The following is a 104276-nucleotide window of genomic DNA, read 5'->3' as shown; positions in this document are numbered from 1 at the left end:
GAATGGGCCGTTGGCACAATTTGAGGAACCTGACAAATAAATCGGGTGTGACTCAGATGGGTAAGTCGACCGTGTCCTTGCAGCGCATCACACCCTGTGTAACATCACCGGCGTGGGTTTTGCGCTCCTTTCTCATAACTAGTATTTAATATCCGTGCTCAGTGCTTCCCTGGATGATGAAACTGCACCCAGAGATCCATCGCAGACAAAATCCCTGCCCCCAGAGCTGATGGGCGCCGACGAGCACGCAGGGGAGCACAGAGGGTGCAGGAGGGGCGCTGGGGGTGTTGGCGAGCCAGGGGCCTTATGTGTGAGTGCGCCGCAAAAAGCAAGGCAGCGACAGGCCGTCCTCGGGCAGGTGGGGCCGGAGCTGCCCTGGATTCACTGCAATGAAACTGAAAGCAGGGACTCAAACAGGTACTTGTCCACCTGTGTCCGCAGCGGCGGTGTCCACAATAGCCAAAGCACGGCAGCAACCCGGTGTCCGTCAATGGACGCGTGGATAAGCAGGAGGTGGCTCCGCAGCCAATGCAGTACTGGTCAGCCCCAGGATGGGCTCTGGGCACGTGCTACACCGTCCCGGTAAACCTAGAGAGCGTTAGGCAGGTGAAGAGCCAGACACAGAAGGACACGTATTGTCTGATCCCCCCTTACACGAGGTACGCAGAACTGTCACCTGCGGAGGGATGGAGAGAGGACTGGAGTTGGCCAGGGGCTGATGGGAGGGGGCACGGGCAGCGGGTCTTCGGGGGCACAGAGCTTCTGTTTGGGGGATGAACAGGGTGGTGGTGAGGGCGGAACAACAACATGAATTACTGGATCCACGGAAACGGTCACGACGGCGGAGCGGGAGGCCGGCCTGGGGCCCCACCGGGCCCGCGCTCCCCCTAGGGTGCTGGCTTCGGGTGAGAACGGTGCCAGTGGAGGACGGGGAGGGAAATTCAAGTTGACTCATCTGCAGGATGTGCAGATCCGGACAGGACCTCCAGACTTGGCAACCTCGAAGGAAATGGTTTTAAATTTTTTTTTTTTTTAGACTCTCGTGTGACCTAGACACTCAGCTGGGACTCTGTTTCCTTTTTCAAGGCTTTTCCAAACAGTTGTGTTTGCAGAGACCTTCATAAACACACGTCCAGGGGAAGGAACCAGAAGGAATGGGGCTTCTCGGGACCCGCCGTTCAATTCCCCGGGCTCGCGCCCCTGCTCAGGTGTTGGGCAGGAAGGCAGTCGTGAGGCCACCTGCGGGGCAGGAAGCGGTGGGGCGCTGAGGCTGCGCCCCGGCTCTGCCCTCCAGGAACTGAGGACCAGGACCATGGGATGTGGGTCAAGGTGCCTACTGGGCATCTGGGCCTCAGCATCCAGACTCCAGAGACACTGGGTGAAGGACGGTCAGGGGCCCTACCCGCGCGCTCTCTGGCTTCATGCCTCGATGCAGCCCTTCCAGCAAGACCGAGAAACAAACGCGTGGCTCCTTCACTTACGTGCTCAGTGGGCACCTGCGAGCCCTCCCACGTGGCCGGCAGCCCTAGATCCAGAGCAGTGAGGCCCAGCCTCCGGCCTCCAAATACCCCCTCTTGGGGTATTCGCAGGGCAGAGGATGCAGCTTACCTGACGGGGTCCTGACAGGGAGGGATGAGGACAGGGGTCCAGATGCAGCCCCTGACTGCTCTCTCCTCAAATATCAGCCTCGGCTCCTTGTCAAGGAGCCCACAGGGAGGCCGCCCCGCAGGGCCCGGGTGTGGGAGCCCCGCCGCTTCCAGCCCGAGCAACGAGGATGCTCAGAGCCACTCACCATTTTGCCTTATCTCAGTTTTTTGTTTTTTGTTTTCATTCGACTAAATTCTTAAAATGTAGACTTAATTTTTTTTTTTCCCCAACAGCTTTCGATTTACAGAAAAATGGGGAGTGCCGCACAGGGAGTTCCCATATTCGCGGCACCCAGTCCGCACTGTCCTCAACATCCGAGGTGGGTTTGGAACATGGGGTACAGTCCACAGGATGATGCCGAGTCCGGCCTTTGCCGGGATTTCCTTGATTTTCCCCGCCGTCCTTTGCCGGTCCTGAGACCCCAGCCAGGATACACGTCACGTTCGGTCTCCCCGTCTCCCGGGCGGGGACAGTGTCTCGTGGACTGGGTCTGGCTCCTTGCACCGGGGCCCGTCACAGCGCCCAGGGCAGCGCTCTGCCCCCCGGGGGCTCGGGGGTCGGCAGATGTCGAAACACCAGCAAATCATGGGAGGTCGTGAATCGATGCCATTGTCTCTCGGGGAGGTGGCGGGGGGGCGGGTGTGGGGGTGGATTTTGTTTTCCTTGTTACATTTCTGTGACGTTTAATCAGGCCTTTGTGCGTAGTCAGCGTGTATTTCTCTTCAGATTAGAGACAAATAAGATGCAGCCGTGGGGTGAGGCCTGCCGGGCTGCCCGCACCCTCCAGCTGCTGGAGGACGTGGGGCATCCCTCCCGGGCCCAGGAAGAGGCTGGTGCCCACCTACGACGACGAGATGGGCCAGAGCACGGGGGTACTGGCTCCTTCCTGTCCTCACCCACACAAGGAGTCGGGAAAGGCAAGGGCTTCAAAGCCTTTGGTGTAAATGCAATCCACCCCGGTTTCCTCCTCAAGCATTTCGGGGCCCCAGCCCCCGCCTCTGAAAAATAACTGATGTTGGATGAGCAACCCTGCAGAGAAGGGCAGGGTGGTGAGGCAATCAGGGAAGCAGGGGGGCGTAAATTGGCCAAGTCATCCTTGGGCTCAAGGAGCTGCTGGATGGAGCCTCTGCCCCGGGATGGAGGCCCGGGCCCTGGGGGTGCCCGGGGCTCCTGGGGCCCCGCTGCCGCCTCCCTGGGCTGGCCCCTGTGCTTGGGGTTTCAGGGCCACCCCACCCTGTCATTGCCGTCCCACGCCCCTCCCCACCCCATCCACTGGCTGGGAGGCAGAGGGCGCACAGGGCCCTCAGGGCGCGCAGGGCCCGGCTTCCTTGTAGGCTGGGGAGCCATCTGACCCACGAGTATTTTTTTTTTTAATTTATTTATGATAGGCACACAGTGAGAGAGAGAGAGGCAGAGACACAGGCAGAGGGAGAAGCAGGCTCCATGCACCGGGAGCCCGACGTGGGATTCGATCCCGAGTCTCCAGGATCGCGCCCTGGGCCAAAGGCAGGCGCTAAACCGCTGCGCCACCCAGGGATCCCCCACGAGTATTTTCAAGTATGACTGACATCACTTTCTGGAGCCCCAAGTCCTCTTTAGAGATCATGTCCTAACGAAGGAAGCTGGGGATGCGGTCAGGTGAACAAAGTCAAGGTCTCCAGGGCCTGAGCGCCCTCGGGAGCTGAAGGTGGCGGCCTGGGGGCTTCCTCTGAGTCACTTCCCTCCCTCCACCCCAGTCACTCCTGGCCCGTCTGGCTCCTGCCTTTAGATCACGCTGGTGGCCACCTGGCACGTCTTCTGGGAGCCACGGGACACGCCGGTCCTCCAGACACACACCAGCCCCACAGAACTGCAGGGGCTCTCACTGTGACATTTTGCCACCAGAGATTCTGCAGCCTGGAAGTGCCGAAATATTTCATAAAAACTCCCGAGTTCCAGGTTTATGTATTGTCTGTTGTGATTTTAACTGCGGATGTGCTTTTGAAAAAAAAAAGGCAAATATTTGAAACCCAAGAGATGGGGATTCTGAAACCAAAGGGAGAAAGGGAAAGGATGGGGAGGATGGAGGCTGTGAAATGCTCAGAATTCATCCAAAGTTGGGGGTTTATTCTCATCTAGAAAACTGCAGGGAAACGAGAAGAGATTTTTCCATGTGGGGCCTTGGTCATCTCCCGAGTGGAGGGAAGGGAGGTGACGGCAGCCCACCGGGCAGCATGAGCCAGGAAGGAGAAGCACATCCCGAAAGTACGTCTCCTCTGTTCTTGATCCAAAGAGATGACTCCTGAAAGATGGAATGTGTCTGGCAGGTTGTACCAGGAGGAGGGAGGGACAATCTATTGGAGATTTTGGCTCCCACTGATGAACCGGCGGTGGTACCACGGGAGTCAGGCAGTGGGGAGGAGCACCCAGGACTTCTGTAGTCACGGAGCCCACTTCCCTGACACGGGGCCTGGGGCCTGGGTGCCCCTCCCCTCTGCCTGACTCCAGTGGTACCTGCGGTGCCACACTTGTGGCTAAGCTGGTCCATGCTGGGGCCAGAGGGGGTGATGCCCAACATCCCCCAGGAACCTATCATTTTCTAGGCGCTGCCGGAGTCTTTGCACACTTTACCTCGTTAAATGCCTCTCACAGCCTTGTGGGGTAGAAATAATCACACCCATTTTACAGATGAAGAAATCCACGGAGTTCTAGCGACGTTTCCAAGTTTGCAGCTCTGGCCGGGGGAGGTGCGGTCGTGGCCCCTGAGTGCAGGTAGGAGGCCCGGTGGCAGGCAGGGTCCCTCTGGAGGAGGTTGTCATGGTTACCAGGAACTCCAGGAACTCTGTCCACTCACCAAGGGGCGACCAGTCAGGCCTTGTTGGAAGGAGAGCTGTCCCTGGCCTTGCCCCATGTCACCTCTGTCACCAGGCTCCGCCAGGAGCCCGGAGCGGCCAGAGGCACACAGGGGAACCCACCCAGCACCCTGCCCCTTTGGCTGCATCGACTCAGAACCAGGGGACACAGCCGGCCTCCCGGGACCTGCTGGGGCCGCAGGTGGCTAATCTGCAGGGAAGGGGTGAAGGGGACGACAGGCCTCCTGGACGAATAGCTAAGGTTTAGAAAGCAGTAGTAAGAGCCGAGGGAGAGCAGAGCCAGGAGGGAGGGACAGAACTGGGGGGAGGTTGAGGGCTCCCCAGGCCCAGGGCGAGCTGGCGCGTTCTCACCCCCAGCCCGAGTCTGTTCATGGACTTGCGTGCAGCACCGGCCTCCACTCTCCCTGAGGAAAGGACGCGCCGCGTTTTCTTCATGTGGGGCTGCACCTGACTACATGCGGGGAGTGACCCTGCTTGCCAGGCCAACCCGAGGGGCAAGAGTGACTTTCCAGCAGACATTTCTTGAACGATTCTTCAAAGATCCACCCTCCGTCGCCCCTGTGCAGAGAGGAGCAGCCCTCGAGGGCGCAGAGCGGCCCACAGGCCTGGAACAGCCTGCCGTCGACGTCAACAGGGCCCTGCCGACGGGGAGGAGGCGTCCCTCCCTCTCCCCCTGGGGACTCCCACTCTCCCCCTCCTCCCTGACTTCAGCCTCTGCTGTAAGAAGCCTCTGCTGGAAGGTGGTCAGGTGGCCGGGGCCCTCAGCCGGGTCTGGGCCCTTGCCCCTCCGTCCCCTGGGGCCACCTCCCACCCCCTGCAAGCCCTGGCCAGTTTGCCAGGTTCTGCCTCAAGGCGGGCCCTGCTGGGGACTCTGGATCCCCCCAGCCAGCGAGCACGAGGGAGGAGGCTAAGTGGCTATGCACGCTGACCTGCAAGCCTGGCAGTTCCAGAAGCACGCACTGGACTCCGGGCCGGCCAGGAGGCCTTCGGGCCTCGAACAGGGGGCGCTGTCCCAGGAGGGAAGAACCACCCAGTGGACTGGAGCGTGATCCTTCCAGTTGACTCAAACTCGGACCTCCTCACTCTCCCCACTGTTGCATTTTAAGAGCTGTGTTGTCTGCTGTCCCCCTTAATCTGCTCAGCCTCGTCTTCCCACCTGAAACTTCAGTAGTTTATTACCATCTGTTCCCAAACCTTCGCTGGTGCCCCCGAAATACCGTCCAGTGTCTGTGAAGCACTAGACTGAATCCAGCGGCTTCCCCACCTCCATCTGTCCACGGATCCATTGAATGAGGTTGGACCGTGCGCCGAATTCCACGCCTGGTGCATGGGGGGGGGGGGGCACGGGAAATGCCACCACACTGGCTAATTTCATGCGTCAACGTGACTGGGCCCCTGGATGCCCAGACATTTGGTCAAACATCATCCTGGGTGTGCCCGTGAGGGTGTCTCTGGATGAGATTAACATTTTAGTTGGTAGACTGAGTAAAGCAGATGGCCCTCCCTGATGTGGGTGGGCCTCATCCAAACAGCTGAAGACCTGAATAGAACAAAAAGGCAGAGCAAGAGGGAACTCGTCCAGCCCGACTGCACGGCTGGGAGCTGGGTCTTCTCTGGCCTTCAGATTTGGATGGAAAAACTGGCTCTTCTTGGGTCTCCAGCCTGCTGGCTTTCTGACTGGAGCCACAGCCTCTTCTGGTTTGCAGGCCTCTGGCCTTGGAGGGAAGCGCCCTGGCCCTCCGGGGGCTCCAGCTGGCGGACGGCAGGTCTTGGGACTTGTCAGCCTCCATCACCACGTTAGCCAGTTCCTCACGGTAAATCTCTGTACGCATCTATTCTCGCCTCCTGGCTCTGATCTCTGGAGAACCCTAATACATCATCGGCGTGGCCAGGGCCATCACTGGATCTCCACGCCATGCAGCCAACAACCACCCAGAGCCTACGGAGCATCAGGCACCATGAGTTCATTAATCCAAAATCATTTATTAAGCGCCTGTTGTGTGCCCAAGAGGACCGCGAAGACCATCCGTGCCGCGGTGGACGAGACGCAGACGTTACCAGTCGAGGTACTGGCTGGCCGTCAGCGCGACTCTCGGTCAGGAGCTAGACGGTGCTTTATTACAATAGAAACCAGCAAAATAAATTTACTTATTATTGTGAGATTTATGGCCACACCTTTTTTATGTGTTTTTCAAACAAACCCGTCGTCATGGTAACTCTCTTAAAACAAGATGCGACCTGGTTTAAAGAGCCTGAGAGCTAATTACAATAGTGCTTTGTATTTAGTTACGCCTTTCTTCTGAGGGGTTTAATGGACCTCACTCATTAAGCTTCACAAACATCCTCTGAAGTCTTTAGGGGACAGATACTATTAAACCCATTTTACAGACACAGACACCAAGGCACAGACGGGTTAAGTGACTTGGCCACTGACTGGCAGCTGAGCCACGAGCAAGTCTGGACCCGACCCAGGCCTCCTCTGGTTTCCTTCTGCTCAGACTCCATTCTGAGGTTCTCCATGGAAGGCTCAGTTTCCCACAGCGCGGTCTGCTGCCATCCGTGTGCAGAAGGGGCCTTGACGGGGAGGCGGAAGGGCTGAGGGAGGACAGGGAGCACGGGGGAGGGAGGCAGGGCCGCCGGAAGGAGGGTGCCCAGGGGGTGCTGCTCCAGTGGCAGAGCCAGGGACAGGCCTTGGTGGCCTGACGTTGGCCGGGCGGTGTGGACGCAGAGGTGCAGGCTGACGCCAAGCCGCTCTTGCCTCGGTCACCGGAGTCTGCCCCTCCATGTGGCCCCCCGGGGGCCTCTGCTGTGGCTCACCTGGCTGCCCAGGTGAGCAGCGGCTGCCATGCTCCAAACCTGCAGAATCAGAAACTGTTCTCCAGGATCTCTCCCTGCAATGTTCCTCCCCGAGGTGTCCTTCACGTCTGTTTCCCAATCTCACTTCTTCATGGGCCTGTCCTGACGTGGCCTTGTTAACACAGCAGCAGGCCCCCCGCCCGGCCCTCGTCGCCCTGCGCCTCACCTTCAGTATGCCCGGCAGGCACCGCCAGTCCCCCCGGCTGGCCCCGCGGGTTCCAGAACAGGGCCCTCTGCTTGGTCACCGGCACCGAGTAGTCAGTCAATACCCACATGAGCCTCGATTTGTGACCCAAGTTACAAGAGGAGGGGTGAGGACGAAGAACACGTATTTGGGTGGGTGGGGCACGGGGCCGAGAAGTCTGGCTTTGGCCAGTGGCCCACAGTTTGGTGGGTGGCTCAGGAACACCCAGAGAAGGTGATATTGAGGAGGGGGAATGAAAGATTCAAAGATTCAAAGAAGAAATCCTGGAGCATGTCAGCACCTGTGTGGGTGGTGAGGACGAGGCACCGGCAGCGACACCGAGGAGGCCTGACAGTGTCCACTGTGACAAAGGAGCCAAGCAGGATCAGGGAAGTCTGGTCTCTGATCTAGCAAAATTGGGAGACAAGCTTCTGGCCCAAGAGCTACGGTCCTGGGTCCTCGAGTGGAGGCCAGAAGGTGGCTCTAGCAGGAGGGAAGGACTGTGGGGTGATGGAGACAAGGCATGGGGCCTCGAGGAGGATAGAGGAGACACTCACTTGCTGTGCAGAACCAGCCGGGGCGGGAGGAAGGGAGAGGAGGGGTGGGTGGAGAGGAAGGTTTCAAGCCCCCCGTTTTGAACTCACAATTGGAGCAGCTGAACTGGGAAGGAGACCTCTCGTCTACGGGGTGTGTAAGCAGAAACTAACTCGACAGTGAGTGCACAGGGATATGGTAGTGGAATTCCACGCAGGCAGGTGCTGTGACTGAACGTGAAGCTTCCTTCAAATCTGGAGTCTGGGGCTCATGATTCTGTCCTGGTCTCAAAGAAATCCAAGGCTACTAGAAAAATACAGCCGGCCTCCCTCTCCTCCGAGAAGGCATCTGGCCCTCCAACTCTGAAGTTCCACTCCTGGCACCCACCACATCAGGGGTTCCCACTCCCCACCAGGAGAGCCGCACAGAGGCATAGTTTCCAGTCAATTTCTCCACCCAGTATGTGCTCATTCATGATGAAGGGGACATGTTTTGAGGAGACAGCACCCTAATTCCCAAAATAGTTCATTCAGATATAACTGTTAGGCCTCTGTATTGCACTAATTAATTTAGGAAAATTTACATAGGGATAGAAACTGATTTTCAAGAATAAAAATTACTAGGACTGGAATTTCCCGTGCATATTCAAGATGTGCAAGAATCCTAAGTCAAGTTATTATACATGCCTAAACAGAAGGAAATTCCAACTACAAGACAATTCTACATTTTCCCCAAGGAGGAGGAAAAAATAATTATGCCAACTTGGTTATATAAACTTTTTAGGGATACTGATAAAAAACAATCAAGTATCTACTTAAAGTATTCACACACACACACACACACACAGTTTGCTAATGCTTTATTCTTCCCTTTCAAGATATCCATAGAATTCAGTCATTCCAAGACCGAACACATTAATTTACTGTGGACTTTTCTTGGACTAAAATACATTACTTTTGATATTCTCAAATGCAAAAGAGAGAGAAGTTTCCTACTGAGTATGTGACATGGAAGCTGATCTCTGTTAAAAAGAGTTACATGGTTGGGTGAGCCCCACCATCTACATTCGCTCAAAATGAGAGCGTCAACTCCAGGATTTTGCTTCAGCCTCATGGCTACACAGGTGAAGTGAAGTTTGAAAATCATTTCAAAGCCAAAAGCAATCACGTAAAACCCCCAACTTCTTAATGCATTGAAAATTTACCTAAGAACTATAAACTCTTTCACATTATCTTATAAAACCACAAAAACTTTTCTTCTATAAAATCTGTTTTGCATTTATGGGGGCGCCTTGGTGGCTTGGTCGGGTGAGCCTCCAACTCTTGGTTCCGGCTCAGGTCATGATCTCAGGGTCCTGAGAAGAAGCCCTGCGGCTGGCTGTGAGCTCAGCGGGAGTCTGCTGGAGATTCTCCCCCCACCCCCATGCTCACATGTGGGGGCACACTCTCTCTCAAATAAACCTTTAAAAAAAAATCTGTTTTGCATTTAAATGATGCTGATGATAGAGCTTTGAAAACGAGTTACTCATCTTGTGCATTTAGTAGAAAAAAAAATTCTCATGGAAGATCCAGCTCACTCCACAATGTGTCACAATCACACATTGTAGCAACAAGCACAAACCTGGGAGACAAACCATACCCTGCTCTGCACCACGCTCCCGGAGTGCAAGAAAACCATCCACCTGTTAGGGTCAGTACTGATTTTCAGCTTGGAGCTGGATCCATCATTAGTGAGTTGTGAAGTCAATTCAATGGGTGTAAAACTTATTACATGGGTGGCGCGGGGTGGGGGTGGGGGGATGAAGAACTGCAATAGCATAGGATAGAGAAATCCCAGCGTGCTTTATCGACCGCGCTCTATAACACCTGACGTACGTGTGTTCTGAGTCACAATGTCAAATGTATTTCTTACTGTGGAACAAAGAGACATCTGAAAACCACTGAGGTGGTCACCATCTCTATGTACCACACCCTCCTTTGCTACTGTGTTCATTCTAAATTACATCAACAAATTCTCTCTAGGGTTGCCCGATCTAACAAAAATACAGGTCATCCATTAAATTTGAATTCTGAATAAATAACAAAGAATTTTTTAATGGAAGTATGGCCCATGCATCATGTGGTGCACACTCTGGTAAGTCACTTGTTTATCTGAAAAAAAAAAAAACTTTTTAAATATTTTATTTATTTATTCATGAGAAATACAGAGAGAGAGAGAGGCAGAGACATAGGCAGAGGGAGAAGCAGGCTCCATGCAGGGAGCCCGACGTGGGACTCGATCCCGGGACTCCAGGATCAGGCCCTGGGCTGAAGGCGGCGCTAAACCGCTAAGCCACCCGGGTTGCCCTATTTATCTGAAATTCAACTCTCACTAGGTGTCCTGTATTTATTTCACCTGGCCACCCTTCTTGACGCTCCTTCCACTAGGAAGATGGCATCTAATTCCTGTCTCACTAAGTGTGGGCTATATTCAGTGACTCCCTTCTAACTGATGGAAGAAAAGGTAAGTAAGTGATGATGCATGCCCTCTGATACCAGGTGATAAGAAGCACTGTGGCTTCCAACTTGGATGGAATTCTGGATACCTTTGGGGGAAGTTAGCTACTGTGTCATAACACCCCAGCAACCCATGGAGAGGCCCATGTAGCAACAAACGGAGACCTCCTGCCTGCAGCCATGCATCTGGGAAGGCGTCCTCTTGCCTGCAGCTGAGAGTCTGAGCGAGGAAGGGCGTCCTCTAGCCCAGGTCACAGCTGTGGATGGCGGTAGCCTTGGCTGTACCCTCAGGAGAGGTCCTGCATCTGAGCCACCCAGCTAGCCTGCTCCTGAATTCTGGACCCACTGAAACAGTTACATAACTCTGTTACTTCAAGCTGCTGTTTCCAGGCAATCTGTCACACAGCAATAGATAACCCCACACTTATGGTATCACTCCAGGAACTGTCCTCTCTCTCTGACATCAACACTCTTTCCTTTTTTCTGGATGATTTCCAGTAACATGCAGACATGCTGGGATTTCTCCTAAACAAAACCATCTCTTGATCTCACATGTCCTATTTTCTGTTCCCTTATATCCAAAAACTCCTACCAAGTGCTGTCTACCATCCCTCCTTCCAATTCCCTTTGCCTAGTCCTGTCCTCAGCTACTCCAGTGAGACCTTCCAGCCCTGAAACAGCTCTTGCCAACGGAGAATAGCCCCTCAGGATTAAATCCAAAGTTCCACCTAACTATTCACTTAATACAAATTTATTAGATAGCGACTAGGTGCCAGGCACGGTGGCACATGTTGTATGTACAGCAGTGAACAAAATGAAGCAGACCAAAAATAAAAAATATCCCTATTTTTACAGAGTTGCATTCTGGTATGAGATGGAGGGCAAACAATAAACAAAAAAAGCACTATGAGTATTTATGGATAAAATAATATGATATCTGGGATCAATATATTTCAAAGTAATGGGGCCAATGGATAGGAGTAACCACGAAACAAGAGAAGTTTTATTGTTACTTGCTGAAGCAGGTGATGGGTACATGGAAGCTCATTAAGCTGTTTTCTACTTTGGTGTACGTTTGAAATTTTCCATAATAAAGAGTCTTTTACAAGCACACTGTACTGGGTATCTGCTGCAGTAAAGGCATGGGTAGTGTGGGGGGCAGGGGCATGACTGTTTTACATAGGGTAGCTGTGCCCTGAAGTGTGACAGACATGCCAATGGCCCGCCGAGGAAGAGCACGCCAAGCAGAGGAAATGCATCTGCAAAGGCTCCAGCTAAAGAGAATGACTGGAATGTTCTAGAAGCCGCAAGGTCAGTGCAATGATGATGAGTGAGTGGAGGACACTGCAGAAGGGGTCAGGTCACCCTGTGCCTTGGAGGCTGGGAGGGCTTTGGCTTTTATGGAGAGACTAAGCCACTAGAGGGTTTCTAAGGAAGGGAGCTGATCTGAATTAGATTTTAAATAAGCTTCCTCTGGTCAGATGGGATCTCTCATTACTTCCTCACCCTACACTCGCTTTGCTGGGGTCAGCCCTATCAGCCAGTGATAACTCTATCCCTGCCTTTACTGAGGCCAAATGCCTCAAGGCCATGTCCAGCTCCTCTCCTTCATCCTCCACAGCCAGGCCAGCAGCAGATTCCTCACCCGAAGTGCCATGGTTCCCCTGCCCATGACCTGGTACAGGCTGCTCTGCTCATGGCTGCTGGAGAGTACTTGCTGTGGGTCTTCCATGAGATGAAAACCCATACATTTGTCTTAGGAACTTTTTAATAATTATAGTTGCAGGCATAACAACACACTCCATAAATGGTACTGCAACGAACGTCATTAAGAACAGCCCAACTATGTTACAAAATATTTGCTTCTTTTGACAAAATGGTGGATCCTACAGATAAAGCCAAAACTATATCCTAACTAGAACACTGAAATTCTCTCAAATTCCATATGCAAAAAAAGGGAACAAATAACTGAAATGACATTTAGATTGCTTTGCTACAAATGGGTGTTTCATACAATTACTATGTCCATTTAAAAAAATAAGTTGGGTTACAGGGTGCCTAGGTTGCTCAGTCAGTTAAGCGTCTGACTTGATTTTGGCTCAGATCATGATCTCAGGGTTCTGGGATCAAGCCCTGTCTTGGGCTCTGCACTCAGTAAGGAGTCTGCTCGAGTATTCTCTCCCCTTTCCCCCACCCCTCCTCCCACTCACACACGCTATCTCTCTAAAATAAATATTTTGTCAGAAGCGATCACTTTTCTCTCTGTAGCATTCCAGAGAGCATTCAGGTTGCATTCATAGGTTTCCAGAGGCTTTGAAAGTTATCTAGGTAAGTTTGGGGGACCAGATGATTCAAGGACCCCCTACTTTTCCACCATCTTGCCTCCCCAATAAGTTAATCTTTAAAAAAAGAAGAAAAAAGAAGTTGCTCTATACTTACTATAGATGTGACTCCTTAGAAAGTTCTTTCTGTGGATTTTTTGGCATAACCATCAATACAGAAAGAGTTAGCTTATGGATCAACCATGTAATAAAATACTCTGAGGTTTATACAAAAGAATGAAGTACATCTCTCTCTGTATGTCCATACTTGAGAAAATTAGTTATAAAAACCAAGATGAAGAACAGCATAAATAGTATGGTCCCACTGCATTACTGAAACAAATGGGTATATAGTTGTTTATAAAAACAGAAAAATATTTAAATAAATATAGCTTACACTATCAGGAGTTATGTCAGCGGGATTAGATGGGGGTAATTTATTACAATGGGTATAGGTGACTTTGATAAAATAATTCTTTTCTAGTAAGAGTTTTTAATTGAAGTATAACACGCATACAGAGAGGTATGGAAGCCGTGAGAGCAGCTTGCCATACAGGGTAAGGTGCAGAACCAACCAGAGCCCAGACGTCCTACTGTGCGCCCAGCTACTTTCCCTGCTCACCACCCTGACTGCTGTAAACAACCCTCTTTTATTTATTTATTAAACACTTGGACATTTTATTTTCATTTTAAAAAAGATTTTATTTATTTGAGAGAGAGAATAGAAAGGCAGAGAGAGAAGGAGAAGCACACTCCCCATTGAGTGGGGAGCCCAATGTGGGGCTTGATCCTGGGACCCCCAGGATCATGACCTGAGCTGAAGGCAGACGCTTGACCAACTGAGCCACCCAGGTGCCCCCACAATTTTCTTTTAAATAGTTGTTAAAAAATATATTTAGGCATCAGGCCAGGGATATTAGAGAATGAGGGAGATCTGGAGCACGACTGGGGGAGAAGCCATCATTCATTCAGCAGCCCCCAGGATGGTCCTGTTGTGAAAGCCAAGCCCCTACTCTTTAGGCTGGGCCTGGCCCATGACCGCCTGCGTGTACCTTCTGCGTGTACCATTACAAACAAAAACTACCGAATATGAAACCTGTGTTTTGGAGGAAGGTGAGGATTGTAGCACGTACTTAAAGAATCTCAACCCTGCAGGGATCGGGCTGCTACAAGGCACTGAGGAGGGAGCCTGGGTGCCTGGAGCAGATTATCTGCAACTCTGTAAAGTTTCCCTGACCATCCATCACAGATTCAGCTCAGATCCTCCACCTCCCTTTCAGGAATCCCCCAGAACAAAAGCTGGAGGGTACCACTGCCCTAGAAGAACCTCAGTATTAAGATATCTGTTAGGAAAAAAAAAAAAAAAAAAGATATCTGTTAGGTTCAGAGGGGTGTGTGCCGAGGTGAGGGAAGGGTGGCAGCTGAGAGACATGCTGTACCGAGTACTCGTGAGCCTCGTGCTGTGCTCAATGAGTACCCAACACAAGTACCTCATCTCATCCTCACGAAAATGAAGTACTGGGCTCACGTCAGAGGAGGAGCTGAGACTCAGGGAGGGTAAACAAACAGTCAAGGCTCTGAAGGGGTGGGCAGCAGGGCCGGGGCTGAACACTGGGCTGGGCTGGTTCCACTGCCCTTGGCCCAACGATGCTGACGCCCGTCTTCGAAACACCCTGGCTCACTGAGCACACGATCGCGCCCCACTAGCCCGCGGCACTGCGGCTGGGGGTTAATACCATGGCATACAGGCTCTCCACTCTGCAGTGAGGACCCCCCCAGGAGGAGGGAAAGGAAAAGAGAGGCAGGGAAGGTCGGGAGGAGGTGGGGCAGACCCTGGCCTCCGGCTACAGATCTGTAGTGCAACCACTTACCCCTGGGAAAAAACTGCAGCAGGCGGCGGCCCTCCGTGACTTCTGAAGTTCCCCTCTCTAGGAACCCATCAAGGTGGGAAACAAGGAAGAGGAAGAGCAGAGAAGCTGAGGCCCCTCCTTTGGGAAGAGGGAGCTCATCAAAGGAGTGTCCTCAAGGGGTAGGAAGCCGAAAGAGCAGAGCAGGTGGTACCAGGCATGGAAACAGGTTGGAAATAGGTGGCCCAGGTAACAACACTCCTTCCCGTGACGGTATCTGTCCACACACACACACACACACACACACACACACACACACGTCAAACACACACACCTTTTTTCTAGAAGCAGACTGCACTTCTTAGGCCTCAGAAGTGGACATATGTCTGTACAGAAGCAACAGAGATATGACGGGGACGGGACAGGAAAGACATAAGGAAAGAGAGGAGAGACCAAGGGCTAAGGAACAACGTTGCCATAGGACAAGAAGATGGGGAGACAGACCTGCCTAAGTCTGGGGCCCTGGACCCAGGTGTCCCTGAGGCCAGTTAGACATCCTGCAGCCTGGTTCTGCTAGCACATTCTGTCTTTGTGCTTATGCATTCTCAGTCAGATTCCATCATGTAAAGGCTAAAGAGCCCCTGTTCCAGTTGTACATAAAGAAAACACACATTAATACCTGAAAAACCAGAGAAACTAAATTCAGTTGTCAAATTAATTCAAAGAATGGATCTTTCTCAATGAAACTATTCAAATGAAAAGTATTTATTTTTATAAATGTTTTTCTCCAGCCAGTTTATCTCAAATTGCACTTAAGAAACAGAAAAAAAAAAAAAAAAATCTGTAATTAATCCTGTGTAAAGTTAAAAACCAGTAGCTTCCATTTCTGGTTTTAGGTTATTACCATTAAATTATATTCTCTTGGTATAAAAATATTTTTCAAAAAGTCCCAAACATGTCAACAAGCCACAAACCTACTACCCACGTGTAACTGTGAACACGGCCAACACCGACAGATGTTGAAACAGGAAAGAGGTTTCTGGGGGGTCAACAGTTAAGAAGCAGTAGATGCCACAAGGAAAAAAGTCCCCAGGACACAGTCAATCTTAACTTGCAGCTCAGGACAACCTGCCATTTCGTGGTACACGTTTCACAATATTGACAAACAACAATCTGTTCTACATGATTGAAACCAGAGGAAAGCAGACAGTGTTTATGGGGAACAACTTACGAGAAGTGCCCCGGGGGTGATGCGCTGCCCAGTGCAGGGAAGGGGGCAGCGTCCAAGCCCAACACAGAAGGCACCAGGACGAGCTGCCGAATGTTACCTCACACAGAGACCAAGAATTTATGTGAACTTTTAAAGTGTGTTCCTGTGTGTTTAATGTGCTCCAACAATGACCTCCCGAATTGCACGCAGGATTGTTTCCAGATTCAATGAAACGGCCGTCCGCGTCTGTGTCGGGACTTGAGGTGACCGGCTGAGCGACGGAGTGTTTTCCTTTCTTGTCGGTGCAGCTTCTCAGCCTCCTGCTGCTTCTTCTGCTGTTCGGACTAAAGGAGAAAATTACATGAGAGAGAAAGAGAAAGAAAACCCCAACGTCCCCTGTTGTAAGCATCAGAATCCCACGGCACAGCCCAGTTGCAGGGGCCACGCTGGCCGGCCCTGGACTCTGCCCACAATGCTGTCCTGTTCACAAGCCAGAGCCATTCATCTACTTATACTGCCCCAAAAGCAAGACAAATATTGAACACGTACTAAAGGTGTACTATAACCCACCACGATTAAGTATCATTCACCAGGACTGGTCCCAAAGAATTTTTGGCTGTTTCCAAAAAGTCCAACTCCCTTCAGAAGGCAGAGATCTGCTGCCATTAACCATTGACAAGGGCTCAGCAGACAAGTGGCCTCCAAGTCCCTGGCTGGAGTGAGCGCACAGGTTTACAGGCTGACGGCTCCAAGGGCATGTCGCCTGGGGTGACACCCGTGCTGGCAGAGTGGAGGGGCCCCCTCCCCCCCAATTAGGCCCGTGGCTGCCAGCAGCAGTTCTTGGAGAGAAGAGAGCCAATGCAGAACCCATGATGGAGGTCAGAGCCGTATGATTTTAAAATCACGTTTGATGGCTCTGAGGGTACCAACCCTTGAATGCAAAACTCAAAAAAATATCCTTAGCTGGTGGAATGGCACAAAAGGTAAACCAAGAGAGCACTGTTGGGGCATAAGTTTTAAAAGTTGAAAAGCAATGCCTTATAGACACCTATGAGGCTTGCTTCACACCAGTCTGCATTATTCTGTGTACCTAAAAATATTCCTTTGTTATTTTGCTCTTGAAGGAGAAGTCTGTATTTGCCGCCAGGGGGTATTACTCAATATTTTAAAATCAAAGAGTTGAGAAGTAAGGGAGTAGTGGGGAAGGAGAGCAATCTGTAAGACCCAGAACCAACGAGTCCCCTACTCCAGGAGCTCTGAAAATGAGAACAAATAAATCCTTAAGTTCTTTTTCTGATGACTATTACTCTTCAAAAGCCCCACTAAATCCTGCCCTGTACATCCCTCCCCAGCACAACCCCCCTTCCTCTGCTCGGCTCCACCTCTGCTCGCTCTGGGCCCCTTCAGCCCACTCCTCAGGCAACAGCCACAGTGAGTTTTTAGAAATATAAAGGGTCAGTCTTCTGCTAAGTAAAACTCTTCAACAGCTTTCCACGGTTCTACTGAGAATGAAGGATAAACACTGGCTGTGGCCCACTCACAAGGCCCTCCAGGACTGAGCTCCGCATAGTTTCTGCTCTATCTGATGCCGCTCTTTCCCTCTGATCTCGTTTTACACACATAGGCTCTTATTCAGATCCTCGAGTGTGCCTGGCTTCCTTCCTCCTCAAGCAAGAACTTTGCCTTGGTGGTACCCTGTGCCTGGCACCCTGCTTGACCCCTCAGAGATTCGCTCGACTTAAAGACGCAACCCACACATCACCTACCCTTCCCTAGCCCCTCTGTCTAGGCCAGGCCCCACCTGACACTCTCACGGCACCATGTCCCCTGCTGGAGCACCTGCCACCACTCCACTGACATAACTGGGTGTGTCCTCCTTTCAACAGACTGAGAATTGTGGCAGCAAGGACCCCATCGGTCTTGTTTTGTGTGTCCTCAGCACACACCACAGAACAGATATCTGACACGCACTTGTTAATGGACTACTCGACAAACCTGGAGGAACCCACATACCGGCACATCATACAATGGTAACAAGACCCTTGTAAGATCAACAAACACTGGTTACTCCATATTTTGTTTCTTCATGTTAAAAAGTATCCCCAGAAGCATTTCTTGTCCAAATGATCTCAGAACATGATATACCAAATAAAGATAAAACAGGGTGCGCAGGCGCTTCTAGGTTGGGCGCTCCTCTGCACCTTCGGCGTGGACATCAGTTCTAGGCATTTCCCCACCGGCCTGGTGCAGAGCAATCTCCCGGGAGCACTGCTCCCTCTCCAGCACCATGTTTCTGCAGAGCCCTCCATGCCAGGCCTTCCCCACAATGGCAGGAGCCTCCAGAGGAGCCTGTAAGCAGCAGTGACTGTCCCGCAGACAAAGCCCTACTCAGAAAGGAACACTCGCCCTCGCCGTCTCTCTCTGGAAAGCTGTGTTGGATGATGTCAGCACCACCTGCCCAATCCCGCAAGACCGGTGGGCCAGATGCTCATCTTCCAAGTTTCCTTTCCTTCTGCTTCTGAATCCTGCTGTGGCTGCTGGCTCACCATCACCAGCAGGCTGGCCCAGAGAAGTAAGACATGTGCTTGCAGACATGTGCAAGCCCCCATGCCTTATTAGCAGCAGCCTGGTCAACAGTCTGATGACAAACTGCAGTACAGGAAATCTGAAAACTGGACCTGGGACCTAATCCTAGTTTTGCCACTACACAACTGGAAATAATACTAAAGCACAAGCTTTCCCCTTATATTTTATTCACGTATTAGAAAGTATGTGTGAGGGGTGCCTGGCTGGTTCAGTCGGTGGGGCATGTGACCCTTGACCACGGTGTTTTGAGTTCAAGCCCCACATTGGGTACAGAGTTTACTTAAAAAAGGAAAGTATATATGAAAATTCTGGGGAAACTTGAGAGTTTACCTAAATATATCACACATCTAATATCAAAGAAGACTTACTACTACATAAATTCCTAATTATTCCTAGGTAAAAGTGAGATTTAGTAGTTAAAATTTTGTTACTCTAATGATACAAACAGGCAAAATCAAACATTAATTGATAAATTTCCCCAAATTGTTTCATAGCCTCTGCTTGACTCAACCCTTAGTACTTCTTTGGTTTTTAGCAAAAAATAATAATAATTTCAGAGGCATCTTATTTTCATTTACCACAAATTATATAAGCCCTAGATAGTCAGGACTTTCACTTTACAAGGCCGCACCTCAGGTGGCCCAATGACCCAGAAACCACACTGACTGCTAGCTTCACACCAACAGCGCCAACTCCTAATCACTAAGGTCCCGCCTCCCTCAGGACACCAGAAGCCAGCCTGGCTCTGCCTCGGGCTCAAGCTCTGCCCCTGCCTCGAGCTCAGGCTCTGACTCTGGCTCTGCCCCTGCCTTGGGCTCAGGCTCAGGCTCTGGCTCTGCCTCAGGCTCTGGCTCTGCCACGGCCGAGCTGTGTGCTCACTCCCAACCCAGGAAGAGCTCTGGCTGCAGAAAAAGTGTTAGAACAGGAACATGGCTTCCTCAATAGGGGAAAAGCTTGGGAAGGCTGTGCTGAAGTCAGACACACTACACGGCACTACTGGAAGCCTATTTTCCTTCCTTGAATTAACAAAATCACATTAAAAAACTTACCCTCTTTAAAGTGAATGTCAACTGTTTGCTGCCAACTGTGGTGTCTGATACGCTCAATGTGCCATTTTTTGCTTCAAGTTTCAAACGATCTTCAAGGGTTTTACTATAGGAGAATGAAGAGAATGACACATTAATTAGCATCATGTTTTGATTTAGCATTTGAAACAAGTTTTAATTAGAATGGATCACACGAAGGAAATCTGTTACACTTGTGGGAAAGACAGAACATGGCATTCACTGAACATAATCGAGGAAAGAATCAGGGGCAGACAGTCATTGCTCATGCTCAATAGATACAAGCAAAAAGAGCAGCTGCCAAAACACCCGCTAATTTAGCATTTTAAGTGGTGGTTCCAAATATATTTTCAATGGTTGCTACTTATCTTACTAAATCACATTTCTGAAGCCAACATGCAAGGAGCGATATTTCTGAAGCCTATAATTTACTGTAATGGTCAGTGGCACATACGCTTCTGAAGCATTTCATACTTAAACCACACACGAGGCAGGCGGTGGAGTGCTTCACGCTTTTGCACCTCAGGCATGTCTCCAAGGGAGCGAACACAGATCCTCTTCCAGGTGAAGCCATGGAGAAGTGCCATGCGAGTCCAGTGGATCCCTGAGCTACCCTCACCACCCACAGCATGAACAATTTGAAACATGAGTCCGTCTGCCTATAGACAGTGAGCAAAAGCACGGCGGGTAAATTCTATCCAGTTCGGTCTGCTCACTCACTGCTACTAGGCGCCTTTTCCTTCCAAATTTTTCCCTGAATTACTCTTTCCATATACTTTACCCCAACTGTTTCATTTCGTTCCTTGCTCATGTCTCCCAGACTTTTCTAGGGTCTCTCTGTATAATCTGTGTCCTGCAATCCTGTCCTTGGCACCATTACTGCCACCCAAACTCGGCTTTATAATCGAGACATTCACTCTGTGTCTCGTACATATAACACTTCGTGGTATGTTGCAATAATACTGTTTTACTATAAAATCGAAACAGTGGTCCCTTCTGTGAACTGAGTTTGGAGGGAAAAACTGGAATTAAGCTTCAAGACAAAGACTTGCAGTAAATTTTCACTTTGGCTCTAACGCTCAGAGATGCAGCCAAAGCAGCAACCCCCCCACCGGCACCCGTGATGAAAACAGGAGGAGAGGGTAGAGGAAGCAAGAGGGAAGGAATACGGTTCTCTTTTCTTTCCTGTTCCCTCTTCCAAAAAAGTCAACGTGCTTCCCTTTCCAGTCCTCCTTGTACCAACCTAAGTTGAATGTACCCCTTTTGAGTTAATAGTAAAAAACCGGACTGATTTTAAAAAGTAGCTGAATTGGGCGAAGGGTTTTCTTTTGCCTGAAATACGATCATCGTAACTAATTACTGAGCAGAACGCTGCTTCTAAATGGCCCGCAAGATAAAGTGATGCTCCTTTGAAATTCTGCAGGAAATGTTTGATGTTCGCACCATGAGAGATTTATCTCTGGTTTATGACTAGCAGTAACGTACTGAACATGCCTTCTTTATATAACTTGAGACGTGAAGTGGTTAGCATAAAAGTGGCACTCTTTTCTAAGCAATAATGTTATTAAGAAGCACTTTTAAAGTACTTTTCATCTTCAAAGTGCTTTACAGACGAACTAATTAATCCTTTCAACATCCCTGAGACACAAGTATTTATCCTTTATAGATGGCAAGAAGGGAGGTGAAGCGCTAAATGACTCGCCCCAGGCCATAGGAGGACTCAAGTCTAAAACCAGAATTCCGATTTAAGAATTTCTGGTTTCCAGGAGTGTGTCAGACCAAACCTGATTTATAAAGTTTTGTGTAGGAAATGTTCCACAAAGTCTTCCAAGTGACAAGCTTACACATGACAGACTGAAAGAAACAAAGATCTAGTTTAGGTTTTTTTTTTTTTTAAAACAAGAACTCAAAAATGAAGTGTAAAGGGACTCCGGTGTGGATGTGATTGTGTCAGCCTAAGCAAATTCCTCAGCCTGTTCGTGCCATTTCTGTTCTTTCCCTTCATGGCTGCTGCAGGGTGGCACACGGCAAACACTAATTTGGGAAGAAAGTCACTTTTCAAGTAAATTGTGGGCAATTACTATGCTTTTAAGAATGACCTTATTTCCTCCATGACAGGGTACATAAATTCTGGTTTTCTCTCAATGTACTTTCGATGTGTACTTGTAAAAACTTGTTCTGTCTGGACTACTTGGAAAGACAAGCTGAGTTTTAGAACGAGCCATGGCAAAAGATCAGACACAGGCACTGAGCGTGGAGATTTCTACATTAAAGCAAGTTCCACTTCCCGCCCTTTGAAAGTCAGTTTACGGTATGTGGCTGCTAACCAGCAGTTCTAAGCCAGCTACTTGAGAATGAATTCAGTCGGAGATGATTTAAGACGCAAATACCTGAAAACTGTCTACTGCAACAGAGGAACAAAATGCAGAAATCCCTAAATAAGGTGAAGAATTTTAGGGGAAAAAAAATGCCACTGTCACATGATGAATAGCCCCTCATCAATCTGTGGAGATGGGCAAGAAGACAGACGTGGGCTTCCAACCTTTGTCAACCTTCTAAAGGCTGAAAGGATGGAATGATTTAGCACAGGACAACGGACAGGGCTTTGGCGGGGAGAATAGGAATTCTCAGCTAGGCGACCTTTAAACGAGGGTGGGCAGCAAATACAAGGGGAAACATCAAATTAGATAGATACTTATTATATGCCTCAGGAAGTAATGCTCAACTTGAGTTTTTAAAAATCACTCTGTGTGGAGGCATGTGCGTTAGTACAGCATTCACAGGACTTAACTCAAAAGAAAGGACTCGCTCCTTCACAGTCTATACTCTGAAGGGGAATAAGCAGGCGGTAGAGAAACGGAATCTACAGATAAACGGAAAATGTTAAATACTCTGTTTAGAGCCAACTAACTTTGAAAAATATTTACAGATCACTGAAAACTCCATCTCCATGCTTTCTGTTTACATGAGTTCCTCAAAGCCAATCTCAGGTGATGTGAACTGAAGCAACCAGGATACCTGGATACCTCATCTAGCAGCTCTGTTCATATTTAAAGATTTGTAATATCCACTGTTGTTGCAAGTCAGAGCTCAAAGCCTTTCTCCAGGGCGATGCGGCCATATCTATCACAGACCCCTTTTGATCCAGCAAGTTCCATGCCTAGGGTAGTTCAGTCTATAGGAATCCCTGCACATGAGCACATATTTATTACTGTAGAAAGGGGTAAGAGGAAAACAAGAAACAATGTAAATATCTCAAATCAGAGAATGAAATGTATGTTATGGCCCATCCACCTTATGAGCCGTTTTATGCGTTACTGGGAGTTTTATGCGTTATTGAGAGGCCTACACGTACAGAAGGAAAAATGTTCCAACTCATTGCTACATAAAGAGAAGTTCATCAGTAATAGGATCAGTAAGGCCCCTTCACGTCTAGAACAGAGTAGCTAATCTGTACACGTGCCAACATGCGCCCACAGGAGTGACTGGATTCTAGAAAGGCACACACAGCAGAGACCTCAGGGAGGGAGTGAGGGGGTAAAAGGGAGACTTTCACCTTTTATTCCATATTCTTAAGTATTACAATAAAAATATGCTTATACATCACCTGAGTGCATATTAACTTGAGTAATAAGAGACTATTTCTATTTTTTTTCTAAGTGCAACTTTGGAATTAAACTGCTTTCAAGATTAAATTAAAAAATGCTTCTATTAAAATAAGACTGTGTTCCTTCAGCTCTCATCCACTGGCAGTGAGGAAAATTAGCTGAAGAGTAAAAACTGGCCATGGTTCATCCACAAGCAGATAAAACTGTGGGCGTGATAAGCGGCCTCCCATGAGCTACTAAAACCACCTGATGAAGAAGGCGAACTCCTCCAAGGTAGGAAATGTCTCTGAAATCTCTGCATTTCCAAGACAGGCCACAGGCTAGGTGCTTCCAAGAATGCCTTCCCACTGACGGGCCGCCTGGCAGGGAGAGGAGAGGAGGCACCCCCACTCTGAGGTGCAGGAAGCTGTGTTCTAGACCTCTCCTCCGGGCTCACCGGCACAACCCGGCCAGCACCTACATTAGGCCCTGTGGACCCGCCTGCCTCCACTCCCATAACTGGACAGGCCAATGTGCCTGGAATCCCGACAGGCCGGCAGCATGAACTTCCCTGCTTTCCACCCGCAAACGTAATTATTCCCACCCATCCTGACGGCCTCCCCTTGGTCTCTGAGGAGGTAACCCCTGTCCTTCTGAGGCTGTCTCCTTGGCCCGTGCCCTGGCCCATCCCCTCCTGACTGCTTACTGAACTCAGCTCTGCCAACTGACTTTGGTGTCTCAAGTCACTGTCTGCTGCCACGGGTAATCCTGCTCTGCCCACAAACACATTCTATCTCTAATAGCCGAAAAAACTTTCCCCATCAAGTTATTGGCTTTGACTCCTTCCTTTTTCTGCCAAACTTCTTGGAAGAATCATCTACATTAATTGCTCACAATATTTATTATCTCTATTCATTCATCAGTCCATGGCAATCCGACATTTGGGCTGGTGCCTGAGAAGCTGGTCCCAGCAAGACAATCTTCCTAATGGCTTTCCTCTGTTCAGGGAACTCCCAGCCCCACTGCACATTTGTGCCACACCCTCTGTGCCATTTTCTTCCTGCTTGGCTCCTTCCAGCTTACATCTCTGAAAACTCCTCAGTGATCTTTACTAGCTACCTTCCCCTTTGCTTGTCCAAGTTGGGATTGTTAGCATGTGGCTGTCAGTATTATCAGTGACAGCTCTAAAACTACCTGCAGTACTTTGTGTGCTGTTTATTTTCCTAAAGAGAGGCACGTGGTTTTTATCACAGACTCGAGAAAAAAATACCTGTTGCTCCCAAGGGGCTCCACTCTTCACCCTCAATGTATCCTACACACTGAGTCGATCTTCCTCACCCTGTGGTTTCAATCACACAGGGAAAGCTGCTTTCTCAGCGCTGTATCTCTAGTCCAGCCCCTGGGTCTCCGTTTCTCTACTGAACATCACCAAGAAGACACTTAATGTGCTGATAGCCAGCTTAGTACTTGTGGCCTTAAACCTGGTTTTCATTCTGTATTCTTGCTCTTGATGGCAACACTGCCAGACAGTTCAACATCATCCAACTACCTCTTTCACCTTCGCTATTACATTAGTAACTGAACAATGTTGTGATGTATGTCCATTTTCCTTTCCTATTCTTAGACAGTCTTGTGGATAATTTGGGCCTAGGATGGCCTGGTCGTCTCTATCCCACGGTGCAGGCTTTTATCACTTTTGACTGGGACTACTGAATAGTCTGTTAGCTGACCTTAGGAGCCCCTCCCTGTGCTTTCTCTCTAAAACTGAGATATTTCATTATGAGTTTCTGGGAAAGAGGGACTTTTTGTACCTACAAGTTTTTATTTTTATCTTCCACAACCAAGATGAACTGCTTTTATTCACAAATCATTTTATGATTTGGGGAAGGAGCTGGAAACAGATTTGCTCACGGGAACCTCAGTGTGACAACCTTCCCTGGCTTAGCAATGCTTGGGCCAGGGCCTGCCCACTGCTCTCTGGTTATTCTATGCCCTCCTACACCAAACCATGCTTCCCTCGGCTTTCACACAGTGCTCCTTTGTTCACATGTCACTCTGCCTGACATGCCATCTTCCCACCCTGCCTTGGGTGCTCATCTTTTGTCTTTTGTCTACAGCCAGTTTCAGTATGACCTCTTCTAAGGACTTCCTTAAATCTCTTCCTTTCTTATGCACTTTCTACATGGCCGTTTTTAGCTCCAGACTATTAGCTAGAATGTGAAGGCTACAGGCCTGTGGGCTGTGCCTTCTCTTTCCATCCCGTGGCTCTGGACAGCACTTTGTTCACACTAGGCAGACACTCAACCAATGTCTCACTGACGAATGGGTGGCTGGAGAGGCTGACAGGTGGGTGAATAAACTCACAAAGCACAATATACTATAAGGTCTATAAATATGTGTCGACAGACATACGTTTTTGTCTGAATTCATGTTAGCATGCCAAGCAAAGAAGAGGACTCACTCAAGTACTGAGTTAGGATTCATAATTCACTTTTCCCTTTACAGAAAAAGTCTTAAAGTTGGGCAAGTCCAAGTAAACATTTAAAATGTAATACACTCAGTTATGATGCTGTGTTTTATTGACTGCCTTGTGGTAACTCACAGAATGAGCAGAAGGTGTCACTTTGGTTCTCTGAAGGATAATGCTTCAATGCTTCATTAAATAATATAAAAATATTGCAAGTTCAGGATCTGCCAAAATAATCCAGTCAAGACTAGAACTCAATGAGCAGTTTGTGCCAAAACGCCAGCAAACTGCAGGCTGTTCATACTAAAGGGTTATTACTTCAAGAACCAGGACTCTTCTTTTAAGCTCATGAAGTATTATCACTTATATTGTTCCTTTCCTCAAAAAAAAAAAAAAAAAAAAGTTTAACTTAGTAAAAATGTTTAATTGTAGTGTATTAACATGGTTATTATTTATCCATTAAGTACTAAATTTCCATCCCTTTTGTTTCTCTTATTAACGTCCTACTAAAACCCACAGGCAGAACAAAAATGTCAGAAAGTTTAGTCATGCCTCCTCCTCCCAAATCACCATGTTACCATGCTTACACTAAAGACAACTGTTCCTAGGTTTTCCTGGCCAATGGGTTGGGAGTAAATGGGTTCTTTCTCATTTTTCTTTCAAGTTACCCTTGAAAGGGTAACTTCCTGAGTTGCCTGTCATGTAGCCAAGGCACTGAAGATTCACAGTTCCACAAAAATGTATCATGTGCCTACTTGGGTCTACCCAGTACTGATTCAGGAGCCAGTAGTCAAGTAAATAAAGCCAGACAAAACCAGCAGATCATCTAACAAAGAATCTCACTCCACAGAATCAGAATACTACAAACAACTAGTCTTCTCTCTGTTTCTGAGTAGGACTCCAAGTTAAATTTCCAAGACCAGCAGGAACATGAAAAGTGAGGCTTGCACACACTGCTGGTGGGAAAGTAAAACGGAGCAGCCTCTTTGAAAAAGTTTGGCAGCTTCTCAAAAGGTTAGGCATAATGCTACCATATGACCAGCCATTCCACTCCTAAGTACATAGCCAGGAGAAATGAAAACACGTCCATGTAAAATCTTATACACAAATGTTCGTAACAACATTATTCATAATAACCGAAATGTGGAGCAACCCAAATGTCCATCAACTGGTGAACAGATGAAGGGAACATGGTTTATCCACACACCAGAATACTATTTGGCAATAAAAACGAATGAAGTACTAACAGATGCTACAGCACGGACGAACATTGAAGGCATTACGCTAAGTAACAGAAGCCGGACAAATGCCACACGGTGTGTAGTTCCATTTATATGAAATGGAGGAACAGGCAAGCTCATAGAGATAGAAGATGATTTGTTGTTGTCTGGGGACAGGATGGGCTGGGGGCAGGTGGGAGCAAATGATAATGGGGCTTCCTTTGGAAGATGAAAATGTTTCAAAGTTAACTGTGGTAATAGTTGCACAACTCTGTTAATATACTAGAAACTTACACTTTAAGCAGGTGAACAGTACGTTATGTGAATTGTATCTCAAGGAAGTTGTTATTATTGAAAGAAAAGTAAGGCCGGTAAAGATACCAACCCAATTACTAGATTCTTCATTCACCAGCAGACCTTTGGTTCTTTAGAACCAGAATTTTGAGATCTCCTGGATTCTAAGTTGAAAGATTTACTTATTATTTGGTGTCTCAGATACTTGCTAGAAGCAGTGAGATCATGAGGACCAGTCATATTTCTTCCATTCCAGAGACAGTTTAGCCTGTCCATCAATGTCCTCTCCACCCTTTTCCCACTTCCTACATCTGAAAAACCAGATTTTCCAAATGGGAAGCAAAGAGCTGGAGAAGTACAGGTACAGAACTGGTACTGCCCCGGACCTCACACCTCATCCATCCCGCCCAGCTCCTCCACACACTCGCGCTCTTCTTTCGAGATTATCTACCATCTATCACTTTCTCATCTTGAACATTAACATTCAGCCCAGGAGCTCTCTGAACAGAGACTTACCTAACTTATGGCTTATACACAATCTGGAACTGAGGACCTAGCCTAGCCTGTTCCTTACTTAGACACCTACAATTGAAACTATCCAAATAATACTATTTTTTTTAAGTTGACTTTTTTATGGTGATAAAATATATTCACCTTGCTGTGCAACCATCACCATCCATTACAAGAACTTTTTCATCTTCCAAACTGAAACTCTGTGCCTAGTTATTTTTTTTTAATATTTTATTTATTTATTCATGAGAGACACACGCAGAGAGAGAGGCAGAGACACAGGCAGAGAGAGACGCAGGCTCCATGCAGGGAGCCTGATGTGGGACTCGATCCCAGGTCCCCAGGATCACACCCTGGGCTCAAGGCAGCGCTAAACCGCTGAGCCACCCGGGCTGCCCATGTACCTAGTTAAGTAGCATCTCCCCATTCCCTCTCCTCCAGCCTGGGTAACCCCCATTCCATTTTCTTTTTCTAGGTTTTTGACTATTCCAGAATACCACTCTTATCCCTCAGTGTTCTTGCAAAAGGCTTAACATTTCTGGCAAATTTTCCAAGTGATCTTTTCAGTCATCAGGTAAGCTGAGATACAGATAAACATAGTGGAAATTCTAATTACGAAAAATAACTTTTTGTTAAGAGACAGAGAATCTGTTGCTGTTCTCAGTTACCACTGTACCGAAAACCATCAATCATAGGGGCACAGAACAAAACAGGTATCTGTAGGTGAGGGAAACAGAGGGAAAGAAACAAGGACAACTCAAGATCATGACCTGTGCAGTGTCAAAGTGTTCTTACCTCTACCAGCCAACACTCACACCCTGGGCCTTCCCCTGTGTGAACTCCACCTCAGAAAGTTGTTAAAAGTCATCGTAAGGAAGGCCAGTATATTTCCCCTCAAACCTTGTGGTGCTTCCCTCATGTTAAGTCCAAAGACCAAGATGTCCTCCTCAGGGTCACACAGCCGCGAGGAAGAGCAAGGCCCCGGCAACCCGGGAGGCATCAGAGAGGGGGGTTACTCACTTCAGCAGCTTCTGCTTGGCGGCAGAATCTTTGAAGCTCCTGAATTCCTCACCGGCTTTGATCTCATAAAACTGGGGCTTGAGGACCGTCTGCTGGTCCTCCCTGAGCTGCTCCTGCCGCTTCATCTTTTCCTCCTGGTGGAGCAGTCTGCGCTGTTTCCTGACCTCTTCAACCCAGTCTTTCTCATCATCTGAACTCTCAGAACTTTCCGCATCACTTGGTTTTCCTTCCGGCTCTTCCTCCTCTTCCTGAAAATAAAAATAGTAAGCAGCAGCTCCTATCCCCTACCAAACACTGACTTGCTGTTCTCTTGGAAAGAGTCATTGTCCAGAGTACGTGACATCACACGCATCGGGGCAAAATGCTCTTAATTAGGTAAGATCTACTTCTGAGCTGAAGGTCAAATGAATTATATCTCCAGTGTCCCAAAGGTTTTTCTAGCTTACATAGAAAACTTTACATTAAGGAAACAACAGCAGATACAAAATGATAAGGAGTACATTACTTTCTCACGGAGTTCTTGTTGCTCTAAGAGTCTTAGTTTCTTCTTCCTTTTTTCACTTATTTTGGAGACAAGTGGATTCAAAAGCCTAAATTCTTCACTCTCTTCATCTACTTGGAAGTCAGGGTTCTCAAACATAACTTTAAATCGATCATCGGTGAGAATATTAGGAAGGCTCTATGACAAAAAGAATGCAGAATTTCAAGTCAGTATGAACAAAATCTGACCAGAAAGACGGCCTAAAAACATTTCAGTCAATTATAAATGAATAAGCTGCATAAGGCATAACATTAAATCATTAGGAAAATTCTTTAGTACTAGTTTCCAGAACTTTCTATCTGCCTTTGGGTTTTACCTCCTACTCACAGATTCTATTAATCTATTTCACAGACTACATGTATTACGTGGCCATTACACATAATGAGCTAAGAATGAACTTTTCTGGCTTAACTCTATGCTTAATATGTTGGAAAGAATTTTCTTCAATTAGCATTTCTCATGAAAAAATACTTTTCAAGGAAACATATAGTTTTGAAACACAGTTTTTTAAGCATAGCTACTATACTGAAATAAAATAAGTGAGTCTTCCAAGTTCATACTCCAAAACTGGGAAAGGAAATACATAGTAATAATAAGGCAAGCATTAACATGGTGAGGAGATGCTGGTGTATGCTTCCTGGCTCTCAGGGAGCTATTTGGAAACATAAGGGAAGCTTCCATCTCTTACACAATGGCCTCATCAATTTTTTCCTGTAGGCCATTTAACTGTTCATGAAGGATACAGTGTAAACCTTCTGACACAATAAAACTGCTATTGAGACCGATCTGAATAGGTCAGGGCTGACGCTAACTAAATTCCTTTTTGGTTGTACCATTTTGAATAGAAAGTTTTCTAGAATGTATTGTAAACTTAGCTGCTCACATAAACAGATGACAATCTTTTACATTCAGAGTTCTAATGTTTATCTACTACAGGCTTGGAAACCAGAAAAATCAAACTACTTCACAGGGTTTGTAAATTAAACAGCCTGAACACAGGCTGGAAAAGCTAACCTGTCTGTGGTTGTTTGTAAGCAGTGGAGTTCTGAGTGTGGTACTTGGAATAGATTTGATAAGGCATAAGACATTAAGGAACTTATGCTACTTATTATTCGCATGTCCCTAATGTCTGACAAACCCTTAACCTAAAATTCTAAGACATACTGAATATATATTTAAGATACACTGATCAAGCGTTCCCTGATTAAATATCATATCCAAGATAGATTTAGGTTCAAGGAAGACAGAAAGATAGGTAAGAATCCAGTTCCTGTTTCCAAGGTGCTAGCTCAGGATCTAATGAGAAGGACAACAATAAAAACACAAACAAAAGCCTAGAGGCTCCAAGGCACCGTATGAAGGAAGCATTGAGAGCTGAAAGTGCTCTAAGGGTAGAGGGAAAAAGTAACTCCAACAAGAGACATGTCAAAAGGGCTCACTGGGGGATGCAGTATCTGAGAGGACAGATGAAGGGGTTTAAACAGACACAGAGTTGAAGAGCATTTCCAGCCCACTATGGACTGGTGAAATCTGATGACACAAGGATAATGACAAAATCTGAAAAAAGCATTCTTTGATCAGGCCAGACTTGCCCCTAAGTTCTGCTGTGAACCTAAAACTACTCTAAAAAAATGAAGTTTTTTTTCAAAGATTTTTATTTATTCATGAGAGATACACAGAGAGAGAGGGAGAGACACAGGCAGAGGGAGAAGTAGGCTCCATTGCAGGGAGCCCTATGCAGGACTTGATTCCAGGACCCCAGGATCACGACCTGAGCTGAAGGCAGACGCTCAACTGCTGAGCCACTCAGGGATCCCCAAAATTAAGTCTTTAAGGAGAATGTCCTCTGGATTCTGAGGAACACTATTAACTGCCTGGGAACACCATGCTAGGTCTCAAGTGAGAGGAGGAGACTAAATTGTATTAATTCTTACTGTATTTATTAAATAATCACATTGAGTAATACAGAAACACGTTACAAAAGAATATGCTGCTAGTATTCTTACGTTTTTTCTGAATTTTAAACAAATAAATTATATTGCCATGGACAAGTATGTTTTGGAAGAACAACTATAAAATAATAACTCTTCTGACCTAGCTATAAAAATATTTCCCTTGGAGATTTCTCCTGGTCTAATTGTTTATTTTTACAACCAATTTAAAAAAAAGGAGTATGATAAGATGTAGTCAGTGATGTTCTACAGTAGTTTATATGTGTCTGGCTAGCTATCTACCCTAGAAATACACATGCACATGTTAAACACCTGCCAGGCAAATCTGAAAAACATCTCTCAAAGCATTGTTCCTATCACAGCTCTACTTCAAAGAAGTATTATCTATAGATTTGAGTAGGAAGCTTACCATGAATATTCTGTCCCAAGAGAGTAATATACGAGGAATGCTTAACATTTGAAACAAGTCAATTCCTTCAAGGCTACGATATCTATGAAATGAATGCTATGATGTCTTGGGTGCAGGCTTCTGGGTAAAGATGCTAGTCTGCACACAAGCATCTCCTTCTAACCTCTGCTAAAACCCCACTAAAGCAACAGAATATAGGCTTAAAGACACGAGCCTTAAGAAGAAGGAGGAAAAGACAGAAAAATAGGAGCGGTAAGATTCTGGAAAGAAGCAAGGCAGGCCTCAAACCACCCTGTCCCAGGAGAGGCTTCTTCCCTGGAGGGAGAGAGGTGCCTGCTGTGGCAGAAGCACCCTGAGGACAAGGGAAGCACGTGGCACAAAGGGGCTGCACACCACGGGCTGCGATGACATCCTGCCCCACACCCCACGCCCTCGTGACTAGCTTTCAGAATGTTGGGAGCCAGACCACTACCCTCCAAACAGGAGAATAGACCAGCCAAGAGAAAAACCAAAAAGACATTGCTTTTTGAAGCTTCCCCAAATAAACAGTTTGGCTGGGTCACATACAGTGACTGATGAGTCCTATCTCCCCACTTCAGAGTCTTCATTCAGCTTTTTTTTTAGGTCCTTCACTCTTAAATATAAACAAATGACCTAAGATCATAGCAGGAGCAAAGTACTTAAAATTTCTTTTCCCCAAGAAAATCCCCCAGCACTGAAGAGCCTAAGTTTCTGGACTGAAGGGGCCTACTCAGTGGCCAGCACTACATGCGGGGTTAATGGAAGGAGGACAACCCCTCGGCGTAGCATAACCACATATTATTACATTTATGTGTTTATTTTCCTCAGGAAATTACTTAGCATTTTCTCCTTCCAATATAATGTGTGGTTGTTGCTGAGAACCCGCACATGTGAAAATCTCTTCCCTATACCCTCACTGCCTGCCTGCTCGCCTGGGTTGAAAAGAATATGCCTTCAGGAAATAAAGGTCCTTTTAATTCTGTATCCAAGACGGGGAGGAGGTGGAGTGAATCCCCAGGATGTTGACCATGGACCAACACTCGGAGGTGACCAGTCCAGATGGAGCAGGGTCGACACATGTAGAAGAGACTCCATCAGGAAAAGAAAAGTTCATGTAACAACTGATATTCACATAAATATCTTGACATGAGATTTAGACAACCAGCAAAGGACTGAAGGCTAACTAGTGATCACTGTATATAAGACCAACAAAAGGCCAACCACTAAATCCATAGAAGACAGAGGCTAAAGGGACGGTAATCACAGATGGCCCCCTGACTCCATCTGGAACAGGAAGAGCACGTGCACAGACCCGATGAGGTAAGTGCTAGTGCTGACAGTCCCAAACTGCAACAGAACTTACCAGGAGGGAAGGTCATCAAAAGATGAAAGATGGTTGGCCTGACATTCATTCATTCATTCATTCATTCATTCATGAGAGATACACAGAGAGAGAGGCAGAGACACAGGCGGACAGAGAAGCAGGATCCCCGCAGGGAGCCCAATAGGGAATTGATCCCTGGACCCCAGGATCATACCCTGAGCCGGAGGCAGATACTCAACTGCTGAGCCACCCAGGCATCCCTGGCCTGACATTTAAAAGTCACAAAGGAGCACTGTGGGCAACTGTAATCTGCTTTACACCACAATAGTCTGCTAAAAGGGCAAAAGTGCTCATCTTAGGACAGGTGAAAATGGGGGAGAAGGGAGAGAGAGCCGACATTCCTAACAAAGCATGGAGAAATACTTAGTTTTTAAGACCATGTGGTTTAAAACTAATAAAAGCCAAAAACAATCTTTAGTTGGTACTAAAAAACATTAAAAAGAGTATTTGGAATGTTAAAGCTGATCTGATCCAACCCAGTGTCATTGCATGGCTCTATCTTCTCCCTAAAGAGATGAATTATTACTTTATTATTATTTTTTTAATTTTTATTTATTTATGATAGTCACACACAGAGAGAGAGAGAGGCAGAGACACAGGCAGAGGGAGAAGCAGGCTCCATGCACCGGGAGCCCGACGTGGGATTCGATCCCGGGTCTCCAGGATCGCGCCCTGGGCCAAAGGCAGGCACCAAACCGCTGCGCCACCCAGGGATCCCGAATTATTACTTTAATACTTCACGGATTCGATACTTCACGGTATCGAATCAACCTGCGGGCTAAGACACCTCTCCTGTGCACGGCCCAGGTGAGAGTACACTTGACCTAGAGACGTCGTGCAGGACCACACACAACTGAGCTGCTGCAGAACCCAAGAGAAGGACATTCAAACAAGACTCCAAGGCAACAGTGAAAAACTGGTAGAAAACGCCAACGGCCAGGAAATGACACTTATAAGAAAAATGGCTCAAATCCTTTCAAATCCAATGAATCACCAGGTGCCAAGCCTGTGTACATGGGGAGTTCAATACGGATTTGTTGAAAGAAATGAATGAATCAAGTCTTAATTAGAATTAATATCACCAAGTGTTTAAGTTTGGATAAGGTCCAGATAATGCTTCCTGACACTAGATAATGGGTCCCTTTGCACTGCGGGCCCAGCATCAATAAGGTCTGCAGTACACACCTTATTACACTCTAACGATGTTATCAGTGGCAGCAATATTCAGGAGCAGATATTGGTGTCTGCCTCCAAGAAATTCCAGTTGGGGCCAAAGCAGAACTAAAGCATACTGGCTTTCAAATCAGAAGTCATCAGAGCTATTACAAATCTTGAGAGTTTGAAGAATTGAGTGAATTGAGTTCAAAGGCAAAACTAACAAACTGCTGAGAGACGGAACAATTCTTTCAAGTATTCTTTGCATTATGAAGGGTTCTTCCCTTAACTTGCAAGTGGTCTTTAAGGTCTTCGTTTTTAATTAGATAACAACGTTAAACAAGTCATATAAACTTTGTCTAATAATAGCCTCAGATTTCTAGAAAACTATACACAAGTATTTCTAGAAAGAAAGTGAGCTCTGATGATAAGGTCCAGAGCTGGGTTGGCAAGCAACTGAAAAGCAAATCAGGGGCACATTTTACAAATAGCACTTTCTAGCAGAATTTTATAGGTGACATTGCTTTTACAAAGACAGCACATCCAGCTTCCAGCAGCCAGAGAGATAATGGTGTTTGATGAAGGAAGATAAGAATTTTGAAGGTTGTCCTTCCTTATGCTGCAAGAGAAGTAGTACACAGCCTGATGGAGGATTCTTTACAGGATGACTCTATCAATGTTTTGACAAAGACTTGTAAATGCACAATCACAATTTTTCCCACTAATTAAGATCACTTTGCAGGTTTTCAGTTCACATAGTCATTTTTACCAGCCTGCACCCTGTGCACCGTGAGAACCATTTGCGTTATAAACCTCTGACTGTCCCTCAACTGCAATGCAAGTCTTCAAAACAAAGGGGGTGGGAGGCAAGGACAGGATACTTTCCCCACATCTTCATGATCATCAGGGCCTTTTTAAAAAGCTCCTGAACTGAGTATACCACCCTTCACAAGTATTGAAATCACAATTGAAGTGTCTTACTCTCTGTAATATTAAGATACGTATCATTATAGATAAGGATTTGTCAGCATAAAACATAGATAGGAATGCATACGTGTGCATTCTATATCAGCCCCACGCTCTTCCTCCTGAAGCTTTAGGGCACGTAATCCAAAGATCACTCCCATTTAGCTTGTAAAATGACATTTTGAAGTTAAAAAGTTCATCCTTAGGCTGGGCTTACAAGAAAATCAAGATGAATACTCTGAGGAGAGAGTCAACACAGCAGGAAGCACTTGCACTTCAAGCACTTTAAGATCCACGCACACACTTAAACGCTCTGATGTGAATTAATTAGGAGGAGGCATAGACATAGCATGTGGATATAAATGTATATAATTAGTTTAAGTGATTATTTCAATGTTGGTATATTATTCACATAAGGAAAATGGAAGCACAAAAGTCATCTATGGATTTACATAAGGGAGGCTCTTAAAATCAGAGTTTAAATAATATATTAAAAAAAGTAACAGACCAGGATGGGAAGATGCAACCAGGATGAGAAGACAGAGGTTAAGCAGTGAGTGTGTACTCCACTTAGAAATCACAGCACTGCAAAAACATCCTCTTTCTGGTTCTATCTTTGCATGTTATAGAAGAAAACACTATGCTCCAGTAAAGCCCAGGGTCACCGAGGATGACCCAACTAGTGAGCAAGAAACGAGTGAGAAATAAGACTCATCAGCCGAAGTCTGCTGGCATTATAAGAGAGTGGAACAAAAATAAACACAGAAAGAACTGGCTTATCTCATGTTTATTTACCTGGTTAGAGATCAGCAAGAGAACACAGAAAGAAAAAACAAGCAAACAAAAACCTGAGAGCATAACACAGCTAGCCCAAAGTTCCAAGGTCAGGCCCTTTACTCAGAGTCGAAGTCCGCAGGCTCCTGGGAGCTTGGATCTTTAGAACTCATTCCAGCAAAGAGCCAAACTTGAGTGATCTGCCTACCTGCCAGCTGTTCTAAGCAGATGATGAGGAAGTCTTCATATATGTGGGAAAATTAGAAAAATCTCCCCACCTTGACCATATCAATGACATGAAACACTAACCCTTACTTATTTCATTCCATTTTCCCATTAGTAACTAAGGAACATAAACAGCAGTTACACATAAGTGTGCATACTCCTGATAATGCCAAGTCTAAATAAAAATTACTTCTCAAATTATAAACAGATCTAGTCAGAACAAAGAAAAACAATAAACAATTTAAATATTTAACAATAAAAGGATTAAATAAATTACACATCCTTAAGAGTATATATTATACGCAGCTCTCAAAACTACTTGTTATTTTATACAATCAGGATAAATATACAATATTATCTCAGTATTATAGCTTATAATTTTAAGAGCAATAAGACAGGAATGAAATTCACTAACATATTAGTGATGTCTTTTTCTGGGTAGAATTATGTAAGCGACACTCTTTATGTTCTTTTCTGTTTTCCAAACTTCCCCTATTGAGCATATACCATTCGACAAGCAGGGGGGGAAAAGCTACATCTCGGAAAATATTCCGAGAAGAAAGAAAAAAGATAATTATAAGTTACTAAGAAAATACAGAAACAACTTAGCAATATCTTCACTGCCTTATAAAATCTTACCTTAACTTTCTTTTTCCAGGTAGATTTTTGCTTCTCCTCCTCTTCCTCAATTAATTTAAGTGCCAGTTCTTTGTTAACTTTTGGCAGTTTCTAGCAGAAGAAAAAAAAGGTGTACTAAGTACCTAGATTTTAGCTTTAAAAGTTAATAGTTCTATAAGGAGTACAGTTTCACAAACAAGAGATTTCTTTCTTTCTCTTTCTTATTTATCTATTTTTAAAGTAGGTTCCACTCACAGCGTGGAGCCCAATGTGGGCCCAAACTCACGACCCCGAGATCAAGACTCATGCTAAGATCAAGAGTCAGATGCATAATTGACTGAGTCACCCAGGCACCCTCTGATTCTTACTTTTAAAATTTCACAATCCCCAGAGTAGGAAATAACGTGGACACATGCGATGTTATCAGGCGGGCACAAGGAGACACAAAGTTCAGCCAGGAATACCTGCCCTCACCTGGCCTCTCCCTGGTGCATGGAGAAACATGCACCTGCTTAGGGGGCAGTTTGGCTGGGGGCAGTGTCACAGGGGCCACGCCCCTCACTGGGCGCTGGAAGCCAGCAGGCCTGCTATGGCAGCCCCTGGCTGGAGCTTGGGGAACCCTTGAGATGTTACTAATAATGCCACGTGCACTCTGCTGCTCTTGAAATAGCACATTTCTAAGAGGAATTCTCAGTGGGAGTCTTGACGACTATCAGGATCAAGTTGTGAGTTCTTTTTTGTCCTTTTCCACCTTAGGGTTTCTGTTCACTGTAGAATACAACTCTGACAAGTAATGCAAAGAATGGGACACGAGTACCCCACAGCCCAGTATCCCCCTTGCCAACACACACACATTCAGCACTCCTAGAAAACAATCTACAAAGAGGGAAAAACAGTCACTAGTCTTTGGTACTGGGTGTTGCATATATATGTATATTTATGTGCACATGTATGTACTTATGTACATGTGTATTTATTTATTGCCAACATTTAGTTAGAAATGAGTGTGTCACCTCGTGGTGAATGTAACCAAGGAGGGCTCCCAGAAAGACCGGGATGCAGAGGGCATCTGGCTTCTCTGTCGGCCTGCTGTTGGGCTGGCACAAGTCAGCAGCTCTTCACTCTGGCAGCAAGCAGGTGGTTCCAGCAGCGTGGGGTTTCAGTGTGCCGTCTTCTGACACTCCCAGGAGCAGACTTGCTCTAACCCCAGGATGCCAGCACAGGCTGCAGCCTCCTCAGAGGCTGGGTCCCAGCAGTGGCCATAGCCCAGCTCCACCAGGGCTGCCTCCTCCCCACTGCCCAGCCCTGAGGCACTAGCTGCTTCCTACAGCCTCATCTCTTATAGCTGTCCTTATGTTTTTCGCCTTAGTTCTCTAACACTTGGCTAACAATTCCTTACATTAAATTCTCTTCTAGAACTAGGTGATCTGATTCCTATCTGGATCCTGAGATAGTCTAATGACCATGATCCAAGTCCAGATGGCCTCAGATACTGCCAAATGTCAGAAAGAAATGGGGATTATCGAAGCCTCAACACTCCAAACACTGAAAACCTGTCTGAAAATTCCATCACATTTTCTTAGAAGGGCTGATGTCAGTCCCTCTGGTATTATTTCCCAATATCGTTACCATAGAATCCATAATGTCCAAACTGTAAAGAGTATCTGCCCTCATGACCAATAAAATATACCAAACTATTAGGAAAAGATGTAAACTAAAAATGGGAAAACAAAGAAATAGATGGCTGGTTTCTCTGGAGTAACATACAAAATGAAAATGTAGTACTTTTCTGGTCAACTCTGTAGTGAGCACAACAGCTACCTTTAATTGGACTCTCTGTGCACGGGTTTCTTCTATTTTCTGGCGGATCTTATCTTTCCTGTATTCTTCATAAGCAAATGGATTTACCATCAATTTCACCTTTCAAAGAGGAAAAACAAGTTAAAAAATAAAGGCATATTTAATAGCATGTTTCATCTACACCATGACTATTCTGCTAAAGGACAGAAGTATCTTTCTTACAAATCATAAATATGTTCTACAAAATCCAAGTAAATAGAGAAGAAATGGCTCATTAATCACCTAAAGTAAGTGTAGTCTTCTACTTACCTTGTGATAGAGTCTTATGTCCATGAAAAATCCATGCATATATGCCCGGAGAAAAGGTGACCCGATGAGATGTGTGAGCCCTGGAGGAAGTTAATCAAAAGAGGAAATTAATCATAATCCTTATGAAATCTTGATTAAAATTGAACAGTTTTTCTTGCATTATACTAAGATTTCACTTCTGATTTGACTGTAAGATTTCACTTTGGAGTAAGACTCCAAGGACTGGAACCACTAATCTTCACAAACTATGGAGAAAAATTAATTCACCTTAAGCAGTCGGCCTGCTGTCGGGCTGGCAAAAGTCAGCAGCTCTTCACTCTGGCAGCAAGCAGGTGGTTTTTTTGTTTTTTTTTTAAGGAATGGGAATTCCTTTTTTTTTTTTTTTTTTAAGATTTTTATTTGTTTATTCATGAGAGACACACACAGAGAAAGAGAGAGGCAGAGACACAGGCAGAGGGAGAAGCAGGTTCCATGCAGGGAGCCTGATGTGGGACTCAACCCCAGGTCTCCAGGATCAGGCCCTGGGCTGAAGGCGGCGCTAAACCGCTGAGCCACCCAGGCTGCCCACCCTTGTTTATTTTAAAGGTCTTATTAAGCATAAAAATGATGAAAAAGTCTTAATGAACTATGAAAGACTGGCAAAGAAGATTTCTTTATACTATTGTTTCTCAGATTTTTAGATTCTGTGCACCAGTTTAATTTAAAAAATATTGGCATCAACAGTGATTTGCCAACTTTGTACCTCCAGGTAGTGGTGGCAGGGAGTCGGGGGCATAATCTCCCATAATTTCCAGACCAAAGTACGCTATCACTGTAAGGTAGGAAGGGCATGCTCTTTCCCATTATTATTCTTGTTTTATAGATGAGAAAACCGAGGCTTAAGGAGGTTAAGCAACTGACCAAGTCATTCGATGTTAAGCAGAGACATGGGACGCATACCAGTCTCCCTCTAATGCCCATAGTGCTAGCCACTGCATGCTCCATCCAGCATTCCAGCACAAGAAATACTCCACGAAACATGCTTTGGGAAACACTATACTTTGTAACTGCCTTCTTCACCCAAGACGAACATAGTAAGAGACTAAACAAGCGCCCCCAATGAACTAAACATAGTATTTTTTAAAACTCTGCAAGATAGCAGTGACTTTTCCCCTCCAATTTAAGAATGGTGAGTGTGACACAGCATAGTATAAAAGTCACACTCGAGATATTCAGGAAGGCAAGTCAGTAGGAAGATCCCACCTCACCGTATTTCAAATCAGCATTTTTAAAAGGCTGACTACATGTCTTTTCTCTTTAAACATTAAAATGTAAAGAGCTGTTTTGGCAGAACTGGTGGAAAATTAATTGTGCTATGAAACAGAATTGTGTCATAAATACACTGAGAGGCTCTTAAACTTTATTTTCTTTCAACACTGAACCGTTGCTGTACATCTATCTGTGCCGCAGACAACTAAGCTACGTCGACTCCTGGAGAAGGGGTCCTCGGACTTTGCCCACTGTCCAACATTTCCTGTGCTGCAGCCGTTCTCAAACAACAGAACTAGATCAGCAAAATCTCCTCTCCTTATCCATCTTCTCCCAGGTGCCGAAGTAGTACCCATCACCTGAGACACACGCTCTCTTCCGCCCGGTCAGCAAGGCTAGGTGAAGCACAGGCATTCTAGGTGTAAACCCCAACCCCTGTGTCCATGACGACTGAAGTCTTTGGTAAGTTAGTTTCACCTTTAGGGCCTCAGTTTCCTTATCTATAAAATGGCATCATAACCATATCCACTCCATGGAGTGGTGAGGTTTAAGAGTTGTATGTAAACATTCAGAATATTACGTGGCACATGATAAGCCCCACAAGTGTTAGCTATTGGTAAAAGGCATTGCTTGGTCTTTAAGGTTCTACATAACTGAGGATTCGATCAAGTTTCTAAGTTTTAGATGGGGTCTTCTATAAGCAAACGTAAAAGGGAGCCAAAAATCATTTATGTGTAGTTTCTGAGATATCTTCAAAACCTTATACTCAAATAGTACTTGAAAAAAGTCGCTGCTTGCAAAAAATCAGCGATTTTTTTCTATACATAGCTAATAGGCTAAAGAAAATTATTCCTCACTTAGGATACAAAAAAGCTTCAGTAGGTTGGATTTATCTGAACCTTTCTCTAAGCAGAGATTACAAACCTGGCAAAATAAATAGTATGTTTAATATCTCATCTGGCAGAAAGAGAAGATTTGGAAAATCAGAAAAATGTGACTCTAGCTAATGTTCAAAATTGACCCTCCCCCACAAAAAATTTAAAAAATTTTTATCATAATTTTTTTACCTAAATTTTCAAGGTCTTTCTTGGTGACAAATTTGTAATCATCGTAGACTGTGCTTTCCGGATTCTCTTCTAATTCTTCTGTCAAGTTGTCTAGGAAGGAACACCACCTGGGAGCAGGACCTAAAACCTACCAGTGTTGATCAACAAGTTAGATGTGTCATTCTCACCACCTCAACTAAGAGTTATTTTACCACCAGATTTTCTTACAATAACTTAAAAATCCTTGTTCCTATCAGAAGTATTGAAAAATAACTATAATATGCAATAACCAACAAGTGTATAATGGAAGAGAATAAAGTAGGAAAAATTTAGGCTTGTAAGTCTAGAATATCAGTCTAGAATACAAAGATATTAATGAATGCTCTTATATTAGCGCTACCAAAATACAAATAAATCATGTACTTAAAAATAACATCCACCATTTTATCTATCACTTCTTTCATTCAAAAGAGTACTAAAATCTACAAAAACATATTTGGCATAAAATATATATTTTTTAAGATTGCTGTTCATGACAAATGAAGTCTAAAATGAGAATTATCTTCTTTTGAGGGGTTTTCAACTAATTATTTGATAATTATATTTGTTTCTGTGTGGTCCACTTCATTTAATTCATTAAAAATTAAATTCTGTATATAGACTCCTTTAGACTTAACCTAAAATGGGTCACTCACCCATTGTTAGTCCCAACAATAGGCTGAGGAATAAAAGTTGAACAGAATTTATAGCTAAGAAAATATTAAGAGTTCAATTTATAATCCAACCACTTCCATAAAACTCAATAGCTGCTTTTTACTTTTTTGCTATTGATACAAATCTCTCCCAGCACAATGCCTCATCCACTGGGGTCAAAGCTTACCCCAAAGGAAGCAATGCTGCTCAGCGGGAAGGCCATGTTGCTGAAAGCCTCACTGAACTGGAGGTTTTCCGAAGGACCAACCCTGGGCTCTGACAAAATGGAACTTCCCATGACTACTTCCCTGTGTACTGTGATAGTAATCAATTAAACGGGAGGGAGGAAAACAAAAATCATAATGGAAAATATTAAATCTAGCTTAAATTTTTTAGAGAAGGGAAGGGGGAGGAGGAAGAGAATTATAACAAAGAAAAACAGTGCCTAATACCATCTCCAATCAAAAAACTATAAATGTTCGACATGGCCATACTAATGTAGTATTAATTATTGTGCCTGATTAAAAAGGATGATCCCCCAGACCCCAAAGGGTATGGCACTCTTGAACATGAAAAACAGTGCTTAATGAGCATAAAAGGAACCCTAACAAGAAGTTTCATACTAGCATGATTTATAGAATTTTTTAAAGTAAATGTTTTGATGTACTAAGTGGTTTGACTCTAACCATAAAAGACAAACCTTCAAGAAATGCAAGGCATTAAAGATTCAATGTAGAATATTTTTTAAAGAAATTGCTATGTTTTTAAGCAATTTTAGGACAGTGGCTGGATGTCACAAACACTAATAAGTCTACTACACAGAAAGCACTACACTAAACCAAAGTCACTGTCCATGATCTCTCTGAAGGAGTTTAAAATATAGCTGGAAGAGAATATTGAGTGGAGCACATGTGCACACCCAACGAATCATGTAAAGCAACAAACAGATGCCCTGAGTCTCTAGGGAAGACAGGTGAGAGCTGGAACAAATGACAGGAACATCGAAAAGCACGTCTGGAGGGTATCTGGGTTGGAGTGAACTCATGAGCAAGCAGGGAAAAATCACAGGGTCCCTTCTGAGAGTGACAGCTCGGGCAGTCACAGGGTATCTGCTTCTCATCCGTCACAGGGCAAACGCAAAGCTCTGCCATACACTGAAGTAGTGCTAAGACGGCAGCTTCCTCCTCTTTCAGACAGAAAGTAAGTACACTACGGTCACTTTTCTAGAATATAATATCCAAAATACTGTCCTCGTGGGAGGGCAGGAACTTCTGTTCTAAATGCTGAATCTCCAGTACCTAGAACACTGCCTGCCAAGTCGCATGTTTTCAATACTATTGCACAAATACCCTGATTGGTACATAATGTATGGATGCATTCGTGAATTCCACATAGCACAAAGTACTAAGACTTTAAAGGGTCCTACTTGGCAAAAGTATTTTTCTAGATTGTTTGATTTTCCTTATTCAGATAAAAACACTCAAGTATCTCACCATAAAACTACTGGATATAAAGAACATTTGGTGAAAGTCAGACCATTTTGCCTTGCAGGCGAGGGGGCAATGGTGACCAAAAGACCTCATAATAAGACAGTTTCACCTTTAAAAACCTTCCATCAGTGATAAGTCACTGGCTTCTAAGACAAGATTATATTGTGTTTACTGACTTTTCTTGGGGGTGAAGAGCAGGAGTATCAAAATATCAGGCCAGATCTGAACTGACTTTCACAAAAGTCCTTTTTTATAATGTTCCACAACACTCATCTTGATTAGTTAACTGGATTCTAGTGGTATTGTTTTAAACTGCCTCTCAGGGGACAGGTCTGGTTACGGTAAATAAACTCTGCAATCAAACTCATGGCCATTAAATTTTACAGGAGGAAATATTTCCATCAAAAACAAAATTAAATCTAGTGGGTTGATTTTATTAATCACATTTCCCTAGTTCCTCTTCAGGAAAAAAAAAAAAAAGAAACAACAGAACAACCATAACAAAGTTGAAATTACTGATTTAACTGGCATTAAACTGCAGGTTTTATCTACATTCCAGATTTCCCCAAAGGCCTAGCATTAGGTTGCAAAAGCAGTGGTCAGCTTAACCAATAAGGAGGGCACAGCCCCTCGCACAGCTCTCTGAGGTAACTATAATGACCACAATATTAATTAATGTATCAAAAGTCCTTGTTGTCCTCACTCATAAAATATGTTAAACCTTCAATTAATCCTAAAAATATGTTAATTTACTTCCTAAATTTCAGGCTTTACAACTTGAAGGAAACATCCTTTCTAACTACTGGTGTACTATTAACTAGTCTATCAAAAGCTTCTGGGTTTTCTGTATTGTCATCACATTGCTTATTCTGTATTTCAGCCACAACTGCTTATTGCTCCTTTATCTAAATTTTTATTTACCTTAAGGTTTTGTTTGTTTCAGAAAATTAGTGGAGACTGTTCTATCTTAAACTTCTATTATCTATTCATGAACTACTTTTAATTTATAAGAATTTCCTAAAGTCAGTCAGCACAGCAGTGAATTGGAAACGGATTCAACCAACTGCTAATGAAGGGATACTGTGGGCCTCTTGGCAACTTTAATGACCACCATACCAACCAATCTGGGTGAAAATACGTGGTCCTACCACATGGGAAAGAACCTTTATCAACATTCCCAGGAACGCCTCAACAACAATGCAGCCAAATATTTGCTTGCTCTAATCCATCTGAGCAGAACTGGTTTTAAAATACATGAAAAATACATAGTATGTGCCCGTGATCTTCTGCCTTTATGGTTATAAACTGCCTTTAAGGTGTTACTTATATAGGTTTAATTTTAAAACCCAAAGTTCTGGGACGCATGGGTGGCTGAGTGGTTGAGCGTCTGCCTTTGGCTCAGGTTGTGACCCCAGGGTCCTGGGATGGAGTCCTGCATCAGGCTCCCCGGAAGGAGCCTGCTTCTCCCTCTGCCTATGTCTCTGCCCCTCTCTCTGTGTGTCTCTCAAGAATAAAATGAGCCAAGTCTTTAAAAAAGCAAAAAAAAAATCCAAAGTTGTAAAAAATAAAACCCAAAGTTCTCATATATTCAGGTAGTGGACAGAAATGACAGAGTGGTGAGAAAAGAGGATGAATATTAAAATCCTTCTGGAGTCCACAGAAGAGGGTGGCCCTCCCACTACTCTACTCTTAAAACATCACTGTGCTGCAGCCTGAGCTGGGCTGGGGTAGAAATAAAGAATGAGGATTTACTAAAGGGATGGTTTTAACAAATCAAGGACAATCAAAATAACAACGAAGTATTATTCATATTATTAGAAACAAAGAACCAAACTACTATGTCAGTATAAATCTCATTTCCTCCATTTACTCATAATGCTACTGAACACAATCAAATAATCTCATTATCTTCCTATCAATGATAAGAAAATAACTGATAACATAGAACAGCAATTAAATTTTATATTATCTTTCTTGAGTTTTTATTTAAATTCCACTTAGTTGGGACCCCTGGGTGGCTCAGTGGTTGAGAGTCTGCCTTTGGCTCAGGGCATGATCCCAGTGTCCTGGGATCAAGTCCCACATTGGGCTTCCTGCATGGAGCCTGCTTCTCCCTCTGCTTATGTCCCTGCTTCTCTGTGTGTGTGTGTCTCTCATGAATACATAAATAAAATCTTAAATAAATAAATAAATTCCACTTAGTTAACATACAGTGTAATACCAATTTCAGGTGTACAATATAGTGATTTAACACTTCCATACATCATCTGGTGTTCATTACAAGCACTCTCCTTCATCCCCATCACCTATCTAGCCCACCCCACCTCAACTGTAACCATCAGTTTGTTCTCTGTAGTTAAGAGTTGGTTTCTTGGTTTGCCTCTTTCCCCGACTCCCATGTTTTGTGTCTTAAACTCCACATATGAGTGAAATCATATGGTCTTTTTCTGACTGACATTTTGTTTTGCATAATACACTCTAGCTCATTTACATCACTGCAAATGGCAAGATTTCATTCTTTTTGATAGCGGAGTAATAATAATGGCATATTATATATATAATTATATATATGCATATTATTTTATATATATATATATATACACACACACACACCCCATACCTTCTTTACCCATTCATCAGTCAACAGACACTTGGGCTCTTTCCATAATTGGCTATTATTGATAATGTTGCTATAAATATTGAGGTACACATGTCCCTTTCAAATCACTATTTTTGTATCCTTTGGGTAAATACCTAGAAGTGCAATTGCTGGATCCCAGGGTAGCTCTATTTTTAACATTCTGAGGACCCTCCATACTGTTCTCCACAGTGGCTGCATCCAGTTTGCATTCCCACCAACAGTGTAAGAGGACTGTCCTTTCTTCACATCCTTACCAACACCTGTTGTTTCCTGTGCTGTTAATTTTAGCCATTCTGACAGGTGTGAGGTACTAGCTCATTGTAGTTTTGATTTGTATTTCCCTACAATTATTATCTTGAATTTTTAATAACTTGAAAAAACTTAAGCAACTAAGAAAATTCTTTATTATTCCGTTTGGTAGAACTCTATCAACAGGGATGCCTGGATGGCTCAAGCGCCTGCCTTCCTCAGGGTGTGATCCTGGAGTCCCGGGGTAGAGTCCCGCATTGAGCTCCCTGCATGGAGCCTGCTTCTCCCTCTGGCTGTGGCTCTGCCTTTCTCTCTCTGTCTCTCTTGAATAAATAAATAAAATCTTTAAAAAAAAATTATCAACAGACAATAAATAACAACTAAAATGGGCAGGTTTTCCATCTCAATGAAGCAAGTCAAGCCAGGTTTTCCCACCAATGAATTATTTTAAAAACTTCAAGGCTTTTTCGATTTCAGAATTGCAGATCAGAGGCAGTTATACTGTAAACATCACTGACTACTATTACGATTATTAATTTTTCTCACTGCATAGCCTCTAGTAGCTGAATGGGATTTTGCCAAGTAAGACCAACTGTTCAATACATACACCCTGAGGCAAATTTCCTTTCGGACTTTTCCTCCATTATTGGTTGAGAGGCACCACGAGCCCAAGCATGTACTTTCAAATTCTGACAGCTGGGGCTTAATAATCACCGATCACAAGCCTGAAACCAGAGAGGCAGCTGGGTGAGCCGAGGGAGTGGCCACGCACTTAGGCGTGTAATTGCATCTGCAACACGATGAGCTGCCTAACTGCATACCCAAGTTCACATGCATTTGCGTGAGTAATTGTGAGTCATTTAAAGGTACTCTTAGCACTTTGTTCTCTCATTCCTAAATATCAGATTAAGCAAAAAGAGCAATTTAATTTCAACATTTTCAAAAGTATATTTCAAAAGGAGAGAAATTATCAGCCATGATTTCAATTTCAATTTGGTTTTTGAAGCTGTTTAGAAACTGAAATAAGAAGTCTAAGCGAAAAAAGTGCTCATGCTACTGTCTCACTATTAGCCAATCAAATCAGTGGTCAATGTATGCGAGGCTCTGTGCACAGATAAGCAGAAGATGGAATGCCTGTACTCAAGGGCTGGGGAAGACAGGACACCCCAAGCAAACATCCAAATACAAAATTAGAACTGATAATAACATCAGAGATTTCAGTTAATAACAGCACACTGACTATATGTTTTCATCTCTCCCTCCTAAACCTACTCAAAATTCAGTCCATCAATATAAAAAGGTATTAACTTTCAAGGACAAAAAGAACAAAAGAAGAAAATGCAGCAGTTGAGGAATTTAGCATGGTGAACCTAACAGAAAAAGAAGAGCAGATTCTTCCCTGGAGCCCTTGAGACCCAGGACTTCCAGGCTCCATTCATCTGGGGAACCAGGCCTGACGGAGGGGAGGGAGGTGATGGAGATGATGAACGCCTAAGTTCCCACCACCCAGGAGGAGACCAGAGGATAATTCTTCGGAGAAAGTGAACAGGACAGGAGAGAGGATGCCAGCACAAGAGATTTGCACTGTGGGGCTGAAATTAGCACAATGAATGCCAATCTGTGTGTCCAGCAGCAGGTACCGCACTGACCCCCCACCCCCGCCCCCGCCCCCACCCTCGGCTCCTTTTCTCATCTTCCAAAAGCTACAGATGTGTTGCTGTGTTTCCACTCTTGCTATCCTAACCCCCCTCCCCGTGTTCCCATAATGAACTGAGGGTTCTTCTCTGCAGGAAATGAAAGATCCCCCAAAGGGCAAATGCTGGTCTCTGGGAATCCCCCAACAGTCATGAGCTGAACAGTCAGCATGAAAACTACCATGGACTAGACCACCGTGTATAAAGAACTTTCACCTGGCACCTTAGTGCCTCATTCTTAAATAAGAATAGACTGCTAAAGATCACCATTCATTTACCCAACAAATAGTTCCTGTCAGACATAGATACAGCAGAGAATAAAACAAGAATCTCTGCCTTTAAAAGGCTTCCATTCCAGAAAGGAAAACAGTAAAGGAAAGACAGAATTTATAAAGTCTTACAACACAACAATAAAAATGTTAAGTACTCTAATTTAAAACTTGGCAAAGGATTTGAATAATTTCTCCAAAGATATAAAAACAGCCAACAAGCATATGAGAAGATATTCCACATCATCAGTCACCAGGAAATGCTAATCTAACCCAAAATAAGGTTAACACACCCCACTTACTTGAATGGCTATACTCAGGAAAATGGAAAGCAACAAAGAATGCTGAGAATCTGAAGAAACTGGAAACCTCATATATTGCTGGTGGGAATGTAAAATGGGGCAGCCACTGTGGGAAACAGTTTGGCACTTCTGCATACATTTAAGCATAGAGTTGTCATTTGATCCAGCAATTCTAATCCTAAGTATATGTGTATATATATATATATATATATATATATATATATATATATATATACCCAAGAGAACTGAAAACACATGTCCATACAAAATGCTTACTGCAGCAATATTCATTTTAAAAGTGAAAGCAACCCCAAAGTACATCAACTGATGAATCAATTAACAAGATGTGGTATAACCATACAAGGGAATGTCACTCAGCAACAGAAAGGAATGAAGTACTGATTCATAACACAACATGGATAAACCTTGAAAACTTTTAAGTGAAAGAAGCCAAACACAGAAGGTCACATATTAAACAACTCCATTTTTGTGAAATGTTCAGAATAGGCAAGCAAATTCAGAGAAACAGAAGTAGATTAGTGGCTGCCAAGGGATGAGGATGGGGGAAAGAGAGGTTGGGGAGTACTGGTATGGGGCTTCCTTTGGGTGTGATAAAACATAGTGATGCTTACTTACACAAAATTCTGAATATGCTAAAAACTACTGAATCGTGTACTCTAAAAGGGAGGGACAGAGGGAGAGAAAGAATCTCAAGTAGGCCCCACACCCAGGATGGAACCCAAAGTGCTCGATCTCACGATCCTGAGAGCATGAACTGAACCGAAACCAAGGGTCAGATGCTTAATCAGCTAAGCCAGCCAAGTACCCCCCAAACAACTCTTAATCCTATTTCTACAACAAGATTTGACTTCGTATGATTAATATTTGTAATGTCACGTGCTTACAGAATTTATTTTCATGTATTTTTACACTTCCCTTTCTTTGTTTTTTTTGGATTTGGGACAGAAAATGAGTTTCCAGGAAAGGGGGCCCAATAAGAGTTTGTCTGAGTACCATATCCTGGGAGCCAATGAGGCTATGCTACAGAAGGAGAGGCCAGAAAGATACATGGAATACTTGTTAGACTCCCTTGCCCTCCTTCCCCACCACACAGACAGAAAAAAAACCAGAGAGATGAGCAAAACTGAAGACAGGGACACACACTTCACCTCTTTTCACAAGGAGCTGGTATCGTGAAATTACCCTTTGGCGAACTTAGGCGAAAAGATCGTGCCAGCAGATAGAGACTCTCCTGTCTCCTGATCTTATCAAATGAAAAGATATACAAAAGCATTCCACTCCTCTTCTTTCCTAAAATTTTAACATTTATTTGAGGTGCTGGAATGTCAAGAAAGCTTCTGGGACACCAAAGCCATGATTTTTTGAAACCCAGACACATGTATCCCCTGGAGCTGTACTGACTTTGAGCTTAGTATCATTCAGAACATTTAAGCTTACTGAAAACCAAATATTTCTGCTAAATTTGAGAACAGAATTACATTCAAATGAACCGCCGCAATTTAAGAGAGCAAAAATTTTATTTGAACACGTGAAACTCCTTCATAAAGCAAATCTCTTCAATTTCTCACTTAAGCATTCAAAACTACATTACATTTAATCTGAGCAATTCTAATTTAGGGTAGAATGAATAGCTTTACATTTCTTTCTGCTTTTTCATGAAATGACAAACAATGCCCTAAATTCTCAAGAGAAAGGAAAGAATATCTTAATATGGTCCCTGACTTCTTCAAAGTCCACTGCTAGTTAAATAGGAACACCTGGGGTGCCTGGGTGACTCAGGCTGAGCATCTGCCTTCTACTCAGGTCATGATCCTGGGGTCCTGGGATCAAGCACTACAATGGGCTCTCTGCTCAGCAGGGAATCTGCTTCTCTCTCTCACTCTTGCTCTCTCTCAAATAAATAAAATCTTTAAAAATAAATAAATAGGAGAACCTGTTTCTTCTAGGGCCCCCCGCTGCTTCTGTCCTGGACAGCCTGGCCTTGCACCCATGTCACCACTTTATGTTTACTATCATGCTACACTTGAAATCCTCGGTCAGTTTTCTGGAGCTCACGTCCAGAGCGTGCAGCGACAATGAGTGCAAACAGTATCAATGTCCTGCACTTCCAGCCTCTTCCTCTCCCAATTTCCTAACCATGCTAAAAATGCTCAACCTTGATGGCTATGTCTGCACGCACATGCACACGCACATGCCCCATGGGTGCTGAAGGCATGAGGCCAATTTTATCATATGAGAATGTATTTATCTTTTGGATCACACACCTGGTAATGAGCACTCTCCCAGATCTTGTTTTGTCACTTGATTCCTGCCAAGGGTTACACAGATGGTTGTCGTGTGTTATCCTGGTTACCACATCAGTAGTTTCCTGGTTCCATCCCACTTCCTTGCAGGCAAAAGTATTTTTAATTTTTTAGCATATTCTTATTCTTTCCAATTCTTAATCTGAAGTCTACATAAAAACTAATAGTATATTAATATTTTAAAATAGCCATGGATGGAAACTTGGCAGAAACAAAGGAAGAGTAAATGTCTTAAAATTTTATGTGTACTTTTTCTCAAGGTTATACACCTCAATAGTGCTATTCCGCGAGGATCAAAAAATATTTTGCCACCATTCAGCAGTTACTGTTTATCTAGAGTGCCACACATGAAACTAGGAAATCCTGAAGACATTTTCAATTCAAGCAAAGTAAGATTTCTCATATACCCCTCAAAAAAGCCAACAGAGAGCATTATACTGGCAAAACAAAAGAGGAGAGTGAAAGAACCCAACATGGACTCATAATTGAATAAGTGACCAGCCATTAAGTATTTAAGTAACCTCCTACAACCCAGATAGAACGTCTATTTCCCACTGAGAAGATAAACAGGAGTCCCATACATACGACAATATTAAAGGTCCTATCAAGCCCTACGCTATGGTGAGGGAAGCAGTGTGTATACAGATTAATCTTTTTTTAGTGAGGCCAGGACAGATTCTAAAAACTTCATGTAAAATCTAACTACATGCAAAAAAGAAGAGAGCTTTATAAGAAAAACCATTTACATAATGAGATCTTTAAACTCAGAATGAAAGGAAAACTATGTAGTTAGGTAGGGGAGTAGCAGAGGTAAAATACCACCTGCTATCGCTGACCAAAACTTTTGCTTTGGGCTCCCCGGCAACCTAAGGCAAAAGGACTTGCACAGTAAGGTGAAAAGATATCATTTACTTGATAAAGGGAAGCATACTGATATGTCTGGAATTATCAACTCTCTATTGGAACTAAATTCAAGAAGTATATCAAAGATCTTTAAGAGACTCTGATTCTGAACAGAATTTCTTTAAAAGAGGTTCACAAAATAAACTTCACAAGATTGTTAAACATCAAATACCATTAAATTGTAATTTATGAAGGCTAAAGGAATGTGATCCAAGCAAATGGCGTGATGACCTAACTTGACTGTAAAACAGCTCAGAGCTACGCTGTCCTACATAGTAGCCATTAGCTACATGTGGCTATTTAAATTTAAATTAAAATGGAATAAAATGGGCACATGGATGGCTCAGTGGTTGAGCGTCTGCCTTTAGCTCAGGTCATGATCCCAGCTGCTTCTCCCTCTACCTATGTCTTTGCCTCTCTCTCTGTGTCTCTCATGAATAAATACAATCTTAAAAAAAAAATAAAATGGAATAAAATCTTAAATTCAGTTCCTTAAGCACACAAAGCACATTTCAAATGCTCAAAAGCCACACGTGCCTAGCGGTTACCATACTGGACTGAGCAAATCTAGAACATTTCCATCATTACAAAATGTCCTACTGAATAGTGCTGGTTTAGAGAACTGAAAGAAATGGGTGGTAAATATCCATGAATAGGAAAGTTGGTAAATAAATCACTGCAATTCTCTATAAATGATATACTAAGCAATGATCAAAAAGAACAGGTCACTTACGTGTTGATCAGAATGATATATTGTTAAAGGACCAAAAACCCTCTCACAATGATATGCATAATGAGATCCCAGTTTTGCAAAAAAACGTATGCTAATGTGTGTGTGTACTACTGTCTGGGAGGGGAAGAAGGCAGAGAATTGACTGGACTCTGCAAAGAATGTGCACCATCTTTGTTCTAAATGGTAGTTGGAGGGGTGGTTAGGAAGAACTCTTCCTTTCTAAGTATAGAGTTTTACACTGTTTGATTTGTTTTTTAATAAGGACATATTTTCTAAAGTAAAACAAACATCCTCCAAAAGACAAAGGGCACAGACACAGACACCAAGGGTTAACAAGCCCCCTATAACAAACTGAAACACCAACTGATTCAGATAATCTTTCTAAAGGATCAGAAGCCCAGCTTTTAATTTGGGACTGAGGTCCTTCGTCAATACTTGGACTGGTATTTGTGATATTGACTAAGATAAGATCTTTAGGAAAGATGATTTTTTTCCTCTAGAAAATTCAAGAACCTAACTTCCTTACCACCTTTGACCCCTTCCAAGGAGATGAACCAAAAAACTAAAAGATCAAAACTCCTTCCCAGGAAGCATTTTAACACAATATTACCTGAAGCTCCAGAGTTTTAATTCATACCCGGGAGATAGAACTTCAAGACAATTAGACATTTCTAAAACCGAAGTTAGCATTCACCCGACATTCCATAGCTCTTGTCTTTGTAATTGGTACCACTGTTCATTCGGTTCCCCGACCTTCCTTACTTAGCCTCCACTCCCAACAATCACTGAGCTCTAGGGATATACCTCTTTAATGTGTATCTGTCACCTCTTTCACCACCCACTGTCACTGTCTTAGATGGAGCCCTCATGACTTTTCCTAATTACAAACTGTCCTAGCCTGTTTCCAAAGCCACTCCCCTCCTTAAAAGCAAATAATCTGATACACAAATGACTGATCCCATTCCCTTGAATAAAACCCTTTAAAGGCATGCCACTCTACTTAAAATCAAAAGCAAAGACTTTAACATGATATAAAAGGTTTAGATTTAAGCCCCAATACCTCCCCAATTTTATTTATCTCTTACCCAGAAAACCTAGGCTCTTCTCAATTCACTGCATGTAGAAAGAGCTCCCTGATACCATCACCCTTCCCTTCTACCTTTTTACTGGCTAAATCCTACAAGTCCGTCAAAATTCAACTCCAATATTAGTACTCCCTCTGAGCCTCTCACTATGGAAAAGTGACTTCTCTATGTGCTCCTTTAAGATCTTGTATATAAATCCCTTAGCAACTGTATTGTCTGCTCTTTTACATAACAGGAAGCTCAGAAGCAGTAATGCCCAAGTCTGAAAATGTCTTCAATACCTCAGGCTTTAATGCAGGCACATGAAAAATGCCTACTGAATATTTGTTTAATAATAACCCAGTCCCCTCAAAATACTAAAACTAAAAACTAGCCAACACAGACACTGTAGTCAAGCCCATGGTGTTTTTTTCAGTGATCAATGTAAAAATAAGTGGTATTTGCAAATTGAAACAATGAAATACCACTATACACCTATTAGGATGCTAACACCCAAAAAGCTGATAATCAAATGCTGGTGAGGATGTGAGCAACAGGGATTCTCACCCACTGGTGGTGGGAACGTAAAACAGTACAACCACTCTGAGATAAAATTGTTTTCTTATAAAACTAATTACAGACTCTAATGGAGGATACAGCAATCAAGCTCCTTGTTCTTTACACAAAGGAGTCAAAAGCTTACATCTACACAAAAACATGCACCAGAATGTTAAGAACAGCTTTATGTATAAATGCCAAAACTTGAAGCAACAAGATGTCCTTCCAGAGATGAATGAATAAATGAATGTGGTACATTCATACAACGGAATAGTATTCAGCAACGAAAAGAAATGAGCAATCAAGCCACAAAAACACATGGAGGGATCATAAGGGCATATTACTAAGTGAAAGAAGCCAATCTGAAAAGGTCACATACTATATGACTTCAGCTTTATGACATTCTAGAAAAGACAAAACTAAGTGGACAGTAAAAAGACCAGAGGTTGCCAGGGGCTTGGAGGGAGGAGAAGGATAAACAGAGTACAAGAGCACTTTTGGGGCAGTGAATTATTCTGTATGAAACATAATGGTGGATACACGTCATTATACGTTTGTCAAAACCCACAGAATGTACACACCAAGAGTGAACGCTAAGGACTTCAGATAATAATGATGTGTCAGTGTAGACTTATCCACTGTAACAAATGTACCAGTCTGGTACAGGATGTTGACAACGGTGGAGAGCGCATTGTGTGTGAATGCATGTATGGAGTATGTGGGAACTCTCTGTACTTTCCACTCAATTTGTCTGGAAACTTAAAACTGCTCTAAAAAGTAAAGTCAGTCATAACTGAATCACACAACCACATGCAAATACACAAGAAACACAGACAGGTAGATCTAACCTTTCTCTCAATATGCCTCACTATCATTTATATATGATGTTTCTAATTGAGAATAATGTTCTGTTCTTCAAGCAGGTCAAATACACAACCTAATTAAAGATATGAGCCAATGTGAAAATGAAATATTCATTTCCATTTAACAATTTTTAACAACCACTTTCTGGAGCAATTTAAAGTGCTAGGAATATGAACCAATCCTTCCTCTGCTTCCCTCCATAAATGCAAATACTGAAGCTAAGAGATAAGTAGATGGAGCTCATTCTCTTTCTCTTTCATGCGTATTTGAAATTTTTCCATGATAAAAATTTCAACATGAAGTGTCAATACTATCTATTCCTTCACATCAGCATGTATTCTGTGAAAGCCACAACAAAAGTAAAATACACAGAAGCCCTGCCCTTGAGGAGCTGACACCTGAGACCACGACATTAGAAGATGGACAAACTTTCTTGGAATTGGAGAACAGAGTCAAAGTAAAGACTGTGTGAGTCCGAGAACCTTCTTATTGTTTTCTGTATATGTTAAGCCTTTTAAAAGAATGTAGCCCCAAATTCTTGCCTATTTGTACAACCTCCCTTCTATTTTTAAGGAGAAAACAGGCCAAAAAAACCAGAGTAGGTAACAGGCATATTAACCAAAGACTGCCCCATGATTTGAGTGGTCAGGCATTTTCAGAAGCTAAAACCAATCCCTAGTTGTGGCCACTCTGTTGTATCAACACCACCTACATGACCACAGCAACAGGAACTGGGAATACTCGATTTACTTCCAACTCTATCTTGTCAAGAAGTATGGTAAAGAGATCAAACTGATAAACACCAAGATGACTAACAGAGAGCTAGGAGACAAGTCTTCTGGTCAATATCTGATTCAAACTGAGTAACTAGCACCCAAATAGGAAGTTGTCATTTATTTTCAAGAAAATGGGCATGCCTGACACATAACCGTTTAAGCAAAATAAATACCATCTGACATATTAACATAATAAAGCATATGTCACATGTGTATCAAATATTTCCATATGAAAATGATGCATTTTACCTAGCCAGAACTCAAATTAACTTCTGAAAATGTGACAGGATGCTTGGGAAGTTACTTCCTGAGTATCGCACATCAATGTTTTCTATAGGTCTGCAATTCTGAAGACCTAATAAGCTGTCATCAGAAATGGCAATGGAAAGGATTTCCATTATTGGGAAAAATGTTTCACATGCTCTGCTGCTGCCTCTAAGTGTTTAGATTAAAATAGGAAGCCCACGTTTCCCCTTGGTCAAGATGCAAACAACTTATGTGTATTAGAACAGAACACTTTATGAGCCACCTGACTTTTGCCTTTACTTCCCATTTCATAGTGAGGAACACGTAACTGACACATTACAAACAGCATGCCATTTCGTGCATAAGATAAAATTCAATCACAAGTTCCCTGCGAGCTTGGGTTGGAAAGGAACCCCTGCAAAAGGCACCTGCTCTGTATCCTTCTCCTTTTGTTCATCAGGAAAGGGTAATGAAAACACACAGGCTTTGAGTCTAACTCTTCCACTAACTCATAAGTGCCTCCCATTTTTTTCTCCATAATCAGGTCTTTTACTTTTCGTAAGATATCATCCTTCTATATCAAGGTTTAGTTTTTTTCTCTTTGAAATGCTTTTCTTGGAGAACAAAATTAAGCATATGGCCCATTTGCATTATTATGGACCAAGACATCTGAAAAATATGCATCTTTGGTCTGAAAACTGAACTCAGTTTACAATGAACTGGTTTTTTTCCTCAAATTTATCTTTTTCTTCCTTGCAGCAGCTCTGGAAGTTCCATCCTTCCCCGCTCCGCCCCACATTCCACCAGCTTTTCCCGTATTCCTAGTCACAGACATTGTCCCCTACAGCCCAACACCCCACCATTTCCTCTGGCTCACGAAGGTACCTTTCTCCCATAATCTTACTCTTTCCCTACATCCTAAAAACATGCCTTCTCTAGCTGTGCATGACAAACAACTCCTGAACTCTCTTCCAAACTGGCTCTGACCCTCAGCCTGTAAAATATTTCTCAATGAACATTCCCACATTAAGAGCCCGCAGATGACCCCTTCACTGGTTCACCTTGTCCTCCACCTTCACACGTGGCATCACTGCCAACATTCTGCTTGACATTCACCCCTTTGACTTACAGCTGGAGAACTCTCAGATCTCTTTTTCACCAAGGCCGTGGCTAAACCCTCTTGCCCATTCTGAACTTGCTAACTGTATTTTTTAAATCTTATCCCTTCTCCTACTCCGTCCATAACATGTAATATTTCTAAAATTCAATTTCATTGGTTCGACCTCATGTAGAGATCAGGCTCTGATATCAAGCAGGTAAGACTAAATGGAGTAGAAACAAAATTAAATTTGACAATATCCCTTTGGGATATCCCTCAGTAAATGAAAAGCACATTTTCCTCAGTGTTGGGACAGGGCAGATACAATGGGTGACTTGCATCTAGTGGTTGGTTGTCATGCCAAAAGAAGAACCATCTCTTAAATGATCAGAATTGCACTCAGTGTGGCAACACTATGAGAGATACTAGCGGAAATATCTTCTGAAGGAAACAACTGGGGATCCCTGGGTGGCGCAGCGGTTTGGCGCCTGCCTCTGGCCCAGGGCATGATCCTGGAGACCCAGGATCGAATCCCACATTGGGCTCCCAGTGCATGGAGCCTGCTTCTCTCTCTGCCTGTGTCTCTGCCCCTCCCTCCCTCTCTCTCTCTCTCTCTATCATAAATAAATAAAAATTTAAAAAAAAAAAAATGAAGGAAACAACTGATCCAAGCAGCCTTTTTCTAATGGCATTCCTCATCTCTACCACATAAACAAAAAATAACTACTTTCTCTATTCTCCCAAGAATGACAGACATGTAACTAGCACCTCCCTCCATGCACCAGAGAGAAGGTAGCTAATCACATACAGTAGACCCTTTAGGAATTAGGACTGAATTCTCTTAGTTGAGAAAGGCTCTCTCTGCCACAGTTCGGTCCAAGACACATTCCCAGCATGTGGAATGGGCCACCACGTAACTGCCACCATGTGCTCTTATCACTGTAGCCCCCAGCACCTTGAAGGACTTCTGTTTATGTAAGCTAAGTGAATTTAATTATGGGATTGTGTTGTAAATCTAATCAATGGCCACTAAGATATTCCCAAATGCAAAGAAAATGTAACAAAATATTAATAAGAATGTCTCTTGACTACTGAGACTATGGTTGGTTTTGTTTCTTTTCTTTTTTAAAGATTTTATTTATTTATTTATTTATTTATTTATTTATTTATTTATTTATTTATGCATGAAGGACACAGAGAGAGGGAGAGGCAGAGACACAGGCAGAGGGAGAAGCAGGATTCCTGAGAAGAGCCTGATGTAAGACTTGATCCCAGGACCCCAGGCTCACAACCTGAGCCAAAGGCAGATAGATACTCAATCGCTGAGCTACCCAGAGGCCCAACCCCTGGGAGTTTCTTTTTTTCTGATAAGTGTTTTTAAAAATAGCTACATATTACTTTTCTACAAAAGATTTTATTTATTTGAGAGAGAGAGAGAGAGAGGAGAGAAAGCACTCAAGAAGAGGAAGAGGGACAAGCCAACTCCCTGCTGAGCATGAAGCCCAATGCAGGGCTCGATCCCACGACCCTGAGATCATGACCTGAGCCAAAACCAAGAGTCAGACACCCATTCGACTGAGTCGCCCAGGTGCCCAAATATATATTACTTTTATGTTACACACAAAACCCACTTTTAAACTAATCTCCAAGAGTCTATATAACACCAGGAAATATTAATTAACTGTGAAAAAGCAAGACATGAAATCACATAAACAATGTTTCAGATTAAAACAATGGAAAAAATACAGCAGAATGTTAGTATGTCTTTCGGCAGTGGAGGGTGCTCAAGTTTTCTCCTGCTTCTCTTTATTTGCCATTTTCTTTAAAAAGCATGCTTCGATGATATAATGGGGGGGAAAGTACTTCAGTTTTAAAAATCAGATTTCTTGGGTCACCTGGATGACTTAGTTGAGTGTCTGCCTTTGGCTCAGGTTGTGATCCCAGGGTCCTGGGATCATCAAGTCCCCCATTAGGCCCCCCGCAGGAGCCTGCTTCTCCCTCTGCCTGTGTCCCTATCTCTCTGTGTCTCTCATGAAGAAGTAAATAAAATCTTAAAAAAATAAATAAATCAGATTTCTTATTTTAGCAACCAGATTTCATCACTGCTTTCTGTTTCAATAATTAACAGCAAAACTAATGGCATTGGACTGCTCTTTCCCAACCTACATTCTATATAATCCATTGTCACAGGCTCAACAATACCAAGGTATATTTCTGAAATCATTTTCCTAGTTCATATTTACGAAGTTTTTATCACAAACTTTTCAATATGTCTCCATTTTGCTCAAAGTACATTCCTTCTAAGCCCTACATAAAGGCCCATGTCCACATAATGCCAAATACTCCCTATAACCGGGCACCAGGGATAGTAGCAAATAGTTTTGCTATTGTAAGAAAGTGTAACAGTCATAATCGGCAAAACCTCCATATATGTGCCTGGCACCAGATAAATGATTGAATAAATCCATCTGCTCCACGGAACCGCCTTAAGATATCACTCCTCTTCCATAGCTCAAGAAACGAAGAATCAGCCAGGGTAAATAACCCACTCAAGGCCTCAAAATTTGTAAGTGACAAAGCTGGTATTCAAACTCAGGTTAGACTAGTTAGAAAATTTCAGCCGTTTCCGCTCTGCAATACAGACTGAAGAAATGCCTTCTAGGGCCAGCTTTGCCCACCATCTTGTCATTTGACCTTGAACAAATAGTCTGACGCCTCAGCTATAAATTAAGGAGTCGGGCAAGATGACCTTAAGTTCCCTTCCTGCTCTACTATTCTGTGCTCCAAAAGCTTCCCCCATTTGTCTACAGCACACGGAAATTCCTTTAGTGAGGAAACAATTCAGCAACTACTTGTCCAGTTTATGTTCTGTCTTGTACATCCTTTGTATGATAGCAAATTCCCCAGTTTTCTTTGTGTCTGGCATTACCTCCCTAGAACCAAGAGAATATGTTGCCACTGGCATCATGAAACAGGAATTTCTAACAAAATTACTTCTTTCACTGTGTCTAATAGCTCTCTCCTTTGGTTTGTCACTTTCAGGACTGTACATGGACATACCAGTTGGCCAGAGAGATCTCATATCTGGGGAATCGTCAAATATCTGATTAGTGGACACCAAAGGGCTTTCAGTACTGACTTTGAATTGAAACAGATCAACTGGAACCATCATTGTTTAGATTCAAACTCACATCTTTAAAAAAAAAAAAAAAAAACCACATCTTAGACAAGAACATGCACAGTACTTCCAGCAACTCCTGCTTAAAAACACAGGACACACAGGGAGAAAAACAAAGGCATTACTTCCACTCTCTAAAACATATAGGTCTGCTTTACTCAGATGAAAAGCCAACTTTTACACAAATTTCAAAAAGGGTCCAACAAAAGCTAAATGCCTATATTCTCATATTTTCCTTTTGTATTCTTCTAGGAAAGGTTTTATCCTCTTAACAGTATCACTAGTAAATCTTCTGGACAAGGTATTACTTTTATAAATCTGTCAGCACTCCCAAATACGGAGATTGCATCACTCCAAGATGTTCTGATCTAGCTGATTAGAATGTACTGTCAGAGCAAAGGAACTGATCCTTATCCCACCGTATGAAAATTATACTCTGGCACTTAAGAGGCATGTTCTCCACTTTTGTGATTCAGGAGTAGTAGCAGAAAAAGGCCCATGCAAAATTCGAATTTGACATAATAGCTAAAAATTAACACTGCCAACCAGCCACTGTGGAAGCTGACAATCACAAAGATTCTCCAAATCACAGTCATCAGATTACTCTCACACATATTTATTGATTTTTCAATACACACTAACTGAATGCCTACAGTGTAACAGGCACTGCTTTAGGTGCTAGAAGTTTAACGGTAGAAAAGCCAAAATCCTGAATCCCTGTTTTATATTTTATTTTTATATTCTGTATATCATGATGAAGAAATATATAAACTTTTAAGTAGATAAATTAGCATAGGGAAAATACTGTGCTTTCATGGAAAACTATGCATAGTCTAGAGCAGGGGTCGGCAAATTTTTTCTTAAAGGGCCAGGTACATATTATAGGGTTTGTAAGCCATACGGTCTCTGTTACAAATACTCAACACTGCCAAGGACAATACAGACACGAATGGGTTTGCTGTGTTCCAATAAAACTATTTACAAAAACAAGTGCTGGTGTTTTAGTTTGCCAAACCCCTGATCTAGAGCACACCCTTTAAGATGATCGGATTCTGATTTCATGGAATTTATTTTACAACTCTAAATGTAGGGAACTGGTAGCAGTGCAAAATACTGTCTGTAGACACGCACATGAATTGTCTTGCACAAATAACCCTCCATACCTTTGAAAAAGCTGATTTATGTGTCCATTTATACACACCCAATTCAAAATAACTTTATTGCATGCAAATTTGTGCTTTTTTAGACTTCTCCTTTGATTTGATATATGTGCCTGGTTCCCTCAGTTAATAAACAGGCTAAATAAAAATTTCAACATGTTCAGGGTGCCTGGTTAGCTCAGTCAGTTGAGCATCCAACTCTTGATTTTCACTCAGGTCATGATCTCAGGGTCCTGAGATCAAACCCTGTGTCAAGCTCCATGCTGGACATGAAGCCTGCTTGAGATTCTCTCTCTCCCTCTCAGCTCCTCCCACCCCCAGTCACACTCTCAATCTCTTTAAAATAAATAATTTTAACACATTTATTTGATATCTATGTGGGAGTCATGATTTAACCTTTTTCTGCAATGATCTTTTACATTTTGGAGGTCTCACCTAGATGCACAAGCGACTCACCTGACAGAGCCAGGTAAACTCCGTTGCCTGAGACATTCATCTCACACAGGCTGTGTAGGCTCGAGTACAGCTTTCCCCTTGGCTCCCAGAGGTGAAGGAAGGTGGAGAGCAGAACTCTGCTGATTGTTCTTCTAATTTTTATTTTCCTCTCTACTAATTTCATGTGTTGATTTTGGTTCATTTAGGTTATTTCCCTTTGATGGCAGCAATGGCTGTGGATTTGGCTTAATACTCTATTTGGTCAACTCTATAAATGGATTAATGGGTTACAGAGATCTATTCTCCAATGTGGGAGAGAAAATGGAGACTCCAGATTTGGGATCTTTTTCTGCTTATAGGGCATTTTAAGTTAGAAAAGGAGTTGTACTAAGCAAAGTGATAAGCCTCTGAAAGGTTTTAAACAGCAGAGTGATATAATCCAATTTATATTTGTTTCATTTTTATTTTTATATTTTATATCGCTCGGGCTGTTATATGGAAAATAGACTGCAAGACAGCTAACAGAAAAAGAAGAAAGAGCAGCTAAGAGGCCAGTCTGGCAATCCAGATGAGGGGCAGGAGCCAAAGCACGGGAACATGGCAAGATCTGAACCAAACTGGAAACAGAGTCAATATGATTGTCTGACAGACGGAGAAGGAGGCACAAAGTGGAAAGGGGAGGGGAATAAGGGTGGCTCCTGTGCCCCGGGCCTAGGTAACTGCGTGCATGATGAGTCCTCTGCTGAAATGGGAACACCTGGCAGGTGTGGGGTAAGGGTAGAGAGCTGAGATAGAGAACTCCACTGTGGACCTATTCAATATAATGTGCCTATTCGATCTCCAAATGGAGAGCCCAAGATTAGTGGATACATAACTGTAGCTCAGAGAAGGAAAGACCAGAGATGGAAATTTGGGAGTTATCAGCACACATGTATTGTAGAAAGCCTAGGGACAGAAGAGCTCCTGAGGGGAAGAATAGAAAGAGAAGTGACAAGGACTAAACTGCTGGGTTCACGAAGGTCAAGGGGAGAGGGGTGAGGCCCAAGCCCTGAGCCACACACAGAAGAACTAACCAATGAAGACTGAGAAGAGCCAACTGTATGATAAGAGGAAGACCACAAGAATATGGTGTTCTAGATGTCAAGGCAGTGTTTCAAAGCGGTCTGATCGGCCATGTTATGTGCTATTTAGAGATAAATCTAAATGATCTGCATGTGAGATCCACATTAAGGAAGGAAGGGCACTTGATTGATTGTACCACTGACTCTCCAGGAAAAGCAACACTTTCTTCGTTGGCCAAAATTCTCTCTGCGGGTGTTTTGTTTCTAGCGATTATGGAACAAACCTGTCATTCACCATTTTGCCCAGAGGTATATGCTGCGATCATAAGACAGAAAGAAGACCAAGTTTTTACCCCTAAGCTTTATGATTAAAACAGGGAGGACAACATCTATATAGAAAGGAAACCTAAAATATCTCACAAAATGGAGAATGATAACAGGGCCTAATCCCCCTCCCCGCCCCCAGCATACTCCTCTGTCACTGCACCTGGTCCTTTTCCCCACAGCACTTAACTACACACTTATTTACCATCACCCTCCCCTAGATCATGAACTAACAGAGGCAGGGTAGGAAAATGGCTGCATTCACCAACACATTCCCAGGTCCAAGCACATGCTCAGTATATTCTTGCCAAATGAATTGAAGTACCAGTCGGTCTCCTCCAACTGCTTTTATAATACAGGAAAAGACAAAATGGCCAACGGGCAAAAGAGCAAAGGGGTCACCCCCCTAAGAATTTTAATTAGCACTTAGTTTTCAGATACTGTCAAGTCTAACATAAAATAATTTATTTACAATTTGCATGGGTGATAAAAAAAATATGTTGCCTTAAGAGGTGAAGGTATGGAGTAATTGTTAGAAAGTATTCTACAGCTATGCTCTTAAGTCTTCTGGAAAATTATGCCAAAGCCCCTCAGAGCAGTAATATTTGAAATGCTGGACTTAAAAATAGATGCCATATCTCAGAGTGGCTACATGGAGGTGAACAAATATCCAGAAATACCTCTGTACAAACATGACAGAGTGGCTGAGTTCAGAACTAGATGAACAAATTTAATCCGCCACATACAGAGCAAGAAAAATCACTTGTACTGAAATTTCTTTCTTTTGGTCATAAATTTCTCTTTGTCTGCCTATCAAGCAAAAAATACTGAGGAGAAAATTATGGTACCCATTTTTTATCCTTTGCTGGAGCAACAACCCAATGCGCCCAAATGCAAGCATCCATATAGAGACTACAAAGTTTTCACTCCACTTCTTAAAACTGACTTCCAAAGGCTACAACTCAGTAATTTCAAAAGCACGGACTCCCACCCCCCTCAACCAGAAAGTACTTACTGACAGTGTGTCTCCCTGAGAACCACAGCATGGACGTTTAACCCAAACCAGTGACTAAACCCCTACGAAGACAGGAGCACATGAACCCAGTGATGGTATCAGAAGCCCTTGGCTCTACCACAGACCTTTCCAGATTTGTGAGAACTCACTGAAGTGAAGAGACTTACACTCATTCTTTACTATGAGGCTTTTATTACATTGCACAACTAAAAAATGTTTGCATTTCCTTTGGCTTTACGTGCCTTTATGAGGGTGTGTGTGTGTGTGTTTTGTAATTAAATGAAGTATTCTTGAGCATGTATGCTTAATACCTAGTTACTTTTATTTGCAAAGACAAAGTTTTGTGGGTTTTATGCATTATGCTAGATGAGTTCCAGTGCTATTTCCCAACAGAAACAAAAGTGCTAGTGCAAGTTAAATATAATCCTTTTTTATTTGAATATTGTTTTTATTTGTAATATTTGAAACCCTGGATTTGTAATTTTGAAATCCTGCCCAATTCCAGATGCTTTGGATTCAAAAGTACTTTCCAAACTTAAAACATACTTTTAAATAGTGAATGTTAAAATAGTTAATGCTTGATTTTTTACAAATAATAAAAACACTTCAATAAAAACAATGTATTTATTCTTTTTCCTTAAAAAATTGTTTTAAAATAAAATGCTTAACTGCCAATATTGATTGTTGGTTTTGGTGATGTTGCATATAATCTTCATAGTGGCTTATATTTACACGTCTTATTATTTTTTTAATTTTTTGTGTTTTTTTAGAGGGAGTTAGTTTGGCTTTTTTTTGAGGGGGTTGGAGTGGGAGAGGGAAAGGTAGAGAGAGAATTTCAAGCAGGCTCCATCCCCAGTGCAGAGCCCAATGTAGGGCTCGGATCTCCTGACCTTAAGATCATGACCTGAACCAAAATCAAGAGTTAGACACTTAATTGATAGAGCCATTCAGGTGCCCCTACATGTTTTTAAAATATATCTTCAATTGCCTTTTATTCTTCTAAATTAAACAGCTTCCTAAACAAATAATGATGCTTTATCCTTTTACATTTTTCCTCAAGGTTACACATCCATACATATTATTAAGCATGCAAGCAATCAACTATCCAGTCATGAGGGGTTTTGGGAGCTCCTGACACACTGGGGCTTAGAACTTAGGGTCATCTCCAACAGAGACAGCATTAACCACCCTGGCTGGGTTTCAGGTTGGGTGCTACAGGACATTTGGACTCCCTCTAAAAACCACTCAGTTGCCAAAGGTTTAAGTATAAAGAACTACCCTAAGATTAAATTACATTGCAGAAGAAAACCAAACCTAAAAAACTATTCCTGACTTTCATCTCAGGAGCTGCAGTTGAGTTAGACCCTAGAATTTAAAATGCAAACAAACAAGCAAAATAACACCTCTTGGTCTCTGAGAGGAGGGGGGGAAAAGAGCATACCGAGAAAATAGAGAAAGGGCTTGAAAAAACCCACTTGGCCATAAAAGACTCATCAGTTATGGGGTTCTGTATGTGGCAAAGTGTGTACATCAGGAATTGCACTTAATCTATAAAGATTTCAAGTATTCAAGAAAAATGGTAAGAGATAGAGTTGCCAAATTTAAGCTAAAAGAACATTAAGCTGTCTTCCTTTTTAGTACAGGCCCAAAGTGGAGGATCGGGGCCTCATACCTGATTTATGTTCCAATACATCACAATGCAAATCTCCTAAATTTGGCATGAATCATATATTAAAAACATACTTCCCGGTTTTATAGGCCTCAAAGAAATCATTGTGTCAAATATCAGCTTGGTAAGTTTGATAAAATCTTTAGAAAAATGGCAGGCTTTCAGAGCCCTGGGCTCTCTCCTTGCTCTGAAGGACGCTTACAAAAGAAGAGGTTCCAAAGAAAGACAAGGGCACTCTAAAACATCATGCAGTGCAGGGTAAAAAGGCAGTCAGGAAGGAGCATTGAATACAAGTCCCAGCACAGTGCTTAGCTGGGAAAGAACGACATGCTCCCACTGTTACCACACGCAGTCACCTGGGAGCGGTCCCTGTGGGCTTTTTTGCACAGCCTGTGTTAATTCTAAGTCACAAAGCACAAACTAAAAAGGTCTAAGAAGACAAGCTACCATTTGTCAAGAAAGCAGTTACTCACCATCTGGCTGGCATTGACCCTTATCATTCATGCTCTTTAAAGTCCGTATTACTTGGAACAAAAAAATCCACCCCAACAAATAGACAGAAAGTGAGAACTAAGTCATGGGTCTCCTACAGTCCTAAGATTATATAAATGTCATGAGCCAGGCAATGAAAACTAATACAGATAGCAGGACGGGGAGGGAGAAGATGGGTGAAATAGGTGCAGAGGACCAAGAGTGCCCTGTGATGAGCACTGGCGAAGTACTTACAGAAGTGCTGGCCACTGTAAACCCGCAATTAATGTCACACTGTATGCTAACTACACTGGAATTATAATGAAAGCAAAAACAACAGAGACAACAAAAAATGTTTCAGGTGATTTTAATGCCTTGGAATTAATATTTCTGAAGTTAATCTGAAGAGCCCAGGATACAAACTTTTATATAAAATATAACTTCACACCAATGACATCATAACTGAAAAATACCACATCCCAAAAGAAATAGTGTTTTTAAGAGTATCAAGGGGTAATGGGTGGTTTTTATTTCCTCATACCTTGTACAACACTTGGAATAATTAGAAACGTGCATACATTGTCTAATCAAAAAAACTGTGTGCTTGTTCCTTTTAAAGATCATTTTATAAAATGCAGATGAGGATACCAATGGGAGATTGATTTTTACTAGCCCCCGCCCTCTTTTTCCTCTTCCACCCATTCCCCCTGAGCAGAAACAGAGCTGCTGTCTCTGCTCTCTCCCTCTCTCTTACTCCCGAAGTCCCATCAGTAGCCAAGTCTATCTTTCAATCCTATCCCCACTGCCGTCAGCAGAGCACAAACGGATGAGGTGGCTTTAGTGCACAAGCACTCAGGACAGCCCCTCCTGCCTCCCCACCAAGCGGCTCTGGGGCTCTGAGGCCTGTGGTTCTTTATCCACTTAGGGAGCCTCCTGATGCAGCCCTTCATGCCCCATCTTAGACCTCCACCCCCATCCACTGGTTGATTCTCCTAAGTTTGACCTAGAAAAGCACCACCCAGGACATTAACACCTTATGGGCAAGTGGTAAGACCAAAACATAATAAGCACTCTGCAGAGGAAAATGAAGAGACTTCTCTCAAGACGAGCAGTAATGTGTAGGAGGTAAGCTGATTTATTCTGTTTCTCTTGAAGACTGTCATACTGGACCGGGGCAAGGCATTTCTCATGATCTGTACAAGCCTTCATCATTAAACACCTCTGGGACATGCCATCTGGCAATGCAAGGATAACAAACCTCTGAGATTACTGCCTGCTGGTTCGATCTTGCTTCAAATTATTCCAGAACTCAAAAGGCTACAACCATTAAAAATGGAAGCCCAGCAGAGGTAGCACTGGTACCATCATCTCTCCTGTATGTGGCTTTGGTGTATTCATATTAGATCCTGTCTAAGCCATTCTCCTTGGAAAGCCAAAATAATCCTTCCCAAGTGCAAATCTGATTATATCACTCCCCTGCCTGAAGCCTATCCAGGCCTCCCTACCCACAAGCCACCCTGATTTATAAGACCTCCACCATCTGGCTCTTGACCCCCATCCTTCTCTCTCTGTGCCCCAGCCATGTTGGCTACTTTCTCCCTGACATCTGCACACTGCTCCCTCTACTTCTAAGATCTCCCTCCCACTCTGAACCCCACCCTCTCCATCTGATATATGTAACCATCCTCCAGTCTCTCCTTGGAAGTCCATCTCCATGGGCAGGTTTCTGAGTACCCTCTGCACCAGCCACCAGGTCCCAGCTCCACACTGGGTGGCGCATCTACTCTCCCAAGCGCTCCAGAGCACCCTCCTTACTCCCATGACAGCATTCTTCACACTGGACTCGAACTGCTCCTTTCTTCATTCCCTGTCAGCCAACTCTGTGAGGAAAGGGGCAATGCTCTATACACCATTACTCTTCTGGCATCTAGCATCCAGCCTGACACACCATTGATGCAATTAATAAATGTATTCACCAGGAGGAGGGGCAAGATGGCGGAAGAGTAGGGTCCCCAAATCACTGTCCCCACCAAATTACCTAGATAACCTTCAAATCATCTTGAAAATCTACGAATTCGGCCTGAGATTTAAAGAGAGAACAGCTGAAACGCTACAGTGAGAAGAGTTCGCGCTTCTATCAAGTACAACTTGTTTTTGGCCACTCTGCACTGAGCAAAATGACTAGAAGGAAAACCTCACCTCAAAAGAAAGAATCAGAAACAGTCCTCTCTCCCACAGAGTTACAAAATCTGGATTACAATTCAATGTCAGAAAGCCAATTCAGAAGCACTATTATACAGCTACTGGTGGCTCTAGAAAAAAGCATAAAGGACTCAAGAGACTTCATAACTGCAGAATTTAGATCCAATCAGGCAGAAATTAAAAATCAATTGAATGAGATGCAATCCAAACTAGAAGTCCTAACGACGAGGGTTAACGAGGTGGAAGAACGAGTGAGTGACATAGAAGACAAGTTGATGGCAAAGAGGGAAACTGAGGAAAAAAGAGACAGACAAGAGACCATGAAGACAGATTAAGGGAAATAAACGACAGCCTGAGGAAGAAAAACCTACGTTTAATTGGGGTCCCCGAGGGTGCTGAAAGGGACAGAGGGCCAGAATATGTATTTGAACAAATCCTAGCTGAAAACTTTCCTAATCTGGGAAGGGAAACAGGCATTCAGATCCAGGAAATAGAGAGATCTCCCCCTAAAATCAATAAAAACCGTTCAACACCTCGACATTTAATAGTGAAGCTTGCAAATTCCAAAGATAAGGAGAAGATCCTTAAAGCAGCAAGAGAAAAAAAGTCCCTGACTTTTATGGGGAGGAGTATTAGGGTAACAGCAGACCTCTCCACAGAGACCTGGCAGGCCAGAAAGGGCTGGCAGGATATATTCAGGATCCTAAATGAGAAGAACATGCAACCAAGAATACTTTATCCAGCAGGGCTCTCATTCAAAATGGAAGGAGAGATAAAGAGCTTCCAAGACAGGCAGGAACTGAAAGAATATGGGACCTCCAACCCAGCTCTGCAAGAAATTTTAAGGGGGAGTCTTAAAATTCCCCTTTAAGAAGAAGTTCAGTGGAACACTCCACAAAAACAAGGACTGAATAGATATCATGATGACGCTAAACTCGTATCTGTCAATAGTAACTCTGAACGTGAACGGGCTTAATGACCCCATCAAAAGGCGCAGGGTTTCAGACTGGATAAAAAAGCAGGACCCATCTATTTGCTGTCTACAAGAGACTCATTTTAGACAGAAGGACACCTACAACCTGAAAATAAAAGGTTGGAGAACCATTTACCATTCAAATGGTCCTCAAAAGAAAGCAGGGGTAGCCATCCTCATATCAGATAAATTAAAATTTACCCCGAAGACTATAGTGAGAGATGAAGAGGGACACTATATCAAACTCAAAGGATCTATCCAACAAGAGGACTTAACAATCCTCAATATATATGCCCCGAACGTGGGAGCTGCCAAATATTTAAACCAATTAATAACCAAACTGAAGAAATATTTAGAAAATAATACACTTATACTTGGTGACTTCAATCTAGCTCTTTCTACCCTCGACAGGTCTTCTAAGCAAAACATCTCCAAAGAAACGAGAGCTTTAAATGATACACTGGACCAGATGGATTTCACAGATATCTACAGAACTTTACATCCAAACTCAACTGAATACACATTCTTCTCAAGTGCACATGGAACTTTCTCCAGAATAGACCACATACTGGGTCACAAATCAGGTCTGAACCAATACCAAAAGATCGGGATAGTCCCCTGTATATTCTCAGACCATAATGCCTTGAAATTAGAACTAAACCACAACAAGAAGTTTGGAAGGACCTCAAACACGTGGAGGTTAAGGACCATCCTGCTAAAAGATGAAAGGATCAACCAGGAAATTAAGGAAGAATTAAAAAGATTCATGGAAACTAATTAGGGTGAAGATACAACCGTTCAAAATCTTAGGGATGCAGCAAAAGCAGTCCTGAGGGGGAAATACATCGCAATACAAGCATCCATTCAAAAACTGGAAAGAACTCAAATACAAAAGCTCACCTTACACATAAAGGAGCTAGAGAAAAAACAGCAAATGGACCCCACGCCCAGCAGAAGAAGAGAGTTAATTAAAATTCGAGCAGAACTCAATGAAATCGAGACCAAAAGAACTGTGGAACAGATCAACAGAACCAGGAGTTGGTTCTTTGAAAGAATTACTAAGATAGATAAACCATTAGCCAGCCTTATTAAAAAGAAGAGAGAGAAGACTCAAATTAATAAAATCATGAATGAGAAAGGAGAGATCACTACCAACACCAAGGAAATACAAACGATTTTAAAATCATATTATGAACAGCTCTACGCCAATAAATTAGGCAATCTAGAAGAAATGGATGCATTCCTGGAAAGCCACAAACTACCAAAACTGGAACAGGAAGAAATAGAAAACCTGAACAGGCCAATAACCAGGGAGGAAATTGAAGCAGTCATCAAAAACCTCCCAAGACACAAGAGTTCAGGGCCAGATGGCTTCCCAGGGGAATTCTATCAAACGTTTAAAGAAGAAACCATACCTATTCTACTAAAGCTGTTTGGAAATATAGAAAGAGATGGAGTACTTCCAAATTCGTTCTATGAGGCCAGCATCACCTTAATTCCGAAACCAGACAAAGACCCCACCAAAAAGGAGAATTACAGACCAATATCCCTGATGAACATGGATGCAAAAATTCTCAACAAGATACTAGCCAATAGGATCCAACAACACATTAAGAAAATTATTCACCATGACCAAGTAGGATTTATCCCCGGGACACAAGGCTGGTTCAACACTCGTAAAACAATCAATGTGATTCATCATATCAGCAAGAGAAAAACCAAGAACCATATGATCCTCTCATTAGATGCAGAGAAAGCATTTGACAAAATACAGCATCCATTCCTGATCAAAACCCTTCAGAGTGTTGGGATAGAGGGAACTTTCCTCGACATCTTAAAAGCCATCTACAAAAAGCCCACAGCAAATATCATTCTCAATGGGGAAGCACTGGGAGCCTTTCCCCTAAGATCAGGAACAAGACAGGGATGTCCACTCTCACCACTGCTATTCAACATAGTATTAGAAGTCCTCGCCTCAGTAATCAGACAACAAAAAGACATTAAAGGCATTCAAATTGGCAAAGAAGAAGTCAAACTCTCCCTCTTCGCCGATGACATGATACTCTACATAGAAAACCCAAAAGCCTCCACCCCAAGATTGCTAGAACTCATACAGCAATTTGGCAGTGTGGCAGGATACAAAACCAATGCCCAGAAGTCAGTGGCATTTCTATACACTAACAATGAGACTGAAGAAAGAGAAATTAAGGAGTCAATCCCATTTACAATTGCACCCAAAAGCATAAGATACCTAGGAATAAACCTAACCAAAGAGGTAAAGGATCTATACCCTAAAAACTATAGAACACTTCTGAAAGAAATTGAGGAAGACACAAAGAGATGGAAAATATTCCATGCTCATGGATTGGCAGAATTAATATTGTGAAAATGTCAATGTTACCCAGGGCAATTTACACGTTTAATGCAATCCCTATCAAAATACCATGGACTTTCTTCAGAGAGTTAGAACAAATTATTTTAAGATTTGTGTGGAATCAGAAAAGACCCCAAATAGCCAGGGGAATTTTAAAAAAGAAAACCATAGCTGGGGGTATAACAATGCCAGATTTCAGGTTGTACTACAAAGCTGTGGTCACCAAGACAGTGTGGTACTGGCACAAAAACAGACACATAGATCAATGGAACAGAATAGAGAACCCAGAAGTGGACCCTGAACTTTATGGTCAACTAATATTCGATAAAGGAGGAAAGACTATCCATTGGAAGAAAGACAGTCTCTTCAATAAATGGTGTTGGGAAAATTGGACATCGACATGCAGAAGAAGGAAACTAGACCGCTCTCTTTCACCATACACAAAGATAAACTCAAGGTGGATGAGAGATCTAAATGTGAGACAAGATTCCATCAAAATCCTAGAGGAGAATACAGGCAACACCCTTTTTGAACTTGGCCACAGTAACTTCTTGCAGGATACATCCACGAAGGCAAGAGAAATAAAGGCAAAAATGAACTATTGGGACTTCATCAAGATAAGAAGCTTTTGCACAGCAAAGGATACAGTCAACAAAACTAAAAGACAACCTACAGAATGGGAGAAGGTATTTGCAAATGACCTATCAGATAAAGGGCTAGTTTCCAAAATCTATAAAGAACTTATTAAACTCAACACCAAAGAAACAAACAATCCAATCATGAAATGGGCAAAAGACATGAAGAGAAATCTCACAGCGGAAGACATGGACATGGCCAACATGCACATGAGAAAATGCTCTGCATCACCTGCCATCAGGGAAATACAAATCAAAACCACAATGAGATACCACCTCACACCAGTGAGAATGGGGAAAATTAACAAGGCAGGAAGCAACAAATGTTGGAGAAGATGCGGAGAAAAGCGAACCCTCTTACACTGTTGGTGGGAATGTGAACTGGTGCAGCCACTCTGGAAAACTGTGTGGAGGTTCCTCAAAGAATTAAAAATAGACCTGCCCTACGACCCAGCAATTCCACTGTTGGGGATTTACCCCAAAGATTCAGATGCAATGAAATGCCAGGACACCTGCACCCCGATGTTTCTAGCAGCAATGTCCACAATAGCCACACTGTGGAAGGAGCCTCGGTGTCCACTGAAAGATGAATGGATAAAGAAGATGTGGTTTATGTATATAATGGAATATTACTCAACCGTTAGAAACGACAAATACCCACCATTTGCTTCAACGTGGATGGAACTGGAGGGTATTATGCTGAGTGAAGTAAGTCAATCGGAGAAGGACAAACAGTGTATGTTCTCATTCATTTGGGGAATAAAAATAATAGTGAAAGGGAATATAAAGGAAGGGAGAAGAAATGTGTGGGAAATATCAGGAAGGAAGACAGAACATAAAGACTCCTAACTCTGGGAAATGAACTAGGGGTGGTGGAAGGGGAGGAGGATGGGGGGTGGGGGTGAATGGGTGACGGGCACTGAGGGGGACACTTGACGGGATGAGCACTGGGTGTTATTCTGTATGTTGGTAAATTGAACACCAATAAAAATTATTTTAAAAAAAATGTATTCACCAAACAAACAAACATGAGGAAAGACGGAAAAATGGATAGGAATACAGAAGCAGTATTGGAGAGGCTGGGGAAAATGGAACAAATAACAACTTAGAAAAGCATCAAAGTTTGCTGCTTGAATGGCCTTCGTTCACTAGCAACTAAAAGAATTATCTCAAAGTACTTTTAACAACTTAGGAGTTTCCTGAAACCACAGAAAGTTGACACCAACCAGAATACTTCTTTTGGGAAATATACACACCATTAAGCTATTTTAAAAGGACAATTGTAAATATGAAGAACTTTCCCAACTGGAGGCTGACAGCAGTTACGGAGTTGACCTTCCTAAAGTCCTGCTCTGCAACACTCCTCACCCTCTTCTCCCCAAATCTCAGAAAAGGAGCTGGTTGCCAGCCATAAAGTAATCTAGTGCCAACACTGTACTACGTGGTTTTCTATTCAGGAGATCTTATTCCCCTATGTCTCTTTCTTATTGTAATCTAATGGTAAAGGTAGGGAAGCTTCTGTCACATGCAAGAGAATTTCTTAAAGAAGAATAAAAGGCCGAGACTGTGACTGCATGCCATCACTGACCAGATCCGTCTGACCGTTTCCTTAGGCAGAACTTATTTATAAGAGAAACAATGAAATGACTAAAGAGCACCAGGCTGTTGGTTTAGAATCAGACCTCCTGATCACTAACAGCTTAAAGCTTAAGATTCTGCAATACCTCGGAAACAAAAACCAAATGTCAATGTGAAAAACAAACACTAATTCCTAATCCCTATTTTAATGTGAGAGTAAGCAGTTTCCCATAAAAGAATAGTTAAGCATTATTTTACTGGCTCCAGGAAGCAAAGTGAAACTACAAATGAGTTCGCTATGTTTAATTTATGCAACCACATGCAGACCCAAACGCCTTCAATACAACCAGTTTAAAAATAAACTGTCTTTGCTTGTCCTACATTTACCGTAACTACTATTCAAATTACTTACTGGAATGTAATAGATGCCCATCTTGGGGGTTTCATTGGCAGTAAGAAGCATTCCTAAAAATAAACACAAAGAAAAAGGTAAACACACGGGTAAGAGAAAGGTGCCTTTTTCTATTTGTTTTACACTTTGAAATGCTCCAGGTGCTCAGAAGACACATGCCGCAAAAGAGCAGGGCCTGGAGGCCAGGCACCCCAGGAATCAGGTCACAGGCTTCAGTCTCTGATCCTCCTAGATGGGGAGCCTTCAGTATCATGAAGACCAGCTTCCCTACCTGCAAAATGCTCAAGCTGAACTAGCCAAGTAAGCAAGCAGTCTCTACCATTAGGTGCTCAGGTCTACATAAAGTTTGCCATTGTTCTTAAGGGGGAGAGAGTTTGATACTTTAGACGCGTAGATACATAAAATATACTTCTGGTGCACTAGTTAAAATAATAATGATGATGACAACAATGAAGAAGAAAGGCTTCTTTCTATTATCAGGAATCAAAGAACCAAGGCAAAGCATCTTCCCACAGAAGGTCACAGCAACATAGTTCCTCAGGTTTGCATTAAATTTCACACCTGAACTGAAAACAAAACCACTGACTTAAGGGGAACGCTCTGTGTGGCCATACCAGAATGGATCTAAAGAGCATCTAACAGCCCTTACTCTACCCTCATTCACTCCCAAGGGAATTTGATAAGACTCAACTAATAGATCCGCATTTTAAGAAAGCAGAACTGAAGTATGGGAAAAGTTCCCAGCATTTGATGAAAGCATCCCTCCAAGCCCCAGGAGCAGCAGCACCCAGTGACCCCATGATTCTGCAGCACAGTACCAGTGTGTCCATGTCCCGGTTTTGGTCTCTGCTCTCTGCCACATTTGCAACCTACTCCTCCCCACAAGCCTCCAAAGCAGTGCCAGTCCTCATAGCCCCTGTTCCAGAATGACAAAGAGCCTTCACAGATATTAACTTGGTGAACATGCAACAAGTCTCTGAAATAAGAAATAATAGCATCCATTTTTACAGATAGGGGGAAAAAAAAAAAGCTCAAAGGGACCAAGTGCCCTGCCACAAGCTAGAGAATTTTAGAGCCAAACCTTTCCCTATACCTTTTAGACACGATAAAAAGAAGTCGTTCTGAAGACTGAGGAGACAGATTACAACCAAAATGAAAGTTCTTGCGAAAGAGATTCCCTAAGCCTGGCTTCAATGGCTCGACTGTGAACACAGATCATTCAAAAACCACATTCCACAAGGAAACACAATCACACCTACCCAACAAACCAGTGAGAAGGCTCTAATCTAACTGCACAAAATAACTCAGACTAGAAAAAGCAGATTGTTTTCCACAATGGAATAGGATCTCACTTGGCCATATATGGACAATGATACAAGCTGACCTACTACCAAACTAAAGTGGGGAAGGTCAGGACTGAAACCAATTATGAATGAAAAAAACCAGGCAACCTGGCAAAGCCTAAGAACAAGAAGCCAAAAGAAGTACATAAAATCAGCAAAAGAAATTCAGTAGAAATTAAGATGATCACATTCAAGAGAGGAGAAGAGTGTAAGGCCCTGTGCCAGGAACTTGACTTCCAGATAACATGGCCTCAGAAAGTTAGATGGTTTGCTCAAGGACACCACACGGCTAGGAAGGAGAGAAGCGGATGTTCCATCGACTCCAAAGCCCGTGGAACAGGACTCTCAAACCACAACCACAGCTAAGATAAAATGAAAGACTTCTTGCGTGGTCAAATACTAAAAATTTCAGAAGTTCAAATATAAATGCCATACAGCAAAAGGAAAAAAAACTAATATGTCAACTGGAAAGCAAAAGACAACTATACATACAGTGTGAGGACAACAACTGAAAACCTATGAACACAAGATAAATACAAGAATTTCTTTCATGGAAACTGTAACAGTACTCGGGAGGAGAGGGTGGAATGATGAATGGTTTTTCCTCCCCCATGTCCTTTGTAGTGATGCTTATTAGTGTCAACAATGACAATATTAACTATAAAAGAGAGGGAGAAGCTCAGGAGCGCCTAAAGTCTAAGAGCCCGCCTTGGGGCGCCTGGGTGACTCAGTGGTTAAGCGTCTGCCTTCCTCTCAGGGTGTGATCCTGGGGTCCTGGGATCGGGTTCCACATCAGGTTCCCTGTAGGGAGCTTGCTTCTCCCTCTGCTTATGTCTCTGCCTCTTTCTCTCTCATGAATAAATAAAATCTTTTTTTTTTTTTTTAAGATTTTATTTATTTATTCATGAGAGACAGAGAGAGATGGGGGGGGGGGGGGCGGGGGCAGAAACACAGACAGGGAGAAGCAGGCTCCATGCACGGAACCTGACATGGGACTCGATCCTAGGTCTCCAGGATCAGACCCTGGGCCAAAGGTAGACTAAACCGCTGAGCCACGTGGGCTGCCCCAAATAAATAAAATCTTAAAAAAACAAAAAAAAACAAAACAAAAAAAAAACACCTCAAGTCTGGTATCTGCTATAGCATGTGCTATTCCGTGTGCTGTGCAGCTTCACGGTGCAGTCACAAAAACCTGGATGGAACGGCAGGGCCCTCCCAGGAAGCAAGCACATGTCAATTCTCACCTGCATGTGCTTCAGGGGCTCAAGGATTCACTGAAGCACAATGTTCAAAATCTGAAACCATGCTCTCTGCCAGTTCTACTTGGCCAGCTCCCAGGGCCAATCTGCAAAGTGGGCCCAGGCCCCGGGGGAAGTGGAGGAATGGAAGGGAAGAATCTAGAAACCGGTGGAGCCATGCCACATTGCCTTTTCCTTGTAATTCATTTTTATTACATTTTACGGAAGTAGCAGCCTGCCATGGATTGAAAATTTAAAAACAAAGGAAAAGCAAAATCTCAGTCCTTGAGACATGTTTGTGCTAGGCGGCCAGCAGCGGTCATTGCCATGAACAACACAGAGTATACAGTCTGAGTACAGAACTGTGCCAGAGAGGAGAGGCCAGGACCTCTTTCCATGTACTCAACTCCTGCCATGAGTGTGGGGTTTTCCCAAAGAGGGCACTGAGAGTATTTATAGGTGTCCTGAGCCACTCTTTTCGATGCTGGGAGAAGGCAAGGTTTCCTCCCATCTACCAGGGCAGGCAGTCTCCAGGAGCCTGGAAGGCAGCTGGGGAGACCCACACAGTGTTCTTTATAGGACTACTCAGCCTCAGCTCAAGCTTTCTGGGTGGAAAGCCCATTTTCTCTCTCCCAGTGACCTGAACCCAGCCATCCTGACTCCCAGCTGCTGCGGGGCTCAGCCACACGTGCTGCGCACCACCCCTTCCGGGCCAACCTACATGCAGCTGCCAGACACAGAGACGCTGGAGCCGGGCTGAATGAGCAACACGAGAAGGACCCAGAAAGGAGCCAGGAAGGCGGGAACATTTCTCAATATTCTGAGCCATCTCTGTATTAGAAAAACATGACAAAACAATAATTGTGATTCGGCTTTAATTACTTCAAAATGAGTAAGCAAGAAGATAAAGAAAGAAGAACGTTTTAGCTTTTCTAAAATATGATTAAGCTTGTTGATGATTAAGCACGAAACAGCAAGAGTGGTATTAAAGGGAAAGGAGCAGAGCGAGGGAAAGCAGCGAGACGCGTGAAATCAAGCCTGCTCACATCCAAACCCCAAGGCGGCAGCTGAGGTACTTGTCCTAATGTGCTTGCCGGCTCAGGAAATACATTACTTGGCTATTTTTTGGTGTTTGATTCACTTCTTATAAGATATCTGTCAGTCACCTTGTTCTTCTATCCAAAGCATTACTCTTAACATTTTTACCTCTCAGAAAAGTGTACTTTGCAATGAAGAGACCTGGTGGTCACCTTAACCTGGGGCCACACTGCCCCTCACTGGCCCTAGAGGGCTATGGGATGGGGTCTGACATGGAGAAACCACCATTTCTCTTGTCCAGAATACTTAACCTAAAGTCCACCACAGTTAGGCCGAACTTCTATTTGGGAAAAAATAATAAAGGCTGGAGGCACAAGGTAAACGACATTATGAAAACCAACCACACAGACCCAGGGTGAGGGGCATTCTCTGAGACTACTGACTGATCCTGGAAAAGTCAACATCATGGAGAAGGCAAAAACAAACAAACAAAAAAACAAAAAAACCCATGGGGGCTGTGTGTGTGTGTGGGGGGACACGCTATTATGGTTGAAAGAAACTAAACATGGCCACACATCGATGTAACACACAACTGACTACAGCCTGGTTCCAAACAATGGGCTACGAAAGGCATCTGGGGGACAATGGGGAATGTGAGAATGGACAGGATATAATGCTGGGGAACCAGAATTATCAGATGGGATCGGACTCCTAGAGGAACGTCCCTACTCCAACAAGATTAATGCTGCTCGCCCTTGCCCGACTTCAACACCTTGCATCTTGGCAGCATCCTACCCTGGGAAAGATCCCCGCGTCTGGCCAGTACCGTAAGACAGAAATATTATGCAAGCCACACATGTGATTTCATGTTTTCTGGTAGATACATTTAAACAAAAAATTTTTTTAAAACAGGGAAAATTATTTTAATATGTCCAAAATCTTTTCACATGAAAAATTAAAGAGAGCATGTGTGTGCGTGTGCATGCAAGCGGGGGGAGGGGCAGAGGGCAAGGGAGAGAGAGAATTCTCAGCAAGATCCACACCCAGCATCGAGCTGGATACAGGGCTCGATTTCATGACCCTGAGATCATGATGTGAGCCGAAATCAAGAGTCAGAGGCTTTACCAACTGAGTGCCCAGGCTCCTCTATTTCACATTATTTTTTATCTGTATAACGTCTTTGAAACCTGTTATTTTACACATAAAGCACACCTCTGTTCAATGAGTCGCCCTGCCAGTGTTCAAGGATCGTAAGTGGCCATGCAGCCTCCTGCTCCCAGCACCAGCGGCCCCCTTCAAACTCTCCCCTCAATCCAGCAAAACCTGCTCACCACCCTTGTTCCGACGTCACTTTCACCTGGTCTTACTCATCTTCCTGTCTAAGACCCCCTCTCAGACTGTCTACTCTCTCTAACTCGGACTCCACCATCCTCCACTACAGTTTATTCCTCAACCCATCAAAATCTGACTTCACCCCGACTTCTGCTATGAAATCATAAATATATAGTTGATTACAAAACTGCAGCTTCTCAGCTCTCCAGGGAGAGTAGCATGGAACTAGAAAGGGCAAGGGCTCCAGAATCAGGAAAGACTGGCTCTAGCTGAGGCCCTGCCACACACCAGCGGGGCGACCAATTCTGGCCCGATTACCCAACCATCCTCCCCTCCTAAGATGCAAAACAAACAGGAAAAAAGAAACAACTGTGTGCAACACTGACAACACAGGGTTCTGAACAGATGAATGATGCATGGGTATTGCCGAGCCTGGTAGCACAGGAGTGCTGAGAACTCGCTTTTCCTCCTACCTCAACTTTGACCATCCTCAGACCTGCCCAGCAGCGCTCACCCGATCGTCCATGCCTTACCCAATCGCCTACTTCAAATTCGGTCCCTTCTCTGGCCTCTGTCTGTTCCTGTGAAGTTTCTCAGCTGGGTCTTCCTTCTCCCCACACCCTCTCTAAATGGACTCAGGTCGTGACCTCTACACTTTCCTGCAGTGATCTCACATACTCTAACTTCTTCTGAAATCAACTCTACTTACATGTCTCCAAACTTCGTAACCACAGACCTGCTTCTCTCGAGACCACACTTTCTACCGGCCACTAGACCTGGCTCCCACCACAAGGCTATGGGTCCAGCCAGGGCCTCCTGAGTATTTGGCAAACACATTACAAATACATGCTTCTGGGCCCTCCTCGGGACACTCCCGTCAGTCCATCGGGGACTGGGCCCAGAGATGTGTAGTTTTTAAAAAGGCTCCCAATATGATACTGACAAGCAGCAGGTGTGAGACCCTCTGCCAGACACTGTCACTAACCTACCGCCTCTTGATATTTGAATGTTTAAAAAAGAAAACAATCTGTCTAAACTGGCTTGGTCTCTTGTGTTCTCCTTAGCTCAGAATATCCCCTCCTACTCTTTTTAGTTCCACACCAATCTATCCTTTACACGATGGACAGAACCATCTTCTGAAACCATGGTCTGAACAGGTCCTGACTACAGACTGAGCCCAAACCATTCAGCACATCACTCCTGGACCTCTGCCACCTTCATTCCTGGGAGAGCCACCAGGGCTCCCGCATAAAGGCTCCACCTCTTTCCCAACCAAGCCCCACGAATGATACCCTATAGTACCTGCTGTACCCTCTCCTTCTTGCCCTTCCTACACTGCTCCCTCACGTGGAACGCCCCATCTCCCCACCCCACCTACCAAATATATGCAAACCAACATCTCCTCTGCAATCTCCCCAGTTGCTATGGCTGAAACTCCTCACTCTAACATGCTATCAAAGTGCTGTTTGTACATCACAGAATTTTTCCTACTTTGCTTTGTATCCCACCATCAAAATGATCTGTGAACACCTGTCCTTAGAATACAACACTGCTTGAGAGTGGGGACTGTTCTTTACTTTTGTAACCCAAAATTCTTCAATGATTTGTCTCGAAGGTATCATAAGTCTTGAAATCCATGATGCGTGCTGAACATACAACACAGAAGACACCAAAACCCACAACTGCGGAAGCCCTGTGGATTATCAGGCAATCCCAGCCTTCTCCAAATCCCTGACCTCAATTTCCACACACCATTACTAATCACATAAAAGAGTGAAGGGCACACTAAAATAGCATCTCACCTGCCACCTGCCTATATATTGTTTATTTCTACTAATAGCTAGGCCAGCTAAGGACTGAGTCACCAAGTGCCATTTTCTGAATCATTCACACCACTTCCTGCTCTTGATTCTTCCAGTAAATATAATATCCAAGAATTGTCCTAACCAAGCCAAACCCTGTCTGAAGAAATGAAATCAATTTAAAACCCTATAACACACAGCCTAGATTTATCCCACTGAATGGCTACTGCATACCTGAGTTGGGGTAGAGGCAGACATCATTAATGTCATGTTCTGGCTCCAAGGAAGTAAATATTTTTCCCTAGAAGAATAAGCAAAAAGGAATTATTAAAACAGTTAAAGGAAGACAACTTTTAGCAATGTTGAGTAAAAAAAAATAAACCAGAGATCTAACCTAACCACAAACTACTATGTAAAGAAATAACATTACCTAGTTGAAAGTATAGAATTTAAGTCTCAAAAATAGTAGGGAATTCATTTTATCAACTTATGAAATGTGTTCACTTTAGATGAGAGATGGAGAAGTTGAGGCCTGGGGGGGAAGGTGATTTATCCAAGGAAATACAGTTTCACAGATAATGTCCATACACCAGCAGCAGTTACATAAAGTTTAAGCTATGGTTGTGCATCAACTTAGAGAGATACCTCTCATCTGGAAGACAGGCCTCAGTTAAGTTTGTACTCAGAGAAAGCAAAGAATGGGAGATGGTCAGCAGGGTCAGAGGAGGGCATATCTGCAACACCTGGATCACAAAGCTCTGAGGAGAATTGAGTAAGACATGGGCAGAAAATAACCTACAAAATGTGATCCTATAAACATGTAACGTGTTAGTTATGCAGGAAAGGCTAATAGACTTTTATATTCAATATGGGGGCAGGGGGAGAAAGGTGTTATATTTTAAAAAATTAAGAGAAGGACAGTAAAAGAAACAAGAGGCAAAAGATAAGAAGATGGGAAAGGGAAAAAGGTGATGAGAAAGGTAAATAAGGAAAACGAGTGAAGCAAAACCAAGCAATCTGGGTGTTGGTCAAGAGGGCGTATTTAGTCATAACAACACCAAAAGAAAATGCATTGCAGCAACCACAGTGGAATAATTTCAAGAACTGATGTTGAAAATGTCTGCTAGCTCTTGCATTTATTAATGTATCATCAGAGGCTCCCATGAGAAGGAGTGGGGGTTTAGTTATAGCATGGGGAAGATACCCACTGCACACGCAGTGAGAAGCTGCAGCCAAATTCTAATTCAAGACATGATGACAAAGGCCAATACTCTGGGAGTTAACCAAAAGAAAATTAAAAACAAAAGTTATGGTCCCGGGAGCCAGGGACCCTGGGACGTAGCTGAAGTACGATGGGACGGCAGCAGCACTTCTGTCCTGGACACGTGCAGCTCTGGCAACTACTGCTGAGGCTGATGGACTTTCCACCCCCTTCACCTCAAAAATGAATTAAAAAAAAAAAAAAAAAGAAGTAACACTTTTTACTAAAGACACTGAAGTTTGTAATTAATTAAATACAAAGAATTCTTTTTTTTTTTTTTAAAGATTTTATTTATTCATGAGAGACACACACACAGAGAGAGAGAGAGAGAGAGAGAGAGAGAGAGGCAGAGACACAGGCAGAGGGAGAAGCAGGCTCCATGCAGGGAGCCGGATGTCGGACTCAATTCCGGGACTCCAAGATAATGCCCTGGGCCAAAGGCAGGCGCTAAACCGCTGAGCCACCCAGGGATCCCCAAATACAAAGAACTCTTAAAAGCCATTGCTATATTGAGATGTCTGAGTGGCTTAGTCAGTTGAGCATCCAACTCTTGATTTTGCTTTAGGTCACGATCTCAGGGTCCTGGGATTGAGCCCTGTGTTGGCTCTGCACTCAGCGGGGAGCCTGCTTGAGCTTCTCTCTCCCTCTGCCCCTCACCCCACTTGTGCTCTTTCTCCCTCTAAACAAATAAAATCTTAAAAAAAAAATTTGCTATACTGAATTTTTTCCCATTTTATTAACAAACTGATCTTCCTCTACTCTCAAAAAAAATTTTTAAAGATTTTATTTATTTACTCATGAGAGACACAGAGAGGCGGAGACACAGGCAGAGGGAAAAGCAGGCTCCCCGCAGGGAGCCTGACATGGGACCTGATCCCCAGACCCTAGGATCAGGCCCTGAGGGGAAGGCAGACACCCAACCGCTGAGCCACCCAGGTGTCCCAACTCTCAAAATATTTAAAGTTTTAAAACAAAAAATGAAAAGCATAAGGCTGGTGAAAACCAGAAATATAGGCTTGTTACTTTTACATTTTAAATGACACTTGGAAGTGAGAAGAAAGAACATCAAATATTTTGTGTTTTTTTTTTTTTTAAAGAAGGAGAGAACACACAAGCAGGGAGAGGAAGAAGGAGAGAGACAATCTCAAGCAGACTCCCCACCAGTGGGCACTGCAGGGCTCAATCTTACAACTCTGAGATTGTGACTTGAGCCGAAATCAAGAGTCAGAGCTTAACCAACTGAGCCACTCAGGTGTCCCCACATCAAATATTCTTAATAATGTTTTTAAGAAAAACACTTTAAGAAATTATTGAAAAGGGGTCATTTCCAGAAGGCAATTATTTGAGATGGGTTTTAAAAGGTATGAAATTGAGATACATAATAACGTTGACATGGAAAGATAATTAGTAGCTCATAAAAACTTTCCCAAGCTGTGAAAGAGCCTCAGGATCTAGGAGGTTCTCATGGAGCGATGTTTTTAAAAAGGGATTTACTCTCTACCTAACTGAACATGCAGAAAGGCATGCCAGTTCTAGCAAACCAGGACAACTTCTCAGCAGTAAGAAAGCAGTCTTCACTACTTTATTTATGTATGAATATCTCTGCTCAAGTAACTGACTCCCAACTAAACTCTCAGATGGGCATTTAGCATCTCTGTCTCAAAAGCCCATATAACTCAAAAAGACAACAGAAAGAAAAGAAATATTAGGAAAATATCCTAATAAGTACATACTGAGTTCTTATTCCACATTTTGATGATGCGCGAGTCTGCAGACAAAATCAAATCTAATGAATCCTGGAAATGAACTGACTTAATGGGCAGCCCATACTGGTGATCCTTAACCAACAGTGGCTTATCCGATCGAAGGTCATATAATAAAACCTAAGAGAAAGAAAACAAATGATTTGTTTAAGCAAATTGTATCTTAAAAACAACTTTGAAAACTTAGAATAATGGCTGCCATTTGTTTTACTGCCTTTTTATGAGTATAATGAACACCTTACTCAGGGCACAATGATTCTAAAGTCTGACAACAAAAACATTCTAGAAAAATCTATTAAATCACCCTTAGAGTAACACAGTTTTATGAATTTCACCAGAGAATAATTTTTGGGCATACTAAGATTGAGAATGGGCTATACTAAGAAAGGAACAGAAAGAAAAATTTGTAAGAGTCTGTGTCATTTGTGAACTAAAACAAATATATATACCGAGGACCTACATGTACCACGCACTGTCAAAGTTGCTGACAGAAATAAGAAAAAAAGGCGTGCTGAACATAATCACAGCAGGTCTGAGAGGACAGTGGTGGCAAAGCTATGACTGTTGGGGGGGGGGGGGTGGCGGGGGCGAGGACCAGAGGGCTGCAGAAGCCAGACCTCAGCCCCTGGTGACAGATCTTCTGCAGACCATGACAACACAGGCAGTATCTCCACTGGAAGTAGGGTCTTGAATCTGTTTCAGAGGAGAGCAAACCTGCAAGTGTGTGGGCTCTGCCTTGAAGGAAAGAAGGGAAGAAAGAATAGGTCACAGTGGCTACTCAACCCATACTTGTCAGACGAGCACTGCGAACATACATTACTGCATGGCATGGGGTCAATGGTGCTCGGTGAAAAAAAGCTTCCTGGGATACATAAATTTTGGAAATACTTGTTAAGCACATTTCTTGTCTAGATGAATTTTCAGAGCTTCAATATGTACGCAAATGCACTGTGATCCTGCAAGAGTAGGAATCTGCTGAAATTCCAAGCTTTGCTGACCCACACACTGGAAAATATTGTTCTAAATCACATTTAAGAGAATGCCTGAGGCATAATAAATAGCTCCATTGTAGCTCCAGCTTAAGAACCTCTCAGATTGGGCAGCCCAGGTGGCTCAGCAGTTTAGCACCGCCTTCAGCCCAGAGCGTGATCCTGGAGTCCCAGGATCATATCCCACATCAGGCCCCCTGCGTGGAGCCTGCTTCTCCCTCTGCCTGTGTCTCTGCCTCTCTCTCTGTGTCTCTCATGAATAAATAAATAAAATCTTATAAAAAAAAAACCTCTCAGATCAACCATGAAGGCCACAATCAAAACTTCTCAAGGTGGGGATGCCTGGGTGGCTCAGCAGTTGAGCGTCTGCCTTTAGCTCAGGTCGTGATCCCAGGGTCCTGGGATTGAGTCTCGCATGGGACTCCCCACAGGGAGCCTGCTTCTCCCTCTGCCTGTGTCTCTGCCTCTCTCTGTGTGTCTCTCGTGAATAAATAAATAAAATCTTTAAAAAAAAAAAAAAAAGATTTTTTTCAAGGTGCTAAAAGAGTATAGCATTCCAGAGTACCCCCTCCACTCTGGTCAAAACAATAATGCTTCATTTTCTGTTGCCAAACAGAACAAATAAAGTGGATGTTTCCCACAATATATACATGCCTCTGAGATACTAACTTAAGTATGAAGTTTCCATCTTAAACATACTCACCTGCCCTGTAGATGTTCCAACTGCCATGGTCAAGGCACCATTAAATTTCAAAGCAGAGATTGTTGGTAAACTGTTTATTCTGAAAGGCAAAATATTTGTGTTCCATGTATTATGGCCAAACCTTTCAAGGAACAAATGCATTAATCTTTCATTCTAAAGGAGAAAATCCTATTTCTAGCGTAATATTTAAAAGGTACTTATAGGGACGCGTGGGTGGCTCAGCAGTTGAGCATCTGCCTTTGGCTCAGGGCATGATTCCAGACCTGGGGATCAAGTCCCACATCAGGCTCCCCACGAGGAACCCTCTGCCTATGTCTCTGCCTGTCTCACGAGTAAATAAAATCTTAAAAAAAAAAGATTCTACTCCTCTGCCTCTCCCCCCACACACATTCTCTCTCTCTCTCTCCCTCTCTGTAAAATAAACAAACAAATCTTTAAAATAAAAATAATAATAATAAAAGGTACTTATATCCAGACTTTCTTAATCAAAATAAAAAATAAGCTTTATATGTAAATGTAGTCTGCTTTTAAATATCTGTAGATTAGCTTCTTCCAAACTGTAAAAAATACTGTCAAAGTATCTACAAGCAAAAATAAAAATTTATAAAACTATAAAACCACCTGAAAAAGATGAGTATGACAGTATCTTCCCTTTGATTAAGCCAGGATAAGGTATTTACATAAACATCTCTTCTTTGGGGGCACCTAGGTGGTTCAGTCAGTTAAGCATCTACCTTTAGCTCAAGTCATGATGCCAGAGTCCTGGGACTGAGTACTGCGTTGGGCTCCCTGCTCAGCAGAGAGCCTGCTTCTCCCTCCCTCTCTGCCCCTCTATCCTTGCTCATGTTCTCTCTTAAATAAATATCTTTGAAAAATAATAAACAAGCAAACAAAATAACTGTCATCATAGCTAAAAACACTCAACTCACAAGAACAAAAGTGGTCATAGGAAGTGTTTGTAAATCAATATTTTATGTAAAGAAAAAAAACAATAAATACTCCCATATTTCTAAAGACCACAGTAAAGATTATCTTTTCACATCCCTTCCTTAAATTTTCTATAATGTTACTTCTATTACAGTCATAAAAATTACAGTAAAAATAAGTGTTAAGACACAATACATAGAACTCCTGCTGGCCTGTTTTCTCAGGCTTCTATGAAAATCATTTCTCTATTGGTTTCTTCTATTGACAAACATAGAGCTTTATAATAATTTGGTAATCTGTACATTAATGTTTTGAGATTGTGTATGTATATGGTATTTCACAATAGAAATGTCTAATTCTAAAAACGAATGTAGAATAAGTAAATTTTCCACTTTAAGATTGTCTACTATCTATACCCATACCATGATTAATGAAATTGTTCATTAGTATTACTTTAGTATTACTCATTAATAAGGAAAAAAATTCCCTACACTCCCTTTATTTTTTTTATTTAATTTACATTCAATTAGTTAACATACAATGTATTACCAGTTTCAGAGGTAGTCAGTGATTCATCAGTTGTATATAACACCCAGTGCTCATTACATTACATCATGTGCCCTCCGTAATGCCTGTCACCCAGTTACCCCACCCCCCACTACCTACACTCCCTTTAAATGTCATAATTAAAAGATGAAAAAAATTAAATCTTTGCTTACCATATAGGGAAAAATGTATACATTAGAAAAAGACGTCTTTCCAATTAAGCAATTTGTACCTTTTCTCTAAGTCAAGGATGCTTTAAGTAAGCAAATTTTTCAAAAGAAAGAACTACATAAATTCTTTTCTCCCCCAGAAAAATGCAAATCACACAAATATCAGAAATAATTTAGAGGGTTCACATTCCCTCTGCAGCCCACCCATCAAACACTCTACCTCCCACACAACACAACTATAGGTATATGTCTGGCCAACCGAAATGATGAGTAAAGTCACAATACTACAAATATCAAGATCCCAGAGAAAAGATGTTTCTGAAATGATTACAACAAATAATCCCAAATCGTGAATCTGACCAAGAAAGTGTAAGATTGCATATGTATTAATATGAGCACAGAAAAATGTCTGGAAACATATGTACCAAACAGTGCAACAGTAACCACTCTGGTGAGTGGAGGGAAGACAGAGGCCAATACATCTTACTAAAATTCAGGCAGGTAGAAGTTTTCATCCCCCAAGTGTGTGTTACTTTTCTGATTGTTTTAGAGTAGGAATTGGCAAACAAGAACAAGAAGATATCTGAAACACTTGCCTTCCTCTACCTTAGAATTCAAAGTACACCTTGTTGCTTATTAACTGCAGTGGTGAACACATGGTTCTATCACTAGATCTTACAGAATTGGAACTACACATTCCTGCAGTGTACCTGTTTAAATAAAATTCAACAGCAACTAACAAAAAAAGACATTCTATGTAGCACCTTAGAAAGGAATTCTGTCCGGCTTTCCCACTTATTGAACTTTTCCAGAAAAGGGTTTTTACATAAAACACTCACAAAACTACCACCTCAGATACCTTCAGCAATTAATTTTAATGCAATATTGATACCCGTGTTTAAATCATAAGCAGATGGGTACTTAAACCACGTTCATTTCCACTTACTCTGAATCTGCTGTGACACTACTTAATGCACAGTCTAACAGGCCCACTCTACCGCGAGTTCTTGGGTCCCAGCACTCTACTCGACCCTAAAAAAAAAAAAAAAAAGTGGTAATTTTACAAAATAGCTGCTGCCAGAAAATTCTTAGACAAATACTGAAAAAGGCTTTACTAACACTGATTATCTCATGGCGCTAAGAATTTAATTCTTTTCTTCCACCCTTTTTGGTACTGTCAAATATTTTACAATGAGCTGAATTTGTTTTTAAAAGGAAAAAAAAAAAATTGGTTAAGAAAATCCAAAATGCAATGTCTGATCCCTGACTGGACCTTGGTTTGGGTGGTAGAGTGGAGCAGGAGCTGTGAAATACATTGTGGTAGAACTGAAAATATTTAAATATTTACTGTATCAATGTTAAGTATTTAATACATAATTTTATTGTATCAATGCTAAATTTCTTAGGGATAACAGTAATATGATTTTATACAAGAAAGTCCTTCCTTTTAAGAAAAACATTCAGAAGTATTTAGGGCTAAAATGTCACAATGTCTGCAATTTGCTTTCAAATGGTGCAAAAAACATTTTATATATACACTCATATTTTTATGGAAAAGAAAGCAAATGTGCAAAATGTATGTAATGAGTGAACTGTGTTTTCAATTTCTCAGAAAGTGCAGTTTTCTTTTTTTTTTTTTGAAAGTGCAGTCTTCAACTTTTCAGAATTTTAAAAAAATACATAGCTAGGGAAAAATAAAGCAAAAAATGAAAAACACAATAACAAAAAAAGAACTGCAAGCAATAGAGCAAGAGAGTGACTGGCACAATCCATTTAAGAAGAACACTATGCTGAGGCGCCTGGGTGGCGCAGTTGTTAGCCTCTGGCTCAGGTCATGATCCCAGGGTCCTGGGATCGAGCCCCTTATCAGCTCCCTGCTGAGCAGGGAGTCTGCCCCCCCCCCTTTCTCTCTCTCTCCCCCTCTGTCCCTCCTCCCTGCTCATTCTCTCTTAAATAAATAAAATCTTTTAAAAAAAAAAGAATACTATGCAATCACTGAAAGAAAAATGCATAAAAATAATTTGAGTAGAGACCTAAATTTCATCCATCTGGGATTGGTTTAATCAACTATAGTACCTTTAAACAATGGAATCCTATCCATCAGTTTAAAAAATTTAATTTAGGGATGCCTGGATGGCTCAGTGGTTTAGCACCTGCCTTTGGCCCAGGACATGCTCCTGGAATCTCAGGATCAAGTCCCACATCGGGCTCCCTGCATGGAGCCTGTTTCTGTCTCTGCCTCTCTCTCTCTCTCTGTCTCTCTCATGAATAAATAAATAAAATCTTTAAAAAATAAAATAAAATTTAAAAATTTAGCATTATAAGTACAGATGTATAAAAATGTATATTATATACTATCATGTTTAAAAAAAAAGCAAGTCAAGAAATATAATTTTACTTTTGTAAAAAGCTTTAAAAAATATATGACTAACATACACATATTTGCATATACCTAGGAAAAAAACATTAAAGAATTAACTCCAGGCTGTAGGATTTGATGACTGGAAGGCACAAGAGAACACTTTTTCAATAATACATTTCTCACTTTTTTTTTTTAAACTATGAGTACCTATTTTAATTAAAAACTGCAAATCTGGGGATCCCTGGGTAGCTTAGCGGTTTAGCACCTTCCTTTGGGCCAGGGCGTGATCCTGGAGTCCTGGGATCGAGTTCCGTGTCAGGCTCCCGACATGGAGCCTGCTTCTCCCTCTGCCTCTGCCTCTGCCTCTGTCTCTGCCTCTCTCTCTCTCTCTATCATGAATAAATAAATAAAACCTTAAAAAAAAAAAAAAAAAAAAACAGAAAACTGCAAATCTAGGAATATTCTCGACAAGTACGAAGAACACAGACTCCGAAGTACTACAGTTTAAAAGGGAAGTGTTGTGTATTTACTGAATCCTACTCTCCAGGATGTACAGATCATGATCTTGTACGCCTTTATAGCTGACAATGTTTCCACACAGGGTGTTCGGAGTGGCTCTCACCAGCGCCTCTGTAAAGCTGGCAAGCAAGCTATCATTATCTCCATGTCACTGATGAGGAAACAGCCTCAGGGCAAGTAATTCAGTTGTAAAGCCAGGAAGTATCAGAGCTGGGACTGCATGACATATTGCCTCCTGCTAGGAACAGGACTGGCTGTCATGCTACCACTGCTCCCCTGAGGCTGGCAATGCTCATCTAGCGCCTGATGATCAATGTCAGAGATGATCCACGTCAAAGTGTGCCAGAGCAGACACACCAAGGGCCAATCTGCGGCAACACAAGGGCCCTGTCTGGGTGTGCAGCGTTACCAATGTCCCTGCAAAAAGTAAACCAGTAGCCTGCTGCTCCTTTAGCACTCTGCTTTTAGAACAAGCCACTCCATCTGCAAGTAAAACTCCACTCATTATCAAATGCAAAACAAGTTAAGAAAATAAATGTCATGTCTGCTTACCTCTATCGTTCCTGTGGCAAACAAGCCATGCACTGAGTTGATGTCACACACGTTATTCTCCCTGAAACAGTAAAGCAGGAAGGGAGAAAGTATTATTATATTTATTTTAGGTGGGAGAGATACTCCATGAACTTTCTAAATAGTCAACTCAATCCTGTGGAGAAAGAAGACAGGTAGGTTCTTCCTTATTCATCTGCGTACAAAAAAATCCCAAAAAGGAAAGAATTCCCCAGAATGACACTCAACCCTCAATCTGCCAGGGGATGAGACAATGAAGGGATTCCTTCTGAAATACTATCCTACCACCTTGACAATAAAGGTTCATTCTATTTTCTCAGTATACCTTCTCCCCACGGCAGAAAGAACACAGGCTATCACTAAGATAGTGAGTCCTGAGACCGGACTAGCTTGAGTTGGGTGTACTAATCCAAGCCTCATTTTCTTTCTTTCTTTATTTTTTTTTTTAACATTTTACCCATTTCTAAAGATTATTTATTTATTTATTTATGATAGACATAGAGAGGGAGAGAGAGAGGCAGAGACACAGGAGGAGGGAGAAGCAGGCTTCATGCCGGGAGCCTGACGTGGGACTCGATCCCAGGACTCCAGGATCGTGCCCTGGGCCAAAGGCAGGTGCCAAACCGCTGAGCCACCCAGGGATCCCTAAGCCTCATTTTCTGTAAAATGGATACTTCACTAAATGAAAAAATGATAAAATGTTCAGCATGGCATCCGAACTCACAAGATACTCAATAAATAATAGCTATTACCAACAGGAAAGTATCCAGCCATAAAGCATTTATTATTCAACAATGCATCATGAAGTTACTCTAGTTCTTTTTTTAAAGAAAATAAGAGCATTTCAAGCCATATGAAAAGAAATACTGAAGAGTTTATCTGGTCTTTATCACTACAGGTTCTTCCAACCTTTAAAAGACCCTTTCAAAGCAATAAGGAAAATCCAGGGACACCTGGGTGGCTCAGCAGTTAAGTGTCTGCCTTTGGCTCAGGGCATGATCCCCGGGATTCTGGGATCGAGTCCCATGTCAGGCTCCCTGCATGAAGCCTGCTTCTCCCTCTGCCTGTGTCTTCTGCCTCTAGGTCTCTCATGAATAAATAAATTAAAATATAAAAAAAAAAATAAGGAAAATCCAAAAAGTGCTTTATACACTTAGATGAAAAGTAACCTAGCTTCCAATCCTTACTAGCTGTGTGACTATGGACTCATGCTCTCTGTGCCTCAGCTGTCCTATCTTTAAAATGGAAATGATGATAGTAAAATTGTTCTAAGTTTAACATGAGCTAATGAGCTAATATGTATAAAATACTGAATATCTGGCACAGAGTAAGCGCTTTCACTGTTACCATTGTCATTATTACTCAGTATTATTATTATGATAAATTAATCCCTAAAGGATTTCTCTCTGAATAAAATAAAAATACAGACTATAATGTGAGGGGGGGGGGGGAGGAAAACTTGAAAAAAAACCTTAAATGTCTGCCAGCAAAAACATAAAAAATAAAATTTAAAAAGTCATATTGCAAATAATCCAAAATTTCTCCACAAGAGATACCACAGAACAAAATCATAAATGAAAAGTTAAAGAACACTCCAAAAAATAAACTGAACCTTGTAGAGTTATAAAATTTTCGAGTATATTAAAAAATTAAAATTTTAAAGAAATCACCAGGTCTTTCAGTGAATTTTATATTTAAGAAAAAACTCAATGATACTTTTTTAAATAACTAAGTTGCCCCACGCTCCTTTAAATGCAACATGCCATCTGATAACTTGAGCATCTGGCTCCATCTCCTGGCCAAGAGAAATACAGCAGTATTCTGACAACAGAACACTCACGCGGCATCGGTCTGTAGAGGATTCAAGTACCGTCCTTGTTCTAAGTTTAATCTATAAACTTCAGAGCTGCAAAGTAATGAATTGAATTAAGTTAGAAATCTGGTAAATTGCAATGAACTTCACTTCAAGTAAATATAAATTTTAGAAGTATGTACATATATCTTTTGCTTACAGGGCATTACTTCCCCATGTAAAACTTAAACCAAAATGTATTTTAAACCTAAAAAATAATCACCTTTTTTTGTGAGTTTGTTCATGTACAAAAGAAAATATTATGAATTTATCAGGTGGTAACTCTGGGAAACGAACAAGGGGTAGAGGAAAGGGAGGTGGGCAGGGGTTGGGGTGACTGGGTGATGGGCACTGAGGGGAGCACTTGGCAGAATGAGCACTGGGTGTTATGCTAAATGTTGGCAAATTGAACTCCAACAAAAAAAATCAAAGGGTTAAAAAAAGAAAAGAATTTATCAGGTGGAATGTTATTTACAAATAACACAGAGAATACAAGATCCAAAATGGATCCGTATGTATATAGCAGAAAAGACTTTAAGGAAATACAACTAAATACTTATAAGGATTTCCTCTAGAAGGCATGATGATGGGTGATTTTTTTAATACATTTTTATATTTTCCCAATTTCTAAAATGGATATGTATTATTTTTATCATTATATAGAAGGTAGCTTTTAAAAATGAGATTTTAAAACATTGCGCAATGGGACTAGGAAATCACCTTCACCACCAATATAACCCTATGAGGTGCCCACATGGCGCTAGGTTCAGAGCACCATGCTAATAAAAGCCAAGGATGTAATTCCCAAATGAGCAGTTACTCTGGAACTACATCCTTCAAGCAACTGAAAGGCAGGGATCATGTCTTATTCCTCTTTGAATTCCTCTTCTTGATTTCAACAACAGAAGCTGGGGGGTGGGGGGTGGGGTGGAGAAAACAAAGGATCCGACCCAATACCTTGCGCCAACAAAGTACAAGTCACAGGATGGATAGTGGTAGGAGAAATCTCTCCCGAACTTTGGTATTCTGGTTTTGTAGTAAAAACCTGATTGTGAATGAAATTCGATGTATCTATCATTATGTAAGAAAACAATCTGAAAATGAAACAAGAACATGAGTTTGCTGAGGTTTCTAGGTAAAGCATTTACTTCATCACCACTAGAACCGATGGAGCTAGATAACTCTGATCCCTCCCACCCTCCCTCTCTGTAACATGTACGTGTGCACACACAACTAGCTCTCTATCATGACTAAGAATCAAACCTCTCCCATGCTTTCTTTTTTTTTTTTTTTCTCCTATGCTTTCTTATTGCTTTCCTGAACCCAAGATAGTTTTTCTTGCCTCTGACAGAAACTTAAAACAAACGCCCTTCATTTACCTGGCTCCAGCACTTTACAACATGGAGCACTGCTCAGCAACCTCAAGTAATTCCCTATTTTACTTAACACATTTTAATAATCTCACAATTGCCACTCAGGGAATTATATGTTCCCAAAAACACAACTAATGACCACTATTAGGCAAAAGAATAGACTACATTCCACAGTTTCCAGAACTGAAGACAATACATAAAGCCAGGTCAGCTCAGAATATTCCATTTTCCTTCACAGTGATATCTGACATCACTAAAAATTTATTTTTATTTTTTAACGTACCTTAAATTGAATAAGGTACTCTGACAATTTTATAACTACTGAAAATGACATAAGTTGAAAGATGGACTAATGGCACCAAAAACAGACAAGAAAAAATAGATGAATTTAACTGTGTTTTGAACTGTTCCATGACCATCTGTTTGCAGAGTTAAAAAAATTAGACATACAATACTATTTTACTTCTCACATATGGAAGCAACTTGGTAAATAATACTAGTTTAAAGGAAATACTTAAAAATCACAAATCTACAATCTAGCATGGCCTAAAAAGAGATGGCTGCTACCAATTCTTGACGATGTAAAGTTCCATATGTTATATAGAAAACTTAATTAGACTGGCCAAAGGCCATCACTGTTGTCTTAAAAGATACTTTAGGTATCACACCTGTCATCAAACTAAAAATATATTAATAGAAATTATAGGTTTTATTTTACTACACAGCCATTCCTAACGTAACAATGGGAACATCATAGAAATATCTATCATGACCAGTACTGACCAGCACTATCAAGCATACCTTTGAGTAGTCATCAGACAAAGTTTCAAAGGTGACAACTGAAAAACAGGAAAGAGTAAGAAAAATTACAATTATCAATCCACTTTCATACAAATGCAAACTTGATGCAGATTCTAATTCAACACAAAAATTATATGCAAATACTGGGTTCTCCCCCTTTTTGTCCTTTCATAAAATAATAAATTTGCCATATTATATTGGCCCTAAAACAAGTGGAATATTAAAAGCTTTTTAATTTCTCAATACAGATAGATCAGATTTTCTGCAGAACTGAAGCGAATTAAACTCACAAAACATAATGACTTCTAGACTTTCCCAATTTTTCTGAGTTCAAAATACAAATAGACATTAAAGAACATTCAAAAATTCTTTAATTATTTACTTAAAAAAGAGAACAGCAGCTTTTTACCCTTTTGTTGTATATCTGCTAAACATAAATGAAGAGTGAAAACAGTTGCTATTAGCAGCATGCGGAAGTGTGTCTTGTTTTGAAAAAGGAAAGAGTAAAACCAGTTGGAGAAGACTTAGTCTATTAATTGCTTTTCTCTCAAATGCCTCAAAACCAGGCACCTGACAGAAATCCGTCCACTTTCCCTGCCCTTCTGGTACAGTCACCTTCCCTGCAGAGAGGGCGAAGCCTATGAGTGTGGTGGGCCACCCGTGACTATATTGCATTGGATGGTGAATGGGGAGATTTATAATTACAAGAGCTCTTTAAAATCAGTTTTCTCGTTGGTGGCAGAAGGGGAAGTAAGAGAATCAAACCAGGAGAAGGACCCAACAAGTAGGTGCTGGTTTAAAGGTGGAGAAGACCAGGTGACAAGGTATGCAGGCAACCTCCAGGAGCTGAGAGTGGCCCCAGGCTGACAGCCAGCAGGAAACGGGAACCCCAGCCCCACATGCATAACAAACCGCATTCTGCCAACACCCGGGAAGCTTTGAAGCAGATTCTCACCCAGAGTTCCTGAGTAAGAGCCAGATGTGCCTGGCTGACAGCTTGGGTCAGCCCTGAAAACAGGACACAGCAGAGCCTAGATGAACTTCACCTACAGAGCAATCAGCTAATAAATGGATGTTTTAAGCTGCCACATTCATGGCAATCCATTACACAGCAAAGAAAACTTATACATGGCCCGTCTCCATTTTTAAAAAGCAGAAGAGTAGCCACATATAAAAAAGCTATTTTCGTGAACTCAAATTTTATCTCTTACTTACCTTCTGAATCTAAACACCTTTCAAACTTCAAGGATAACTGATAGGTGTCGTAACATCGAACCCGAGGTTTATATGTTCCTATAAAAAAAAAATTAATGTGATGTAAAACCTAAAGGACATACCTTTCATTGTCAATACCCTGCAGGTGTATTAAGTATACCTTCTTTTCTGAGATGAATAGGATTCATTATAACCTCATGAAAGAAAAAGAATCTAAAAGCAGCCCTCTTCAACAACCCAAGAAGAAAATCAGCAGAGGGGGATCCCTGGGTGGCTCAGCGGTTTGGCGCCTGCCTTTGGCCCAGGGTGCGATCCTGGAGTCCCGGGATCGAGTCCCGCGTCGGGCGCCCGGCATGGAACCTGCTTCTCCCTCCTCCTGTATCTCTGCCTCTCTTTCTCTCTATGTCTATCATAAATAAATAAATAAATCTTTAAAAAACAAAAAAATCAGCAGAGAATACAAACAAGCAAGTCACAAAAAATGAAATACAAAATACTAATAAACTTCACAAACAATCTAACAAAGTAGATTAAAACAATGAAATAGCTATTGTTTATCAGAATGGCAAAGATTAAAAGACAGTTAACATCTGTGTAGATGAGGGTGTTAAAAAAAGAAGTACTCTCACACACTTGGTGATTAGTATAAATTGTTACAACTTCTTTGAAGGACAACCTGGCAAAATCTGTAAAATATGTGATGTTTATATACCTGGAATCCTTATTTCAACTTATACAAATTTGTCCTAGAGAAACATATAGCAAGACATGAAGAGTGTTCACTGCAGCACTGTTTACAAATAGCCCAAAGCTGAAAGGAAGTAAAATGTCCACTGATAGAAAAATCATTAAATAAATGATGGCAAAACATCATACACCTCATAAAGTGGAGGATGAAGACCTGTACTGACAAGGAAAGCTGCCAAAACACACTACCAAGTAAAGGGAGAGGACAGAAGGACCAGGTGAGTGCTGCAGAGTGGTGCCTATGACCCCATGTTTGTAAGACTCAACACTGATGATGTAAGTACTCTGCACAGTGATTGTTCATCTCTGTGAAGCCCAATTTTAGGGCCTTTCACATTTTATCTTTTATATTTCTGTAATGTCTTCATTTTTTGTAAGTTTATCATGTTTGCATTATTAAGAAAAGAAAAAGACTGATTTTTAAAGCCAATATTTTTTAAAAAAGGAAATAAGGTAATCTTTGAGTTCCTAAGACCTCATTTAAAAATAGTATAATAGGGACGCCTGGGTGACTCAGTGGTTAAGCATCTGCCTTCGGCTCATTTTTAAAAAGTGTACACACACACACACACACACAAACACCATTACTATATATAATATATTCCATAAGTTTATGTATATAAAACTACATATGGCATACATAGTTCTTACATATGAACTGGAGGCTAAGAAATGTGCATAGTGTTAGTACTAAGACAACCATTACAGAGTAAGAGAGACTGGCATGTTGATGTATAAAAGTTCTGTCAAATAAGAAAGTGTTTAGAAAAGGGATACAGATGCATGTTAAGCCAGCGAAGTAAAAAAAAGTATATGGCCAATACACAGGATATTGTACCAAAAGCACAGCCAAACCACACCCTGGGTAATACTCTTCTAAATTATAACACATCACCCCATATTTTATACAAGTGACACTCATATCACTTGAAACTGATGAATATTACTAATATAAACGCTTAGTGGCATAAAAAATATTAGTCCATTATACAGTAAGTTATGTTAAAAGTAACCCTTCCAGAAACTCTCAATCATTGTTGGTAGGAATGTAAAATGATCTGACTTTGGAAAAAGTCTGGCAGCTTCCTCTAAAACTAAAACTAAAAAGACCTTATGACCCAACAATGTTCTCAAAACAAGCCTGTATAGGGTTGTTCACAGGGCTTTATCAATAACAGCCAAAAAATTAGAACAGTCCAGGTTTCTATTAAATGAAGAATAGATAAACTATTTTTATAAGGAAATACTATTTGGTAATAAGAAAAAACTACTGACACACATAACACGTATGAATCTTAAAGTCCTAAGAAAATAAGTCCCAAATAAAAATAATCCACAATGTATGACTGCATTTATGTAAGGTTCCAAAACAGGCTGCGCTTGTCACCAGTACCAAAACAACAACACAACAACAACAACAACACACAAACCACAGAGCATTGCCTCTGCATGGGCGGGAGCAGGATGATGAGGGGCATGAAAGACATTTCTGGGTAAAAGGAATGTTCTGGATCTTGACTGGGATTTGGCTTACACAGGTGTATGCCTCTGTCAAAACTCCTCAAAAGATGTGGCAGAAAAGGACACTCATATCTGCAACCTGCTCTGAAATGCATTAAGAAACAGAATGAATGGATGGATGCACAGAGATGGAGAGATATGGTCATGCAAAACACTCATGAGAACCTAGGTGATGGGTAAAGAGATGTTTACTATACAATTTTTTCAGTATTTCTGTATGTTTGAAATGGTTTATAATAAAATGTTAAATAAAAAAGTGACCTTTCCCACCCTAGCATTTCCTACTATAAAATGTATGTAAATCATGTATGTAATGATACTTACCAGTTGCTAAGATATACTGTCCATCTTTTGACACTTTAATAGTGGTGCAAACAGTAGGCATTTCAAAATCCTGAATAAGTTCAATTCTCCTGCGGACATCTACAAAGAGAGGAAATAACTAATGGGTTTAACTACCAAGTGCTTATTTTATTTCATAAAAAGACAAAACACAGAGAACAATCACTATGAACAGGTCATCAACGTCCCCGTACTTCCAAGCCTTGGGAAAGCACATCAGTACAGACCCACCTATCACATGGGGAGGTTTTTTCTGAGCTCATATATTAGTTTTCTAAGCTCAGTACTTAGTGTACTGAGCCTGCATGAGCAGGGGGGAGGGGCAGGAGAAACAGACTCCCCGCTGAGCAGGGAGCCCAACATTCCAAGGACCTGAGATAGTGACCTGAGCTGAAAGCAGATGGGTAACCCACTCAGCCACCCAGGCACCTCTTATTTTTACTTTTTAAACAGAAAAAGTATCATCACTACTTGAAAAGAAAAATGTCCATAATGGTGTGAAACAAACATCCAGTTTCAAAATCTGGATAAAGGGGAAACAACAAACATCATACCACTATTATTACTCAGTCATAGGTAAGACAAAAATCTTATCTTTTTTTCCTTCTAAATAATAATAAGTTTAAACCTTTCAAATCTTAAGTTAATGTAAGAAACTGCTACCAAGAAACTGACACACAGCTGAGCTGAGAGGACCCAGGGTAAAGATTTAGAGCAATCTCTCTGGATCAAAACATAAACATGGATTCTCACAACACCTGGTTCCCTTTTCTATAAAAATGTGTGGATTCTTGCAGGTTGCTATAGTAACAATGGGTCTACTGCAAGGATGACTCTATGGCACATTACTGCCTTGTTTATTAAATTAAACCCAAATATAAGATTCAAACTAGCTGAGTAGGAATGGCCTACTCGATATGGAAGATACAAAATAGTTTTGAGATGGGCTGAAAGAGTCCATGAACAGTTTTTTCCTCAAAGTCATCTAAATCTGTTTTCCTACACACGTGGATGCTGGAGTAGATGGGGGAATCAGAAGAAATCCAAATCAGTGAACATTACTAGGGCAGCAGTTCTCATTTTCCTTTGACTCAAAGTTTTCTCATCTAACTTCAGTCCCAGCTATACAGAGCTATCTCTTCCAAGATGCTTGCCTTGGGGTATTTATCTCACACCCAGAAGAAACCCCTTCAACATCTTAGTCTTTGATTTTTAGAGACAAATTTAAACAATATATATGGAAAGTAAATCATCTTTCTTATGACAAGTTGTGATGGAGAAAATTTAGTGAAAATTTGTTAAAAAAAAAAAACCAACCCGATCAATGTCTCAATGCCTCAAAGTTATGAGTAAGGAAAATAACTCAGTGTGACACATGAATCCTCACTGTTAATGTGACGTGAATTTTTAAGTGGGTAAAGGTTGCCCCAAAGGTGACCGGCCTACTTTGTGGGATTCCTGGGAGTCACAATCTGTCAGTCCCCCTTTAAAACAAACAAACTGATCTTATATTCTTCCCAACCACCATCAATTAAAGAATTAAAATCTTCTGCAATGATCTTTTAATAAAAAAAAAATTGATACAATGCAGAACAAGGCAATTATGGCACTGCTAGGACAGACTGTCCTCCTTGGGCCTCTTACATTCCTATACATCTTCTAGGTATGATAAGGCCACAATGCCCCAGCCATGCCTTCACCTGAGCCAGTTCTCTGGGTTACCTGTACAGCTAAGAACCTGGACAGGTAACACGTCTCCTCTGGACAAAGCAGGCTTGCTTCTTGATTGCTATAAAAGCAGCGGACTCCCCAAGCTCAGAGTCCCTCAGCTTCAACACAAGCCCCCTGTGTGGCCAGCAGCTGCGGGCTATCTAAGTGCCCCTGGGGGACTCAGGGCAAAGAGAACTGACAGCAATATGCTGACATGTCTGCTACCTGCCATGCCACACTGAGTAACAGAGTCCTCATCTCTGACGCAGGAGTCTTGCATCCTCTGCTATTATCCATGAAATAGTAACAGGCTAACTTATTTGGTTATACATAGGTAGAATTAAACCCCACACCCACTGGAACAAATCAATTACAGCATAAGGTTTTGTAGATGAAAAAGGGCAAAAAAGCATATTTTGAGCCATATTTTTGCAAACCTCCACTTAAATGTAACAACAAATGTGGGAAAGCATTATAACATGGATCATGAATATAGTCAAAGTGGGAAAAAATAATACTTACCAACATCCTTCTTCTGTAGTGCTCTCTTTTTCCTGTCAGAAAGCCACTTAAAGAAAATGAAGAGACAGTTTCAAAACATAACTATTTTGCTTTTCTGCTTACAAAAATGCTCATATTAAAAAAAAATCAAAACATTACAGGAATATATTCACATAGGAAGTGAAAATATTCTCTCATCCCAATCTTGTTACCATATCCTCTGGATTTTTTTTCTACTACATATTTAGACACATTAGATAATAAATTCTAGAACTACTATGATTGACACCACAGAAAATGAATTCATCCGGAAGGCAATAAGCCTCAAATATTAGGGGTTACAACTAACATATGGGATAACTTTATTCAGGTGAAATATTAATCAGTAAAACATTAAAAGGACAAAGTTTCTTACAGAAACTTTTTTTTTTTTTTACAAAGAAGAAAAGTAGATCATCAACTAACCAAACAGCTGATACCTGATAATGAAGAAATGACACTTTTAAGTCAAATTCATTGATGGCACACTTCATTCTGAAATTAATGGAGCTCAGCACAGCGGGCAGTGTAATTCCAAAGCCCAAGTCTCTCAGGTGGCCCATCAACCTCATCCCCACTCAGCTTCCCCCAGTGACAGTCATTTGCACACAGCAGCCCACACTAAAGCCCAACGATGGCTTCCAACAGCACTAAGGACAACACCCCAACTCCCTACCTCAACCTTCAGGGCCCACCTCTCCAGCCTTCCACCCCTGCTCTCCGCCCCCCGCCCAAACACAGCCACACCTACACCTGTGCTTCTTCTGTTTCTCCAACATGCCAAGAGCATTCCAATCTGGAAACACTTAGACTTTCTGTTCTCCCAGCACTGAAAACTCTTTCCCCAGCTTCACACGACTGGCTCCTTTTCCTTATCCAAGCTTCTGCTCCTATACTTCGGGTGGAGAGGCCTTCCACAAAGGCTTTACCCAAAATACTTTCTCTGACCACGTTCGCCACGATGCTTTCCTCTACTCACACGTCCCTCAAAACACTTAATCATTATCTGCAGTTGACTCCTCGTTTGTTCACTTATCCTTTATCCCAACAGGGCACTTTGATCTGACGTGGTCTCCGTGCATCCCAACACTCACAACAGGGCTGCCCGCGTGCAGTGACCTCTCAACAAATGTGGGGAATGAACAAAATGAGAAAAGATCACACTGTGTGTGAAGAATAAAACTGGAAGATGAGGAATTACCTAGCCTGAATTCTGAAAAGAGAGGACAAATCGAATCCCTGACTTCAGGTCTTTCAGGGGCAGACCCCGCAAAGAGCTACATGTATTCTGACTTCTTTTTTATTGTTGTTTTTAAAGGTTTAATTTATTTATTCATGAGAGACACAGAGAGAGAGAGAGAGACAGAGAGGCAGAGACACAGGCAGAGGGAGAAGCAGGCTCCATGCAGGGAGCCAGACGTGGGACTCGATCCCGGACGTGGGACTCGATCCCGGGACTCCAGGATCATGCCCTGGGCTGAAGGCGGTGCTAAACCACTGAGCCACCCGGGCTGCCCTGTATTCTGATTTCTAAGGGCAAGAGTCAAACCCACACCAGCATGCTGTTAAATGACAAGTTTTAAAACCAGTATCTAGGGGATCCCTGGGTGGCTCAGGGGTTTAGCGCCGCCTTCAGCCCAGGGTGTGATCCTGGAGTCCCGGGGCCCAGTCCCTTGTCCGGCTCCCTGCATGGAGCCTGCTTCTCCCTCTGCCTGTGTCTCTGCCTCTCTCTGTGTGTCTCTCATGAATAGATAAAATCTTTAAACAAATAGATAGGTAAATAGATAAATAAATAAATAAAACCAGTATCTAATCAGTGATCTAAAAACAGAAATCAGCCTCTGCTACAAGTTTCCTCCCGCTGGGATCCCTGGGTGGCACAGCGGTTTGGCGCCTGCCTTTGGCCCAGGGCGCGATCCTGGAAACCCGGGATCGAATCCCACATTGGGCTCCCGGTGCATGGAGCCTGCTTCTCCCTCTGCCTGTGTCTCTGCCTCTCTCTCTCTCTCTCTGTGACTATCATAAATAATAAATAAAAATTAAAAAAAAAAAGTTTCCTCTCGCTGGAAGCAGTTGGACAGAGGCTTGACTGAAACTTTTAAGAAGTAAAAAAAAACAAAAACAAGCCTCAGGGCACAGGTGTGTGAGCCTGGATAAGTAGTCACCCTTCCCATCACCGGATCTGTTGCACATTTTAAATATAAGACTGTAAAGGAATCATTGTTTTCCCAGCTCCTTCCAATTCCGAGGTCCTAAGGTCCCAAGCCTCGATGACATCAAGCTAAGGTCAGCAAGGCTCAGAGATACTGCCCTCTACGCCCTAAATTCTGTGACCGATCTGTTCCGTCCTCAGTGCGGCGGAGGCCGGGAGCATCCCTCGGAGCCCAAAGGGACGCGTCCTCTGTTCCAGAGAACCCGACAGAAGGTGCAGCGAAGCTGTCCGGCGCCCATCACCCACCCTCGGCACTGCAAGGTCCGCGTCTCCCAGCACCGACCTCCCCCCCCCCCGGAGTGAGGGGCCGGCCCGGGGGGCGGGGGGCTGACAGAGGCCAGGGCCGAGGCCAGGGGCGGCCGCGTCGCCAGGAGGGGGACCCCGAAGCGCCTCACCTCGGGCAGCGACTTGCCGCAGCTGAGACTGTAAACCTTCACCTCGTTGAGGCTGGACACCTGCATGGTGGGGCAGAGCCGCGGCGCCCCGCGTTCCTCCCAGCGCCCGGGACCCCGCGCCGCACGCGAGCATCCGGCTCTGAGCGTGGGCCCCGCGCGCCTGGGCGGCGCAGGCGCAGGCGCAGGCGTCGGCGCCGGCTGATGACGCAGCCCCCGCGCCGGAACAGCGCCAGTCTCCGGAAGAAGGAAGTGGCGGGCGGCGGGGAGCGGAGCGGCTGGGTGGACCGCGAGTGGGGCTCTGGCGGGGCGACCCCGGGGCGGGGCAGGAGAGAGTCGCTCTCTCGCGCCTCCACACCCCTGGCGGTTAGGAAGCCCCTGGAGCCGCCGTCCTGGCCGAGTGTCGCGGTGCTGGCTGGGCGACCGGAGGTCTTGGAGGCCGGGTCAAGGGACCCCAGCGGGAGAAGGCGGCCG

The 104276-nt window shown here is 42.8% G+C and overlaps 1 protein-coding gene and 1 non-coding gene across 2 annotated transcripts; one reads left to right on the top strand and one right to left on the bottom strand.

Moving 5' to 3' along the window:
- Positions 1-15485: 15485 nt before the first annotated feature.
- On the bottom strand, positions 15486-104014 carry NOL10 (nucleolar protein 10). The gene is made up of 21 exons (XM_026009106.2): positions 103806-104014; positions 101181-101226; positions 98931-99029; positions 96339-96416; positions 95124-95161; positions 93907-94043; positions 92938-93003; positions 91080-91140; positions 88593-88678; positions 86004-86082; positions 84282-84431; positions 81522-81588; positions 74535-74587; positions 41164-41290; positions 38849-38928; positions 38561-38659; positions 36761-36850; positions 29200-29373; positions 28695-28942; positions 19582-19684; positions 15486-16290 (listed from the first exon to the last, which is right to left on the bottom strand). Exons 1-21 carry the CDS (start codon positions 103869-103871, stop codon positions 16171-16173), a joined length of 2067 nt encoding a protein of 688 aa, XP_025864891.1. The 5' UTR covers positions 103872-104014; the 3' UTR covers positions 15486-16170.
- LOC112927802 (U12 minor spliceosomal RNA) lies at positions 100281-100427 on the top strand. Its single transcript, XR_003236637.1, has one exon. It is a non-coding gene; the product is annotated as a U12 minor spliceosomal RNA (small nuclear RNA).
- Positions 104015-104276: the final 262 nt, after the last annotated feature.

Source organism: Vulpes vulpes, chromosome 8 (assembly GCF_048418805.1).
Source record: "Vulpes vulpes isolate BD-2025 chromosome 8, VulVul3, whole genome shotgun sequence".
Classification (NCBI taxonomy): domain Eukaryota; kingdom Metazoa; phylum Chordata; class Mammalia; order Carnivora; family Canidae; genus Vulpes; species Vulpes vulpes.
Note: the sequence above shows the minus strand (reverse complement) of the source record. Positions and strands in the feature narration are given on the sequence as shown.

Excerpts from the sequence above, each read along its gene's own strand:
- NOL10 (XM_026009106.2), bottom strand. The coding sequence starts at position 103,871 with ATGCAGGTGTCCAGCCTCAACGAGGTGAAGGTTTACAGTCTCAGCTGC. Across the intron at positions 101,227-103,805 it reads GCGGCAAGTCGCTGCCCGAG|TGGCTTTCTGACAGGAAAAA; the intron begins GTGAGGCGCTTC and ends ATTTTCTTTAAG. Across the intron at positions 95,162-96,338 it reads AAGGTGTTTAGATTCAGAAG|TTGTCACCTTTGAAACTTTG; the intron begins GTAAGTAAGAGA and ends CCTGTTTTTCAG.